Source organism: Cryptotermes secundus, unplaced genomic scaffold (genome assembly GCF_002891405.2).
Source record: "Cryptotermes secundus unplaced genomic scaffold, Csec_1.0 scaffold146, whole genome shotgun sequence".
Taxonomy (NCBI): Eukaryota; Metazoa; Arthropoda; class Insecta; order Blattodea; family Kalotermitidae; genus Cryptotermes; species Cryptotermes secundus.
The window spans coordinates 478,331-585,120 of NW_019733838.1; the positions used below are offsets into that span (position 1 = coordinate 478,331).

The 106,790-nt window shown below is 41.0% G+C and overlaps 1 protein-coding gene across 4 annotated transcripts; it reads right to left on the reverse strand.

Annotated features, from left to right (window-relative positions):
- Positions 1–4,030: 4,030 nt before the first annotated feature.
- On the reverse strand, positions 4,031–99,785 carry LOC111868208 (atrial natriuretic peptide-converting enzyme). 4 transcript variants are annotated; one of them, XM_023858656.2, is made up of 15 exons: positions 99,619–99,785; positions 80,302–80,858; positions 46,185–46,368; positions 27,998–28,211; positions 22,895–23,061; positions 20,952–21,159; positions 17,519–17,760; positions 15,831–16,037; positions 13,918–14,131; positions 10,666–10,811; positions 9,334–9,505; positions 6,690–6,925; positions 5,228–5,346; positions 4,918–5,135; positions 4,031–4,603 (listed from the first exon to the last, which is right to left on the reverse strand). In XM_023858656.2, the coding sequence occupies exons 2-14, from the start codon at positions 80,353–80,355 to the stop codon at positions 4,953–4,955; spliced, it is 2,346 nt and encodes a 781-aa protein (XP_023714424.1). In that variant the 5' UTR covers positions 80,356–80,858; positions 99,619–99,785; the 3' UTR covers positions 4,031–4,603; positions 4,918–4,952. The 4 variants fall into 4 exon arrangements, with proteins under 4 accessions (XP_023714424.1, XP_023714423.1, XP_023714421.1 ...); XM_023858655.2 differs by having other exon boundaries at positions 4,031–4,711; XM_023858653.2 differs by having other exon boundaries at positions 4,031–5,135.
- Positions 99,786–106,790: the final 7,005 nt, after the last annotated feature.

A 106,790-nucleotide genomic window follows, 5' to 3' on the forward strand; every position in this document is an offset into this window, starting at 1 on the left:
TCGCCCAAAATGGTGACATAGTCGTTGGCAGTAACGTGACCTTGCAGGGTAATGATGGATCTGACAGAATACCACGATATGGCTGCCCATACCATGATCGAACCACTGCCATGTTTCACTCTTGGCAGCAAACAATCTGGATCGTAAGCTTGGGATGGCGTTCCCCAGACATGAACTCGACCAGAAGTCGGAAACAGTGTGAAGGTGGACTCATCCGACCAAATGACTGTCTTCCATTGCTCCATAGTCCAGGTTTTATGACTTCGGCACCACACTGTCCTCTTAGTGGCATTTTGATCACTGATGAGTGGCTTTGGAATTGCAGCTTGACCAGAAATACCCTGCTTGTGGAGTTCCCTTCATACTGTTTTGGTGCTGACAGGGTTTATGAGTGTGACATTCAGTTCAACAGTCACTTTTTCAGCTGTAGTCTTCTTATTTTTCGTCACAATCCTACACAATGTTCGTCTGTCTCAATCACTCAACACGCATTTCCGTCCATGCTGGTGTTTATGGGATGTGGTTTTTTCAGTCCTCCTGTATGCGGTCATAATCTTGGATACTGCGCCTCGTGAAACACCAAAAACCTCGGCTACCTTGGTTACGGAAGCACCCACCATACGGGCCCCAACAATTTGCCCGCATTTGAATTCTGTTAGCTCTGACGTGATGCACAAAAAATTGCACAGAACACTGTCTCGACAACAAATGAAGCTTGCAATGTATTGCAGAGGTTGTACATGTAGTGGTGTTGGGCAGATACGACAGCGTGACCTACAAACGTCGCTAAAATAAACACTTCAATTCAGGCACGCATTTCACGAGTTGTTCCCATATTTTTGTCCATCCCCTGTATTATCGTTTTATTATCATTATATATTTTCATTACTAATTTTTGTAATTGATAATATCTCCTTATTTAAAACAAATTCAGAGTTATATGATATCAACACCAGAGGTAAAAATAATTTTTACCATTCACAACTAAGATTGTCTATCTATAAAAATGGTGTTTATTATATGGGTATAAAGGCATTTAATCACTTATCTCCTTGCATAAAAAATTGACTGATGATAAGAATCAATTTAGAAATACTCTAAAAATTAGCTTCTATTGAATTCTTTTTATTCACTGAATGATTTTTTAATAGTAATTACTAATTTTAATGTGAATTTTTAAGATTTTATGTATCATAGGTGATATATTTTGGCATAAATATGTTATCTACCTTTTGGTATGACGATTTTTTACAATATTAAATTTAAGATGTTGTGTTTAATGTTAAAGTAGAAAGATAAACAATTTGGTTTATTGTTTGATCTGACCTATGCTTTTTTCATAGCATGTGTATTTTAGTTACTTGTCTGTGATTGGTTCTATATCCATCTGGCATATTTGTAGCCTAGATTGGATCGATGGAATTTTACAATAAACTAAACTAAACAGCTATAAAGTTCAGACTCCATAAAAGGTGGATAATTTTATGACCAGCTGAGTGACCATTATATAAACTCATGTAATTTGTTATGCAGCCTAGAGAATGTGCTGAAAGAATGAGTACTGAAAGGAACCCCATAAAAATACTGACACTAACAGAGAGAGAGAAGATGCTTGGGAAAACTTCCAGAAACATTGAAAAATTCTGCTTAATACAACCTAAAATGACAGCCAGGCCGAATACTAGGAAGGGTGTCAATGATGGTTTTGAAGCATGAAGCACAAAGAAGTTAACAGAGTGTGTTTGGAATGCAATACAATGAACTGAAATGTGAACTATTTTGCCAGTGGTGGACAGCCGGAGGGTAAGGGACTGGTTCTGAGTGTGAAAAGAATAACAGAACATAACAAAACATAATATAATATTTAATAGCTCTGTCTTTTGTAATAAGTATGGGGAATATTACCTCACACATTAAATTGTTATAAATTTTTCACTCAATATACGGTAAGTGAAATCATGTATATTGCTAGGTGTATATGCATGCTTCACTAAATTTCAAACATTATTTTTCAGCATTTTCTCTTGTGTGATGAACCAAAGATTATATCATCCTAAAGTCATAAAACAATGAAAGACATATGCAATACAAACAAAATGCCACTACCATTGTGAAACATAGTGGTTTAGAGATGAATCAGTTTCACTTCTTCACAGTTTTACTATATTAATAATAATTTATAGTACAGTCAAATAGAATGAGAAATCTTCATATACAAAAAACAAACTCCCTGGCTTGAGTCCGGAAGCGAACTATACCGACCAAGTGAGTACCACTTGTTGGTGAAGTTAGTGCCAACTTTAGCAAATAGAGGGTGTCACATGGTCAGCGCAATGATTCCCCACAGTCGTTGATTTCGGTTTTCTACACCAGAGCTGATGTTTCCTTGAAACAGCTCCTTAATTATCCTCATGAGGTTGAGTGGACCATGTTCAAAACCCACTACTTCTCAGAAAATCTGGTAGTGCCGGGAATCGAACCCGGAACATCTGGATCTTTAGCCAGGAACTCTGACCACTAGACCATAGAGGCAGTCAATCTTCATATATCATTTGATATCTAACATCTTGTGATGTGCAATGCTTGCTTGTTCACATCATCAGCTCAAAATTTGAGACAGTAGCAGACGCAAAACCAGAGGCAATTGACTGTACTGTCATATTGAAATTGCCAACCTTCCCCTTTTCTGTAAACCAACTTACCCACATATGTGAAATTCAATAAACTAAACAAATGGCATACATCATATCATATCCTGTACATCACTGATATTCCAGATACAGATTATGCCTGTAAATTATTGCTCATGAAGGATATGCAGAAAAATGTTAGGACTGTCTACACTGACAAGATTCTTTCAGTTTTCCTCACATATTCCCAGCAGATTTTAGGTTACTTTCTTTAAAACTTCATGACAGCAAGACACTATCTTGTGATTCTTGTGCTACCCAAAAATAATGTAGGCCACTAATTTCATCACTGTGTCAGATTTGAAAACTTGTTGTTAATTTACTTTTTGTTCAATTTCAGTAGCCTCTGCTCTGCAGAAAGCTTATATGTTGGTCATCTTGATAAACAAAAATTATCTCAGTTACTTAAACAGCACTAAAGGGAAGAAGAATTGCTTCACTCTTCCTTGCAATAAGGCAGCTAAGAGGCAATTCCTTCAGGATATTTCACAAAGCATCTTCCACTTAGAGACTAGTGAGCATGTTTAAAGTTCAGCATTGAACATCTGAACAAAATCAGCTAGATATACTGCATATTCTGTTAGTTTTAGGAACAGACATTTCAGTGTGTACTTCTGTAAAGTAACCAGCTCCTCTAGGTGGATGAGCACCAAGCTTCCCAAGTGTCCATTCTCTCTCTCTCTCGTGCTTCTGAATACACAATGCCCAAGTTTCTTTTGACATAATCTGATAGTAATAAACCTCTTCAGTTGATACAGCATCATCAAACGATTATGAACAAGCTCTGTGAACTAGCTGGCAGCAATTCATACTATGTATATGTTTCATTTGAGAGTACTAAGAAAAGTTGTGAGATGTGGGTGTATTACAACTATACTTTACCCACAGATAAACTGTTTCTGATGCAGGATCCACAACATGATTCGATACAAGTTTTACAGGAAGAGATATTTGCTTCATAACACTGTAAACACACCTCCTTCAGCTCATAAGATGTCACAATCAAATACAAATTTGGGGAGATAGAATGAGTATATACTATTAATCAGTCAACAGTTTACAAAGCAATTTAGCTCAAGTGGTGACCTATCCTGGATGCACCCATTTCAGATCTTGACCAGAGCACTGGACATTCACCCAGACCTTGCTGGCAAGGAGCTTCAACACAGTATCTTGAAAAAAGCTCTCTATTTCCTCTTTCCCAATTTTTACCAGTTCCTTATAAATAATCACCTTCTCATCAAATTCAGTGCTAAATAAACTCTGTTGTTAGTATACCCCAAAGCAGTGGAGGGCAATTATTTTGGCTGACAGGTTACATCACTAACTTAGGTAAGCTCTATGGGCCACATATCTTTATTGATGTAAAATTGTAAATGTTCCATTCAAGCTTCCTCTCTCTACATAAAGGAAACTAAAAGTAACAAACAGATATGAGATAAAAAATCTTTAAACTCAATAAAACAGAGTCAAATAGTGTTCTTCTTCTCAGTATTTAACATTACAAGCAAAGACATTACACTATATATATGTATATAATATATATCATTATATTTACACAGAAAATATCTGTACATTATTCACTGACCAGGTTTATTCTCAAAATGCACACTTCCAGATACTGGCTCTGTTTCCATATTTAGGCACAGGAGAACCTAATCTGAGTGGTATGTTAAAATTAGCTATTCTCACTCACATTCAGAAGTGAAGAAAGCACAATGTGCATATATTCTGTTGCAGTTTTAATATGTTGTTGCAAGCTGGTTGGAAAATGTTGTCAAGACACATTAGGTCTGCAGGCCTGCTTCTGCCCAACTTTGGATCATACTCGAAAATGCTCCCTGCATTTGGTCCTTAAAAATGTTCATGGTTCCTTCCACTCTTCTGGTAACATCTGTTGGAGAGTTTTAATACTGTAACAGATTGCATAATATGTCACAGCAGTGATCCTTTCAAGTACTGACTCTTGTTTCTGAGGCCTCTGTCTTTACATGAAATGATGTATTGGAACTATTTCTTTGCTGGAAATAAAAGAATGAAAGCTGTATTATGTTGTATCTGAACAGGGCCAGGTGAGGCTTAAATATCTGTGAAATAACTGATTAATTAACATTGCCATACACTGAGTTAGAACAAATTTTTTACATATATTTGTGGTAAGTAAAGAAAATTTCCAATCGTTCTTTGCCATTTTCACTTTTCTCACTGACTTATCTGATTACTTAACCTATTCATTACGTCCATAATCATTTTCAGTCATCCTCATGACATGGCACTCATAGTTTTGCGGATCCAATCAATGTTCGAAGTTATCTTATCATACAGCCTTGGACGTTCAGTTCCAGGCCTAGAGCAAGCTATTCTCCAGTTGCTAATTCCAACAAGAGTCCATGTTTTATTGTCAGAAAGCAAGCATAGCATTGGACTCCCAGCAAGTTCCTCTTCCTGGAAAGCAGGGATAATAAAATTAATAAATTAATAATAGATTCCAACATTGTGACAAACACAAAGTACTCAAAGTAATCTTTAATTCTTACATTGCAGTCATCTGTGAGATATGCTGGTTCAGTGCAGATGCTATTCACTGTGGGGATGCTGATGTTTTCACACCTTTGCATTGAACTCAATTTAATTTGCACACGCTGAAGTTGTTCTCCTGAAAACATTAATTCATCACAAACTATGCAATATAGTAAGAATTAACTTTCTTAAACCATTGGCCTACAATTTGATTTTATAAAATAATATGAAAACAGAATTTCTGGAAATAAAACTTAAATTACACTCAAATTTTTGTAGAAGCCCAGAGTCTTCTAAGGCTTACAGTTAACCCTGTTCTCCCCAGCCATTTTTTTAAGAATATTACCCAGTCTTTAATCCTTAATTCTCATTTCTTAATTATATCCACTGTTTTGACCTAACTCTTCTTTGCTGTGAAAACTTGAAATATCGGTGAATTACTTTTTTCTTACAGAGAAATGTTCTCTGCCAAGAACCATTAATTTTGTAACTAAAACAAGAGCCTACTAAGATTTGTTTTTCCCACTGACTTAGCTGTATAACTCCAAGATGTCCACCTGTTCGTGTGGGCTTACCTACTTTCACAGCTTTACAGTCTCTAGAATAAGGTCAAGTAGTTCACTTGTTTGGCAACAGATGTAGTATGCCTACACAGAGGTTTTGGAAATCTTTGTAATTTTATACAGACATTCTGATTAGATAAAATCTAGTTGCATACCATAGAGTTAATATAATTTTTGCTGTAGATTCAAGAAACGAGTTTTCTTAATGACTCTAGTCATGGTTTTTACTTTCTGGCCTTTGCCCACTTGGTAAGAGTCAGTAATGTATTTGAGATTTGGCAGATCAAATTATCAGCATAAAATCAACTCTGAGCCAAAGCATTCCCTATATTTGCAAATTTTGATTGTGTCAAATTTAAGAAATGGGGGAGTCAATGAAAAATCTCTGTGTTTAGCCACTCTATATTGAACTCAAAGACTTTTAGCATGGGAATCCTTACCTTGGCCTGAGACCATAAAATCCTCACACAAAGAAAAAAATTTACTGGATAATCTTGATAGTCAAGTGGACAGCATACAAATTTAGTATGCAAATGCAAAGAATCTTTAGTTTGATTCTAACTGTTCCCTGTAATATTATAAACAACAGTAAAAATAAATGACAGCATATTGAAAACAATTTTTCTTAATATTGGAGTTAAACATTGTGATTGAGTGCTCCATATATGGGAGTCTGTGTTCACTTCTCACCCCAGAGAATGCCTATTCTGACTGAAGTTTTCCATGGTTTTGTCTCAAACCCTCTGGACAAATGTTGGGAGAGTACCATAAAATAAGCAAAAACCACTCAACGGCCATCTTACCATTCATCACCATATAAACTATGCAGTTGAATTAATTACTCCTATAGGTATAAACAGAGCCAATTTCTGAAATGTCAGTCCTTAGACAATGGACAATGGCCAGGAATACTTACTGTTCCGTGCCCATCCCAAGGTATTGCAGTGTGAAAGATCTGACCCTTCTACAGGTAAGCAAACTGGATGAACAAAGTCAGACATGGTAACAGGTTGTTCCAACTTCACCATGACTACAGTGCTTCCTTCAACAGGCGATTTGACCATTCCAATAACAGAGCGCTCTTGATGCCATGGCGAAGATCCTGCCAGGCGGATAGTACCCAAGCGTGCCACCCACTGAGCTTTTGGTTGTCTTCAGGACAGAAATAAAAAGTGAGACCACACAGTGAACTGTATGCAAAAGTGGATGAACATAAAGTCAGAAAACATATAAAATACAGTATCTCTTTTAAGCAACATAACATGTTTCAAAAGCAAAGAATCTGAGAAACCCAGATTGTACACATACTTTTCTTCCCCCTGGTACTATGGTTCCACTGTAATATTCTGATTTATTTATTTCACAGTTTAAGGGACTGAATCGTTTTATGAACAAGAATGTCTTTTATTTATGGTATATACTGAAGACACCTAGTATACTTCAAATGTTTAGGATGCTTACAAAGATTACCCTTTCTGAAGTCAATTCCTTTCACTTACATTTACATTTACATTTACATTTCCAGTTCATTGATCCAATCCTTTCCCCTTAGGGCTGGATATAAAATATGTCACATATTACAAATTCATGATAACTACATATCATACATCTTAGGTCCAACAGAGTATATAAATCAGGCCTCATGCAGGCAGCACAAGTTGTCAAGACAATATACACAAGTTGTGGAAACACTATTGTCACATTCGACCCTGAATAAAATCTTTCATATTTCCAACTATAATAATTCTATATTGCATAATTGCACATTTTGTTATTCTACAGACATTGGCCAACTATATTATCAGTATAGTTTCATTTTGACATATTTTGAAATTCATAGCAAATACTGTTATTATACATACTCCCACACTTATAACAAGCAAAGTCTCACAATGTATTTATATAATATAAGCACACAGACTATTTATTTACTCTTAACATTCAAGTATTTGTATGTTCAATAAATTCGTCAATAGAGTAGAAAGAGTTACTTTGCAAATAATTTTGTAGAACAAACCTAAATAGACTTGAATGGATTCTGGCGATGGTGTATGCTGTACAGAACTATAAGGCTTATTTTGGACTTCATCCATCATCTGGTATATATAAGACAAAAAACCACAATGTTTCGGAGACTCGATCTGTCTCCATCCTTAGGTGGATGGGGCAGGATAGACCTACTCTGTTGGGCCCATTAGAAAGAGCTAGTCTCTATCACTGGTTTTTTGTCTTACATATACCAGACGATAGATGAAGTCCAAAATAAGCCTTATAGTTCTGTACAAACCCAAGTTGGTTTTTATCATTTTTTAAAGCTGAGATATTTGATGGCAGAGCATTAAATAGCTTGATGCCTGAATAACACACTGCTCTGATAGGATATTATATGCGTTATAGGTATCTGAAGGTGGTCATTCTTTCTTGTACTAATCATATATAGAGAGCTATTGGTCTGAAACTTATCACAGTTATTAATATGAAATGCCATCAGTGAGAGCAAATATATTCATGGGCTTCAATATGCCAAGCTTTTTAAATAAGCCTCTACATGTATGGGTTGGGTCCACTCCACCATTATTATTATTATTATTTTCTTTTGCATAACAAAACCCTTATGCCTGTCAGATGTATTTCCCCAATATATTATTCCATATTTCACTAATGAGTGAAAATATGCACAATATACTGCTTTAAGATTATTAATATTTAATATATAAGATAATTTTCGAATTAGAAAACTTCAGTTCAATGACACAAATTGATGTAGTAGAGCTGGATAATTCAATCAGTATAGTGATTAATCTACTGGCTGAACAACAGGAGAATCAGGGTTCAATTCTGGTGAGGAAGAGATTTTTCTCACTGTCACTTTGTCCAGTCCATCTCTAGGGTTCACTCAGTCTTCTATCCAAGAGGTACTACTGGCTCGTATTCTAGGGGTCATGATGTCTCACATACATATGCATTATGAACACAACTGTACTATATGATATACGGAGTGCTGCAACATTATGTTTTTGCTCCAAGAAATTCCAAATTTAAAAGAATAAATATGTGGAATAAATGACTGATACAAAATTAACTTTGTAGGTAAAAGGTTACGTTTTCATATATAAAGGTAAAATTGAATCTATGACTAAGCTCCACACCACAGAAGCATAGTGGAGGCAAGAAGTAGGGCTTCATTCATTACAGAGTTCAGAATTAGATGGACACAAGAGGTTAGCTTCACAATCCAGCTGATATTATTCCCAGGACTAGACCCTGCAATTTTGACTGAACAGGTAACTGGGTGGGACCATCGCTGGTGTGTGTGCAGTAGTAAGCAGAATATCTCTGTCTCTGCTGAGAACTGAACCCCAGTTGTCCAGCCATTCATATTATTGTCTAATCTATCCTGGATATGTACAATGGTATGAAAGAAATATTGAATGGATTTCCAAATTTTGAAAACTGGATGAATGTTAGCTAGAACATAGAAAACTGATAATTCTTTTCACAAATAGTTCAAGGTTTAATTCCATGTTTCCAAATCAGATTACTTCACATGATAAGCTTACCCTTGGAAACATGATGCAGTAGTCAGCAGCCACTCAGCAGACACAAGAGTTGCATCACAGACATGGACACCATCCTTGAACAGTGCAGCATGCCAAGGCCAGTCTCCATGGGCAGCCATTTTACCTAAACCTTGAATGCCTGCATTTCCTCGTAGACTTTGTGCACCACATTCTGCTCTCAAGTAGAGAAAGAGATTAATGCAAAGAAATTGCAGGCACTGTCTCGTGTACTATTGTACTTAAGCATCCTGTTGCATTAATGTAATATATATCACCATCTCACTGCAACTTTTATTTCTGTTTTTAGTATATGCCCAATCTTACTGCTATGCATGTTTTGGGTCATATATGACTATCATCAGGCATATGTCTCTGTTTCTTGTTATGTTGTTTTGCTCTCCATGTGTGTAGAGTGTAGATAAACTTTACAGACATGGACAGCTAAACATCATCACGAGGGACAAAGTGGTGACATCTGCACACCACCACAGTACACACAATAAAACACACATTAACAGTAAACCAACACCTATACGAGCAGCATATAATATTCAAGTACCAATGTCAAGACAAGTGAATGTGATGCATGTGACTAATGACCCCACTGTAAAAAATTACTAGTTGTGAGATCTGCAAAAGCAACAGCTAAATGGGCATATTTAAGCTAGAAAGGCAAATGAAGGGCCTGGCACTAAGTAGGGAAGAATGGAAGAAGCTTTTGGAAATATCAAGGGCCCACATAGGGCTGTAGAGCCAGTGATGATAATGATGATATACTTCTATGACAGACAAGGTGGCCTCTGAGTCTAAAACCAAGCCATCACAAATAGAGTGAGAATGGAAACTAAGGTCTACACTTTCTTAAGTGTAAGAGAAGGTAGACAGTTTATGCTTTCATGACCTGGTTGCATTTCCCTCTGGAAAAGAGCTCCTGGTACCCAGTACATAGGAGGGTGGGAGAACCCAGAGATAGTTTGGATGTGGCTGTGAAGTTCCTGTATCAACTGGAAACTGAACACTAGTCATCTAGTCCATATCCAATCACTTCACTGACTCACTAATATGTATTTGTGAGACATGCATTTTCATTGTTGTTTACTTTTCTTTAATGAACAGCTGTAATAAAAGTATAATATGGTCTCCAAAGTAAATTCTCTGAACAAATTACAGCTAACCTAATTTATTTCAGACAAATGCCGATATGGGGTCCCCCCTCAAAACAAGAAAGAAGCATTTATTCCCAAACCCAAACAAAATGCCACTTCATGAAAACCAAATCAACTACCTTCAGTAACCAAAGAAGAATATGGTGAAAGATGTGTGAAGACATACCAAGATTAGAACATCCAATGTAAAGAACTTCCTTTTTGGGACATGGTGCACGAACAAATGTAATTTCAGCAGCACTGGGGTCTTCCATATGAACATACTGAACTTCATCTTCCTTATCCTCCTGAATTCGAACAAAGTTCACATTTCTGTAACAGAATATACTTCATAATAACTGGAATAATTCTGATTCCTCTTGATCTTCTCCCCTGACAATGTGCAAACTTATGTGATACTGGAAACTCGTTACATAGAAGACACAAATGAAAAAGAAACCATATATGTTACTGGAAAAGTAAACTGTACACTCAAGATACAATCATGCTGATGGCTTTCACGTGTAAAATTTAACATTGCTTTATTTGAAGTCACAAATATTTACTTTTTTAATCAGAAAACATGTCACATCTGAGTACTGTCTGACTGAGTACTAAAGGTACCTTCCAAACTGCACCTACCAGTGACGTAGGCTATCTACACTGCCAGATAGAGTTTCATTCCCATACTCTTCACATCATCCTTTTACATCTTCATAAAGAAGTAGAATGCCAAATAAATCGTTGAATATTTTAGTCTTCTGATGCCTTTTGATTCAGGGCATGTCTGCTAACATTCAGTTCAGATTCTATAGTTTTCTTGTCCCTCACATTACAAGAAGAACATAGACCAGGTGCTGAAAGAATATTTTTACCTCAGGAAGAGGAACAGGAAACTTAGGCATAGATATGAAGATAACATAATAATGGATCTTAAAGATACAGTGTTTGAGAATTTTTTCTGAAATCATCTGGCTCAAAACAGGGTCAGTGGCACACTCTTGTGAACACCATAATTAAAAGGGCTCATTTCTTGACTAGCTGAGTAACTCGTAGCTTTTCAAGACATCTTTATGATGATTTCAAAGTATGAAATATATTGCTCACAATTATGGTAACAACGGGAAAGCTTCTCATGTTAAGTGTATCATGGTTCTGAGGCAGTCTGGAACCTCTAGTGATCTAATTTCTTGTGCATAATGATGGCCAAATTTATGAATTATCATCAATGTTCTAATACAGAATTATTAACCCACTTTTCTCTCTTTCCTGATGGAAATTTTTTGATTCTCAGCAAGGACTGAGAATTTTCCTTCACTACAGTCAGGGTTCTAGCGCTCTTACAGTGTACACAGTTCCAAGATGGCGAACAGTGAAGTGGAAGGTGTATCTGATGCCACAAATCTTTACTGTAGTATTGAGATGGAAAGTGAAAGAAGCTGCAAGTGTTGTGAAGGGTTAAAAGTGGAACTTAAGAAGGTGTTATTAGAACTTAGTTCAGTAAGAGAAATTATTAAAATGCTTCAAGAAAGTGGTAACTATGGAGGATGGGCTGAGTGTGAAATCACTAACCGGCCGAAGGTATATCAAGAGAAAAATTTTGAAATGAATAAAGAAAATGTAACAGTAACAAAAGGATATGGCAAATGTGCCCACAAGATAGAAGCAAACCAAACACAGGCATTATCAAAGTGTGTAATAAAGGAAGCTAAGAAGAGGGAAAATGATAGGCATATAGCTAATGCAAAAACAAAACTAGAGCAATGTGGCAAATAGTGAATAAGGAATTAGGAAATAACCTGCAAAGGGAACTGGGAATAGAACTAAAGTGCAGGACAAGGAAAGAGGCAAATCCACAGCGTATAGCTGAAATGTTTAATTTATATTTCGCGGACATAGTAGGAAAGCTTGTCAAGCAAAATCATAGTATGATGTTGTGCTGAAAAACACCACAGAGAATAAATACCTGTAATGAAACCATGTTTATTTGTCCAGTGACAGAAAACGAGATATTAGAAATGGTGAAGAAAGATAGGGGGAAATTTTCAGCAGGTACCGATGAAATACTGGATTATGTGGTTAAAAAATGTATAGAAGTGGTTAAAACGCCATTAGCCCACATTTATAATGCCTCTTTAGAAGCAGCTATTTTCCCAGAGAGATTTAAGATACCAAAGGTAAAACCACAAGAAGGATATGAAAAATTATAGACCAATATCCTTTTTGAGTGCTTTCTCGAAAATCTTGGAAAAGTTGATGCATAATAGGTTACTCTCCTTTTTGACAAGAAATACCATATTAACAGAGGCCCAACATGGATTTAGGCTGAATAGGTCGACTGAGACTGCAATTTACTCTTTTCTAGCAAACATACAGGAATCAGCTGAGAAAAAAGAAAACAGGTCGGAATTTTTGGTGATTTAACTAAAGCATATGATGCCATAAATCATGACACCTTCTTTCTAAATTACAAACATATGGAGTTAGAGGTGTGGCAAACTTATGGTTTAAATCATATTTGGCTTACTGGAAGCAAGTTGTTGAAATAAATTGTGATGGCAAAAAATATACATCGGCTCCAAGAGAAATTAAAGATGGAGTACCACAGGGTTCAGTGCTTGGACCATTATTATTTTTATTATACATAAATGATCAGCCTTTGAATATCAAAGAGGTGATGATATAAATATTTTTGTAACAGTTCAATGAAAATAATCTTATATTGAATACTGAGAAAACAATAGCAATGGCATTTCATTAGACAAGAAAGAGATTTGATGAAACCTCAAATCAAATTTGGCAAAATGTACATCTCCTATAAATGTGAAACGAAATTTCTAGGTATACATGTTGGCGAGCATATGGAGTGGAGAGCACACATGATGTTCTTAAGCTCAAAACTTTATAAAATCTGTTACATGATAAAATCCCTTAGGGATGTAACAAGCCGACAGGTTATAAGGAGTATTTACTTTGCTCAGTTCCATGCTTATTTGAAGTATGGTTTAACTTTCTGGGGTAGCGACCCAAAAAGTAAAATTATATTTAAATTGCAGAAACAAATTGTTAGAATAATTAGTGGTGTGAGTAGATTAGCATCATGTAGACAATTTTTAAGGATTTAAACTTATTTCCACTACCTTGTACAGGTATAATGTTGTATCACAGAGAAGAGAGGTTTTCTGGGAGTCTGCATTGCTTTTAATTATGTGCACATATTGCGTGGTGGTTTTCTATGTGTAAGTGGTGCACATTCTGTTTCCTTTTTTGATGTCATGAGTGACATTGGTCAAGTTTTGTATATTTTATTATGCTCTGTACATGTTACCATGCTCCTTGCTGTTAGATAGTGATTGTTACCCTTCTGTAGTTCTATTTTCACTCTACCTGCCTAAGATGAAGAGTCAATTCTTATTTCAGATAGGCGATGACTACTTACTCATATGACAAGATACTGCACAATGACGTGGCAATGGTGCTGAGTGTTGCTTCTCTGTTGGGTTCAGGTACTGTGGCATTCAAGTTTTCTGTGCAGACTTTCCCAAATTGACCCTTCTCATTGAAGACAACATATCCTTCGGTGTAGTACTGTGAATGGTGTGGGGTTGCAGGAGACATGTTGACAACAGATGACAGGCTAGGAGCAATTGTCACTGAAAAAGAAACTAAACTGTGAAAAAATGATAATAACTGCAAATTTATAAAGAATATTGCTATTACAGGTACACCGTGATTTATGTCCCTTGGGTTTCTGCATTTTCATGTATACTCTGTGCAGTTCTCATTCTTGAAAACCTTCCATAATTATGTACTACATACTCATGCACACAGTATGTCCCACAACCTGTAACTCACTCTGACTCATTTCACAAGCAAGATATCCTGATGGATATGTACACATCATTAGCAGTGCATAGAGATTGTTGTAAATACAATGACCTCTGGATGCTACTTACTATTTTTTTTATCATCTTTATTACATAAATTCAAATGTTTTAAGTTTTAAGTTGAAAATCCTCAAATAAATAAAATACAGGTTTCAAAACATAACCAGAAGAAACATCTGTCTATTAAACTACTCCTTCCTACTATAATAGACTGCCATAAACCTCCATCATTTTTATGTAATCCAATAAGTAAACTTCACTAGAACTTTTACCCAACTATATTAACTTATAGTGAATCAATTAAATCTTTTAATATGAATTCCTTCACTCATACTTACATGTATAAATATCCACCTTTCACTTTAAATAACCAAAAAGATGTCACAATTACTAATTTCAGCAATGAAAAACATGTGCTTAGGTAGATAACTCTGATTTTTAATATTTTCCAACAATGTAACAATCACATAAAATGCAAGATATCTGTATTATATTTTATTATCTCTGTAATATACCTTACATAAGGTTTCTTGAATTCTATTTGCTCAGCAGGGATTTTCTATTCCCCTGCCTGACGAAATTCCAAATCAAATACTGCGAAATTAAAGATAAATAAATACTCTCAAGTGCAGCTTTTTTAGTGGGCTGCAGTGGTGTATTTTACTGCTTGCTTTGAGGTGCTTTATAAAATGCATCAGTTATCACTGTTGTAATAATAATCCATTCATCCATTCACCAGAGAAAAGTCACACTGTAAAACTCCTTATCCATTCTTTTACATGTATATCTTCCTACATGTAATATTGTTGCAATTGTGATCACTCTTTCCATCTCCTTTTTGTTTAACTTCTTCTCCACTTTGCCTCACCACCAACACTGTGATATGGAAAGAAGGTTACAAGAGGCAAGCACATAAAATCTGTTCTATTTGAAGTTGCAGTTGCAATAACCTCTGATACTTTGTGACAATTTTATATGCCATAATATTTTTGCAGAGAAGATATGGAAAAGAAAGGAAGGAGAGAAGGCAGGAAGAAGGGATAGGGAAGAACTGAAACAGGAAAGGAAGGAAGAATATGGGAAAACAACAGAAGAGAGAGAAATAGAGATGCAGGAGGGGATTAAAAAGAAAGAAAGGAAAAATGAAGAGAAGAAAATTAAAAGACTCAAATATTTGACCTGATGGCACAGGAATGTTGAATCATTCCTATGTTATTTAGACATAACAAATGATGTATGATAATAATTACGAATAGTGAGCATAGAAGAATTTGTAAGACGTTTGCCACTCATTTAGAAGTAATATCCAAGCACTCACTTGGACAGAATTAAGACAGCAATCAGCAATCTCAGTCAGGATATAGAGGCACAGTGCTCACATTTAAGCAAGATATGTCCAACATTAAGACAGCATTAGCAACCAAACATCGCCATTGTTTCAGTGACTCATTCAGTTTATACTTACAGCATCCTTTCTCATCACTGCCATCAGGACAATCGTTCGTTCCATCACAACGTTTTTCCACTGAGATGCAAACCTTGCCTGCCCCACAGTGGACATGGTTATCTGGACAGTAGTTACAGCTGGTTTCATCTGAGAGGTCTCTGCAGTCTACCACACCATCACACACTCGTGCTGACAAACCACGCGCTTGAAGTTCCTTCACGCAACCTGTCATAATAGTCACAATAGCTTCAACTTCTTTGTGTTTTGCTCCATTCAATAACTTTTCCTCAACTCCTCAGCTTATATAACAAGCAAGAAGATAGCTGTGGGAGGAAGCAGCCATATGCCATTTCCAGGTAATATACAACCACTTATCTTGATAGTAAGAAGAAAACCATGATAAACTTTTGGCAAGATAACTGACCTCAGTGTAGAAAATCAAACACAGGATCTCCCAAACAAGAAAGTGAAGTGTCATCCACTGAGCCATGATGTCTGGTACCCAGCTTCTTTTTGAGATTTAAGGTTTTCAAAGCAATTACGATTTATATTTTGGTCTACACAGTTATGATACCACATGGTCTAACAAAGGGTTACCAGTCTTTTTCTGGAACATGCTACCACCATATTCTATCCTGAAGATCCTCTAAAGCACTGCTAACCACCTACCAGACTCTACAATCTTACATGAAATATGCAAATGAATTTGTACAATACCAATTATAAACACAAACCCATCACTCAGTAGCATTCAAAGTGAATGTGCTTTGTAAGAATGCTGATAATTCTGCCCTTAGTAATGCAACACCCATTAAAAATGTATTTGCAAATAATATTTCAATTGAATGCACAGTTAATTTTACAGAATGTCCCAAAAGTCCTTGACCACAGGAGGCCTCAGTTATATGGCAAAAGACAGAAAACTGTGAACTAGGAAATGCTGTTGCAAATCATTTGTGTACACTTTACAGTGCTGGAATTTCTTGTATAGAAGAAGTCATTTAGGTGGTACACTCTTTAGACAACAGCAGTAAGAAGTTACACAGTGCTTGTGCACAAGCAGCACAGCACGCATACAAACCACACCGTTAATAACAAGAACACACCACCAAGGTATATATGACAATTCCTCTATTAAGGAAGATAAAACCAACGCACATTGGTCCACGAATAAAATTCTTATCTTAAAACAAGTTTATACACACTCATAAACATAATTTTAACATAAGGAAGGCTGCTGTGGTGAAACAAATTGAATTTCTTATATAAAATACATTGGAACATTTTTAATTATCCATTAGGGAAGTGATTGCAATTATGCCACTTCTAAGTAATACAATTCAAAAACGTTCTTATACAAAAAAAAAATTACATCAAGGTCTATATGACAAAAATCAACAACTACGTATAGTGAGCATCATAAAAGTTTTAAGTGTTTCTACTCTTAAAAACTTTGACGTATTAGTGGATTCCTGATCGTAGAGGCATTCCTCTGATGATGATTCATTATGAATTGAAACATGTTGGGTAACTAAGTGCTAAAGTGGTGGAAGCATTATATGTCACATTGGATTGAAATAAACTTAATTGTAAACCACTAACATAAATTTGCTATTTAGTTGCTTATTAGCAATCCATAAGCAGCTGAAGATGCTGAAACAGTGAGTACTTTCATAAACTTTGAATTTAACTTGTCTTTCATATACCTGGTTTTGAATTGCAGGACCCTGGTCCATTGAATTCTGGGAAATGTCTGCAGTCTAGATTATCTTTCAATCTAGCAGGGACTCTACTGCCACAGCCAGCATGAAATTCTCTACAAAAGCTACGACAAGGCAGAACCATCCTGTCCTCGGCTTCCCCAGGCAGCTGTGCAATACAGGAAGGCTGCAGTAGCTGGCATACAAATTCATATGCCAGTCGATAGCATTCTGCATCCACAAGCTCTCTGTACAAAGATGTATCAAGTAACTCACTGTCAGATATTTAACTGTTATATTAAATATGTGGGTCAAGCAACCATAGCTAAACAGATTAACACAAATTTTCAAATGGATGAACATAAATTAATACTTAAAATAAAAAACAAAACTTAATACTTGAAGTAATATACTAAACTCAATTCAATTCATATTTATTTATGCACAAACTTAACAGCACAGAGACCAATTACAGAGTTAGCACAAGTTACATAAAAATAATTAAAAAACAAAATACAACACATGAAAGTCTGCATAATAGAAATAAATTAATAATTCCAAGAAAAATTAAAGTTAGCGTTAACAGGAGAGAAAAATAAAATAAGACCAATACACATACATACAAACACGTAATATTAAGAGTATTAACAAATATTAGTAACAATTTTAGGTTCAATATGATTGACAGAAACTGTTGCGATTGCAAATATGTCAAGATCTTTACCCACCGCGTTGGCAGCATAGGCGCACCGAGCAGAAGGACAGTGTTTATTAGAGGGACAAACAGCAACCAATGAGAAGTCCCTAAGATTGTTGGGAGGAACACGAAGGCTAACATTTTCCAAAAGAGACACTCAATGTAGGAAAATCTGTAAGTATTTGAGTGAATGAGGCCTAAAAGCTTTATGCATTCAGAATATATGTAAATAACATGTGTGTGAAAATGTAGCTTCGAACCAAAGACAACACCAAGGTCCTTAATACTGCTAGTGCATGTAATGACATCATGATAAAGCTGATACTCGTAACTCAGAAAATTTGTTTTTCTGGTGTATGACACAACACACATTTTAGCAACATTAAGATAAAGAAAATAATGGAAACTTCATTTCTACTTGACTACTTCAGTGGCTGTAGAACACAAACATTTGTGGGAATCTCCCACAGTCAAACAGACATTTCCCATAGAGCAGCAAGAGGAGGCAATATTTATACACTACAGCTTTCAACCTGGTTGTCTGTACAACCACACAAGTGCTAACCAAGCACTGACCACCATACCAGCTCCAACGTCCATTATGAGAGCCTCCGTCCCACAGTCAAACAGACATTTCCCATAGAGCAGCAAGAGGAGGCAATATTTATACACTACAGCTTTCAACCTGGTTGTCTGTACAACCACACAAGTGCTAACCAAGCACTGACCACCATACCAGCTCCAACGTCCATTATGAGAGCCTCCGACAAGGTCACATCAGGTTCTGAGAGACTGAGTCATTCGCTTCAAGGTTGGAAAAAATAGATTCATTTCGGTTGAGATTCATTGAAAATCGACTTGTCTGCAGGAGAATTTCTCATATCTCGCGGTGGAAGGGTATGTGTGTGTGTTTTTGCTGTTTGGAGTAACAATATTATTTTCTGACTGACTCAGAACTAAGTGCAGGTTAGAAGACTGAAGAAGATTGGGTTATGGTTAAGGGTACAGAGTGGGTAATGTTCAGTCTAATGTGACATACAAGTTCACAACACTTCAATCCTCGTTCACCTTACATGTTTCAATTCAAAAGAATCATCTTCAGAGGTGCACCACTACGATAAGGAAACAGTGTCACATAAGATATTTTAAACAATACACATTTAAGCTATGAATAATGCTCACTATATAAATTTTGATATTATCATGATTGGTATTGATGTTTGTCTTAGGCACTCACAATGGCTCTTCTTGAAGTGTAGATTTACTTATGATGACGTTTCTTTTAAGTGTAATTGCTGGTTATTCTGACTGGGGTTTTGCACTGCATGCAATACGAAGTTCACTCTTCAACACAGTTGCCTCCCAATGCGTTTAAAATTGTATTAAAATTTCTATGTAAAAAAATAATTATTATGTTAAAATATCTTGAATCGACATTGGGTCATGTTGTTTTCCTCCTGATGGTGGGAGATGTCGTTTATTTCTCTTGATTTTATGTTCTTATTATTAGTAGTGTAGTTTACGTGCGTGCTGTGTCCTCAAAGAAGTTTTGCTACCAAAATTCTGCATGCATTACTTGTTCCCCCCATTCAATCTATATGTATATGCAATGTCCTTGTCAGAGTCAACTGTTACCATCTAGCAATATTAGGTGATCTGCATAAAGTAAGTGAAACTTAATTCTATTGAAAATATGTCAACAATTGAAATGTTCCAACCTCTCAAAATGTGTGCAATGATTTACTCATATAAAGTTAATTAATTCCAGGAATTTGTAAAAAAAATCAAATATAAATTTGTGTAGAGTGATGAAAACATCACGTAACTTTGAACGTTATGACTTTCAGGGAGCCTCAAAACGAACCATGAAACACTGGTTAGTATGACTCAATATGCTGGCTAACAACCCTCAAGATGTACTGTCATCCATAGCTTAAGAATGGCAATGTTGGAGAGCCATCTCTCAGATTATATTTAGTAAATGTACAGAATGGTGCACAAGTAATGTTACAGTTTAATGTCCATTTTAACAATATCCTATATTTGAAGTATGGGCTGGAATAGCTGATAGTTAATAATGGACTGCTGGAGTTCAGTTTTTGGTGGGAATAGGAATTTTTATCCTCAAGACCATGTCAAAACTGGCTCTGAGATCAATTTAGCATTCAGTCAGATGGATACTGGAGCTACATACTGCAATGTGAAGCTAATCACTCACTTCCATACAGTGCCTAGGTGTGACTGTGCTGAAGCATGACTGGTTAGTCACCAAGTTCAATCCCAGGGCAGTACCTACATAATCTGTTGTGAATAAAGCAGTAGTGGGGCAGATTTTTATCTCAGTCTAGTTTTACGCTTTTATCATTATTCCACCTCTGTTCCATAATCTATCACCACCTTTATCATCAGAGCCTGGTACAAGAGGCCCATTTGAAGCAACAGTACAAAAGAATGAAGTCTTATCTTGTATCTACATTATATTGTTATTGTAGTGTCACGACTGTGAAAATATGGGCCTTTATCACCATTCACACTGTACACTTGGTATAGTGGAAAGGCATAATGTTCAACATAAAGCTTTGCTTTGCCTTTGTTCAAAGGGGACAAGGGATGGTAGTAGTGGGACATCAGTAGAGTTGTACAAGAAGTCGCTGAAAGCAGTCAGTCAGTTCAGCAAAGTTATGCACTCTGTCACAGGGATGACAGGTAATTAAATTTATGCAAATTTATACTTAAAAATACCTGAAGGTAATGACATCATCCCGCACCTCCTTTATTGACCTGTGACCCAGTTTGTTTGGGTATGAGGTGACATTGTAAGGAAGCTTGTTGCAGTACTCCAACTCTATTGGTCCACAGAGTCTTGGAGGAGTGGGTGTTGCTGTACTAGATGGAGTTGTCACTACTGATGTTGTAAGTGGTAGTGGTGTTGTCAGAGCTGCACTACTTTCTGAAACAAACAAGAAAACAAGCATATTGGCCCCATTTATAGGACCACTGTGGCATAATATTTCTCATATAGAGAATGGTATTGAAACAGAATATTCTGCATACTGAGAAATTTATTTTAGCTTTATGTAGATATCATATTTATTCTATATAATAATTTAAAAGCAGAAGATCTTTGTGACACTTAAGAAGGAGGTGATTTAAAGGTAGAAGAAGTTTCCAGATTGCCCTTGATAGACTGATTGGAGTAATGAAAGAAAGAAAAGAATGACTGAGTTTACATTTATCATTAAATTCATGAAACAGTTTATCCAAGTGACTGCCAATATTAAAATTGTCTAACTAGCTGACTGACTGCCTAAATGGCTGACTAACCATGTAACTAATTAACTAGTTGACTGACTGACTGACGGACAGATTGATTAATAATGAACAAATTATGTAATTACCTAACTACCCAACTATTCACCTAACAACACAACTAACTAACTAACAACTTAACTAATCAACTCTACAGAACACAGTTCCTTTTGACAAGCTGGACAGTTATTCAGACAGTCAAGAAATTCCATGTTTTCATGGAAAAGCAAGGTTCATTACCCTGTTCACAAGAACTTGCCACTAGGCCTTGTCTTGGGACAAATTAATCCAGTACACATTTTCATGTACCAGTTTTTGAGAAACATTTTGATATTATCCACTGTATCTCATATCTATATGGACTACTTCATTAAGAATGGCAATAAAACACACAGACTGTGAATAATAATTAATTGAAAACAATTTGCAGATTGCCAGATTATTTTAGCAGCATCAAAAACTCTCCCCAGAGTTTCTGGCAAAAATTAGTTACATATAATTTGAAAAAAATGCTAACTTTGAATAATAAAGAATTGTTTCAAATTAATGATAGTGATTAATAATCATATTTCAGAGGGCCTCCCAACTCCCAAACTTCATTTTCCTTTTAGTTCATAATTTAACATACTTTTATTGGAATCCTGTCAGAACCCAACTGTCAACATTTTCTTCACAATTTCTTCTAAATATATTTTATAGGTCATGTTATTTGTTGAATGGGTATCTTTTTGTAATTTTTTTATTTTTTTACGATCCACAGTCTTAAAAAATCTGCCTATAAGAATATTGTTTTAATTATTAGTGCAGAACAATAAAATAGACTTTAAAACAAAGAACACAAAAATGAAAATTGCTGTAGTTATGTAAGGCATTGGGGTGCCTGCTCATTTGTAACACACTGAATGTTGGAAATGAATCAGCAACAGTAGGAATGAACTGAATTAGCAGACATATTTTCTGAGATCAGACTAATTTAGACAGCTCCTTAAACAAGAGAAGGATCAGTTCATATAGAAGTGTAATCAGAGCAGGCCTTTATGCTGATGATATAATCCTCCAATCCATATCCAGATCTCCCATTAATCTCTTCACTTCACATTTTATTAAAAATACTGAGACCAAAGATAAAGAAACTGGACTAAAAATATGTGGAGATTTGGCATGCATTGATCAACCTTATGGGAAATGATACCAGAAGGAGAGAAGAGGGAATTTGTTAGTTAAACTGGGGTGAATATTATATCGTTTTGTATAAAGACAAATCACTGAAGTTCTAAATTTCTTTCACATAATATTCTTGTAACTATTACACATGCATATTCAAGTTCAGTAACTCTGCTTTGTAATGAATTATGATTGTGAATGTATGAGTTCACCTTTAATTTCCAAACTATTTGGATCGATGGTAATGTTGGAAAGGTACCGAGACTCCTCGAGTGATATTTCTCTTGAGAGCACTGTCATCAGGTCAGGAGCTCCAACATCTAACTGGCGAGGATCAAAGTGCAGATTAAAGTGAACTATCAGACTGTGTCCTTCAACTCTGAAAGAGAAACAATATTGAAGTCTAACCTGAAGTAGTCATTGCTTTTACACTCATTAACTTAGCAAAATGGTGACTACATATTTGAACATATTTATGAAACATGAATATGATGACATCTATTGTCATTTGTTTTTACTTATTCTTACTTGTCCAATCACAAACTCAGTGAACTTCATGCAGTAGAGTCCTTCTTGAGAATCTAATAGTTGCTCAGCTGGTCAAAAGAATTTCCTGCCTTGAAGAGAACTCCAAGGTCCTTTATTGAATAAGATTTTAGGTTCTCACTATTCTGTCTTCTTTAACGTGTTCCTGAACACAAACTGGTAAATCTGACACCCAGCATGACATTGTAACGTTAAGGAAAATCAACATAGCCTAATATAAATAACCTAATCTGCTACTGTTATCATTCCATTGCTAGATGTTTTATGTGAGAACCTTCATCTCAAGCTTTCATTCATTTTGATAAAGGTAAATACTCATCAGAAAGTATTCGGAAGTCCTGCTTTCTACTCTATGAGCTAATAAGTTCAGTTTGCATGCAATTTCTTGGTTTATTACACTAAATTGTAACACTGGAGTTACATGACATCAATTAGTATAATAATTGCAATTAGTGTGAAAATTATGGAAGAAAGTGTTGTGGTTCATTTTAAGATATCATCCAAACACTTTCCTTGAGGATGTGAAGAAAACCACGAAAAAGCTCAAGATTACCAGTCCTCAGATCAATATTCAAAATCAGAATGTCACAGGAGTAATACCACAATTTTCAACATATACATTTTCTGGTCTTCAGTTTCTTATATGTACTGAATCACTATATTTAGGCACTAAGAATACCTCTGGTGTTTATCTGCCATGGACAAAGATTTGGAGGGAAGACTGTGGGCAAGAGATTTATTAATACTGATGCAGAAATAAGTACATGAAAGAAGGCAGGAAGCAAGAATAAAGAACACAGACACTGATTAAGTAAATATGGAAGTGGGAGAGGATAGTATGAAAGTGTAAGAGTGAAGTGGAAATAAATATAGGTCTCATAATTAGTAGAGATGGTAATGTGTTATTTATAATAAAAAAGGTTAACAAGCAATGTATAATGATATACTGATATACTGTGCCAAGGAGTAGGAACAGGGGGTCAGACTCTCTAATACCAAAACTTAAACAGTAACAGACATAAGAAAGCATTGTTAACTATTTGCAGTGGATAGAGATATGTATTGCCAATCTCAGAGGCCATTCAGTCTAAGGCATGAACTATCTTCTGCTCTCTTAGCTCACTCAAATGCTGAGATCATGGGTTTGAATACCACTCAAGAAACGGATGTATGTTTGTATGTGTGTGTGTGTGTGTGTGTGCATGTGTGCGTGTTTATTCTGTGTTTGTGCTGTCATGTATGTAGGTGGTGACCTTGAGATTGGCTGATCACTTGTCCAAGGAGTCCTACCATCTGCATAAGAAAGACTACGAAACTGAAGAAGAGGCCAGGGCCCAACAAAGGGCTGTAGAGCCACTGATGAATGAATGAAGAGACATGTACTATGCTGTAAATGCTCAGATGTTCCTACACTACATTAAACACACTAGTCATGATTGGTGCGATACACTCAGACTTATAGTAGCTAAGCAATCTCTTTAAGCTACACCACTAGACAACTACTACTCCAGACACCTTACAATAAGCATTATTCTTCCTCACATGGAATATTTTTATTTTCATGAGTTCTTTCTACAAACTCATTATGCAGAGATATCTATTTGTTCTCATACATCAGTACTGGAATTTCTTTATGGAGTTCAATAAAATTAAGTATCAGGGACTTTAATTAAAATTTGGTGGGAAACTTCACATTGGTCAGCAAGAGCCAAATATGAACTACACTTTATGTCAAACTTAAATCAATTTTCTTAAGTTTCTCATTTTCAAAAATGGCCCACCTCACAAGAACAAGACACATACATAAAATATAAATACTGCTTGAAATATTTTGGATGTGATGTACGATTTATGGGGCACAAGAAAAAATAATTATAACTCCTAGCAGTAAGATATCTGCTCCATTCATTAGGACTATCAAAACAGAATTTATGCTAATGTGTTGTGGTTTCTATGCTGTTGATTAAAATTCCAACAAATTTGTGTCTAAAATAAATTTATATCATAGACAATGGGTATACAGAATAGGAAATAAGGCATTTTGAAGGAGGAGGAGGAGGAGGAGTAGAAAGGAAGGGGGAGAATGGGAATACCCAGAATACAAGTCAGCAAGACAAACAACAGTAAGAACAAGTCCAAAATTTAGTGTCTATTTCATATTGCTTAGGTTGATGCAAAAGAATATGTACATGTCCAAGGCCCTGCATAATATTTTGCAACACAATTACATTTATGATGAGAATTTGCTAGCCTTATCCTCTAGCTGGAAAGCTATCCCTTGCTGGCAGATCCCATTTATTTTCCAAAATGCAGAAGAATAATTTTGCTACTTGCTTTGTATGGGTGTGAAATACAGTCTCATTTTAAGAGAAGAACAAAAATTACTGGTACTTGAAAATATTTTAACCTAAGAAGGATAGGCAAATAACAAGTTAGCAATTTAGGGCATTATATAATGTGAAAGTTTCTGGCTACGAGTATATGAGTACATAACATCTAGTATTGTTAAAACAGTGAAATCTAGAATGTTATGATGGGCTGTGCATTTTACTTGATGGAAAAACAAGGAATGCTTAGGGATTGTGGTGAGGAAACCCCAGAGCAAATGTCTGCTTCAAATAATGAGGAGCAGGAATAATGACATTACAATGAATCCTACAGATACAGGCTGTGAGGACAGAATGTGCATGGACTTGGTTCATGAATCATGTCTGCTATAAAAACGTGGTACAAGAATTGTTGAACACTGTTCTGCTGCTAACAGTGTTAGATAGTTTGTGTACTAAAATTTGGAGTTCAGCTTTCTTCTCATTATAACACAATTTCATATGGTGAAAACTTCATATAAGATAATGACCCAGATCTCATAAAAGTTTATGTTTATTGCTGTTCAGTTTCTCACATACCACTACAGAAATGTTATTCCACTTCTTATTTAATTTATTTACCTATTGTTCACAAAATAAATGGCGTGGGATATAGAGTGGCATTATAAAATGTATAAAATAAAGAGAAAGAAGTCCATGATTTATTTAATCCGTCTTGCAGTGCATACATTCATTTATCTCCTTCTTTCCCTCGCACTACATGTTTCGGCATAATAATGCCATCTTCAGGTGCTTACTTGNTTATACTGTTTGACGTGGACAAGTAAGCACCTGAAGATGGCATTATTATGCCGAAACATGTAGTGCGAGGGAAAGAAGGAGATAAATGAATGTATGCACTGCAAGACGGATTAAATAAATCATGGACTTAAATCAGTGCAACAGGACGCTAAAATATAACAAAAGAGAAAGAAACTGTTTTCCTTACTTGACTAAAACTGAAAATGGAGGGAACTGCATTAAGAAGAAATCTAGTTTGAATCTATTCTGAAAAATATTCTAGGAAGAGTATTGTTGTCCAGAATATGGTAGCACATAGTCTGGTAGAAGGTGGCTAATGTTTTGGAGGAAAATTGAATTCCCACCAGACTACAGGCCTGGTTTAAAATATGGCAATGAACACGCTTGTAACATAAGTGGAAGTCACTCGTGCAATTTCACCCTTCCGCTTGTTTCATCCTCACATAATACTCAATGGATTCCTATGAAATTTGGTATTGCAGTGGGGGAACTACCTTACCAATTAGCAGGCAAAAATTTTTATCAATGCTTTAAGGAAATTTGAAAGTAGCACAGAAAATGTCATAACATATAAAATGCAAAACTCATTAAGATAAAATTCTATTTTAAATATTTTTAGATATAATGTATATTTAAGGAAATTAAATAGGTGGACCCATTATTGCATGTCTCTATGCCAGTGTTAGAAAGCTATCCCTGTAACAGGTCGTGGAGGCCCATAGGTTTGTGAGATATTGAGGATCTCACATTTTCTAGACATTCGGCTCACAGATGCGGTGAGACTGCCAGCCTTATATGCCGGCAGCCCTTTAGCCCCAGGAAGATTCCTAGTACTCAGTTCTGTTAGAGACTGAGTCTTTCCCTATCTAATTTGGCCACCAATTCTTTCACACTTGAAAATTTGTATGGAACCCTGATAAAATTCTAATATATGAAGCTAAAAAACTAGACCACAGATAAGTAAGGATAATAATAAATAAATGATAAACAAGGATATGAAATCAAAATATTATTAAATTGCATGTGTTTATAAACAAAAATCACATTTCACGTATAAGAAAAATTAACCTTAAAAATTAATATGCCATATATCCACAATTGATCTTTTTAGCTTATTTTCCTTATTTTGAAAATGTAAAATATGCTTGTGTGATCACCTTGCTGTCTGTTTGTCTCTATGTGTATGTCTGTGTATTCCCTCCTAATTTTTAGTAGGAGGCTTATGATACCACCTTGCTGTCTGTCTGTGTTCCACCCTAATTTTTGTTAAGAGGCTTATGAAGTCACCTTTCTGTCTGAACCCNCCCCCCCCCCCAATTGTTGCGTTTCGTATGCTGTCCGCATCGTATCAAAGAGGCTTATGAGATCACCTTTGCGTCTGTGTGCCCCCGTTTTCTATGCGGCCGGTGTCATATCAAAGGAAAGTAAGAGAGTAGTTCATCCAAGAACTTACTGTCTTCTATTAGAATTATATTTTTTTTGGGACGCTCATTTTATCTTCTTGGATCCCTGGGGTCTAATGAACACCATGTGGGACACATTGCCTAAATATCTCGTTTATCCGCATTAATGACTATTGGAGCCAATGAGATATGCAACATCTGGGCCTACCGCATGTCTCCACTCTCCAGCTATACTTACCCGTCCAGTGCGAGGACCTCTGTGCCTAAAAAGGCCGACCTCAAGTCACTGCGCCGAAACACTAGATTCAGCCTCTCTCGGTAATCCCTCGCTCGTATCCGGAACCCTTCAGTGGCGGGATCAGCAAGTTCCGGAGAAAAGGAGTCACCCCGCACCACCCGAAACATTGCCCGGAAAACTCGCTCGCCTGGCGGATCCGAACTCAGGAATGTATCTGCGAACAAATCCAACAAGAACAGCTTACATTTCCCGGTATCGTCATTATGTATTCTTTACACGACGTAAATAAACTGACAGGATTTCCTCGGGGGGGGGGGGCGTATATGTCTCTAAATCTGCCGGTCCATCGGTCCTTCCGCATACTTCATGTCAAGAACCGATGCACCGATTTTGATGAAATTTCATATTCATCGAAAAATATAGCGACATTTCGACTTTCACAAAGATCGATAGGATGGAACTATAATTTCATAATTGAGAAGATGTGTGTTCTTACAATATTACATTTATTCGAAAGGGAAGAATGGCAAGTGAAAACCAGGGACCCCAGTAAGAAGAGCAGCCTCTCAATCTTGCTACTAGGAGAAGCGCCCACAAGGTTTAGGAGACATGAATCTCATTGTAGCTAACACGCTACCGTCTCTAACTGAAGACACCCCCTTTAGGATTTCCACAAACGATTTCTCCAGCGAATGCCGTCTATAGATAGATAAACACAGGAAGGCTGGTCGAGAGACTCTCGAAAATCGTTCTGCCGGTCGAGTGAGGGGGAAACAGGCCACTTGCATCATCTTGCACTGAGCGCGTTTGAACTCGTGGCGTAGTCGATTGATCGATAGGCCAAAAAAACACAAGCAAAACACGCCCAGATCACAGAACTTTCCGGAAATTGTCCCTCTAATTACGCATACACTCGTCGCCCTTCCGTGAAATGTTCACATTCACGCCTAGAAATGCCTTCTCAGAAATGCTTGAAGCTTGAAACCTCGGTCTTATCCGCAAAGGATTTTCGAGGCGAAAGTTCAGGACTAACATCAACATCATTTAGTTTCTTTTCAGTGAGCACTGGGCGTTTTTATTCTTTTTTTTTTTATCCACTAATGAACATGTCTGCGTAGATTTGTTTACAACAGTACGGATGATTTCATTTGGAAATGCAAAGGGTAAAGTTGTTCCTGTACTTAATTTATTAAGCGCCACGCTATGAAGGCATATGAGGGTGTAAAGTTATAGCTCTACAATTCTTGACCTCCGCACTAATTGGACTGTAGCGGTCAGCTTCACGTATTGGCCGCTCCCCCCCCCCCACCNCCGGGAAAAGAGCTCCCAGTACCCATTGGATAGGAGGCGGGTGGGCCCCAGAGGCAGTCTGGACGTTGTGTACATGAGAAAATCTCTTGCCCCTGCCGGGAATTGAATTCCAGCCGCTCAGCTCCTAGGACGTCGCTATACAGACTGAGCCATCTGAAATTTACTTTGGGAAATTTTCCTTACTTTTCACATTTTGCATCGTACATGAACGCTTGTTAAGCTCTCTTCATAGCAGCTGCTGAGAGATTTCTGAGGGTGGTTTTGGACAGAAATTATAGTGAGAGATGTTCCGAATAGCCTGTGTCCTCGGGAGGTTTCCTCTACTAGCAAGCTATTCTTTTCGAACATGGTACTACTGTTTAGACCTCATTATATATAATAATACTCTAAAATCTCAGTTCATGACTTGTAACAGAAATACTGAACAACTCCGTTGCTTTAGTCCGCAAGTGAACTATACCGACCGAGCGACCGCCACTTGTCGGCGAAGTCAGTGCCAACTTTAGCTGACAGAGGGTGTCGCGTGGTCAGCGCAACGAATCCCCACGGCCGTTACTCTCGGTTTTCTAGACCGCAGCCGCTAATTCCTTGAAATAGCTCCTCAATTATCTCACGAGGCTGAGTGTACCCCGTTCCAGAACCACTACTTCTCAGGAAATCTGGTAGCGCCGGGAATCAAACCGGGGCCTCTGGATCTGTAACCAGGAACTCTGACCACTAGAAAACAGAGGCGGTCATGATCTCAACATACAATTACTATAATTCCATGGTCTGTTCTATAACTTGCAACAGCCCTTAGGACTTCAGATATACGTTATTATTATTATTATTATTGGTTTATCTATTTATCTGTGAACAACTTATTATTTAGGTAAGCGGTTAGTCGCTGGCTTCCCACCGCGGCGGCCCGGGTTCGATCTCGGGTCTGGTCATGTGGGATTTGTGGTGGACAAAGTGGCGCTGGGGCAGGTTTCCTCCGAGTACTTCGGTTTCCCCTGCCAATCTTCATTCCACCAATTGTTCCACAATCACCTTCACCTATCATCTGGGGCTGGTACAATAGGCCAGAAGTGGCCGCAGTACAAGGGACTTAGTCCCACCCCACTTGCAATGAAAAAAATGTTTGTATCAAATATATAGAAAATAACCTCGATGTTCCTCACTGTCGCCATGTTTGTAATTGTTTACTTACAAACAACATTTTATACATAAGTTGATGACCTATCTCCATACCAAACTGCGTATGCCTAAAGCCAGTGGTACATAAGATTTATTATCATTACTAAATCCTTAATAAAGCGACGCAAATGTCGTATTTACCTCGAAGATGTGAGCCTTCGTCATGCTATTATTGACAGCTTAGGAAGTTATAAATATGATGTTAGGGTGGCCTCTAAGGGCGCAACGCCACAACTAAGTTACATGAAAGTCGGTCATCTGATTCATAAATTTAAATAGGGAGACAAAATTACGTACAAAGCACGGTAATCTCATGCCGCCTAATTCTGTTTCCTTAAGTGAGGAAAGTGGGAGCGCCTACCAAGTAGGCTGTGGGCTGGACGCCGGTGGGGTTGAGGCTCGAATCCCAGGTTCGAGCAAGGCGTACTGTCTCCCTTCTCGGCTCTGTGGCCCGTCCGGCCTCCTATGCAACGTGTACAGAGGGCTGTTTCCCTGGAGGTAAAGCGGCCGGTGTGTAAAGCTGACCACCCACCTCCGCTTAGTGCCGAGGTTAAGGTTGATGGAGCTATACCTCCACTCCCCATACGTCTTCATGTCGTAGTGATTAATTAATTATGTCCATGTATTACGTTGCCTTTTTAAAGAAAAGTAGGCTGAAAGGGGTGAAGGTAGTTAAGATTTTTCCCACTGGCATCGTTAAACATCCAACTTATCAGAGAATTTGCTGATATGCCTGAGTGAAAAACGTTGTTTATATAATGGAACGTGTTAATGTACATAAATAAATTGCAAGTTATCGTCTCCTTTAATGGAAACAGCTATTGAACACACAATCGAGCGGTGCGTAAATGACTACTGCCCAAAATTATTAGTCATAAGAGATTTTCCTAGTATTTAATACATTTTTTGCGGTTGCGTCTCTAACGTTTAACGAGATTACAACAAAGATTCTTTACTGCATGTTTTATGAACTCTGTAATTTGTGTGAAAGTCTCCTACAACAGACCGCCATCAAGAATGAACAGGTGTTATGCAAGTGAATACTACATCTCGTCTGTAACCCACGGATACTCGCACATGTCAGGGAAACGTAACCATGGGAATATTCCGATGAAAGTGTTAACCAAAGCCGGCAGGACCAGTGTTTTAATGATACTGGCTTCTATGTGGGTCAACTGGCATAACTTAACTTCAGATGTTGGAAAATGTGAAGGCTAAAACAAGAAATAAGTGGTATTAACTGGAATTAACACAGTTTTCTGACAAATACGTGTATATACTGCTGCGCTCCTGATCTGCGCAGATAACTCTGTGTGTATTCGCAAATGCCGCTCTACTCCGGATCTGTTCAAATTCGTTCCAAAATCTTTAACAGCATTTTCGGCATACATATGCTCTCATGTGCGCGCACGGATTTAGAAAGGTTTGGAATTGTGTTGGCTTCTGTCAGTGGGGTTATTTGTTAGTTGTCTGAAACGGTACGTAATTATATTTTTCCTTCCTTATGATATTACATAACTTCACAAGAAAACTGCGGTCCAAGCTTTTGGCCAAAGTGAAACACTTCTGACCAGGCTTCTCGACAGATGTCACCCATTAACAGAAGGTTTTAATTGTAACATATTAAATCTTACCCTATCAGTTTCTGGCTCACATTGCTTACAGCGAAAATGGACTCGAGTATATGTACCCACTTCACGCGCCACGATTATGCACTGTTCCACACTGGACTAAAGATAACGAAAATGAAGGTGGATGGGAGGCTCGCGCGGTGAGGACAGAGAAGAGTGGAGCACAGAGAAACAAGAGGTATTGTTTCCTGCATATCGGTGGCAATCAGACAGTTCAGCTACTTATTCAAGCTACCATCCTCTTTAATTATCGCTGCTGCTGTTTATTTGTGATTTTTTAATTTTCTATATTATTGGTCATTGGATTTTTTTCAGTTGACGTAATCCTTCCAGCCGCACTATGGCCCTGGGGTCGACTCAGCCTCTAACAGAAATGAGTACCAGGAATTAATTAAATAATTTTCCTGGGGTGCAAAGCGCGGCCGGTGCGTAAGGCTTACAACCTTACCGCTATCTGTGAGTCGATTGTCTAGATAATGTGAGGCCCTCAACGTCTCACAACCCTGTTCGCCTTCAAGGCCTATTACAGAGATGGCTTTACTTATTTTTACTTTATGTTATTGGTCATTATATTTAATTTTGTTTAATATCCACAGTGTCTGAAACCTACATCCATTGGGCCATGGTTATTTTAAAGCCTATGGCACAGGTCTCAATCGAGATGAGTTACATTTTTCTCAAATTTTTGTTTTTTAGGTTACGGCAGTGCAGCTGGAGCACAATGAAACTATAAAAATATAAAACAATTAATGTGATTTAAAACAGATATACAACATCTAGTTTCTTGCTTAGTTATCTGGAAACTTTCTATTGTCATACTATTAGAGCAATTGTTTGAATGAAAGAAACATTCAAATTCCAACCAAGGGGATTTTGTTGTTCCTAGATTTCCTGTCATTATTTTTAAACTTATATTTCAAGTGTTTAAAACGCTATTTAAGCCCTAAGTCCTCTGTTCATGCCTTCCAGAGCCTGTTTTAAAAAAAATATAAAAAATGTTTGATATGTGTGTTTAACTGAACCCCAAAATGTGTGTCAGTGAGCCCCATCAGTGGGGTACAATAAAATAAATGGTACAGTTAAGATCTTAAATTTCTTAAGAAGCCTACTGTGAACTTAGGAACATCTTTATACTACAAACTTATTTCGTCAGAAAATGTAGGTGTGTTAAGATTTATTTAAAAAAAAAAAAGCTTTACACTGTCCCATGTTCCCTTACGGCCTCCTGGTTTGTAATGCCGTGTAGTTCGGAGAAATATGGCCTCCATCTTCATGGTCGAAGAAAAATCTAAGCAAGAAACAAACACTGAACTTGCCTCCTGCTTCTGCTAATTTCTTGCTTCACTTAATCTTCGGCCTCTAAAATGGAAGCTGTATGTTCCTGCGAAACGTTGGGCTGCCTTCGAATTACACGGAGTTACGTCCCAGAAGACCATAGCCTTCAATAGAAATAAGCCTTGCCAACAAACTGTAGTTTGGACAGATTTTATTACAGTTTCATCAGTTACTGAAACACGGGGGCGGAGGTGGACATGATCTGCGCTTGCTGTGCTCGTTTTATGAACCTATAAAAAGGCTAAGAGTAGGAGCATTGTGATCTTATGGCGAGTTTCTACTAAGATGTACGGCGTCACATTTTATTTCTAACGAATTTTATTCACTCAACGGTCTAACACGTGTTTTATCTATATAACAATCCCGAAAAGTGAAATCGAAGTCAGCTGAAAGAGATTACGCGCCCGCGAACAAAAGACTGGAGAATGGAACAGCTGTTGCTGAAGTCAGGTGGTACCGCAGTGCGATAAGTGAAGGTGCGCATGGGCGGCGAGCGTACGTCACTTGTTCCTGTTTAAACTAATTGTGTATAAGAACGATATATACAAGCACGAAGACAGAAACCTTAATAGAAAGGGGGCAAACAACAACCAACATACAACATGCTATAAAATATTAATTATTTCAGATGATTAACTGCTTTTAGGTTTCCAGGATGGTCAGTCGGAGGCCGTCCTAGTTCACACAGATACGTGTGAACCGTTTGCAAAAAATGGCAGCTTTCTTTCTTGTGCCTAGATCTCTTTTGTGGTGGGCCTATGGCCCCTTGCAAATGTACGCTACATCAGAAGATAGGAAGAATGAAAGAAAACGAGAGGGGAACAACGGAAGGAAAATACGGAATAAAGCTCGGAAGACTAAAAGAAAGACAGACACGAGACAGACAAAAAATAAAAACAGAAGAAAGGGGAACGAGATAGAATAGAACAAAATTAAAACACGTAATGAAGAAGAAAGACCATGAGGAAGAAAGAAACAAAAAAGTTAAAGTTATCCCTGTCCTTAATTACACACCACGTAATGAAAGCGTATGGGGGCGCAGCGGCACAGCTTCACGCATTCTTCACCTCGGCATTTGATATAGATGAGTAGTGAGTTTCATGGCCCACCCTAGTCACCTCCGGGAAAAGAAGGCAGGTTCCCAAAGGATAGGAGTTTAAGTGGGCTCAGTGCTGGCCTGGACGCTTTTGACTAAAGAAAAACCTCTGTCCCCTTCCAGAATCGAGCACCGATTCTTAGATCATCAGGCCTGTAGCCTGGTCACTATACTGAGTGAGCTAAAAGATTTTGTAGGCGTGGTGATATTTAAAAAAGTAAAATAAAAACGAATTTCTGACTCCACGCAGCGCCATGTTCATACTGCGGATTTGTAACTGGGGTGAATGAACACGAAGGCCGAGAGGGTATGTAGAATAGCAAAACAGAAAATACTTATAAGTTCTTAATTTAATAGCCTACAACGTAGATATAAAATAGTTATTCCAGGAAAGTTGGTGAGGTAGTTCAATCATAGGTGTGACAAAGACAACCTTTCTATTAAATACAAAATGGCTACAGTAACGGAACTGGGGCTGAGGATCCTACTGACCGACATCGTTAACAGTTACCTGAACGGTCTGCTCGGCCTTGTCTATCTCTGCACTCAAGCCCCTGGCCAAATGAAGGTTCCGAAGTCGAGCTGGAGTAGGGTAGGACTTCTACATGTCACGTAATTGTTGCAGCAAGTTGCTATGCTTCACTTCCCAATATGGACAAAGTCTTTCAATGGAAATCAATGCAGAAATAATAACAAAAACTCCTAGTGACCACAGGCATGTTGTTCTATAGAGAGTCGTGACCTGTATACAACTGCTAATCACCTGCAGATTTCACACCCCTTGGCCTACAGCCTTAGTTGGATACCCTTGCTTTTACCATGAATCGTGATGTCTGCCAATAAAGCGACTGGCAGCGGCTGGACGGAAGGATTTCTCTTTGTCACGACGGCGAAACCCGCTCTCGAACTCATTCTATTGACCCTTTCCGTTATACAGATGAGATATTCCAATTAGAAATAATGATGATTGTAATCAGCTTTTATTTTGTGATTGATAGAATGAGTGAAAGAAACCTCTCTGCATCTTTCAACAGTTAAATTATTCCTAGAGCTTTCCATTAATAGAAATAACATTTTACTACGGAAATACAAAAACCAGAAGCTATTTTACTAAAAAGAAAAACTGCATGGAAAACCTTAATCAAATGGTTATTAAGCTGCATCCTGTAGCTACCCAGTAAAGGTAGAGGTAAATCCATGAAGACGTATCGGGGAGTGAAGGTATAGCTCCATTATACTTCACCTCGGCACTAGACGGAGGGTGTGGTCAGTTGCACCCAGGCCGCTTCGCCACCCAGGGAAAGAGCATCAGGTATCCATTAGATACGAATCTATGTAGGCCCCACATCCGGTCTGGTGACTGTGGAGTAGAGAAATATCTCTTGCCCCTGCCGGGAATTGAACGCCAACAATCCAGTCCGTAACCCGTCGTTACATCGACTGAGCTTTCAGCTACCCACTCCTGGTTAAGATTCTCATGTTTCCTTCTATTCCCCAGAAAATTTACTGTTTTGTTATAAGGGATTCTGTAAAAACTTGTCAGCAATTACCATTTATTTACATTTTTCAACTGAGTGGCCGAGTTCACGATCACTAAATCATGTTTCAGAATGATAATATAGGAAAACAGATGAAATGGCATTAAACGTATACAAATAAAAAATGACCAAAATGCTTAGTCCAGTCACAGGTTGACATGTTACAAAATACATGCATAGGGTAACAATTCCGCCACGTCATTTCTGTTATTGCTTCGAGACTTAAAATTCCCTTTTTTAATTGTCCTGAAAAAGGGTACTGAATATGAAAAGTGTTGCATTTCTCACAAGAACATTTGTTCGAAATATTTTGTTTCTCTCCGACAAATATTTAGTTCGTAGTTATGCTTGAGATCCGGGCAGAGATGCGCGTAAGCTGTGCATAAAACCGTCCGTTGCTTTTGTCTTGCTTCAAACAAAATGAATGAATATCCCGACAAGGTTCTGTAGAACTCACTTGCATAAAACTTCTTGCAAATCTATCGAGCGGTTCTGAAATAGTTTCATGCGTACAGAATAACACACGGACAGACATGGCGAAGCTAAGTGCGCACTCATGCAATTCTTCGCTGCAAACTCGGCAAAAATGGAGTTATCTAAAACTTATATCTCTCATCTGCGCATAGGCCTCAGAAGTGATCTCTTTTATTTGATATCTCACACAAAACTTATGTCTACGGCGTTTCATATCGAAAATATAACATATTGAAAAAAATTAAAAAATCGAAATTGTTTGCATTACAACTGGACGAATCTACAGATATTCAGAACAGCAGCATTTTACTTACGTATGTACGATATATTGACCATGATGAGATGTCATAAAGGAAGGCATTTTAAGTGTTTCTGAATTACCTACGCACATTACCAGCAGTGAAATTTTCAAAGTTTTAAATGGTTTCATTGAAGAGAGAGGTCTCGAATGGAAAAATTGCGATGGAGTTTGCACTGACGGCGCTGCCTGTCTTACAGGTAGAAATTCAGGTTTGGTCACTAAAATTAAGGATATGGCGGGCAATAACTTAGTGTCAACGCATTGCTACATTCATAGGTAAAACCTGGCTTCCAAAAAAATGGCACCTGAGCTTAATGAAGTCCTGTCTCAATCTGTTAAGATTATTAATTATATAAAAAAGAGTGCATTAAATACAAGACTGTTAAAAGCATTGTGCGATGAAATGGGCTCTGATCATCAAAATCTTTTTTTTTTCATTCGGAAGTTCGTTGGGTTTTCCCGCAGTAAAGTTCTCAAGAGGTTATATGAAGTCCGAAAGGAAGTCGAGCTCTTTCTAATTGATAAGAAAAGTAACCTGTCCCATTATTTCCAGGATAAGAAATGGGTAGCCAGGCTGGCGTATCCCAGCGACATATTTTCTTACATGAACGTGTTGAATGTAAAACTTCAAGGTCCAGATACAACAATATTTAATGCGTGGAATAAGATCGAATTATTCAAAAAGAAACTCAAACTCTGGCTTAATATGATTGCAGAAGGAAACAATGAAATGTTTCAGTCATACTCAGATTATATTATGGAAGCAGATGATTTCTATTCACAGAATTCAGTTTCAGATATTATTGCAGCCCACTTGAAGATGTTGTTGTCGTTTGAAAAATGCTATCCCGAACATGAGGATCCCCGGAGGCAAAAAATGTAGATTGTTAACCCTTTGGTTGAACACAAAGAGACAGCCCTTTCCCATGAAGAAATCCTTCAACTTATTGAATTATCATCGGACGAAGGACTGGAAAGTACTTTTAATACTACGAGTAATTCGAAATTCTGGATAAGAATGAAAAATGAATATCCAAATTTACATGAAATAGCAGTGAGATTTCTTCTTCGTTTTTCCACCACATATCTTTATGAAACTGCATTTTCTGCCATGACTGTGCTTAAAACGAAACAGAGGAATTGCCTGCAACTTTCTGACTGTCTCCGTTTGGCTCTCACTTCAATTCATCCCAGAATTAATAAGCTAACGGACGGAAAACAGAAACAGAAGTCTCACTAGCCTAACTAAAACCTTCGAAACTCAGTTGTGATAAAAGAAACTAAGTTTAACTTTCCAATTACTTATAATTGCTGTGTTAAAGTGCTGCGTCTTTAAAATCAAAATATTAATTAGTGTTGGAAGTAGTGTTTAGAATTGAGAGATTCATACATTTTATTTATCAAATTACATACTTTACATATATAATTATTTGGCGTGTGTATGTGATAATAAGTGTTTCGCCGGAAAATTGACATCCTTCTGCTTCTTCCTCTACTCAGCTGACTTCTATGGTGAGTTACAATGCATAAATATTTTTCTCACTGCCGTTTTTTTCAAACCAACATCATTAAAATCAATTTAATAATACAATAATCAATTTTACGCTGAACAACATAAGTTTTTGGTGATCAGCATGGGATATGTCAATGAAAATTAGCACAAAATAATTTAATGATGTTGGTCTGAGGAAACTACAAAATGCTACAAGATTTCATTAGTCCAGTGACTGATAACTAATTTAAATGTAATTTTATGTTTGTCAAAATGCCACACCGTATACATAAGTGCACTAATACTCTTTATGATTATGTTATAATTAATTACTAATATTATGTTAGCTTAATGCATGAACTTTAACAAAACTGGAGAGGTATTTACAAATAAATATGTTGGGACTGGGCTCTCGTCTTATCAAAAAAGAACTTACTGGGCCGCGGTCTCATAAAGATTGAGAACCACTGGTCTATATCCGTGTCTCCCCCACTTGTCTCAATGTTCATTATTCTCCCTCCAGTTACAGCTACTGGGCTACATCGAGAGAAAACCACGTATTCATATTTCTGGCTTGTGTTCTTTATTTTTTGCGTGATTAAATAGGATTACTTGACAGTGTGTGCTCGTGTATGTTTATTTCCAGTGAATATGAATATAGGTGAAAGTGTATTAGAAACCCCGTGTAAGTGCTGGGATGTGTAGGCTTAGCAATAATTTCAAAGATGACATTAAGGTTGTAATATGTGTGTGTGTATATATACACACTCGTACATAGGAGTCGATGAGAAAGTGTCGAAGTAAATTGAAATGACAGTTTCAAAACGATTCAATGTCACATAAATCTCTGAGCCACAGTTATCGCTCACTCATGGAGCTGAGCCCTTCTTCAGAAGCTGCCAGTCGTGCAGCTACTCAAGAACTTCCCAGAATTTTATGGAACCCGAAGGTTAATTACCGTGTTCACAAGAGCCCTCCAGCAGTCCAAATCCTGAGCCAGATCAATCCAATCCATACCATCCAATCCTATTTCTCTGAGATCCATTTTAATATTGTCCACCCACCTACGCCTTGGTCTTCCCAGTGGTCTCCTTCCTTCCGGCTTTCCCACCAATATCCTATATGCATTTCTCCTCTCCCCATTCGTGCTACATGCCCTGCCCATCTCATCCTCTTTGACTTGATCAGTCTAAGTCAAGGAGAATGAGATGGTCAGGGCATGTAGCACGAATGGGGAGAGGAGAAATGCATGGTTATGTAGAGCCTAAAAGCAAGACGCGAGGAATATAGTCGGTTCGGCCCGATAAGAAACTGGAAGTGTATTTTGGGCCCGTACCATTCTCTGCTGAAGCACTTAGAGTATAAAAGCGCCTGTCTGTCGGTCCGTATATATGATCGATGTGTGGACGTCAGAATGCACGAGCCTATCAGAGCCTGAATCCCTCCCTCGACAAAAATTGTATTGTATTTCTCCGAAGACGAGTAATGTGTTCATCCTCAGGTCACAGGGGGGCGCAGTCCCTCTGTTTAAATTGTTCTCTTGCTCTTTAAGCTATTTAACGACGCTTTCAGTATCGATATTATATCGAACTAAACATTTAAATATTTTTGTCAGCATAAAATGAGCCTACAATTGGTGAAATACGGGGTACTATATAACACAAACTCAGTGGCCTGTAGTCCACGAGTAAACTATACCGACCGAGCGACCGCCGCTTGTCGGTGAAGTTAGTGCAAACTTTTGCGGATAGAGGGTGTCACGTGGTCAGCGCAACGGTTCCCCACGGCTGTTAATCTCGATTTTCTAGACCGGAACCGTTAACTTTTTTTTTAATATGGGCATTTATATAACAACAAGAATTTTCATATTTTTCCTTAATTATGGGCATTATGGATGGGGATAAATTTTATTCGTGTCTGATCCCACCTGTTAGATGGTCATGAGCCGCCACTAGACTGAATTAATTACAACTGGCGCGACCTCGTTTCCAACCCAGTTGATCCTCAGACTCTACCTGTTGAACAACACTGATCAGCACTTTCAAACTGTCTTAAAGTACAACTGCAACGATAATTCTTTCTAAAAAGTAATACAAATTAGTTCTTAAGAGTCGCTGTGAGGGAATCTGTTCTGTCTGTGGCGTATATATCTTAAGCCTCAATCATATTGTAACGTGTATACCTAGGCAACGGCGCGTTAAACACTTCGCTTAAGCGCGTGGCAACAATACATATTCATTGCTAGGCAATGACTCAGTAAACACATGTCCGCGTAGGCAGTGACGTCACACAACTATAGAGGGGCTGTGTTTTCTGTGCCTGGTGCGTGCCGAAGGTTTATAGGGGACCGAACGTAGTTTGTAGCGGCAGAGACTACAAGGCAGTTGAGAATACATGGACGAGAATGGAGCATGCCCGTAGTGAAATGGGAAGATTCGTTGATTACAGATTAGGAAAGAGGAGTACAAAGTGACTGAAGAAAAGTAGACGTCATAGTGATTTGAAGTGCTAGTTTCTGTGTTGAGATCCGTTGCCAGGAGACGACTAGTGGAAACTGAGAATCCTAGCGCATGTGCAGCTGTGAACTGTAAATTGTGTTAAACGACAACAGTGCTGTAACTTAAGTGTAATTAAGAGAGGTTGTGACCAAGGTGACTATAAATCCAATCATCCGAAATAGAACCCGTTTATTTTCGTCACTCGCCCCCCCCCCCTACATGTGACAATATTATTGTTTTTCACAATGAGAATTCTAAAGCAAATTCCAACATATCATGTTCAAGTAGGCCACGACTATAGCTTGCACATGTATGGCACGCTTCGTTACTAATTTTATTCCATTTGCTTAATTTACATACTTGTTTTATTTAGTTTTGTTAATTTGTTTCGCTCGGTCTCTCGTTTTAGCTTCTTATTTCATTTGGTTAGTACTGAGGATAGTCAAAATTTATACTCTTCCCCTAATGTTATTAGGGACAAATATATCAAAGAGTATGAGGTGGGTAAATCTTGCAGCATGCATGATGGAGATACAAAATTAATACCATATTTTGGTCATAAAACATCAAGACAAGGGCCACCTAGAGTACTGAGGAGCAGAAGCGAGAAGAACGTTGGGAGGGACATGTGTTAAGGTGTGAACGGGAGTCGCTCTGGACGACAAAATGAGTTTTGTGAACGTGACAATGAACTCTCCGGTACCGTACAAGCAGGGAACACTTTTAACAGGTGATAAACTACCAGATTTTCAATAAAGTACAGTACCACAACGTTACTTGGTTAGTTTATTTACTCTTTCGTTTGTTACGGAAGTTCTGTTACTAAGTCATTCAGTCAGGAAGTAAGTAGAGGAACGTGTCGCTGTTTGGCACGAAAATGAACTACTTCCTTTCAAGCAATTAGTCAGGCTCCATGCTTGAGTTGCTGAGGGAGCCGAATATTAACGGGAAATTGTGGTCATGGCAGTGAGAACCAGTTCTGCAGGCCTCCGACCCAACGAGCGGTTCTACAAGTCAGACATCGCTGCATTATGGAACGCTAAAAGCAAATGAAGGAGAAATTCGACCTGACGCTCCACTGAACTAGGGTTCATAGTGAAAATACAAACATAAACTGGAGCCGTACTTATGTATACTGTTCGCACAAATTTCGTACACAATTGTGATCACTTGCTTAAGCATATTTTATTTTAGAAAATATGTTACATGTTTGGCACTAACTTCGCCGACAAGCGGCGGTCTCTCTGTCGGTATAGTTCGCTTGCGGACTAAAGCCACAGAGTTTAGTTTCTTACTTAGTGATTTAAACACATGACGATCAAGTGAAGTATTTCGTAAAAAGGTGACGTTGTTCCATCATGCCAGCAGGGGCAGTGTGAAGGCATTTAGGAGGTGTGATTAAGCTCCATTCTTAACTTCAGCACTAGACTGAGACTTCGGCAGCCCTACACCAGGAAAGCTCCAATTTCAATTGTATCGAAGACTGACTGCGACCAAGAGTTCTTACAGATATGGAATTGAGAAAAATCCTATCTCTGTAGAGAATCAAGTTTCGACCGTGCAGCTCTTACGGGCTAAAGGTAATGAGCTATTTCCGGTCACTGTTGTGAACCTATAGTTACTTACTTACTTACTTACTTACTTACTTACTTATGGAGCTGAGCCCTTCTTGAGGAGAAGCGAAATCTTCAGTTACTCAAGAATTTCCCAGCATTTTATAGAACCCGAAGGTTCATTATCGTGTTCACAAGAACCTTCCACTGGTCCCTATCTTGAGCCATATCAATCCAATCCATACCATCCTATCCTATCTCTCTAAGATCCAGCTTAATATTGTCCACCAACCTACGCCTTGGTCTTCCCAATGGTCTCTTTCCTTCTGGCTTTCCAACCAATATCCTATACACATTCCTCGTCTCCCCCATTCGTGCTACATGCCCTACCCCCCTCGTCCTCCTTTACTTGATCATTCTAATTACACTTGGAGAAGAGTACAAGTTATGAAGTTCCTCATTATGCAATTTTCTCCAACCTCCTTTCACTTCATCCCTCTTCAATCCAAATATTCTCCTCAGCGCCCTGTTCTCAAACACCCTTAGTCTATGTTCCTCCCTTAATGTCAGAGAGCAAGTTTCTCACCCATACAGAACCACAGGCAAAATTATAGTTATATATATTCTGATTATTATGTTTTCGGACAGCAGACGAGAAGACAAAAGGTTCTGGACTGAATGGTAGCAAGCATTACCCGAGTTCAATCTCCTCTTAGTTTCCTCCTGAATCAGGTTTTGATTTGTTATCGTCGTTCCCTACCTACAGAAAGAAGAAACGGACGTGCAACTTTTCACATTTGGAGATGGCCATCCCGGCTGTGCCAGTAACGCCATCTTTCAGACATTTCAACTAAATTTCGGGAGAGTTGCAAAATACACCACAAGCCGTTCTCCAGATCCTTCACCAGCCACAACCTTCGGGCAATTTGATATCATTTCCTATGGAAATAGAAAATGTTAAGTACGAAATGAACAACACAGAGACATGACGTGCGCACGGAACAGAGATAGCGGGGTAAACAGGAGTGACGGGAGTGACTGACACGACTTCCAATTAAGCTTTCACTTCGAGCAAGAATGTATGACAATTTAGAAATGTCTCCGCTTCAACTAGTAGAAAAATATAATTCTTGAAGCTGAGCTGGAGAGTATAGTTGCGAGGCGGGTCTGACGTTGCGAACAGCTGCCACGGCGACCGCAGTTCTGGTTGTGTTCATGATTGAAACAAGTTATCTGTCAGAGAACGACACGCCCTTTCTTTGCAAAACAAGAGCCGGTGTACGTTTATAATACGGAGATATTAAACTCTGGTATATTACAACTGTAGTTTCCAAGACTACTTTCCTGGCTAACCAACAAGCCTGCGTGTTTCAGGTTCGAATTAAGTCTCTTGAACTTTAGAAGCCATTAACATGAATACCACGTCTGCAGGCGAACAGGACTGTGGACGATTCGTGATGAAAGAAATTACAGTTGCTGTGTTGCACACATTTACAGAAACTAAGAGATTTATAGTCGCGGTTCCGTTGGAATACAAAACATTTCTGAAAGTAGGTTGGCTGCTGTAGAAGTAGCATTAATCACACAGCAAACTGCTACAACGGAGGTCCCTCAAGTCATCTTGCTCGGCTTACGTTGTTATATCTCTCATGAAACGTTCATAACTGACGGACAGATTTAGTATACAGACTGATAGACCCATTTGTGCCCCGAAGAGGGAAACGGTAAATTTTTCCGAAACGCTGGTATCCATCTACCAGACTGTGTGGTGTCATGACCCAGAAGACCACAATACACGAGTCTTCAGAGCCGTGACAATCTCAACTCTAAATAATTTACTGAAGTGCCTGACAGGGACCCAGCAGGTTGGTGTAGCGAAAATGCTCTAATGTACTCAGTTCGTATCTCGGTCAGGTCACCAGCTCTCCTGATGTTTTTGACTTGCCTCAGCCTCTCTGGGCGAACGACGGGACAACAGGCCTACCTGCAACCGCCCCCTTCCTTTCTTTCTTTGCACTTATATGCCGGCTCCGGTAGCCACTCAACTCTTATAGTCTTGTGTTCAGTCTATAGTGCAACAATATTAGTTTAACATTAGTTCACACTTAATTCACTAAGAGTTAGTTAAATGTTTAAATTGCCAATAAAATTATTAATTATGCTGCATGTTTCAGCCACACAGGGCCATCTTCAGGCAACACTTGTCTTTATAGAAGTCTACTGCGCTGTGCATTTGGTCAAATTGTATTCATTAATGCATGTCGTTGCTGTTGTTATTAATTTCTTTGAATTCTAATGCTGTAGGATGATTGTCTTCTTATCTTACATATTGCGGCTGTTCTGGTGTCCCAGTGGGCGTGCCGCTCTCTCAGTTGTGTGAATCTAGCGTTCATTTCTGTTCCTTATATTCTTCTCGGGTTCGTGCCGCGGCAATAAGTGAGGCAACCGGTAGCTGCCCCTCTGAAGCCAGTCCACTGCTCCAAATCAATGATACAATAGTTTCAGTGCTGCTCTGCATTATCAACTGAAGGAGACGGATTTTCTCACTAACCCGAACGAATGTTTCCTAGCTGCACGAGGATGAGAGACGACCGGAACTTGGATCATCTTTAACAGAAACGGCGATCCTCTCAAACCTAGCAAACCACTTGATATTCTAAGGCGGCCGAGTGTTTCTTCTCTGCTGGTAGGTTACGTGGCTGTCCTTCAGTGTTTCACACGGAACTGATGTACACAATTTGTTGCGTAACGTCAGCCATATCCCATTGACTGCAAAAATGTGTACACAAAACAGACTTGCCTCCAGGCGGTGTGAAGTACTGACGGTCCCTAGGTGGGAGGGGGGGAGTGACGCACAATAAAACCAGAGGAGTATCCCTTGTCGAACAGTTCTGATACTTACATATGGCCGGGCCACAGCTGGCTTCCCATAGCAGCGGCCCAGGTTGGATTCCGGGTTTGGTCAAGTGGGAGTTGTGGTGGACAAAGAGGCGCTGGGACACGTTTCCTCCGAGTACTTCGGTCTGCCCTGTCAATGTTCATTCCACCAACTGCTCCACAATCACCCTCACCTATCATCTGGGGCTGGTACAATAGACCAGAAGTGGCCGCAGTACACGGGACTTAGTCCCACCCCACTAGCAATAAAGAAAAGAAAATATGGCCATGCCACAGCTCAGGCGGTTAGTGGCTGGCTTCCAAGGTCAGGTGATGTGGGATTTGTGGTGGACAGAGTGGCGCTGGGGCAGGTTTTTTCCGAGTATTTACATTTCCCCTACCAATCTTCATTTTACCAGTTGCTCCACAATCACTATCATCTGCCATCTGGGGCTGGTACGTAGTGGCCGCAGTACCAAATGAAATCAGTCTCGCCCCAATAATAATAATAATAAGAAGAAGAAGAAGAAGAAGAGGAGGAGGAAAAACAATCTCCGTGTCCTGTAGTCCGCAAGCGAACTATACCGACCGAGCGACCGCCGCTTGTCGGGGAAGTTAGTGCCAAGTTCTGCGGATAGAGGGTGTCACGTGGTCAGCGCAACGAATCCCCACGGCCGTTAATCTCGGTTTTCTAGAACGGAGCCGCTAATTTCTTTAAATAGCTCCTCAATTATCCTCACGAGGCTGAGTGAGCCCCGTTCCAAACCCACTACTTCTCAGAAAATCTGGTAGCGCCGGAAATCGAACCCGGGACCTCCGGATCTGTAGCCAGGAAACTGACCACTAGACGACAGAGACGGTCAATAATAATAATAATAGTAATAATAATAATAATTACTTACATCCGAGGTAGACAGCGGCGGCGGCCAGCAGGAGAAAGAGCAGAAATCCGGCTAGGATGCAGCAGCCGCACCGATAGTGGGCCCCCAGCTTCCGGGTAAAGCGAATATCACTGTCAGAAGAGAGGATCGAACTCGGAGTTTCTGAGCGAGCGAGGTGTTTGGCGCTCACCGTGCTCACAGACACCTGCAACGAAAATAATTCAAATCAGACCATCCGTAAGAGCTTTGCGCATTACTGACTTTCGTGCTCCGCGTCTTGCCGTCTCTGTGCAACGTCTTCTTACTTTACATGTTTCGGCCTAATTGCCCATCATGGGGTGCACAAGTTGATGATGAAGGAGTCTGCTGCTCATTGTAATGTTGTAATTGCCTGGGACTCTTCTAAGTTATGAGGCTTACCGTGCTGTTGCCATGCACTTGCTTAGTTTATCTGTATATGTGATGGATTGTATTACAGTTTTATTTTAAGATACATATTTATGTACTGATCTGCAAATCCCATTTGTCATACAAGAAATACATAGATTGTCAACACTCTAGCATCAAAGCACACTCGGACACAATAACAGGGTAGTTGCAGAAATTAGCAACCCACCAAATGTAAGAAGACTGAGGAGCCACTGGCCGTCTGACCTACCGCAACCCGCAGATGACGAAGATTAAAATCATCACCACTCCTCCACAGGGCCTGTCAGAATATCATCAGTGGATGACTTCTCTACTCAAGATACCTACTTAGAACATGCACATCGTGCAAGCAGGGCACAGAAACTAAACATGAGGAGTCAAAAACGGCGCTCAAGTCTGATAAATTCACTGCTCTACTCATCTGGTTTACGTTCAGACCCTTGAACAGATTCTTGCAGGGGAAGACATCCTCTAGCGAGGAAGAATCTTCGCAACTGAATGAGAAATCAGTAAGGAACAGAGTCACTGCAATGGTAAACTCACGAGACACTCGCTTCATAATACAAAACAAATTTCACTCAAAAATTAACGTCGTAGATTTGATTACAGAGGCAATGTCAAGTGACGAGAAGACAATCCGGAGATTCTGTACACATTTCCGTAATTCATTCCTTCATTCTACATATTTCCATTTATTTCATTCATTTCATTTATTGTTCCTCTGTTGCTTTCTCGTGATATTGTTCCTACTTTATTTCCTTCATTCTTGTCTTTATATTCCATTATGAATTTATCCCTCTTTGGTACAAATATACGTGTACATACTCATGGAGCTGAGCCCTTCTTGAGGAGCCGCCAAGTCTGCAGCTACTCGAGAATTTTCCAGTATTTTATGGAACCCGAAGGTTCATTACCGTGTTCACAAGAGCGCTCCACTGGTCCCTATTCTGAGCCAGACCAATCCAATCCATATCATCCCATCCTATCTCTCTAAGATCAGTTTTAATATTGTCCACCCACCTACGCCTTGGTCTCCCCAGTCGTCTCTTTCTTTCTGGATTTCCCACCAATATCCTATTTTCCCCCATTCGTGCTACCTGTCCTATCCACCTCCTCCTCCTTCTTGACTTGATCATTCTAATTATATTTGGAGAAGAGTACAATTTATGAAGCTCCTCATTATGCAGTTTTCTCCAACCTCCTGTCACTTCATGGATACAAATATTCTCTCAGTATTTTAATCCCAAATACACAGCGTTTTTAATGATATCTCAAAAACAGATCTCTGTGAATAGTGTGTCAGTATGTACATCCTTGAACTTGGACTAAAATTAACATTTATAATGCATGACGATCGAGGCATTAAGATCTGGCGTGGAAATATTGTCTCTCATAGCGTGACTAAGTGGTTTGTTTTTGCACTTTATTATTGTTGAAATAAGCTCTCTGTGTTGCGGGCCGCGTGAAGATACATTTGAAAATTATCATGCATAAAGATACGGCAGATAGGACACCCGGTTCCGTATCAAAATGGCTCACTGATCGGTGGGTTTAGCGACCAATCAACTTCGCTAATCGTTTCCGATCATAAATCATTAAAATCCACACTTCAAGATCACAGTCAAAATACTATTAACCTAATTTTTTTATTGCTAGTGGGGTGGGACTAAGTCCCTTGTACTGCGGCCACTTCTGGCCTATTGTACCAGCCCCAGATGATAGGTGAGGGTGATTGTGGAGCAATTGGTGGAATGAAGATTGGCAGGGGAAACCGAAGTACTCGGAGAAAACCTGCCCCAGCGCCACTTTGTCCACCACAAATCCCACTTGACCAGACAAGGGATCGAACCCGGGCCGCCACGGTGGGAAGCCAGCGACTAACCGCTTGAGCTATGGCGCGGCCCTTAGCTCCATTAGTAAGTAAATAAGTAAGTATTTGAGATTTTCATTTTAAGCAACAAACATATACAAACAAACAAACACAATAAAACGACTACATAACATGGCACATAAGACAACTGTTAACTGTTATTTCGCCCACATGTTCTCGACAATGAAATTAAGGACGATAGTGTGTTCTTTAGAGTGAAAGGGTGGATAGAGAAGATGAACAGAGAGCAGTGGAAACTGGTTGTAGAGGAGGCCAAGGCTCACCCAGGGCTGTAGCGCCGAGTGGCAGGTATGAGGGTAGATAGGTAGGTAGGTAGGTAGGTAGTGTTTTAGAACTGCATGTTAAGAAATTCGATAATGCAAGAGGCGAGGAAACGAAACACAAATACTGTTTTTATTGGATGGCAGTTTGCAGCATTTAAATTGTTTTGTAATCATACATGTTATGAAACAGCACCGCATTGCGGGCACTAATGTCCACAAGAAACTGGTTATTTAAACTTCGCTAGCAGATTTATGTAAATTAAAACATCATTTGTGGGGACACCAGCCGTAAATATGGAATGTCCCAGGCACCCATGACCCGGGCTGCTGGAATTAAATATTTATCTGCATCAGATGTAGTGGTTGTATCGCCAGAGCGCGGTTATTTTGTGATTCAACAGAGGCATTTATATTTAGTACTGATTGCAAGAATCAGTGTGGCCTTGCCTCTAAGCCTTCATAGGGCTTCACACGGTACGATGCATGAGAACAGAATGAATTCACTCAGATATCATTGTCTCTTATCCGAAAAGATAGTGGACGGGGAATGTAGTACGCATGGATAAAAGTAAAGTTGTACCAGTTCTTAATTAATTAAGCACCACGACGCGAAGATACATGGGGGAGTAAAGGTATAGCTCCACCGTTTCTTATCTCAGCACTAAAACATGGGAGACATTAGAAATGCACAGTTGACAGAAGATAGGGAAGTGAAGAAGCCTTTTTGCAAGAATCATGGATTCTAAACAAATCCGGTGGGAAAGTGTGCGTTGGATTCATCTCATGAGGATGGGGTCCAGCAGCCGAATCTTGTAAACGCGGTAACTCGGCGACTGTTAGCTTCTCAACGAGCGTCCTCTTCTGGGAAGTTAATTATACTTGTATCTATTGTTAGATGTGGGTGGGAAACTTGGTCTCTCGGCCTAATGGAAGAACACAAACTGGGGCTCCTGGAACAGGATGCTGAGGAGAATATTTTGATATGAGGAGGAGGAAATAACTGGAGTTCAGAGAAAATTTCAAATCCGTAATCTTGTCGAAATATGAAGAAGGATGAGACACGCGCGACATGTAGCACGCGTGGGTGAAATGATATGAACTGTTGTATTCGGCCGCGCCATAGCTCAAGCGGTTTGTCGCTGGCTTCCCACCGCGGCGGCCCGGGTTCGATCCCGGGGTCTGGTCAAGTGGGATTTGTGGTGGAAAAAGTGGCGCTGGAGCAAGTTTTCTCCGAGTACTTCGGTTTCTCCTGCCAATCTTCATTCCACCACTTGCTCCACAATCACCCTCACCTATCATCTGGGGCTGGTACGATAGGCCAGAAGTGGCCGCAGTACAAGGGACTTAGTCCCACCCCACTAGCAATAAAAAAACTGTTGTATTCGGAAAACCTTGGGAGAAGAAACCACTTAGGAAACCTTGACAGAGATGGGAGAATAATATTGAAATAGATATTTAAGGAAGACAAACGAACTGGGATAGCTCAGTCGGTATAGCGACTGGCTACGGGTTGGACGACAGAGAGGTCGGAGTTAGGGTACCACACAATGTGTACCGGGGGTTCTTTCCTGGGGGTGAAGCGGCCGGGACCTGAAGCTGGCCACTCACCTCCGACCAGTGTCGAGGTCGAGAAAATGTGGATCTATAAATCCACTCCCCCATACGCCTTCATGGCATAGTGCTTAATCAGTCAAGCACAAGGACAACTTTACCTTTTTTACCTTATTTAAAGAAGAAGGAGGCACGCGGTAGCGTAGTTGGTTTGAGCACTATGCTATAAGCCGGAAAGTTCGCGGGATCGAATCCCGTTGAGTTGGATTTTTTCAATTTACCTAATCCTTCCAGCCGTTCTATGGCCCTGGGGTCGACTCAGCCTCTAACAGAAAGGAGTATCAGGAATATTCCTGGGGGTGAAAGGCGGCCGGCGCGTAAGGTTTTCAACCTTACCGCCATCTGTGAGCTGATTGTCTAGAGATAATATGGGAGTCTCGACGTCTCACAACCCTATGGACCTCCGCGCCCTCTTACAGGGACAGCTTTACCTTTATTTAAGGAAGAAAATTAGAAGTGGATTGGATTCATCTGCATCGAAATAGCATCAAGTGGCTATAGTTTTGAAACTTCACGTTCCAGGAGAGACAGAATATTTTACCAGCTGAGCGACTACTAGTCTTCAGGAAGGGCACTGCTCCTTGGACGACTACAAGCGCTCTGTTTTTAGTCTGAGTCAATTTAAAATTAAAAAGAAAGTGAGAATAGGGAAATCAGGAGATGCTGTGACTAGAGACAATTTTGCGGACCCTTGAACACAACAGTGACTGTCATTAATGCGTAGGGATTCTCGCTTCTATAGTGATGCTGATTAAACTATTTGACATCTGTGCTTTCTCTTCCTCAAGGCCACAGCTTAGGAAGAACATCTGACTCTAGTGAAATGCATCTCTTCTTATAGGGTTACTGCCACTGTCTTGTACACTTTCCACCACACTAAACATGGAGGGTAAAAGCAAAGTTGTCACTTGCACTTAATACTGTAATTAAGCTCTGTACCACGATAACACGTGGGGGCGTGGAGATACAGTCCCATCATTCTTCACCCCGACATACAAATGTATTGTTAAATTACAAAATAATATTTCTTTAACTACACAGGACATGCATGAGAAAGAATTAAGTATGGACAGCGTTCCGAAATACGTAAGCATTGAGGTCGATGCAAGGCAGTCATAATTTACTGACACTTAAGGTGGCCAACAATCGTTACATAGTTACGATTACGTTCAGAGTATAAAACAATAGAGTGGAAAAGTGTGCTTTAATGAAGTTACAATGACAGCTTCAAGTTTTATAAATGACTTCACAGTTCGGGGTGCATACGTATAACTTCCAAACTGCGTCACTTGTGATTCTGAAAACGGCAATGGATTTAACATCTTCCGGAAATACAGATCCACTGTTAAAAAGCAAATAACACTGTAGGCATCACAGAGTTCACGGTCCAGAGAATGTTTCCAGACGTTTCGTTACATACTCGCCAGGCCGAAAAATGTTTCAAATAAATGTCGTAAATCTTCAGAGATCTGAATCTAGTACAAACGTACAAACTTTCCGCCTATTGAGTAATTTATTTTTAAATTAATAAATTTAGATTTGGACTTCGAGTAAAGACAGAGTCACATAGAACTAATGCGAAACAAAAATTACATTATGTAAGATTTTGGGTTTTCACGGCGGTGACTATGAAGAAAGCAGTCTTGTGGGATTTGGCTCCGTGTATATGTCGTGTTAAGCGACGTTTCGGAGGAACGTATCGCCTCCATCTTCAGGGTAGAAGGAAAAATATAAGAAATCCGCAGGCGAAGAGACCGTGAGAACCGGTAAAAGCAGACTATTCTGAAGATGGAGGCGATACGTTCTTCCGAAACGTCGGTTAACACCACATATACACGGTACCAAATCCCAGAAGACTGCTTTCTTCAAAAATTAATTTCTCCCTAACTAATTAACTAGCTAACTCCTCCAAACCCAGGCCTCATCAAGTAGTTTTGGAGACGAAACATGCTAACATACGGAGGTACACTACCTCACCTTTATGCGTTAATTTTTTTAACTCTGTACAAGGCACATATAATCACAAGCTCGCTGAAGTAGAATGTGTCTGAGAATCCTACTCATTAACACTTCTACATAGTAAATCCACCACAGCTGAAACTATGCAAAACTACGCTCCCTTGATTTCGCTACACAAAACAGTTCAGTGTCGTGCTCATAAACCCCCACCACTTGATAATCGCCGGATCCAGTTGAATCCACTCCAGCATCTCAAATGGTCTGCTTATTCCCTTGAAATTAAAAAAAAAAAAGTATGCATTTCTCTGTTCTCCCGGGCGTGCTAGCCAGCTGCTTCAACTTTGTTTACTTAAACACGCCCAGTTACACTATAGCATAGAACATAAATCAGGAGCCGGGATTGCTCAGTCGGTACAGCGAAGGGCTAGGGGTAGGCGGCCGGGGTTCTATTCTCGCAAAGGAAGATTTTCTCTTCTCCAAAGCGTCCAGACCGGCTCTAGGGCCCACTCACCCTCCTATCCGAGGGTAAAAGGGTCAGAACATGAAGCTGCCCACTCAACTCCATCCAATGCCGAGGTCAGGAATGGTGGGGCTATACCTCCACTCCCCCATGTCTTCATGGCATAATGCTTAAATAATTAAGAACAGGGACAGCTTTGCCCTTTACAAATATGTAATTGGGTTCTTTGTCCTACAAAAATTGTGGCGCAGGAATAAAAAGTGAACACAGAGTTTCATTAAAACAGCTGGCAAATGTTCGTTCGATAGGAAGGAGTTGCTAAGGGTCAAGTTGTTCTGCGGATATCCTGTAACTAACATATGGCATGCAAAGTAGCTCATGTTCTCACTGCGACCTGCACTCCCGCACACAATGGCAGTACAATCTGGTTTCCACCATCAATGGAGGCCACTGACTCTAAACATGTTAATTCCAGTGCGTATAGAGTAGCTTGACCGCACCCGTTCTTGGAATCCCTTGCCCCTGGCTGGGGACAACCACAGAGGCACACAAGAGGGACACTGCGGTACCGTGAAGTGCCTCCAGAGCGAACTGCGCATCAAATGAAAACGTGTCTTAAGCGAAATTTTTCTCAAGCGCCGTCAAGAAGAGCCTCTCAGTGTAAAGGTACGTTTTTGTGAGGCCGTCTCGTAGCTCTGACGCTTAGTCGCCATCTTCCCATCGCGGCGGTCCGTGTTCGGGCCCCGGTCAGGTCATGTGGGATTTGTGGTCGATAAAGTGGCAGTGGGGCAGGTTTTCTTCGTGTACTTCGGTTTTCCCTGCCAATTCGCATTTCACCGATTGGTCCAAAATCATCATCTGTCATCTGGGGTTGACACAATTGGTCAAACAGTGGCGGCAATACCAAGTGGACTCAGTCTCACACCGTGAGAGAAAAAAAAATATATATATATGCCGGAAAGCGCCTAGAGATGAAACGAAAAGAAATAGTGGTCCTAACTACATGAAATGTACAGTCTCATATAACAGTAATTCAGCTCAATAAATCGTAGCCAGCACTTTTAGCGAAACTATGGCTACTACATTCTAATGTTCTGTCGACAGCTCGGAAAATATTTTATATCCTTTGCACGAAATGCAACGATAACATTAATACACTGGAAACTGGCAACTTGATTTGTTACGATGAGTTTCCTTGGTCGCGCCATAGCTCAAGCGGTTAGTCGCTGGCTTCCCACCGCGGCGGCCCGGGTTCTATCCCGGGGTCTGGTCAAGTGGAATTTGTGGTGGACAAAGTGGCGCTGGGGCAGGTTTTCTCCAAGTATACTTCGGTTTCCCCTGCCAATCTTCATCCCACCAATTGTTCCACAATCACCCTCACCTATCATCTGGGGCTGGTACAATAGGCCAGAAGTGGCCGCAGTACAAGGGACTTAGTCCCACCCCACTAGTAATAAAAAGAAAATACGATCAGTAACTCAGGGGATTCACCCAAAGAGAGTACTCATACTTTCTTACTCATGGAGCTGAGCCCTTCTGGGGGAGCCGCCAATTCTGCAGCTACTCAAGAATTTCCCATCATTTTATGGAACCCGAAGGTTCATTACCGTGTTCACAAGAGTCTTCCACTGGTCCCTATCCTGAGCCAGATCAATCTAATCCATGCCATACCATTCTATCTCTCTAAGATTCATTTTAATACTGTCCAACCACCTACGCCTTGGTCTTTCCAGTGGTCTCTTTCCTTCTGGCTTTCCCACCTATATGCATTCCATATTAGGTGGGACTCTTTGTCACCACGGCATGGTGTGTCTTCAGGTTGCGGGCGGAGGACATGCTCTCCAGGTATGGAGGGAAGCTACGAACAAACTGGATAAGCAGTCGCGGACAGTCGAAAAGGGGTGGTCCTCCAGCTTTGGAGTTGGGCGTGGGGCTAACAACACCTCACCGTAAGCAATAAGCTTTTTATGAAACTGTACACAAAGCCTTGGACCTGGACTGCCTGTCGTAAAAATTGGGTTCGAAAAGCAACAATTATTCGACTTGAATACAACATTGAAATTGATCTAAATGAGTGAAGTGTCAAGACGAACGCTGAAGTTCAATGTCTGGACATAAGCAAGTATATGAAACATTGAAAAGGTGAAATAAAGAACACGTAGCTTAGTGTGACTGGCTGGATAAAAACGAAAATGCTAAGGACTGGAAACGAAATAATTTCTACAAGCTCAACAAACGAAGCGGCAGAAATCGTGGCTAACTGTGACTTTATGGAGCGTCATGTGGCTGGCTGAAATTGTTTGGTTACTGTCGCAATATTTTAAGATTAGGGTTTTCGGGTTAGAGGGCGGAGTTTTGTACTCGTAGTAGCTGGCTCATTCTCACACCTGTGAAAATATGAAATACTGGTCACAGCATTGTCTGCACAGATATACAGGCCCCATGAAGAAAGGAAAGCTGTGACTAGGAGCCTACGTTGCCATCTCCTGCGGAAAGATTTGCTGGTAAAACTAGTTCGCTTTTTGTTCGCGCCCTGGTAAAATATTGTTTTAAAAGTGAAAAAAAAATGGTGGTATTGAACATTCAAATGAGGTAAAAATGGAAAAATTTTCATGAAGAGTGAGAACCAAACACCGAAAATTGTCTAGATATTTTTTAATGAATTCTGTGAAAAGTATTCATATGACGGGCCTATTAGAGACCCACATATTACAGGGCAGTAACGTATATTATGGCCGGTCACGGTAGCCGAGCGGTCTAAGGCTTGCACTGTCTTCGCTCGCTCGGAAGCCGGGATCGTGGGTTCGAATCCCACTCAGGGCATGGATGTTTGTGTGCGTTTTTCTGTGTTTGTCTACAGGTAGAGGCCTTGCGACGAGCTGATCATTCGCCCAAGGAGTCCTACCGTAGGTGTAAGATCTAGAAAAACCGAAGTGAACGGAGAAGTTCATGGAGGTAGGCCTAGGCCCACTGGGGCTGTAGTGCCAAGAAAAAAAACGTATATTATGTATAAATAATAGCAAAAAAATATTGTGTTTAATTAATTAAATATCTCCACCACTCTTGACCGCGGCATAGGATGGAGGTAAATGTGAGCTACACGCCCCGGCCGCTTTATCCCCGGTACACGTTGGCTGGGTGGATACCAGAATCGATCTGGATGCTATGGAGCAAAGAAAAATGTGTTGCCTCTGCTGGGAATAGAACCCCGGTTGTCCAGCCCGTAGCCTGCCTCTATTCCGAATGAGCTACCGTGGCTGTAATATTAATTTATTTTTAGTTTTGTAGGTAACTTCATAAAATGCAAAATAGATCACTGTTCCGTAGAGTTCTGTCTTGAACCTGTCGTCTCCTTCCTTTCTTAAGACCTCGAATAAATCGGCCAGAATAAAAATGGAACTTCATTAGTAATCCTTTCTAGAACGAGAACGTATAGCCTCGCCAGTCGCTCCACGCACCACTCACAAAGGTTGCCTATACGCCTAGATATTCTTCTGTACCTAGTTGCGTCTCACACAAAACGCCTTAAACTGCACACGTGTTCAGGTCAGTGCTTATCCAATGCGCACGATTTAGTTTGAGATACAAATACAGGTTTGATTTGTCTCATTCTGGTCCGTCACACTATTAATTACAAAGTTGATAATTTTCAGTCCAGTGAGACATATAAGTTTACAACTGACTGAAGTGTTGTAAACTTATATGTCTCACTGGACTGAAAATTATCCACTTTGTAACAAGTACCGGCACTGGTAAAACAAAAAGTAAAACTAAGTTGTCCCTGTGCTTAATTAAACACCATGCCATAAAGACGTACTGGGGTGTGGAGATATATCTCCACCAATACCGGTACTGGTAGGGTGTACAATGGTATCTATGGGGTATCTATGAATTCACTGCATATAATTCTGTGTTTCACGTCGTGTCGACGGCGAAAATTGCTGCGTCCATCTTCAGAGCCGAAATGACGAAGCCAAGAGAAGATACATTATGGCCAAATAACGATTCAAAATGTCTACGTACAACATGTTTACACTGTTCTGTTCAGTCACAGTCAGTGTCCATCAAATTCATTCTTGACCAATCAGAATTCGTAAGTCTCTCTTACGTTTCTATGTAAATCCCTGGACCTGACTCCCCGTCATTTCCACAGCAAGCAGCAAGCTTATACATAACTTCGACAGTATAGCCTAGATACCGACAGTGTCATTAAATAACCGATAAAAACATAGACAGACGAATGAAACCACTGCTACGCGACGGATATCATAACCAGAGAAGCCTACAACGGATACGGGCAACTATGAGAACGTCACTCTTATGGATTCAAGTTCATGTGCACAAAATATGTCAACATGAATATGTTGACATATTGTCAATATGTCTTGGAGTCAGGGCCCTTGCATTCGCACTCATAACAGGGATATGAATAGAGTAATTTTGTAAAATTATGGCAGGCCCCACAATTTTAGATTAAAATAAAATATGCAAATTTCTTTATTAAAATCCGTCACAAAACAACAACAAAACCGTTGATGTTTAACGGTGTTTTGCCATGTGTTTCGGCTCTTTAGAAAACTATCATGAGGCAAATACACAATTAACGTGTTCATAAGCTACTCAATTGCATACTATATAATTCAGTGCAGTGTTAGATTTTTGACAATATATCATAATATAATAATATAAAACCCAAAATAAATGTTGTTCTGACGAATTTTAATAAAGAAATTTATATATTTAACACAACAGGATACGTCCATTAAAAAAGTATGGTGTACGAAGAGAAAAATGTTGGTAAAAATAAAGTTTTCCCCGGGCTTAACTAATTAAGCATTACACTATGAAGACATATGGGGGAGTGGATGTATAGATCCACCTTTTCTTGACCTCGGCACTAGTAGGAGGTGAGTGGTCAGCTCCACGCACCGGCCGCTTTACCCCCGGGGGAAGAGCCTCTGGTACCCACTGGATAGGAGGCTGGGTGGGGCCCAGGAAAATTGATGGTAAATTCCAAAAAGCGAGAATACACATTTTAAGAGGAAGACGTCTTACACGTACATATATACAGTCAACACCTCCGGCTTTCAGCAACAGACCACTACAATACAAATTCCGGAAGAGTGCAGCTGTTCAACAGGTGCTCGCTCTTACGGGAGCAGTCACTGCCGCCCGTACACGCACACGTCAGTGGCGGTTAGACCTTACAACCTCACATAATTCGAATTCTTTTCTGCTAGGTTACTGATTAGATTGCCACGTCTCTGTAGTAACGGTACTGTAGTCCTAGCTTCGAGAATTCACTGTCTTAACATAGCGAGTCTTTCGTGGTTTTCCGCAGTTCCAGCATGAACAATGAAATAAGGCACGACTATTTCTAAATTCTTCCTCAGTTCAGAATTCGCTGTGGTCTTGTTCTTCATGAATGCGCATAGGAGACGTGGAGTTACAGCTTATGCATACTAGCCTCCGGTCTAACATGTAAGTTTCACCCTCCGGCCGCTTTAGCACGAAGAAACAGCCATTGGAATGAAGGATAGTTGGAATCATGAGGCATTCTGAACGTAGTAGTAGCGAACCCCGGCCTTTCACTCAGGATCCAATGACTTTATTTACCGAGACGTTGTGAAAGTAAATATGTACATGACAATGGGAATTATGAATACGGAGGTAAAGTAAGAAAGAAAAAACAACTGTGTTTACAACACTAACTTCGAGTACAACAGACATGTCCCAATTCACATACGTATTCTGAATCCACTCACACTAAACTTGTTTAGAATGTAGCTAGAAGTTCCTTCGCCATACGGCACTATCCGGTCTCGTGAGACGAGCAGGAAACAGTAAGTATGAACTAGTTTATAGCTGCAGTGAGAAAACTGAAGTACGCACCGTAACTCTAGAACCCGAGACACACATTTACTGGCACACAATGCCGTAAATACCACCAGCTTACAGCCAGCAACAACTGCTGCTGCCTAGAACCAAAGCGAAAATCGCCGAGAAAGTGCGTTACTTGAGCTGAAACCCGGTAACTAGCTAACCAACTGACTGCTTCACTATCTAAATAGCAAACTAACCAAGAAAGTGAATAAATTTCTAGCTAACTAACACATTGCTTTAACTAAATGACTACTTAATTAAATAATAAACCGATTAATAAACAAATTGGCTACGTATGTGATTAAAATGCCCAAGTAAATGATAAGAGGCCGTCTCTGTGGTCTAGTGGTCAGAGTTCCTGGCTGCAGACCCAGAGGTCCCGGGTTCGATTCTCGACACTACCATATTTTCTGAGAAGTAGTGGGTCTGGGGCGGGGTCCACTCAGCTTCGTGAGGATAACTGAGGAGTTATTTAAGGAAATAGCGGTTCCGGTCTAGAAAACCGAGATTTATGGCCGTGGGGATTCGTTGCACTCACCACGTGACACCCTCTATCCGCTAAAGTTGGCACTAACTTAGCCGACAAGCGGCGGTCGCTCGGTCGATCGGTCGGTAGGTCGCTTGTGAACTAAAGTCACGAAGTTTGTTTTTGTTTGTTTTATTTAAGGAAGCCGGGATAGCTCAGACGATATAGTGACTGTGCGATGGGTTAGACAGAGGAGACGAACTTCGATTCTCTGTCGGGGCAAGACATTCTTCTTTCACAAAGTTAAGACCAACTTTGGGGCCCACCCAGGCTTCTACAAAATGGACACCAAGTGGGCTGTTCCCCCGGGGGTAAAGCGGTACCCCCTTCCAGTGCCGAGATTAAAAATGGTGGAGCTATAATTTCAGTCCGCCATCCGACTTGCCGGCAGGATGCTTAGTTAATTAAGCCCAGGGAGAACTTTACTTTTACAGTATGGTTTATTACACAGGACTTCCAGTACCTAAGATTGTACAGAGTAGAATAATGGGTTAATAAATGAATACTGAATTGGTAATAATGTTGAAGGAAACGATAGTCTTCTAATGTGAGGTTGTGCTTCACAGTTTGCATGAACGGACCGTGGAAAATAGCGGGGAAACCTGAGTCACGATAGCAGGCTGGCAGGCGTGCCAAGATTTGGTGAAGTCGGCCGGCCCTGTGTCTAATTAAGCACCACGCAATGAACGAGTTTGGGGAGTGGTGGGGTTGCAACACGCATTCTGTACCTCGGCACTAGATGCATGTGAGTGGTCACCTTCACGCTCCGCCTCTTCGCTTGCGGATTTCTTATATTTTTCCTTCTACCCTGAAGATGGAAGCGATACGTTCCTCCGAAATGTCGGTTAACACCACATTTACACGGTGCCAAATCCCAGAAGACTGCTTTCTTCACAGTCACCGCCGTGAAAACCTCACATCTTACATTTTGGTGGGTAGTTCACGTTCTGTTTTGTTATTATTGTTATTATCGACTATAGGAGATTAAAAGGGAAGAATTTGGGGGGTGGTATCTCGTGGTATAAAATTCATAGACAAACTCGTCAAAACCGATAAATTTGTACAAAATTTGAAATGGGCACACGCATTAGACAGATGGCCAGACACATCACAAGCCTACTTTTCCATGAGAAAGAAAAGTAGGCTATATACCCGATCATTTCATGACGCATCTACGATCATATGACCCAGAGCTCCGAAGCATAACTCAGTATTTCTGCACGTGCTCCTAATTAAGCACCAGGCCATGTGTGAGTGGACGTGACAGCTGCGTCACTTCAGCACGAGATCGAGATAAGTGCTAGTTTCACGCCCCGCCTGCTTCACGCAGGGCAAAGAATTCCCGGTACCCGTGAGTAGGCCCCCAGAGCCGGGTCTGGATGCTGTGGACGAAAGCGTCTTGCCGGGAATTCCTCGGTCGCCTTCAATAACATCACGGTTACATGTGTGTGTTGGCAACCCTTAATTTCGTTACAAGTTTAAAAGAAGATGACATGCACGGACAAGCAAGATGTCAGACGAAAGAAGTTTGTGATTATTTTTGCTGGGGTTCGGATTGGGTTGCTACGAAGCGATCATGACCTGGCGGGCCTCGCGAGAAGAATTAGGTTAAATGAACGTACTATACAGAGAGACATATATAAAGAGACAAACGTGGTATTGCTACCATAAATTATTAAGAAAAAGTTTAATCAAAATATCTAACCTTAATAACTGTGGAAGGATATTTACGAGAATACTAAGGTGGGAACCACAACAAACTGCTGCTACCTACGGATTTCCCTCTCCAGCTGCAATTTACACAGATAAACCCTCCAGTAATATGTTCATATATAGGAGATTAACCTTTCTTGAGAAGCCGCCAGTTGTGCTGCTGCTCAAGAACTTCACAACATTTCATGGAACCCGAAGTTTTATTACCGTGTTACAAAAGTCCTCCATTAGTCCCTACCCTGTGACAGATCAATCTAGATCCCACCACCCCATCCGATCTCTCTACGAGCCATTTCAATATTATCCACCCACCCACGCCTTGTTGTTCCTATTAGCCTCTTTTCTTCTGGCTTTCCCACTTACATTCCTTTTCACCCACATTCGTGCCCGGCCCATCTCATCCTCCTTGACTTGACCATTCTACACGTATGCATAATTATAACTGGCAAAGAGAACAAGTTGTAAAGCTTCTCATTATACAGTTTCTCCAACAACGATGGGAAATTGTACTCAAGAAAGTAGAGACTGCAATGCTGGATAAAGCAAGGAACCTCTCTGACTGCAGCCTTGTGATCAAGCGCATAATCATTGTTATAGTTTCCTGTTGGGGGAGGGGGGCTTACGTACAGAAAGTTCGAAATTCGATGCCGACTAAAGCACATGGGACATCTCCCTCACTTCAGAATGGCGGCTGATCCCGCAACCAGTACTACTGCGGCTTTGTGTTAGGGACATAATCAGGACATGCAAGCAACCTTAGGCTTTCTGGTACGCCTGAAATATAAGAAATAACTGGGCTCGAAATCATGAACTGTTCTACCACGAATCAAACCCAGTTAGTAGTGAGTACCATAAGAACTTCTCGCATATACCACGTAATTATTGGTGGTTCGGTAGTTACAATAGTAAGTTTCCCAAACTTACACTTTCGTAAAAAAACTGAATTTAATTGTCATTACAATACATCCTGTTTGTCTTTCCACCGCGGGGGCCCGGGTTCGATCCCGGGTCTGGTCAAGTGGGATTTGTGGTGGACAAAGTGACGCTGGGACAGGTTTTCTCCGAGTACTTCGGTTTCCCCTGCCAATCTTCATTCCACCAATTGCTCCACAATCACCCTCACCTACATCTGGGGTTGGTACAATAGGCCAGAAGTGGTCGCAGTACAAGGGACTTCGTCCCATCCCACTAGCAATAACAAAAAAACTTCCCCTTGAGATGGCTCAACGATGTTGAGAACGACCTGAAGAAAATGAATGTGAAAGGATGGGTAGAGAAGATGAGGAATAGAGAGCAGTGGAGACTGGTTGTAGAGGAGACCAAGGCTCACCCAGGGCTGTAGCGCCGAGTGGCAGGTACAATACATCCTCAGCTCCTGTTATGTATGAGAAATAAAATATAACACAGAGGCTTGATAATAATACGAAAACAAAATTACGGGTGCAACCGAATTGCTGCGAATCTTTATGTTCGGTCATGCCGTATTAAATTAACTAAACTGAATATATGTTGAATTCCAGTGTTTCGTAAGCATCCAGTTCGGTGTAACCAGAATTGGGCTACGTCCTACTTCCTCAATTTGACTGGAGATAGGGGGGTTATACCAATAACTACACCCAGGGTCCACGAGACAGCATAGATGAACAAGAGACTGCTTAGGCCCCAGCATATTTTGCAAACTTTTCTTCATTTATTTTATGGTAACTCTCTGAAGCACGAATTTCTTAGAAGCAACAGTTAACATTCAGTCTCTGCTTCACGGGAGGTAAGCTTAAGTAAAGATACGTTGTTAAAAATGCTAAGGAAAATCGTGGCTACTTTTTCTGAGAATCACACGAAACACAACGGACTAACCGTGAACATTTTTAATGTTAAAGCAGGAGGTAAATGTAGCAATCATTGAGCTTAAAATTTATACAAAAATTAATTGATTTGCTTTTCTTCATGTTGTTAGTATTAATACCAGGAAACTAAACACTTTAAGCAACTCTATAGGAAAACTATTTCAGGGCTGGAGTACCAGTGTCTGGAAACTGTGAAGAAGTTGTCAGTGTGAGGCTAGAGGCTCGTTCATGGCTATATGCAATCGAAGGTTTGGGAAAGGGGGGTCTTTTTCGTCAGGGGGAGGGGCATTTCTCATCGGCTGACCGGTCCCGACTATAATAAAAGCAGATCCACGCAACAGTGGCTTTACTGCATTTAGTGCAAACCGTTCACGAAACATTAGCCAGATCCTAAGTAGGCAGAAAGAGGCAGAAGAATTTTTATACAGTTCTCTGAAAGGATTGCAGAATTCTGTTAAAAGCCATTCTCATCCCTGATTCTGAAGTTCATGTCTTTCCCACAGGACTTACAAACGCTGTCTTTCAAAATGAAAAGAAGCAACTGTAAAAAGATAAATTTATCTCTGTGCTTAACGGATTAAGAATTAAGCACTACACCATGAAGGCGTGTGGGGGAGTGGAAATATAGATCCACATTTTCTTGACCTCGGCAATAATTGGAGGTTAGTTGTCAGCTTCATGACCCTGCCGCTTAAACCCCGGAGAAAGAACCCCTGGTACCCATTGGATAGGCTGCTGGGTTGGTCCCAGAGCCGGTCTGGACGACTTGGAGAAGAGAAAATTCTTGACCCTACCGGGACTCGAACACCGGCTCCTCAGTCGTCCAGCCCGCAGCCAGTCACTATACCTACTGCGCTACCTCGTCTCTAAGAAGTAACTAAAGGAAATTAAATTTAAAGTCCTTTGCCGATGACGTAACACATTCTTTACAGCTAAAAGTTTGAACTTTGTCCATCGTCAAGTTTATTAAGACCAATTCGTTTCGGGAATTGAGTCTGTCCTTGTCTTCAGATGAACAGAAACGAAATAGGTTATACTCCGCTGACTTCTCAAAACAATTTTCGAGACTTACCGATTTTAATATGTTCGGACGATGAACCAGTAATAGCTTTGAACATAACTGGAATGTTCAGAGTTAACCTCCGTGATCTGTAGCAACTCTAATGGCTTCCTTTCTGAGGGTTGTATTACGACTTAAAAAATTGTACCTCTGCGTGTTGTGATGTAAATACAATGGAGTGGAGGGGATGATGCACTTCCTAGTAGTTGTTTGGGTGTGTAGCAAAATAACGGAGAACGTAGCCGAGGGGTCACGCCTGGCGCATAAGGTGAAGGATGTTGTAAGGCATGCAGCCAAGCCAAGCCCTAATCCGTTCACTTGGACTGATAGGTCACTTCACTAAGACGCTCCCTTCAACCACAATGACATGTAACACCACCTAGGGTGTGTTGCAAAGTTTGTTCCGATCATGTTTCTTGAATCACTCACAGCAAATAGCTCAATAAGTATACATTGTTTAGTTTGAAGTCGATAAGACGCACCCTGTGTAATTTCAATCTTACGAAACATATTCTACTTAACAAACTTCAGCAAAGATAAATTTCAGCAGGTGTGTAAGATTTGAAGTTTTCACGGCGGTGACTATGAAGAATGCCGTCTTCTGGATGTGGCGCCGTGTATGTCTTGTGTGAACCAACGTTTCGGAGGAATGCATTACCTCCATCTTCAGGGCAGAGTCTGCAGCCACCTGCTCGCGGATTTTTCTAAGCTGAAGATGGAACCGATGCCTTCCTCCGAAACGTCGGCTGACACAAGATCTACACGGAGCCACATCTCAGAAGACGGCATTCTTCTGCAAGTGTGTTCTCTTCAATATCAGCTCTAACAATGTCGTGTTTGTTGCATTTTAGGTTCACAAAGCGGTCGCTACGAAGAGTTCCATCTTCCGGTATGCAACGCCATGTCGTCCTGTGAAAGTCAACCGATGTTTCGGAGCAACATATCGCCTCCATCGAAGAGTAAGACCAGCATGAAACCAGCTTCAAGCAGGCAGCATGCAGAGCCATCCTACAATTCTCCGAAACGTCATTTGACTTTTTACCGGGCTTCATGGCATAATATCCCAGGAGACAGAACTCTTCAATATGATGCTTAATTTCAACTTCGAGTAGGCTTATCGCTTACTTAATTTATCCGAATTACATACTGTTTACTTTCATTTTCAGTAAAATTATGCTTTTTGAACATCAATAAGAATAGGTTACGGTAAAATTGCCCTGTGGCATAATTAATTACATATCAGACCATGAAGACGTATGGGGGAGTGGAGATACAACTCCATCATTCTTAACCTCGGCACTGGATTGAGCTGTGGTCAGCCTCAAGCCTCCAGCAGCCACTGTAGTGGGCCCCGAGCCGGTATGGATATTATGGAGAAGAGAACAATATTTTCCCCTTGCTGAGAATCGAATCCGAAATCTTCGGCCGTCCAGCCCGAAGCCCAGTGGCTGTAGCAAATGAGCTACCCCGGCTACTGCAACGAAAATGTTTCTTTAAAGTTGTCCCTGTGCTTGGAGGCCACGTCACGCCACGCTACGTTTTGCCACGGGGGAGTGAAGGTAAGCTCCAAACATTCTTAGCCTCTGCATCAGATGGTGGTGAGGGACAAACCTTACGCCCCCGGCCACTCATCCCATGGTACCAATTGGACAGGACCCTGAATGGGCCCCAGAGCCGGTCTGAACGATGTAAGAAAAGAAAAACTCTGCTAGGAATCAAACCATGATTCCTCGGTCATCCAGCACGTAACCTGGTCAGCGCAACGAATCCCCACGGCCGTTAATCTCGGTTTTCTACACCGAAGTCGCTATTTCCTTGAAACAGCTCCTCAATTATCCTCATGGGGCTGAATGGACCCCGTTCCAGACCCACTACTTCTCAGGAAATCTTATAGCGCCGGGAATTGAACCCGGACCTCTAGATCTGTAGGCAGGAAATCTGACCACTAGACCACAGAGGCCATTCAGAATAACTTAATTCTGATATCCGAATGCTGTCCTGTGTAGGTAGCGGCCTTGCCTGAGGCTGATTCCCCGTCAAAGGAGTCCTACCGACTGTCTGTAAGATTCACAGTTTCAGAATTATTTCTAAACGGGAAGAGGCCACACAGTATACTCCATCAAGGCAGAGGACTCTTACAGTCACGTGATAACCCCGTCGCAAGGCCGCTGCCTACACAGGACAACACAGTCACAGAATAAACGCACTAGACATCCATGCCCCGAGCGGGATTCGAAACCACGATCCAAGTGTTTGAGTAAGAGAAGATATTTCACGCCTTAGAATGCGCGGGCGATGATCGCTTTTATTATTTTCTTAAGCAGAATTAATCAGTTGAACTTCGTAACAAAGACGAAATGCTTTCTGAGCGGTAGGAACTGTAGAGGGGTACGCGCGACGAAAATAACGGGTTCTACTTCGGACGATTGGATTTGTTAGCACCTTGGTACAAGTTCCCTTAATCACATTTAAATACACGCAATACAACGCTATCGCTGATTTACACTCTCCTGATAGTGCAATTAAAACACAGGAACTATAGCAGTCTCACTGAATCACACGCTCTAAATATTACACATAAATAAATTCTTCTAATCACAGGCCGACTTCTTATTCTTTCTCTACGACGAACTTTCCGTGGCTGTCTCCCAACGAGAACTCAGAACTGCACTTGTGGTCAAGTCAAAGTCAAAGTCAAATTGCGACTGACGGTCATTCAGTCTGTCTTGGTGTCGAGACCCAGCTAGGGCTCATGACCAGATTTTTTCTTTTTGTTTTTTCTTTATATGAAAGCCTTTTTTATTGCTAGTAGGGTGGGACTAAGTCCTTTGTACTGCGGCCATTTCTGGCCTATTGTACCAGCCCCAGATGATAGGTGAGGGCGATTGTGGAGCAATTGGTGGAATGAAGATTGGCAGGGGAAACCGAAGTACTCGGAGAAAACCTGCCCCAGCGCCACTTTGACCACCACAAATCCCACTTGACCAGACCCGGGATCTAACCCGGGCCGCCGCTGTGGGAAGCCAGCGACTAACTACTTGGGCTATGGCACGGCCCACCTGAACGTTACTGCCCTGTCCATTTGGGGCACCCTCTCTGACGAGAGGTCGGGTCTGTCATTTGTCAGTCATAGTCCGTATTAGTAAGTCCATTGACAGGATTTACGTTTACAAATTCAATCTTAATACCTATTTCTATGTACAATATACACAAGGTCTCTGTCAGTCTAGGCTCAGTACAGCAGATTATGCCCTATTTCTAGTAGTATTTGCTACCACGGCAGCCTAGTCACTTGAACGGTCGTATGCCTGACCGCCGCCAAGTTTAAGCCTCTTATTGATACGTTGGGTTTTTGGACTTTATCCATCGTCCTGGTTAAAGTCCAGAAACCCAACATATCAGTGTGTTATACACCATCGTCAGAATCCTATAGTAACTACTTAAGCCTCTTATACTTTCTGTGTCGGGCTTCGGCTTGTCCGATGTTGTGAACATTCTCATTATCATGATTTTGTATGACTTCTGCTTGTCTCCTGCATAATTTTGTTATAAAGTCATATACATACGGGATTTTGAATGCCATGTGCAAATCGCGGACCGGTGTGCGCCTTGGAAAATTGCCAGTGGTGCGGGGAACCTTGTTTTCTGGCGCTGCAAATTCATTAGATGAGTGTCAGCCGCAAACTCCCAGGAGGGACTAGCATAAGTCATTGCGGATCTAATAAGAGCTTTGTGGAGGATCATTATAATTTTAGCGCTCAATCGCTCACTAATGAATAGGGAATATACTCTAATCAATGTTCTGAAGGCCTTGGCTTCGATCATTTCTATGTGCAATCTCCATGTAACTCTCCTATCGAAGATTACACCTAGATATTTTGCGCTATTTACAAATGGAATATTTCGTCCCTTTAAAGTAAGACTAGACTCAGGAGGTCGATGACTACGAGAGAAACAGACATCTTGAGTTTATCTTCATTACTTTTAATATTTCACCGCTCACACCAGGTCCTCTGAATGGTGAACTTGTGGCGCCGTTCGTCTTTAAGATAACTCCTTTGCACGGACCCCACGGAAAACATCGTCTCACATTGTTGTGGATGCATGTTTACAGCTGCGTTGTCTGGCAACAGACTTCTATAGCTCCGTGCTTTCGCTCGGTGCGGACCTTACAGGAGACTGTTTCCCGTGTATTTTTGCCTCTATTCGTGTCTACGAGGTGTTGCCTGGCAACGCATTGATTAAATCCGTTATAATATTATTACTGGGATCTGTGTTTATCAACCAGTAGAATATGACGGTCGGTTGGCTGAAACATGAAGACTCGAAAACAAGAACTTCCACTAATGATTACTATAATATTAAAATGTACTTACATACCGGTAGTCGTAAAAATTCACTTCTTAAAACAGGAGATGTGCTTTATTATAATGGGACCATGGGTGGGACGCAAAATGCAACAGGTTCAGTGTCTGTTCTCGATGACCTTCAGATTTCAACACGTTGATACCTACTTTCTGTTGTGTGTTCAATTGATTTCGATTATGTCCAGGAAACAAGAACAAGCAAAACCTGCTCATAACGGAGTACCTAAGCACCTGAACACTTCACCTTCAGGCAGGTGTCCGTGAAGTCAAGTGCGACTTGTTTCTAGACCCACCGCGTACTGTCATACGTCCATCCGTTTATGAATTTGTGCTCTAAATTAAAAGTCCGAAATTCAGGCTATGTTATGTACCCTGCAGACTTACTGAGCAGTATACTTTTCCAGTTTTTCATTCTTCCTTGCTCAGTTCCTTAAGTCCTGCTTCGTGCACCTACCAGACAAATCTGTGGCCTACTTCTGGAAGTGGGTCGCTCTCCTTCAAGTCACCTGCTCCAGTTACAAGGCCATACAGCAAGGGAATGCAGTGTCCTTCCTGCTGTCAGCACCACAGTACAGTAACACTGGTAACAAACAATTATGCCGTCTCTCTGCGCTAGGGAGACTTGCAAGAGTGTAAAGATACACTCTGATTTGTAGGAGGTTACAAATGCTCGTATTTTCCAGATGCGCTCTTTCCAAGTTTGAATACTGCGTTGGCGTTAGGTTCATTAAATCATTTGCATAGATCAGGTGCATTTGGGACTGCGGTTGAATGGCAGAAGAGTGATTACGAATGACAATATCAAAGAAGTGGCCGTGGTATATTTTAGGTACCATCCAGGTATTGTTCTCAGTGGACTGAGGAAATCCATAAGCAATCTTAAAATATCCGGCTTTCGAGGCAGAGATTCGAATCTGGGACAATCCAAACATGGAGCACTAACAGCTCAACCATGCAATATGGTAACCTTATTAATTTGTTACAAATATCTCATTGTTACAAAGCTCGTCCCGCTATCTACCATACTCCTTAGACATAAACAATGTTCCCTTTATATTTCGTTAAACATCCACAAGGCCGATCTTACTTCAAGTGAAGCACACCTTAGAAGCTTGTGCCTAGCGAGCACATTTATAGTAAATTAAAATTACTTCTTTAAAAGAGAGGGTTATGTGGACAGACACGAAGGGAATTCACTTCTTGCTCTTGTCCTTAACATCAACTCTTTTCTGACACAGAAAGTGAAGATGGACGGAGCGACTCCACATCGCCAGCATTTCTTCAGTTTAAGCACTGTGTGCACCAGAGTTAACGTACGGTTCAGAAATATGGATACAGTATGAATAAGGGGAGAAGAAAGTAGACACAGTCCTTGAGAAGCCGCCAGTGGTTCACCTACTCAAGAATTTCCTGACATTTTATGGAACCCGAAGGTTCACTGGGCCCTATCATGAGCCAAATCAATCCAGTCAATATCACTCTCTTATCTAACATCGATTTTAATATTATCATTCTATCTACGTCGAAACCTACTCAGTGGTCTCTTTCATTCTGGTTTTCCCACCAAAATGCTATATGTATTTGTTATACCCATGCGCCCTATATGCCCTGCCCATCTCATCCTCCTTGACTTGATTATCCTAAATACGAGGGTCCCACTGAAAGTCATGAGCAACAATTTTTTGTAAAGTAACATGCCTTATTATTGACAAACCAAATACACCACCTCAATATACAGACCTCTCTTTATTTTTCCACATAATCGCCACTTCTCTGTACACATTATTCCCAGCGTTCTGGGAGTTTGAAAATTCCCCTTCTGTAAAATTCCGTTCCAGCCATCCGAAGACACTGACGCACTGCTTTCTGAATTGCCTCCCTTGTCTTAAAACGTTGTCCATGCAGCTGATCCTTCATAAATCCGAAAAGATCGTAGTCGGAGGGTGCCAGATCAGGGCTATAGGAGGGGTGTGGAAGAACTTCCCACCCCATCTTTGCAATTGCTTCGAATGTGACCTTTGTGGTCTTCGGTCAATAACCGCGGGGCCCAACGAGCATAAACTTTCCTATAGCCCAAGCTTTCAATAATTTCCTGTACTGCACTGTGCCCTATTCCAAGTTTTCGGGCTATTGTGTCCACAGTCACACGCCTGTCATCTTCAATGATCTCATCCACTCTTTCCTTGTTGCGTTCAGTTGAAACTGTTCGAGGACGACCGCTCCGAGGCTCATCTTCGATGCTGGTGTTCCCATCTTTAAAATGTTTCACCCATCTTCGAACACTGCTCACACCCAAGCACACACTTCCATAAGCACGCTGGATTCAGCCGAATGCTTGGAGAAGGGTACAGGTTATGAATCTCTTCATTATTCAGTTTTATCCAACCTCCCGTCACTTCATCTCTCTTCGGTCCAAATATTCTCCTCAACACCCTGTTCTCAAACACCCTCACTCTATGTTCCTACCTTAATATCAGACACCAAATTTCACATCCACACGGAACCACGGGCAAAATTTTACTTGTTTTATAGCATAATTTTTACGTTTTTAGACAGTAGCCGAGAAGACAAAATATTATATTTCAGCATCCCGTCGCATTGGGGCGCTTATAATGTTTCCATCTGCTAGGGCTACGTAGGGGAAAAACAAACGAAGAAGCGATCCTTCAGCCATTAGACTGGCAATCGGGCTTCAAATTCCGTTTCAGGTGGTGGAATTTTCCACTACAGCACACCCAGAAAAACTCTGGGGTCCGTCAAGCCCCCTCTTGAGCTCTGGTAGAATTTACTACTGACAAAGCGGCCGGAACGCGAGGTTCATAAAACACGTACATCCAGTATCATAGTATAGAATGTGCGAAGTACTCTTCGCTTTCTAGACGTGTTGCAGGGACGTGATGAATTTCAAAATTGGAGTTTCGTGAGGCGAATGTTGCAGACGGTATGGGTGGAAGGAACCGGGATAGCGCAGTCGGTATAGTGACCGGCTACGGGCTGGACCACCGAGGGGTCGGGGTTGGAGTGCCAATAAGGTCAAACTAGTCTCAAAGGGACCGTAACAATGGTTGGATACTACATTGCTGTTAACAAATATCTTGGTTGAAATTTTTCTCCTGACAAAATGAACCTGTATCTCCGGAAATGGATCATCAGTGATGATGTCCGGCGATGACACCCTGGCGACTGGCGTGTCCTGGCCGTGGTACCCCGTAAGAGTACCCAAGTGACTCTTCCGCAAATAATTAGCTCCTTGAGGAATTTAACAGGGAAACATTCCAGTGGCATGTTGCCACCAAAGGTTTCGCACTTGTCACGTGTCTCTTTCGCCACATCTCTCTTTATATCGTTCTCTCTCTCTCGTCCTTGTTTTCATTCTCTTGCATTTGATTCTCTTTTTTCTTTCTCTCCCCACCACTGCCTTTTTTCTTTGCCTCTTTCGCAAAGTATAGTTATGTAATGATACAGGTATGTATTTACTGCGTAAATGCTTCTTGGTATTTTCTGAATAGTTAGAGGCCATAAAGACACAGCTAGTAACAAAAACAGACATAAATTCATGAATAAATGCCACACTTTACGTTAAACCAGAACTCTGCAGTCATCCGTGGACCATGTCCAGTCAGTTGCAGTTGCGTCTCCACTGCTTACGAAATTCTTGAATTATTATCTGCAGAAGATGCATCTGATATTTGGGAACAACGATAACATATCAAAACCTGATTCGGGAGGAAATTCAGTGGAGCCTGAACTCGGGTAATGCTTGCTACCATTCAGTCCAGAACCTTTTGTCTTCTCGTCTGCAGTCCAAAAACATAAAAATTAGAATATACAAAAATATAATTTTGCCTGTGTTTTTGTATGGGTGTGAAGCTTGGTCTCTGATAATAAGGGAGGTACTATACTGAGGGTGTTTGAGAACAGGGTGCTGAGAATATTTTGACTGAAGAGGGATGAAGTGACAGGAGGTTGGAGAAAACTGCATAATGAGGAGCTTCATAACTTGTACTCTTGTCCAAGTATTAATAGAATGATCACGTCAAGGACGATGAGGTGGGCAGGACATGTAACATGAATGGGGGAGAAGATGAATGCATATAGGGTGTTGGTGGGAAAGCCAGAAGGAAAGAGACCACTGGGAATACCAAGGTGTAGGTGGGTGAACAATATTAAAATGGATCTGAGAGAGATAGGATGGGATGGTGTGGATTGGATTGATCTGGCTGAGGATAGGGACCAGTGGAGGGCTCTTGTTAACAGGGTAATGAACCTTCGGGTTCAATAAAATGCTGGTAAATTCTTGAGTAGCTGCAAAATTGGCGGCTACTCAAGAAGGGCTCGGCTCCAAAAGTAATTAAGACGATGCATCTGAGCGTAAGATTTCATCTTCGACATACATTTCGAAGAGGCAACGCGATTCTTGTGCTGAGACTGAGTTCACTGCAAAATCCAGTCATGCCCTCTAATTTCCAGAACACAACAACAACAGACATACAGACCAAGATGTATACGAATGTGGTTCTTATAATGCATATCTTAGTGCAAGAATTAAAATAAGAGTGCTCAGGAAAGCATGTGGACTTGAACAGATAATGTAAATACAAAACTGAGAATATTAGCCTTCGTGATTTATGCGGGCCACCTATCGCTGTAGCAAGAAGACAGGCTGAGAATAAGCAGTGTTTCGTACGAACAGAACATGTTATGTTTAGGAACTGGGTATGAAAACATCATGGAAGTAGAAGGAAACGAAAAGTTAATATTAAAAAGAAGTGTGTTGTGAGGTGTGCTTCTGGTCTGTGGACCTATCTTGCCAGAAGTTCGATAAACTATGGGGTTTTCATTATATGACGCTGTCAAGCTGACCTAAGCCTGTCGACAGTTTCTTTACACTAGTTCTGATAGGATCGCTTCACAGGCGAATTCGCAGCTTCATAAATTGAACACCCTTTATTATCATTGTTTGATTTCAAGAATCCGGTTTAGAAAACCGAAATTAAAGGCCGTGGGGATTCGTTGCTCTGACCACGCGACACCCTCTTTCCGCTAAAGTTGGCACTAACTTCGCCGACAAACGGCGGTCGCTCGGTTGGCATAGTTCGCTTGCGGAATAAAGCCACGGAGTTTGTTTTTATTTCAAAAATACTTAAGCTTCAGACAGAAAAAAAAAACAGTATTATTACCAGGTGTTTGTATGGTGTGAAAAAGTTATTTACTCTCAGGAAAAAATATAAATTGAATATTTTTTCAGACCTTAATATTGAGGAATATATTTGGATCTATGCGAGTTGAAGCAGATCTAAGTATGAAATTGAAAGTTATTGCATTATATATAACAGCTAACCTAATATTGTTAGCGCAGTATACTTGGGAAATTATAGTTGATTGGTCATCCATCCATTCATTAATTTATTCACCATTCGTGCATTCGATTTAAATGACAGGTTTAAGAACACATAGCGCCGAGTGTTAGAAATGTAGATAATGAAAGAATAGGGAAAATGCGAGAAAAACAGACGTGGCTAATCTAAGGTAATATCCCAGCATGTGCGTAGAGAACAAAGGATTCGGTAGGGTTTGCGATCTGCTGGATACGTACTACAAGGCAGCCGAAAACAACATGCACTACTGCAGTCTGTGGTTATTCTCAATATTCAAGCACCGAAAGGACTTTTCAAGAATTATACGCGGGATCGCTCAGTCCTACATAGATAACACTACGGGAAGAACGGCCGCGAAATTGGGGTTCGATTCTCGGCAAGGCCAAGAAATTCTCCACATTATCTAGACCTTCTCTGAGACCCGCTCAGCTTCAGAGCCAAAGAATGGACAACGACGGACAGCTTGCCTCCATCTAGAGCTGAGGCCAGAATTTTACACTCTCATAGTATGCAGGTGGATGGCTCTACTGTTGAGGTTCAGTAGTTTGAAAGCCTGGCCAGTATGTGGGCGTCCATAGGGCCTGAAACACACAGGTGCCTACATTCGCGCTAGGACCGAATTCTGGGGCAGCACCTTAAAACAGGCAAAGTCTGCTTATTTCCACAACTTTTCCCGGTTACCATTTTCATAGTATTCGACGCTATAAACATAATTCAATATGCTGAAGTCCCGTCCTTAAGTAAATCAAATCCAATGACTTAACTGCTTAATCAACGTAACAAATTTCCAAGCGCTTAAGGAAACAAACAACTGACCTGGAATAGCATTATCTTCTAGGGTGTGACGCTGTGTAGTCTGGTACAAGTGTATTTTATTTCGGATGAACGTAAGATTCCTGTTTCCTTGTTGTTTACTCCTCGGCCCTGAAGATGGAGACAGTACTTTCTTCCGATACATTAATAAACTTCTATCAGACTAGACGGCATCACATCCCCAGAAGATAGTACTCTTCAGAGACAAACCCAGAGATCCAAAAAAGAAAAATTCAAACTCTCCAACCGACTGAAAATTTGCTTCTTTTGCCTGCTTGTTAATTGGTTTCTTTCTCTTTCTTACTTTCTTACATTTTTGTTTTCATTCTCTCTTTTTTTTTGTACCCTTTGTTCCTTGTGCTTTCTTATTTTCTTTACTTCTAAGGCACTGTCTAACTGCACTGTTGGTCTTCACAGAGCAGTTCACTGTTATTAGCTCATCGGAAATTTCCTTGTACTTATGGAACGCATGGGGTCACACTGTGTTCACAGAAACCGGCCACGGATCCCTATCCCAAGTGAGTCCGGTCTTCTCCACATAACACATAATACTACTTTAAGATCCTTTATGTTTATGCTCTTGTCCAAATCCATGCCTCCCAAGAAGTATGTTCCAAAAATATCATGTAACCAATAACTCGTACGAGCACATGAATGTTCATTAACAGCTGAAAACTTTCTATTAACTAACTTACTTCTTGGATATAGTCCTCATTGAGAAGATGCCATTTGTGCAGCTACTCAAGATTTGAAGAAAGCAGTCTTTTGGGATTTGGCACCGTGTATATGTGGTGTTAACCGACGTTTCGGAGGAACGTATCGTCTCCATCTTCAGGGTAGAAGAAAAAATATAAGAACCGGTAAAAGCAGACTGCACTGCTTTTACCGGTTCTCACGGTCTCTTCGCTTGCAGATTTCTTATATTTTTTCTTCTACCCTGAAGATGGAGACGATACGTTCCTCCGAAACGTCGGTTAACACCACATATACACGGTGCCAAATCCCAGAAGACTGCTTTCTTCAACTGTTCTATACTCCTACAGAGTCTGAACTCCCAATTCCAATTCTCTTATCTCTCTTGCTCAAAGTCAGAGTCAGAGTTACTTTACGACTGGCGATTTAACCGCGATCAGTTCGTCTTGGCGAGGCGTTAAGTCTTTTGAGACCCACGACCAATTTTTTTTTCTCCAACAGAAGACTTGTGGTTATAGTCCTTAATGTAACATCCTATCTGGCGAGAGGATTGGTCTGCAGTTTACAATTGCTGCTAGTCTCGCCAGCGCGGTCAGAGTCCCGAGGGGCTCGCGACCATATTTTAGTCTTACATTCAGAACTCCCCCAACCTGGAGGGCCAGGTTCCCGTATTCATATCCCGAGGAAGAGGATGGCCCGGTTATACCCTCACGTACTGGGTTCCCTTTTCGTCGCCTCTTGTGAGTCGCAGGACTACGTTGGAAGTCTTCGAACCCCTCTCCTTCAAACTGGCTCTCATATATAGGAGCAGCACGGACCTACAGAAGACACTTGTCACGTGTCACAATGAGTGGCGCGGAATACACAGAAAACACCGCTTCCTCTATTTTTGCGAAGGCATGTTTACCGCGCCGTTGCCTAACAATGGGTATACGTGTTACAATATTATCTTCTGTCCTCTATGTTATATTAGCAGAATATAGATTAAAAGGTTATGGAACAGGCAACGAAACTGATTATAATTTTGGAACAAATATTCTCCGCCTCCAAGACAAAGCAGCTGAATGTTTTCATTTTCTACTTGGCGTCAGAGCAAGGCTCCTGCTGTGCAATTCGTCGTGATTTGTGAAACGATGCACCATGTCGTTAAACTCGGCCGTGCTGAGTGTTGCGTCATAAATACAAAGTGTTTCCCCTGCCAGCACGATTTCCCTCTCAATCAGAAACTTGCTGTGGTTCTGTGCTGAGATGCAATAACTGCTACTGCAATATTTTGTGGTCAATACGGGTACAAGCGCAGTCAGTTGAACTGTCAACAGGAGCTTGTGTTAGCAGCCCAGCCATTCGGCCTGTGGGAAGGATAGCAAGCACGTTCACATGTTTCATTTTGACGCTTTCTGCATTTAGTTTTTACTGTTCTCATTTATCTCACCCGTCTTATTAATATAGAATGTCATGTTGTTTTATTTATAGCCTCTTTTTAATTGAAATACTGGCAAAAAGCATTACGCGAAAATGTCCTCAACATGTTAGTTATTGTCAGAAAATAGGTTTAAAACCAAAGGCGTTTCACTTCAGCTCGTAGAAGTAAAACAAATTACTGATCAAACTAACTTAAAACGAAAAATATTTCACTTCAAAGTAAATATCAGATGTCGAGGTAAGTCTAAATTGTGAGACTGTGACGTTAACTTTTGTTTAGATAAGAAGTGGTGTGAATTTAATGACCAGGATGACCATGGCTTCCTCCTATGGTAACCCCACTAAGCTACCGTCAGTTGTGTAGGAAACAACGAGATATTTTCAGAGAAGTTTTGGGTCTTAGCGCGAAGTGTTCGTATTTTCCTTCAACTTCACTAAAAGTCAATTATGTCGACAGATGTTAGCAGAATATCCCAACATTATCCACTTATCTAAGCCTAGGTTTTCCAGGTAATGTCTTACTTTCAGATTAGCAGAGTATGTTCTTCTCTCTGTACAAGGGATCAAGTTTCGCACTCATATAAAACAATCATTTAACAGCTAAACAAAAAATATTATGCATACTGGAACCACGGAAAGAAGCCCCAGCGATAGTGGGGATGACCGCGCGCAAGACTTTATTCTGTTTACTGTGTACTCCCCTCCAGTCGTTACGAGCAAGCGCAGAGGGCTTGTATCTGGCGAAGGTCATCGCGTTACTATAACCACCAACACTTCTAGGAACAGAATGGATAGGCGACCAGGGCGGAGTATACAGCAGTGACTTGAAGGGAGAAGAGCAAGAGCTCAAAGGAGATGTGGAGGGAGGGGGTTTGATCCATTCCACTCTTTCCATGGCCTCAATATAATCTGTATACAGAGTGTCCCAGAAATAATTACAGAAATTTGGAGGCTGTACCATGGCCCAAAACAATGATAAATGTATATACAAACATGGGTCCGGAAAAGCTTTGGTAAAGAATTGGGGCCATTCGAAGGTGTTCCGGCATGAGCAGGATTAGAACTGTGGATACGAGAGTAATGGTGTGCTAGGGACACTTTTGAAGAAAATTGGAGTTTAAAGTGAACAGTATTAATGGTTGTCTTTTATCACTGTCAACCTCTCCATTCAACAACAAAACTAAAAGTCTAGCATACACATCTTTAGTGCGTCCGATTCTGGAATATGGGGCGGCGTGCTGGGATCCTTACAGGGGGGGACAGATTAATGCGTTAGACCGGGTGCAAAAGAAAGCGGCTAAATTTGCACACCATAGGAACGAATCGAACTGGGAAACCTTGACAGAGCGCAGAAAGATAGCTCGCATATGTGCTCTCTTCAAAGCATACACGGGAGAACGGGCTTGGAAGGCTATAGGTGACAGATTAGAAACACCATGCTATCTGAGCAGGGGTGATCATGGCAAGAAAATTAGGAGTAGAAAGCAACGGACAGATATCGGGAAATACTCCTTTGTAAATAGGACCATACAGCTCTGGAACCAACTACCTGCAGATGCTTTAGGTACTCTGTCCTGTAAACCAAGCAATTTTAGGCAAAGGNCTCTGTAATTGTTGTAGTTGTTAATCGTATTTGGTTTGTATTCACTGTGGTAGGATGTCCTTATTGTTGTGTTTTGTGTATTGTGTTTTGTTTGAACGTGTTGTCACTTAGTGTAATGTGTGTTACTTGTCTGTTGTGTCCTATTGTGTACTACTGCCACCGGGCTAAAACCCAATTGCAGTATAATAAATAATAATAATAAAAACACAGAACAGTAGGGTGGTAGAACCCAGTTGCAAAAGTAGCCTCAGTGTCACAGGACAATACATCTTCAGTTAAATATTTGTCAGACAAATATTATTAATAACAAAAGAGCTCTTTTCAGTAAGTAAGGCAAAACTGACTAAATTTAGTTTCACATTACAGTGACAGGAGGTAACGATTGTTTTTAGGGTTGCAATAGGTGCTCCAAATGTTGGCCTACCACTGCCACACAAGCTTCGGCCCCAAAACGCATGGATTAACTGACGCACTGAAAGAATGCCAGGAGTGTTGGGGACAAAGGAGCGACCATTGCGAAAGCGTTGCAGCACTTCTTCTGCAATGTTCACCGCTAAATCGTACACTATTTTTTTTACACGTCCCCAGAAGGAAGGATGGAGGAGATTCAGGTCTGATGAACGACTTGGCCAGGATATCGGTCCCTGCCGCCCTATCCATAGACCAATGTAGGCAGTCTCAAGGTAATTCCTTGCAGCGTAACTAAAGTGGGCTGCAGCATGATACTCGCATATGAACCACAGGTTTCGTCGAGTACGCAGCCGGGCAGCACCCAGTACGCTGGCAAACAATGTTGGCAAGCAACGCCACTGAGTGTATAAGGCAAAACTTATAGGCTTACGAAACAGTCCCCAACAAAACCATCAAAACATTAATTGAAAACTGCTGTTGATGTCTGCATTGAATTCTACTATGTGGATTTAGCAAATCCAAATATGCCTGTTATGGAAATTCAGTATGCCGTTCCAGAGGAAGCCTGCACATGGCTGATAAAGAGAGATTTGCATCACTTGTCGAAGGAACCAGTGGCAAAACTCTTGGCGTGAGAGAAAATCAAGCGGTCTTAAGGACGTGTGTCCCTTGCAACTGGTAAGGGTATAGCAACTGTTCAGGGGGAAGTCGCCGCACTGCCGTGTGCCACATGTGCGGCAGCTTACATTTGACGAGCTCTGGAACGGGATTCCGTGTCTCGACACACTGACTTCTAGTACACGCCTCCTCCTTCCGCAGAAGGGTGACACCACAAGTCTCCGTGATACGATCACTAACGTGAATCATGCGCAGGCACGGAAGTCTACGTTGAGGATACATCTCCGCCTACAATCTTACACCATTACCAGAAGCTTGGCCGAGAATTATGTACATATCGGCGTATTCTCGGGATCTGTACTCCTGAATTTCAATCACAGACTTACAAACTAAGACATCACTTGACTACACGCAGAGCTCACTTGAAATTAACGCCTGATGTCACATGCTTAATATACGTGGTGAACTCACAAACCATCTATCTATCTATCTATCTATCTATCTATCTATCTATCTATCTATCTATCTATCTATCTATCTATCTATCTATCTATCACCCTACAATCCTTTTGTTGGATCTTGGTCGCTTTTTCAGTTTCTTAATCCTATACACAGTCTGTAGGTCTCCTTGGAGGTAGGATTAGCCCGTCGCCTAACCGCTACCTACACACAGAATAAACGAGCACAGACATTCATGCCTCGAGTGGGTCTCGAAACCACGATCCCAGCGTTTAAGCGAGCGAAGACAGTTCATGTCTCAGACCGCGCGGCCACTGTGATCGGCTGGTGATCTCACCTGTAAGTTCGACAACTTCACGTGTTGTTGTTCAGTGGGGAAGGTGATTAAGGACAAAGAGTCATTCACATCGTCTACTCTAACCTCCACCTTCCTTCAGAAGTGTCCATAGCAGACGTCATTGTTGTAACCACAATTCTCTTCCTTCTGTTGCCAAAATACGAGTACATTTGAATGGCTCTAAGTCGTTATCGAAGCTTTTCGGACCATGTTCATGCAAACTATTTTCGACGTGCTCACCTTCCGTTTTTCTGCGCTTATTTCTTGGATATTCTGTGCAGGCCTAGGTGCCCAAAAGAATAGCAGGATGGCTAAAGGAGACGAGTTAATTAAAACAATTCCGAGAGACGCTAAAGAAAATCTGGGCATGCAATATTAAGCAGACAAAGGCTACTCACCTTCGAATCCCATGATGTCTTCCTTTTGTTTTTGTGATCCATCGTAACAGTCATGTTTTTTTGTGCTTGGTTCGAAACACAGAATTCTAACAAAAGTTCATTTCAATTTAAAATGTAGCGTACGAATTGCCACAAGAAAGAGATCTCTTGCACAGTAAGAAATATCTTTAACACTCGCCAAACTTTCTATTGCATTTAAAAACAATCGTACAAATTTTTCGTCGTTTTTTATATGTGTTCAAACACTATAAATAAAATCGCTTATTTTCTCCGTGTTAAGGTCCAGCGTGCCACTTCACCTTTGTGTCTGTCACACTTCACTACACTTCCTGAAGTTTTTCTTCCTCATTGGCTTGTGCCCATGAACAGGCTGACATGCAGACTGTACAGACTGTAGAGAGGAATGCAAAGCTACTCGGATTCTTTAGGGACTTTCATCTTCTCTGCTCATTCAAATACTGAGATACAGACATCAGCACTTTCTCTCCGTGTCAGAGAGTGATAATGCTCAGGAATGTGTCGCGACGGAAGTCCCCATCTCTTCAGTTTTCCACCATCTGCAAAGAAAACAGAATATACGATACTCTGTAAAACTATATCCCCAAAGGCGTACAGGGACTGTGGGTAACTCTCCGTGCATTCTTAACCTCGGAACTAGACAGGAGATAGCTTCACGCTCCAACCAATTTTATCCCTGAGGAAAGGGTATCCTTATCCATTACATAAGCGATCAGAGAACCCCAGAGCTGCTATGGATGCTAAGAGAAAAAATGAATACTCGTACTCCTGTCGGGAATCGATTCTCGGTCGTCCACCTAGTAACCAGTCAATTTACTGACTGAGCTACCCTGGAATATAATCAACAAAAAAAAATAGTATAAACTATATATTAATAAGTCTTGGAGTCGGGATCGCTCAGCCGGTGTAGCGAAGGACTGCGAGCTCAATGGCCGGGGTTCGATTTTTCTTTATTCCACAGTGTCCAGCCAGGCTATGGGACCCGCCTAGCCTCCTATGCAATGAGTATTTGGAGCTTTTCCCCAGGGGTAGAGAGGCCGGGGCGTGAAGTTGAAAATTCGCCTCCATCTAGTGCAGAATGGTGGAGCAATACCTCCACTCCCCCATATGCCTTCATGGCATAGTGCTTAACTAATTAAACACAGAGACAACTTTACCTTTTGCCTGTATGAATCAGAGTTAAAAAAAATTATTAATCTTACAACAAAATCGCAACACAATTCTGAGCTAGTTCCAACAATCCTCAGTCATCCTCACTTTTCACTGACAGCGCAGGACACGAAACTGCGTAAACGCAGACTAACTCTTCAATTATCAAACGACGCTGTTTCGGATACAGATGATATACTCCAAGGCGTCAAATGCTGTGGGAAGAATGACAAGCACGTAAGCATCCGGAAGGCACAATCTGGGCGTCCGTCCAGAGACTGGTTCGTCAGCCGAACGGTAGAATGGCTGCGGGTCAGAAAGGAATAGGTCTTGGCATAGTTCGAGATATGACTCCGGTATTCATAAATATATGTAAAGAAAAGCCCAAAATCCGACAAAAATTGAACCAAGTACCTTCTGAATACAAATATTTCTTGTACTCACTTAATCGGTTAAAAATACAGAGTAGCTTACTTACTCATGGAGCTGAGCACTTCTTGAGGAGCCGTCAATTCTGCAGCTACTCAAGAATATCCAGCATTTTATGGAACCCGCAGGTTCATTACCGTGTTCACAAGAGCCCTCCACTGGTCCATATCCTTAGCCAGATCGATCCAATCCATACCATCCCATCGTACCTATCTAATATCCATCTTAATATTGTCCACCGACCTACGCTTTGGTCTTCCCAATGGTCTCTATCCTTCTGGCTTTTCCACCAATATCCTATATGCATTTCTCTTCTCCCCATTCGTGTTACATGCTACATGTCCTACCTACCTCATCCTCCTTGTCTTGACCATTTTAATTATACTTGGAGAAGAGTACAAGTTATGAAGTTCCTCATTGTGCAGTTTTCTCCAACCTCCTGTCACTTCATCACTTTTCGGCCCGAATATTCTCAACACCCTGTTTTCAAACACCCTCAAGTCTATGTTCCTCCCTTAATGTCAAAGACCAAGTTTCACACCCATACAGAGCCACAGGCGAAATCATAGTTTCGTATATTCTAATTTTTCCCTTTTAGGCAGCAGACGCGAAGACAAAAGGTTCTGGACTGAATGGTAGCAAGCATTACCCGAGTTCAATCTCCTCTTAAATTCCTCCTGAATCAGGTTTCGATCTGTTATCGTTGTTCCCAAATATCTGAACTGTGTCACATTTTCAAAGGATCTGTTAGCTATCTTTATGTCACGATTTCGCCCTGCATTTTGGTGACGAGACAGCAACATATACTTAGTTTTCTCTGTGTTTACTTCTAGACCAACCTCTTTACTTGCGTCAATTAAAGTTTGTGTGTTTTTCTTTATGGTATCTAACATTATCACCCAGTAGATTCACATCATCAGCGTAGACTAACAGCTGATATGTCCCGTTAATTTCAGTCCCACCTGACAAATACAGAGTATAAATAAATTTAAGTCGACCCTTACAAGAGACTGATTTACTAACGCACATGTGTACCTTCGGTTTGAAAGGCAGAGACAATAAGACCGTCAATTTCGTATCTCTTTGCCGAGGACGGGCTCCATAAAAATGGCGTCCAACGTGGAGTCATCGTGCATATTTGCGAAAGAAAAACATTTAACGCAAACAAGGAACTAAATCTCCGCCCTTAAAAGCTTCAGCCTTTCACAACGAGCAATTGCCTGGGGAAGGTAAGATATGATATTCTCTGTGTCGTGACGTGCAATCCTTGTAGCCACTCCCGAACAAGCGGCAATGTACTGGAAGTAGGTTGAAGTTTCTATTAACCCAGAAATTGAAAGACGGTTCTAACTTAAAGCTCTAGTTAACAGTTCCGTTAATCGAGAAAAACTGGAATTTTAAGAACTTGTTTCCATTTTCGGAAGAGAAAAACCAGTCGTGGCTTTGTCTAGTTTTCTTATAATAACCAAAACATGCGCGGAGAGCACATGACCTGATCTGACCTGAAAATGAGTCGCATCGAGGAGCGGTACCGACAGCCGCCTCTGAAAAGCATTCCGACCGACGGCTGAGTAGGTAGCAGCACTCAGTACTGAGAACATGCGAGTTCGATTCTCCGGTAAGAGGCAGACTATCCCGAGTAATTCGTCGCTTTCCTCAGTCGTCGGAGGAAATAATGGGATATTAAGTAATTTTGAAACGGGCGACTACTGTTCCTTTAAGTAGAGTAAAAAGTAAAGCTATCCCTGTACCTGTACCATGAAGGCCCATTGGGTTGTGAGACGTTGAGAGTCCCACATTATCTAGACAATTGGCTCAAAGATGGCGGTAAAGTTGTCAGCCGCGCTTTACTCCCCAGGAAAATTATTTAATTAATTCCTAGTACTCATTTCTGTTAGAGACTGAGTCGAACCAAGGGCCATAGCGCGGCTGGAAGGATTAGGTCAACTGAAAAAAAAACTCCGTGGTTTTAGTCCGCAAGCGAAAAAACTATCGAGCGACCGCCGCTTGTCGGGGAAATTAGTGCCAACTTTAGCGGATAGAGGATGTCGCGTGGTCATTGCAACGGATCCCCACGGCCGCTAATTTCGATTTTCTAGACTGGAGCCGCTATTTCCTTGAAATTGCTCCTGAATTATCCTCACAAGGTTAAGTGGGCCCCGTTCCAGACCCACTATATCAGAAAATCTGGTGGACCTTTGGGTCTGTAGGCAGGAACTCTGACCACTAGACTACAGAGGCGGTCTTGAAGACATTACCCAGATCCGAAATCATGGTTCCATTGGACAGCCAGGCCTGCGTTTAAATATGCAGTTCGACAGATGTGTTAACAGAAGAGAAGCAGGCCTAATTAACATAACATGAAGTGCCTGAGTTACTCGTACAATTACTTGGTATGTCTGAATAGTGATCTGCACGAACCCGGCTCAGACCTGGTTCAGGTGATGGCAAATGCTTCACGTATCGCCTAAAGAAGAAAATCCGCGAGCGAGGAACCAGCGTAAGTAGGTGCTAATAGACTAATGTTTAATTTTGTCTATGATGAGTCAGTTTATGTTGGAAAGAGAATGAGAGATCTACCTGAGGCTTGTGTCCTCTCTCCAGCCACACGAATGCTAACAGTATTTGCAATTTAGTTCCTGTATTATGCTTTTAGTGAACAGGGTTTTCTAAGAAGCCAGGTCTAAATTTTCAATAGTAAGAAACTGGACTGAGCCTTCCAGGAGGAATGCCGCCTTAAGTGCTCTTGCCCCCTCGCTTAATGCATGTCATGTAACTATAAAAAGTGAAATGAATGTTTGAAGATAATATCTCTGCCGGACAAACTAAATGCTGGACTTGTGCCCATTATTAGAATCCGGCGGCCGTAACCCTTTCCAAGTGATGGTCCCTCAGGGGCTGTGACGTAGAGAGTTACCTGGTGTCTTAGAAGGGTCACGTCACTGTACGGGCCCCGAACTGAGAGGTTCTCGGGGAAGAGCTGAAGCAAATCTTCTAAGTTTAATGGGCGTCGAGGTAGAGACCCAACGAAGTGTAATCACAATGTAGGCATATCCAGATACATAGTGTTCGTAGCATTCAAGTGATGGAGTGATATTTAAACCCCGGAGACTGCTTTCCATCCCGATTTCCAGGGCAACCAGTGTCCCCTGAGAGGAAGACCTCATGACGACCTAGCTATCACCTGCTCTACTGACGGACGCAAAAACTCCAACGGCAGAATAAGCACGGGGGGGGGGAAGGGGGGAAGCCCGGTAGCCGGTGATAGTGGGACGGTTGTAACATTCCTCTGTAAACAAAAAGTTGAAGAAAGCAGTCTTCTGGGATTTGGCACCGTGTATATGTGGTGTTAACCGACGTTTCGGAGGAACGTATCGCCCCCATCTTCAGGGTTGAAGAAGTATAAGTAAATCTGCAAGCGACAACACCGTGAGACACGGTCAATTGACTGGAACTACTAAATTGTAAGCTATATGTCATAAGTTGGGAGCACGTGGTAGCGTAGTTGGTTGGGGCACTACGCTACAAGCCGGAAGGTCTCGGGTTCGATTTCCGATAACGTAATTGTATTTTTCAATTGTCCTAATCGTTCCAACCGCATTATGGCCCTGTTGTCGATTCAGCCTCTAACAGAAATGAGTACCAAGAATCTTTCTGTGGGTAAAGGGCAGCCGTCGCTTATGGTTGACAACATTGGGCCGATTTTCTGGAAAATGTGGGTGCCTTGACGACTCACAAACCTATGGGCCTCCATGGCCCGTTACAGGGATAGCTTTACTTTTACTTTATATGTCATAATTTCGGATTAAGGAGATATTCATGTTCTTGCATTCAGAGCGCGACATAGGCAGACACTGTAGCCGCTTGCAAAGTTTCCTAGAATTTTTAGCTATTCTGACAAGAGGGCAGGGCACTGTTAACATACAATTTTACATCTACGGCAAGTAATAAACCAAAAGTACCTTTGCCCGATACCCACGCTAAGCTCATTATACATCGAGGAGTTGTAAAAAATGCAGATTGTGTTTCGAGGGCTAAAATTGCTTAGCAACCATCTGATTGGAAAAAGAAACCATTTTAGAGCTTCTTGTTTTTGAACCAGGCCAATAAGGCAAGCCTAAGGGAAGCAACTTTTGGTAGAAGCAGAGGCTCTGGGAAGCTTGCCGCATCAGAGCAGATGAGTTCCGAAAACACTGGTGTAGACCTCAAAAGCATTCGAACACCAATTCCGCGCTCCATATAAATGCCGATCAACTTGTTACACTCTCTTACATACCAAATTATTGAACTATCATAGTGCTAAAGCACAATAGACCACTGAGGTCGCGGTGCAAGGGCCGAGAAGGCCCACTCCTCATACATTCATCATAGTGTTAACCTGCGACTATAAATTCAACTTAAAAACTACTATAAATTGTGTACTCAACTCAGCCTCTAACAGAAATGAGTACCAGGAATATTATTGGAATATTCTTGGGGGTAGAGGGCGGTCGGCGCTTAAGGCTGACAACCTTGACGCCATCTACGAGCTGATTTTGTAGAAAATGTGGGAAAATTAACGTCTCACAAACCTATGGGCCTCCACGGCCTGTTACAGGGATAGCTTTACTTACTTTTTTACTTATTAGAGTGGATGTGCAGTCAGTTACATAGTAGTGTGACTATATGTGTAATTCGTCGTGGTCTCTAATAAATCCACCATCAATTGTCAGCCACTGTTGTCACTGTGTGTGAGGTACAGTGTTTCTCATGCCCTGTTACAGCAAGGTCCCTTAAGACCCAGGGACAGATCTCTTGTTCTTCTGTTCTACCACTTTCAAGGCTGAGCTAGGCATCCCGCTACACAACCCTACCAGAAGGCATCCTACAGCCTGGTGGCTACTGGCACCCAAAACAAGTCCTTCCACCTTCCCAACCAATCATCTGTACACCTACGAAGGGAGAGGAGGTAAGGATAAACCAGCGAAGGTGAGTTCTACAACTACAGACGTAGAACTTTGACCCATGTTACGCTCGAGTAAGGGCAGTCGTTACCGGCGCACCGGAAAGTGCGAAGTAGAGTGGGAGAAAGAAAAAATAACTCACAGCGAGCAGAGTTTTAAGCGTTTGGTTATTTTTGTGATTACGCGAAAGAATTGCGTGTTCCTCATCATGAAACTGAAAAAGGTAACCATATTTTGAACGAAAAGAAAACAATTTAAATATGAAACATGAAAATCATTTCTTTATGTGCAAAAGGCAGGTACGTGTATTAAGGGTAAGGCTGAGGGTGTTATGTTTTAAAATGCGAATCCGTTTTGAGTTACTCCGCCACAAAGAACTGGAAGTTCGTATGCAAGTCGCCACTCATGAAATTCACTGTTAGACTACTAATCAGGCATATTCACATCCATCGTCTTCGCTAACACCGCAGACAGAAGCGGACGGAACAGCCAAAGCCTCTGTCCCACAGTCCTCCACAGACACTAGTCTTTCTGGCATCGTAACTCTTTCTGGTTTCGTAGATTCTTCCTAGTACGTAATAAACATAGGGAGAAACAAATAACAAACACAAACTCCGTGGCCTGTAGTCCGCAAGCGAACAGCGCAACGGTTCCCCACGGCTGTTAATCTCGGTTTTCTAGACAGGAGCCTCTATTCCCTTGAAATAGCTCTTCATTTATCCTCACAAGGTTGAGTGGACCCCGTTCCAGACCCACTACTTCTCAAAAAATCTGGTAGCGCCGGAAATCGAACCCGGAACCTCTGGATCTATAGGCAGGATCCCTGACCACTAGACCACAGAGGCGGTCTAAAAATAGGGTCACTGTATGGAAATTTGAATACTGTCACGCATATGGATGACTATAGACGGGGCCTGGATTTGAGATTGGATTTATTGACCACTTATACGCACGACTCGGAACTACGAGAAATTACAGCAACACCTGTAATCTCCACAATTCACAAATCACCACAGCACCCGCCAAGCCTTTCCCAGCCTGCTGTCTCCACTAGCAGTTCCCTGGCAACGGCTCCTAACAGTGGAGATTCTTCAGCTTCAAGCTCTCAGGTTCTTCTTCACAACCTCCTCAGAAATACGTAACAACTGACTCTGTCCCTTGCGTGTAACACCTCAGCATGGACAAAGGAGAAACACGCTGTTACAGCAGTAACTCTGTTGATATGTGCGTGTTCGTTGCAGCGGGAATATTTTTACCGTGCCACTGCCCAGAAATAGTCACTGTTTGCAGAGTCTCCGCTTAGCAACGGTTCTATACGCCACTATATTAAAGATTTTGTTAACACACCCTACCACAGTAAGGAATCTGAAAAGTAACTGAGCTGCTTCATCCCCAGCGTTCAGCCATTAACTGCCTTTCGACAATGTAGTTAATCTATCGACATGGGGACTTTGCACTTGGCTGACGAAAAGATGAAGCTGGCGATTAAGGGGACTGTTCACATGCGAGATCCCTGACGATGGTACGACTGCCTGCAATATCAGAATGCAACTGAGTCGCAGGCTTCTGAAGTTTGGTCTTGAGCCAGACGTTATCTGAAATTTAATTTTTGTATCTGATCAAGGAGGTAACGTTAAAGGATTTATGCATTAAGCAGACATGTATTCAAGACAGATTATAAATACGTATATTGGGTTCCATTCGGGCTGGGATGAAAGTAAGTCGCGTTTCGGTCGGTTACGGGCAACATTTTTGAAGTTAGATTTCGAGTCCATGTTGTGTTGTGGAAAATGATCGAATTTCGGCCCGTGTAAACCTCTATGACTGAAGAGAGACAATTGCATTGCATCTAAAGGACGTAGATAAATATTTCAACAAAGAATAAATTTCTATGAAATAAACTACAATTGAAAAAAAATATTAATATATGTAAAAATGCTGTGCCAACGACCATACCAAGTTGAAAACACCGGTTCTCCTCCGGTAACCGAACTTAACCAACATTTGGTGTGGTTAGTACTAGGATGGTGATAAAGGAGCACGAGGTAACATAGTTGGTTCACGCACTGTGTTATAAACTTGAAGATCGCAGGTTCGATTCCTGACGAGGTCATTGAATTTTTCAATTTACCTAAGTCTTCCAGCTGCACCGCCATCTGTGAGCCGAATGTCTAGAAAATGTGGGAGCCTCAACATCTCACAACCCTATGGGCCTCCACGGCCTGTTGCAGGGGTACCTTCATCTTTACCTTTTATAAAACGCTCTTGCTGATATCCATAAAGGCGCGTCCACATTACTCGTGCTCGTGTGACTCGCTATGCTCGCGAGTAATGTGGATGATATGACAAGTCATTAGACAAGCAAATTTTTAATTTTTAATTTAAAAACTATAGCCAATACATTAAAATACGACTACAGCCTATACACACAACGAGTAAATATACAGATCCTCACGCGCCAAAGCCTGGCGAGCAACTGAAGTAGTGTGGAAGAAGATTTACGAGCACTAGTAAAAGCCAGAAGAGTATCTCGACGAGCACGAGTAATGTGGACGCGCCTTAAGAGACAAATGATGCCAGTACCGCATTAAGTGGGTTCCCTGTAGGCAGGATGTGAGTCCCCAGGTTGCTGATGGGGGAGACAGCCCCTAGATGTGGAGTGTAATTGCAAATACATTGCGTAAGCAGCTGTAATAGCTGACATGGGACAGAGTCCTGCGTAGGGTTTGGGCAGAGGGCTAACAACCACTCGCCATAAAAAGAACAGACACAGCATCGGAATTCCGACCGTCAGGGTTCTACAAACATAATTATCGAATTACAATTTAGGTTCAATGAGTGTACGCGACGTCAGACGGCATGTGGGTCTCCGCGAAGTAGTGGACTATCATTTCTGTGGACTTAGAGACAGACTGTTTGCACAATAATGAACCGGCTTAACATCTAAGAGAGTAAAGTTTGTTGGCAACAAGATGTCAATCACTGTATTGGGGTTGGAGCATAAGAGACTACAGGTATTACGTCAAAAATGCGAGTATCAACGCTGCATCATTCCTCATCGCAATATCAAAATGGACCTCTCTGCATGAGAAGACATGCAATGAAATTCGATCACGCTTTAATGGACAACGGACGGCGCTCGAGTGGAACTGACATTTTATTCTTTAGGGGAGCTCACCAAGATACTGAACGCTCTCTGGTGGCGGATGCGGAAGTTACGCATAGACTATAAGTAAAAGAGCAATGCAAAATTTTGTAAGGAGAGAGTCCATCTCAAGATCGAAAATTTTGAAACAAACTTGCCAGATTTGGAATGGACAACGCCGGTCACGGTAGCCGAGCGGTCTAAGGCATGCACTGTCTTCGCTCGCTCGGAAGCCGGGATCGTGGGTTCGAATCCCACTCAGGGTATGGATGTTTGTGTGCGTTTTTCTGTGTTTGTGTACAGGTAGAGGCCTTGCGACGAGCTGATCACCCGCCCAAGGAGTCCTACCGAATGTGTAAGATCTAGAAAAACCGAAGTGAACGGAGTTCATGGAGGTAGGCCTTGGCCCACTGGGGCTGTAGTGCCAAGGAAAAAAAATATGGACAACAATATGGATTGAGTTAACACACAGAATCATTAACATCGCCGAAAAGGGGGGGATTAATGGGTTACAAGAGCATAATCCATGATTTGATGAGTATTTAGGCAGGATAAGTAGCGCCACTTTGTCCACCACAAATCCCACTTGACCAGACCCAGGATCGAACCCGGGCCGCCGCAGTGGGAAGCCAGCAACTAACCGCTTGAGCTATGGCGCGGCCTTTATTTTATAGTTAGATGAGACAAAACAGACATGCGGGCCCAATCTTCGGGAAGAAATGGAGAACAATGAGATAAAGTAGAAGGAGGTGGAGGAAAGAGAGAAAGAATGGGGAAAATAATGAGAAAGAATAGTAGAAATAATATCAGCTGGAGCAAAGAAGGAGGAAGAAAAAAAGAAGTTGATGGGGTAGGGAAGAAGGAAAATGATGGAGGAAGAAGAGGAGGTGGCAGGGAAGAAGGAGAAGAAAGAATGGGAAGAATAAACTCAGAAAGACGAGTAAGAAAGGCAAGAGTATGTCAGTTTAATGAGGGAATAGGTTAGGCTATGGCGGTCTCTGTGGTCTAGTGATCAGAGTTCCTGGCTACAGATCCAGAGGTCCAGGGTTCGATTGCCGGTGCTACCAGATTTTCTGATAAGCAGTGGGTCTGGAACGGGGTCCACTCAGCCTCATGAGGATAATTGAGGAGCTATTTGAAGGAAATAGCGGCTCCGGTCTAGAAAACCGAGATTAATGGCCGTGGGGATCCGTTGCGCTGACCACGTTATACCCTCTATCCGCTGAAGTTGGCACTAACTTCGCCGACAAGCGGCGGTCGCTCGGTCGGTATAGTTCGCTTGCGGACTACAGACCACGGAGTTTGGTTTTGTTTGTATAAGTAAGGCTATTTTTATTTTGAAAAAAAAATTGTCAAACCGAAAGGAAAAAAATCGCAGTATCATATGGAAACAGCGACTTTCGGTTAAACCAGGATCGAGCATTTGTTGAGGCTGCCGAAAGCCCGAGTTCCTACGCAAATAAACAAACGAACTGCAGGTCATTCAACTGCAGCAATTATTTAACACAGAATGATATGTGAAGATGTTCACTTTCGGCAAGCGTGAAAGGATTTGGTAGGAAGCGAGTGTTCCACTTCACTGTCTATCGGGACATTCACCAGGGACGACTGCGGGAACCTCTGCAAACTTCAAGTACCGACAGGTAGTGTGTGTCCCTGTTGAGGCTGGAGCCGGACACGCTGCCACATGAGCTAACTTGCTCAGCGCAATAACGGCATTTATCGAACGCATAGGTGCCGTCATATTGGCCCATTCATAAATCTGATTGTTCAAAGTACATAATGGATTTGATTAAATTTGCTACTAACGCCGCGCCATAGCCCAAGCGGTTAGTGGCTGGCTTCCCACCGCGGCAGCTCGGGTTCGATCCCGGGGTCTGGTCAAGTGGGATTTGTGGTGGACAAGTGGCGCTGGGGCGGGTCTTCTCCGAGTACTTCGGTTTCCCTTGCCAATCTTCATTCCACAAAATTCTCCATTATAATAATCATCCAGGGCAGGCTACAATAGGTCAATCAGTGGCCGCTGTGCCGAGTGGACCCAGTTGGACCCACCCCTAAGCGAAAAAGAAATGCTACTAGGCTACGCTTAAAAAAATGAAAGGAGAGTTTTATATTAGTTCACGTTTCATAAGGCCCTCTACTTTATGCTACTATAGGTCATCGTCCAAACATGCGATCAGATCCGACCTATTAAAAATTAACATTTTATTTGAAAATCATTCTAACAAAGTACAAGAAATAATTTCGTGGAAATACTACACCGTACAATCACGCCTTCTGCTGCTAATAGCGGCAATGAACTCACATATTAAACTGCACTGCAGTGACACAGAAATAAATCCAGTGACAGCCAATAACAAATTTTCGGTGCCCTACGCCTACGTCAAAAAGCTTTATCCAGATATACAGGACCAAGCGTTAGTTTGATTCCGTCTTTATGGTTGCTCTACTTCAACTTGCTGAAGGTTACCTTGCAGAGGTATGTCTGCCAAAAAAAAAAAAAAAAATACACACACAATGAAGGCCTCTACTGGCAATAACGTTTTCTAGTAAACACTACCTGTGGACCCCTTTCTCCAGACGTAAGAAATGACCAGAGGGCATTAACGGTTCCTAGACAAGAATTGCACTTGCAATACAAGTGGAACAAGATTTCACAGAACTGGGTTAATCATATCGAGGGTTACAAAAATCTAAAAGTGAGCCGCCTAGTGTCACTGGCATCGGGCATGAAGTGTCCTTCCTATCGTACCGTTTCATTCGCTCAGGTTAACGGACTTACCGCCTCTTGGGGAAGGCGATAAAACGTGCCGCCGTACTCACGAGCGCTAATCAGACTAATAGCAGCAACTCTACAAAACACTAAAGCAAAGGTTAGAATAAATGGGGAGCTTAGCGAAGGATTCCAAATAAGCTGTGGAGTGAAACAGGGTGGCCCATTTTCTGCATCACTTTTCATACTAGTTACGAGTATACTGTAAATGAACATAAAGAGCAATACCAAATTCAAAACGGCCCAGAAAGCATTTGGGAACTTGAGAGCACACGTTTCCCATCTTGTTTGAACTCTACATGAGGTTATTTATACGTGACCTCGATATGATGGTGGTGGCCCGGTAGAACCAAGGTGTTCCGGCTGAGTCCCGTTATGTTACGTCACCGACTGTACTGACCTATTCTGATGACTCACTGCGCCGTCTCTGCGTGTTGATGTTACACGCACCTCGCATTTCGCTTTTGGGGTCAGTGGGCCACACAGAAGTTGAGAAAGATGAAACTCGTTACTATGAAAATCTCTTGTTTATTTCATGACTGCCGGATCATGAATTTAAAAATATGTACTGTTTATTTAATAATAATTCGGATTGCATGGAGTCTAATGGTAGAATGGCCGGTCACGGTAGCCGAGCGGTCCTGCGTGCACTGTCTTCGCTCGCTCGGAAGCCGGGATCGTGGGTTCCAATCCCACTCAGGGCATGGATGTTTGTGTGCGTTTTTCTGTGTTTGTGTACAGGTAGAGGCCTTGCGACGAGCTGATCACCCGCCCAAGGAGTCCTACCCTTTGTCTAAGATCTAGAAAAACCGAAGTGAACGGAGAAGTTCATGGAGGTAGGCCTAGGCCCACTGGGGCTGTAGTGCCAAGTAAAAAAAAATGGTAGAATGATTAGAGTATAATGAATGGAAAGGCATGTAGAAGGAAGTGGGCGTGACCTAATTTTAGGCAGTACTCCTGGATTTTCCTTAGCAGACTGAGGAAAGAGACGAAAAACCTCAGCCAGGGTACCTGGTCTCCGGGTTTTCACTGGAACCCACGGCTCCATAAATGCGAAACGGAAATGTTACACACCCAACCGTGACATTCGATTGTCACTGTGACACTACGGGAAGTGAAGGAGGACCTAAAGGTGTTCCAACTAGAAAGCACTTAGTTTTGTATTGCGTCCTGTGAATAAGTTTGTTAATACATTTCGACGCACCTTTTCAAGGACATGCATTCAGTGTTCTCAAAATGGAGGATAATGTGAATTGCGAATTGAGAAAAATACGCAGGCAGGCGGTCGTGATCTGTTCTTAAGGCACCATCTCAGCATTAGCACGGAGGGATGGAACATGACTTGCGCTAAGCAGCATCGTGACGCAATGTGTGGATCTTGCAATGAACACACGCACAGCCTACTTCAGAGTAAAATTCGGACTACGTTACACGCCACAGACAACAATACATACATGTCGAGAGTACGAAGAACTGCCCTTATGGGCAACAATTGAGTTACTGCATTATTTGCAAAACATCGGGTACAACTATTCTGAAAACTGGCCACCCATCCTGAACCTACAAAAGCAACAAAGTGCGATGCATGTTTGTGGTGCTTTTTTTCTTTTCTTGTGGTTTCCTTGCACGGGGAGTTACAGATAGACGCATGGCTGGAAGATTTAATTTTGCTGCATGTTGCCTACATATGTATATAATCATCTATTTCACACAGCGCTAAGAAAAACTCAAACCGAAATTATAAAGTTACGAAAAACTGCTCGCCGTATAAGGAACTGGCAGCAGTGCAAGATGTAGGTCTAGAGCTTACTAATATTTGTATTTACGTTTCTTTTTTCCATTTAGTGTATGTTTAACAAAACACACGCAAAAAAGATATTAATAATGTTGCAGTCTTTGTCGCAACTTCATGTGTGAAATAAGAGCTTCCATGTGACCTTTAAAGTAAATCGTAAACAACGTTTTTGAAAAAAAAAAAACTTTGGTCATTATAGCAAACCTTTTAAACCCTTAGTTACTACAGGATTCTGACGATGGTGTATAACACAGAGATATTGGGTTTTCGGGCTTTATCCATCGTCCTGGTATTAAAATAACTAAGAAAAACACGACGTTTCGTAAACTGGATCTGTTTCCGTCCTCAGGTGAGGGAAAACACCTATTCTGTTGGGTCCCTTACAAAGAGTTAGCCTCAATCACTGGACCCAACAGAATAGGTGTTTTCCCTCAACTGAGGACGGAAACAGATGCAGTTTCCGAAACGTCGTGTTTTTCTTAGTTATCTTAAAACCATGACGATGGATAAGTCCGAAAACCCAATCTCTCTTTAAACCCTGTTTATTTGAAGAAAAAAAAAAGTTTCCGGAATATTACTGTTTAACGTTTCAGTTTCATTTCTGAATTACTCATATACACGGTAATCTAACACATGTACCTTCCAGTAAAGCCCTTTGTAAGGGCGGGTTACAGCCTCGTGCTGGTGCATCACATCTGTACACTCTCTTCCACATCATCGTCACTGCTTCTTGTCAGAGCAATTTACATATTATCCACGTGACGGTTACATTTTATCTGGTATTCAAAATCGCGTCGATTTTCGAGAAGTTTATTGTTACAATTAATAATTTTCCCAAACATTCTCAACCCTGAAAGCCTCAAATCTTACATTCTCAACCCTGACGATGGAGGCAGCGTAAGCCATGAAAACCCTGTATATCATATTTCTCAAATAATTTCTTTATGACTCTTTCCTACATTTTTATTTATTAGCTTTGCAACCTGCAATGTCACAGCTAGAGTAGACTGTTCACCAACTTACAGCTCTCTGTACAAGGACACAAGCCTTCTATTGTCTCTCTGTCTTTAGGTCCTAACGCTTTGAGTCTCCACTATTACAACAGACGGTATAACTTTCTCTATCCCAAATTCCCATTATAAAATGTAAAGCTATTCCAGTAACGGCACGTGAAGGCCCATAGGGTTGTGACACGTCGACGCTCCCACATTTTCTCTAGACCAGGCATGTCAAACTCAACTTGTACAGAGGGCCAACTCAGCCCTATAAATAATAGTTCAGGGCCGCACTTCAAAACAGAAATATACATTAGATTTTGATACAAGGAAATTTAATTCTACTTATTATTTAGGAATAATTTCAATATAATTACCTAAGGTCACATATCTTACAGTTCTAAAAAGCAAGAGAATGCCATTTTTGACAAGTATCAAACAGCTTTTCAATATGTAAAAAGAGAGATTACACAAGAAGTTATGTTAGAAATAGCAAAACATTGAATTTCCTGCATCCTGCTAATTTATGTCTGCGTGATACTTCTTGTCTTCTGGTCTGTTGGAAAACTGTCTTTACAAAAAAATATTTCTATTAAAATTTTAATACTGATTTTAATATCAATTAGCTCTAAAAGTTGAGGGGCCGCACTTTGTGGCTATGGGGGCCGCATGTTTGACACGGCTGCTCTAGACAATCGGTTCACAGATGGCGCTATGTTTGTCAGCCTTACGCGCCGGCCGCCCTTTACATCCCAGGAAGATTCCTGGTACTCATTCCTGTTAGGGGTTGAGTCGACTCCAGGGCCATAGTGCGGATGGAAGGATTAGATAAATTGCAAAAAAAAAAAAAAAAATTACCTCACCACAAAGTAAAATTAATTCCTATCTCACAGAATCTGCCAGTACAATTTCATTGGTATTCTGTTACAATGAGGATCTGGGACAGATATTATGCCATATGTTGCAATAATTACATCTCGCATAGTTTACCTCTATTAGTCGAGATAGCTCGGTCGGTAAAGCGACGGGATGGACAACCGGGGTTCGATTCGTGGCCTGGACAAGAGATTTTTCACTTCTGTAGGGCCTCAAGACCGGCTCTGCAGCCATTTACCCGAAGGTAAAGCGACCAGGACGCGAAGCTGACCACTCATCTCCAGCTAGTTCCGAAATCAAGAAAGGCGGGGCTATACCTCCAGTCCACCGTATGTCTTCATGGAGTGGTGCTTAATTAAGCACAGGGACAACTTTACTTCCTTTTTGCTAGTGAGGTGGGAATAAGTGCCTTGCACTGCAGCCACTTCTGGCCTATTGTACCAGCCCCAGATGATAGGCGAGGGCGATTGTGGAGCAATTGGTGGAATGAAGATTGGCAGGGGAAACGGAAGTACTCGGAGAACCCCCCCCAGCGCCTCTTTGTCCACCACAAATCCCACTTGACTACACCCGAGATCGAACCCGGGCCGCCGCGGTGGGAAGCCAGCGACTAACCGCTTGAGCTATGGCGCGGTCTCAACTTTACCTTACTTTTCAGTTTTAAGCTAAGTGCTGTGCTGGTATTAGATTCACTCATGCACATACAGTTTCCTAATGTTTAATGACGTCACAAATAGACTCATTTGCAGTGGTTATTGGCAACTGTTTAGGGACGAAGACGTGGAATTCAGACCGGCTCAGGAATCCACCTAGCCTCGTATTCAACGACCGGCTGGGGCCTTTCCTCCCCTAGGGCAAAGCAGCGAGAGTTGAATCAGACTGCTGACCTCTGATAGCACCGAGCCTTAGAACATATGCAGCTTTAACCCGAACGCCTTCAACAAGCAGTGCTCAAACACAGGGACATACTGTACGTATTTCCTTCTGCCTCTACTGGTTTGTTGAAAGGTTACACTGAATCGTCGAGGAAAGAAAGTGATTTGGCTTTCGAACACAGCGTCGAATGATGCGGAAGCAGTCACGACCATATTTAAGGGAACCATCCCAGCATTTGTTCAACCGCCTCTGTGGCCTAGTGGTCAGAGTTCCTGGTTACAGATCCAGAGGTCCCGGGTTCGATTCCCGGCGCTATCAGATTGTCTGATAAGTAGTGGGTCCGGAACGGGGTCCTCTCAGCCTCGTGGGGATACTTGAGGAGATATTTCAAGGAAATAGCGGCTCCGGTCAAGAAAACTGAGATTAACGGGCGACACTCTGTGTCCACTAAAATTGGCCGACAAGAGGCGGTTGCTGGGTCGGTATAGTTCGCTTGCGGACTACAGGCCACGGATTTCCCCCCCCCCCAGCATTTACGGGGACACGAAGAAAAATTTGGTCACAGGTTCCGACGAGGACCGAAAAGATGAATGAACGTGCTGGCGAGGATCAGCAGCATCCTACTCTCTGAGGGCTTGAGAGAAACCAAGAAGAAAGCCAGAATAGCCAATCCGAGCAGCAATCCTAATCACTACAGCTCGTAAATCTCGAATCAGGGACTGGGGGGCTTTCATCACCTCCCTTAGCTCCTCTATACCCGCCTTCCACGTCCTTTCAAACTCGTTATTCACATTCATCTACACACTCTGTAACGTACTTAGTTCAAAACGTGTAATTAAATAATTTGAGAAGCAATCTAACACAATTACGATAAAACACCTTACGCCCGCCTACGTGTTTCATCTCCCACACTACAATGAGGTTCAATTCTGTTTCAAGACCATTGTCATTTTAGCCTGCTTTCCTAAAGTAGGTTCATGTGATCCCCCCCCCCCGCAACTTCTGAATGACTGAACCAAGGTTCATGCGATATGCATCCTGCGTGTCTGTAGAATCCTCCCTCCCACGAAACTTTTGAATGTCCGAATCAATCTGTGTGAAACTTGGAACGTATATCATAACAACTGAGCTCATCCGAATGGCGTATTTCATGAAACCCCCCCCCCCCNCCCCCCCCCCCCGTCTACACTTAATAATTAGGAGATGTATGGAATTAGTATGACTTCATGACTTATGTAATAGCGAGATAAATGGAGAAAATATACTTTTGTGCGGGAAAACGTTCGTTCACAATACTCGCATAGAAAGCAATTCAAAGTGGGGGTTTCTGTGTTGTCAGAAGCAAATATGTTGAATTATTCTGATCTTGGTACGTAATATTACAATAAGTACATAAGTTTCACGAAGTGTCTTTTTTAGTCTTTGGTTTCAATTCTTATTTCCGTGCTTGTGCTTCACAGATCTAACCTCTGCACGGCAGATGCTTTTAGCGGCAGTGGGAGAAAAAATTATAATGCGGCGTGCGTGTAGAAACCTAAGGGGCAGTGGGGTACGTAAGTGTATGAAGTTAGACTGCTTTAGAATTTGATAGTTCTACCTCCGGAGAGGGACAGGCACGTGGCAAACCAAAGATAGTGATATATACCTGCAATAAATGAACATAAAACTAACGATAAATATAAAAGTCGCAAAGAATACATTTTGAAAATGTGTATACTCTAAATTGCATCATGTTTATAAAATTTTTCGGTTTGTAAAATATATAACACATAACGACCTCAATTATGCACTATGTAAGCAAAGGGTGAGATGGTTCCACGGCCGTAATTATCCATATTCCTCCTCTCAATTCGTAATCTTCCCATCGCTGGTCGATATTTGCGTATAACCTACACATTCGACAGAGAAATATCAAATAAATAAAAGAATAGGCATTTTAAATGGCGTAATTACCTGGTACTAGAACCGAAAGTTTATCACTGATACCAAAACTGACCGTTGAACATGATCCTGGATCTGTTCCAGACACATCACGTTTAACAACCAGCTAAACCACAATCCTCATCACGTTGTCTTCCACGTACAATCTTTACAAGAGGTTTACCAACCAAAATTCGTAATAAAACGCCTTTCGCCTAGTCAGTCTACTACCGGACATGTATACAAGGCAAATTTCCTTGTTCTGTACCATTCTAATTGCCCTTGTATTTACCCCTATTAGATCATATTTTCTTAACCATTCGCTTATCAACGAATGGTATGTATGAAATAACCAGAGACGAGTTGACTGAACACGTGCAGAACATTTCACTGCTTACCAAACGCACAGCATTCCCGCCAGGCCAGGAGCACAACACTTCACTACACAACACAACCAAACTCACATTCACTATGACTGCCCTAAGACCACTGACAGTAAGTGGCACATGCTTGGGTCTTCCGCAGTTGCAAGCCAGCGTGGTACTGGGTCTAGGCCAGTGGCTGTTACTTTATCGCCACGCACCGCTGAGAAACAAGATTAGGGTGAGGGTTCAGTCTACGTCGGCGGCATTAAAAGTCATACCGGAAATTACACTCTGCATCGTAATTTGAATATGAACTACAATGTCGGCAGTCTAGCTTATATGACAATGAATACTGTATATGAGAGGATGGAGAACTATAAAAACAGTCAACAAGATCTAAAAGTTTGTGACGATGGTACATTGTATCATGTTCTTGGACATTATTCATCGTCTTGTGTTTATTTTTTGGTCCGGAGATACGGACAAGCTCTATCGATTGGGCCCAACTGAGTAGGTCTTACCTGAAGATGGAGAAAGAATCCAGTCTCCGAAACGTGTTTCTAAAAATAAACAGGACGGTTTTTAAATATAGACAAGACGATGGATGTCCAGAAACATAATTATGTTTCTGGACTTTTCTTATACAAATATTATAATATTTGTATAAGAAAAGTTGAAGGTAGATAAATGAACATTTTATGGATTATTGTTGCGTTGTTGACTTATATGTGACTGGGGATATAGCGCAGTAGCATGAAATGACGAAGGGGTCACAAGACTGTATTCAATTGTGTTCGCGTTTTGAAACCTCACAGCATAAAACAGATTCATAATATATGGGAAGAAAACTTGAGGACTATTATTTTTCATAACCATGATAATCCGTGACATATTTGCGTAGTAATGTATACACGTATGAATGAAAGTAATTTGGTTCTGAAAGACTGTTTAAATTACCAAATTTCGTACCAAGAACTTGATTTTGTAACTTTTTTTGCGCCTTTCATGCATACAGAATTATGAAACAATAAACCTTTCAGATTTTTTAAACTTCGATTGGTGGGGGGGGTCAGCCCATCATACTACTTGTATCTACATATAACGCTAAAGAAAGGGCGTGTAATTCCCCTAAATAGGAACTGAGCCTGTGATTCCGAAGTTGGAATGGTCAAAACTTGGTATATATTAGAGTGAATAGCCATTGCGCAACAAAAACTGTATACTGTTAACTTAATATATAAAATTGTCCTCAGAATTAAATCTTATTATACTGACAAGCAAGCAATATTAACGTGCTTGTGTGTTATGTATGTTGGTATCTATATGCTCACAATAGCCTGTCTAACTTGTCAAAATTCCAATGTTTACTGTGTGTGTTCAACTGGGATACCCAAAGTTCTCTATAAGGGGTTACAATAATGGATCACTTAAAGGGAAGAGTATCTTCTCATAGTTTAACAAGAAAGAAGTTTGCTGTACAAATTCGTACAGCTGAAGTACTAAACTAGGGATCAAAACACTATTGTCCCCAGAGTTGATGTGAGAACTTTGTTCCTATTTACTTATCCATTAAATCACAACTGTTGCCAGCCTGAACTGTAATGTTACTCCGTTAATTTGATGCAAACTGACTGTAGAAGTGGCACATTTTTTATATCTGAGCAACAATATCTTACTGCAAGTGCACAAGCAATTCCCTTTTGATACATAACTTACCATACTCTACTGCGCATTGTGGTGTCCCAATTCCTACTGTCCCAATCCACATGAAGCTAAAATTCAGTACTCACTGGGGCGCAATATTTACATCAATTAAACTGTCATAAAGTAATTAAATTACAGTCTTAATAAATGTTAAGTCATCCTTGTGATTTGTCATGGAAAAGACCTCTTTATTCACGAGGTATATAATGGTACAGGATTTCAGAACAAACTGTTTTTGTTCCCAAAACAAGTTAATGAGCATATGAATTCTAGTGCTGCTGATAGGTGCAGTAACATTATTAGCAAAGGACTAATAATATAAATTCAGCTGCCAAAGCAGCAATTTATTTTTTCAGTAATTTGGGTTGCACTACAAGTTTCAACCCTTAAAAGGGTCATCTTCAGGTGTTTCCAGTTAAACATTATTAATTACTGAAATGCAACATGAGATCCCTATATTCCTACTTACATACATAGTCCATAAAATGGCTACTTACTTACTTATGTAGCCGAGCTCTTCTTGAGGAGATGCCAAATCTGCATCTACTCAAGAATTTCCCAGCATTTTATGGAAACCGAAGGTTCAGTACCGTGTTCACAAGAGCCCTCCACTGATCCCTATCCTGAGCCAGACAAATCCAATCCATCCCATCCTATTTCTCTCAGATCCATTTTAATATTGTCCACCCACCAACACCTTCGTCTTCCCGGTGGTACTTTTCCTTCTGGCTTTCTCACCAATATCCTATATGCACTCCTCCTCGCCCCCATTCATGCTACATTCACTGCCCACCTAATCCTGTTTGACTTGATCATTATAATTATACTTGGAGAAGAGAACAAGTTATGAAGCTCCTCATTATGCAGATTTCTCCAACCTCCTGTCACTTCACCCTTCTTCAGTCAAATATTCTCAACACCCTCAGTTTATGTTCCTCTCTTAATGTCAGAGACCAAGTTTCACACACATACAGAACCACAGGCAAAATTATAGTTTTGTATACGCTAATTTTTATGCTTTTGGACAGCAGACGAGAAGACTGAATGGTAGCAAGCATTACCAGAGTTCAATCTCCTCTTAATTTCCTCCTGAATAAGGTTTTGTTTTGTTATCGTCGTTCACAAATATCTGAACTGTGCCACATTTTCAATAAAGTGGCTACACTCATGTTTACTTACATACTATTTAGTGGATACCGACTCATATTAAATATTAAACCTGGGCCCTCAAGCGGTTAGTCGCTGGCTTCCCACCTCGGCGGCCTGGGTTTGATCCCAGGTCTGGTCAAGTGGGATTTGTGGTGGGAAAAATGGCGCTGGGGCAGGTTTTCTCTGAGTACTTCGGTTTCCCCTGCCAACCTTCATTCCACCAATTGCTCCACAATCACCCTCACCTATCATCTGGGGCTGGTACAATAGGCCAGAAATGGCTGCAGTACAAGGGACTTAGTCCCACCCCACTAACAATAAAAAAAAATTAACAATTCTTTTGATTATTAAAATTATTTTTTTAACTTGTAGTTTTCTCCAAGTATAATTAGAATGATCAAGTCAAGGAGGATGAGGTAGGCAGGTCATGTAGGACGAACAGGGGAGGAAAGGTATGCATATAGGATATTGGTGGGAAAGCCAGAAGGACAGAGACCACTGGGAACACCAAGGCGTGGGTGGACAATATTAAAATGGATCTTAGATAGGATGGTATGGATTGGATTCATCTGGCTCAGGATAATGAACCTTTGGGTTCCATAAAATGCTGGGAAATTGAGTAGCTGCAGATTTGGCTTCTCCTCAAAAAGGGCTCAGCTCCATAAGTAAGTACTAATATTAATTTAAAAATTGCTGAGATATGATCGGCTTTGTGTCTTGAGCTGCAGTAGACCTCGCTTGGCCTTCTCAAATTCCTGTACTACTTGTGCCACCTCAATGTGCTGTTATTGCCACGAGCAACCTTCTTGAGAACTACTGATCTTATTTTTATATGTTTTTCTTCTGTAATTATTGGATCAATGGTTAATGTTGTTTTTTTATACCGTCTAGTTTTCGCGGTATACTTAAAGCACAACAGATCACTGTAGGTCGCGGTGCAAGGGCCGAGAAGGCCCGCCCCTTATACATATTGCTGCATGGTCTAATACCTGTATTATTACTTGTACTTCATAACAGGATGCAACAATAAAAATGAAAACAAAAAAATGCAGCAAGCTACATGAAATATTATGTAAATGATGTAAACTTTACAACTGTAGGATATGGAATTGCTTTCAGGAGCAAACAAGCCAGCAAATGTATCAAATGACATTCAAGAATAGAAAAAGCCTTAGAAGCACACTTAAACGTCGATCTTGAGCCACTCCACAGCTCAAGCAGTTAGTCGCTGGCTTCTCATTGCAGAGGCCTGGGTTCGATCCCGGGTCTGGTCAAGTGGGATTTGTGGTCGACAATGTGGCGCTGGGGCAGGTTTTCTCCAAGGTCTTCGGTTTCCCCTGCCAATCTTCATTCCATCAATTGCTCCACAATAACCCTCACCTCTCATCTGGGGCTGGTACAATAGGCCACAAGTGGCCGCAGTACAAGGGACCAAGTCCCACCCTACTAGTAATAATAATAATAAAAAAAAATAAACATGGATCTTGAATTGCGAGACGACAAAGCCTTGGAAAGGACCAATGATAAACTACTGAAGAAGATGGGTTTATATTATTTATTTCATATCCATCTATAAAAAGATTACATAATTTAAGATATCTAGTTCTATATGCATGAATACAATCAACTAACACTCACTACCCTGTTATTCTTTTCTGTGTCAACACACAAAGTAAATGCACAAGTCACACACAGTCAGTATGGCCATACATATCTGGAGGTGATGATTTATGTATAAGTACATTGCACGGAAGTCAAGAAGTGCGTATATGGCTTACATTTAGTGCAGGCTATATTCCTCTCATTGAAACTATGTACAACTGCACAGTCTCTCATTACTGAGGAGGACGTGGTATCAACATCATGCCAATCCCTAAATATTAACTGAGGAATCCCATGTGAATGAGTTCAGCAAGTTGTCTGACAAACAGCTGACCCCACATTTCAGAATGCTATAAAATACAATACATGGCAGATACATACATCTATAATAATACTGAAGTTTTAAGTAGTTAATCTCTACATGTAAATCTGCCACTCTGTCTTGTACAACCACTGAGAAAGTACATAAGGGAGAAACACTTTGCATCATAAATTATGGATGTTACTTGGTGATTGTCTAACATCTGCAAACAGTTTGTATTCTGAAACGTCATGGTGGAGAATGGAATGAAATAAATTGTTTTATTTCACATTTATATGAGAAAAGTGGTTTTCCATGAATCAAAAAAGATGTGTAGTTTTGACACCAAAGCTTTTATCTCACAAACATACAACAATTAGACTCTATACAGCTAAATTACTATGAATATAAATACTTGAATACATATATATGATGAAGAGTAACTAGCTACTCCTAACAAATAATCAAGATTAGCCATCACTGTTGCACAGTATGAAGTACACCAGATGTGATTCATGATGATAAAAAAAAACAGCAGTGACATTTATATATATATATACCAATGAAATGGACACTATCAATTTCAACATTATCATCACAGTAATTAAACGTTTTCATACCATATTATAAATCACACATTCATCAATATAACACATTAATTCATTAAGTCATTCCCCATCACAAGGAACTCAAGTCATTCTGTAAGACAAGAAATGTTCAACAATAAAAATATCAGTAACCAATTCATGACAGACCCGATGTGGTTTAACAAACCGCCATCCTGTACCTCAAGCCAAGAGCTGGAAGGTGCAAACAAAACAGAATGCAAAAAGGTGATAATTGTGATGCCTGAGTCACAGTTACCCGCTCTCCACTACATAGCAAGAGAGACACAGCTGACAACCTCAACCTCAGTTTGGAAGTAAGAAACACAGTGAATGTATGTAAGTTTTGAGGTTTTCACGGTGATGACCATGAAGAAAGTAGTCTTGTGGGATCTGGCGCCGTGTATTCTTGGTTTTAACCGACGTTTCGGAGGAACATATCGCTGCAGCTACTGCTCTCTGTATTCACAACGCAATTCAACTGCCCTGAAGAAGGAGGCGATATGTTCCTCTGAAACATCGGTTAAAACCAAGAATACACGGCGCCAGATCCCAGAAGACGACTTTCTTCACAGTGAGTGTATGATTGGACAAAATGCTGGCAGAAACAAAAATGAAGTGGTCCATTTGAATCTAATTTTTTATATGATTACATAACATTCAATCTATGGTTGTACAATGTTACTATCAGGATTACATGACGTTATGCTCTGCTGACAGCAGAACAGCTGCACAAGAGATGTTCTAACTCCTAGGTGAAACCACCTATTTCTTAAATGACTGTTCTGTCAATAAGGGTGTGGAAATTTTGAAAATGATCTTAGATTAAGGAGGTTACACGTTGTCCTCAATAATGCCCAATGCTTACTCAGGAATTTGGGCATGTGATTTTGGGAGCCTTCCCTTCTATCTCCATGTCATTCTATTCCATAATTGCAAACAAAAACTTGGCAATAACTATTAAGTTTACAGATCATAAATTTCGCCAGATATCAATATATGAACATGTAAATTACTTGCACTTGTGTCACCATCAGTGGGATAATACAATTCACTATCGCACATTTAAATGCTACTGAAGATCCAAATTCTATGTTTACCTATATCCTGACCTCCCAACTTTATCCAAGCAAGTGCTTCAATTTCAACTATAATACTGATTATGAAATAACTTTCCGTACAATCAACAATAATGCTGGAATACAACCTAAGACACAACTCTTACTTCACAAACCTATGCTCTCCACGGAAAATAGTGTGGCAAATTCTTAATCCTTAAAAGCACGGCTTCTTTGTTCAACTTCTAGGGACATCCTTCCATGTGTGACACCTTAAATAAATCTTTTATGGAATGCAATTCGTGCCATGACAGATAGTATCTCACAGATTACTATAACTACTCTTAAAATTGTCATGTGTGCTTTGTCCAACCCCATCACAGCTACATTTGCCAAACTACAACTAGAGTATAAAGCTCTCACCACATTGCCAGTAATGTAATTCACACTGCAGTGAAGAAAAAATGAAGTGATGAGTGGCATGAATTTCATGGCCATAACTGAAAGGAATTTTGAGGAACAGAAAGATCAACATGGCTATAAAATAAAAGGATCAGAATTTGAGTAGGAGATTACCCAGAATGGGCAGCATCTGAGCAAACTCAACACAAATCCACGTGAAATGCACTCAACGTGGACCACTGCTCATATTTTGTACTTCATCTCACAATATTTAAACCACAATAGTCCTGTGCTAAAATTTTCTCAGCCAACAGGCGTGTCAAAGTTGAACTAAAAGCCAACAGTTCAGAGATTTCCTCAGCCTCCATCATCAGGGTTTATGTG

What these genes read in the sequence shown, in the direction of transcription:
- LOC111868208 (XM_023858656.2), bottom strand. Translation starts at nt 80,355, where the DNA reads ATGACTGTTACGATGGATCACAAAAACAAAAGGAAGACATCATGGGAT. An exon ending in GAGGTCCTCGCACTGGACGG is followed by an intron (nt 23,062 to 27,997) that starts GTAAGTATAGCT and finishes TTTCTCTTTCAG; the next exon opens with AGTTGAAGGACACAGTCTGA. An exon ending in ATCTCACAGATGACTGCAAT is followed by an intron (nt 5,136 to 5,227) that starts GTAAGAATTAAA and finishes CCTGCTTTCCAG; the next exon opens with GAAGAGGAACTTGCTGGGAG.